Below are 144179 nucleotides of genomic sequence, written 5' to 3' on the forward strand. Positions count from 1 at the left end.
TCGGAATAACGCTATTTGAGCGAGAAAAGCACAAAATGAACATATACTGCACTTTTCACACTAACTCAACACAAATTCAAAATTAACCATGCTGTCCTTCAAAAACATGCAAGAATTGATGTTTCTAAAGTGGAAATGTCATTCTATGACAGTTTGACAAAAAAATACAAATGAATCTAAAATACTCATATTCTGTCATTTTCAGGTCGGAATAACGCTATTTGAGCGAGAAAAGCACAAAATGAACATATACTGCACTTTTCACACTAACTCAACACGAATTCAAAATAAACCATGCTGTCCTTCAAAAACATGCAAGAATTGATGTTTCTAAAGTGGAAATGTCATTCTATGACAGTTTGACAAAAAAATACAAATGAATCTAAAATACTCATATTCTGTCATTTTCAGGTCGGAATAACGCTATTTGAGCGAGAAAAGCACAAAATGAACATATACTGCACTTTTCACACTAACTCAACACGAATTCAAAATAAACCATGCTGTCCTTCAAAAACATGCAAGAATTGATGTTTCTAAAGTGGAAATGTCATTCTATGACAGTTTGACAAAAAAATACAAATGAATCTAAAATACTCATATTCTGTCATTTTCAGGTCGGAATAACGCTATTTGAGCGAGAAAAGCACAAAATGAACATATACTGCACTTTTCACACTAACTCAACACGAATTCAAAATAAACCATGCTGTCCTTCAAAAACATGCAAGAATTGATGTTTCTAAAGTGGAAATGTCATTCTATGACAGTTTGACAAAAAAATACAAATGAATCTAAAATACTCATATTCTGTCATTTTCAGGTCGGAATAACGCTATTTGAGCGAGAAAAGCACAAAATGAACATATACTGCACTTTTCACACTAACTCAACACGAATTCAAAATAAACCATGCTGTCCTTCAAAAACATGCAAGAATTGATGTTTCTAAAGTGGAAATGTCATTCTATGACAGTTTGACAAAAAAATACTAATGAATCTAAAATACTCATATTCTGTCATTTTCAGGTCGGAATAACGCTATTTGAGCGAGAAAAGCACAAAATGAACATATACTGCACTTTTCACACTAACTCAACACGAATTCAAAATAAACCATGCTGTCCTTCAAAAACATGCAAGAATTGATGTTTCTAAAGTGGAAATGTCATTCTATGACAGTTTGACAAATAAATACAAATGAATCTAAAATACTCATATTCTGTCATTTTCAGGTCGGAATAACGCTATTTGAGCGAGAAAAGCACAAAATGAACATATACTGCACTTTTCACACTAACTCAACACGAATTCAAAATAAACCATGCTGTCCTTCAAAAACATGCAAGAATTGATGTTTCTAAAGTGGAAATGTCATTCTATGACAGTTTGACAAATAAATACAAATGAATCTAAAATACTCATATTCTGTCATTTTCAGGTCGGAATAACGCTATTTGAGCGAGAAAAGCACAAAATGAACATATACTGCACTTTTCACACTAACTCAACACGAATTCAAAATAAACCATGCTGTCCTTCAAAAACATGCAAGAATTGATGTTTCTAAAGTGGAAATGTCATTCTATGACAGTTTGACAAATAAATACAAATGAATCTAAAATACTCATATTCTGTCATTTTCAGGTCGGAATAACGCTATTTGAGCGAGAAAAGCACAAAATGAACATATACTGCACTTTTCACACTAACTCAACACGAATTCAAAATAAACCATGCTGTCCTTCAAAAACATGCAAGAATTGATGTTTCTAAAGTGGAAATGTCATTCTATGACAGTTTGACAAAAAAATACTAATGAATCTAAAATACTCATATTCTGTCATTTTCAGGTCGGAATAACGCTATTTGAGCGAGAAAAGCACAAAATGAACATATACTGCACTTTTCACACTAACTCAACACGAATTCAAAATAAACCATGCTGTCCTTCAAAAACATGCAAGAATTGATGTTTCTAAAGTGGAAATGTCATTCTATGACAGTTTGACAAATAAATACAAATGAATCTAAAATACTCATATTCTGTCATTTTCAGGTCGGAATAACGCTATTTGAGCGAGAAAAGCACAAAATGAACATATACTGCACTTTTCACACTAACTCAACACGAATTCAAAATAAACCATGCTGTCCTTCAAAAACATGCAAGAATTGATGTTTCTAAAGTGGAAATGTCATTCTATGACAGTTTGACAAAAAAATACAAATGAATCTAAAATACTCATATTCTGTCATTTTCAGGTCGGAATAACGCTATTTGAGCGAGAAAAGCACAAAATGAACATATACTGCACTTTTCACACTAACTCAGCACGAATTCAAAATAAACCATGCTGTCCTTCAAAAACATGCAAGAATTGATGTTTCTAAAGTGGAAATGTCATTCTATGACAGTTTGACAAAAAAATACTAATGAATCTAAAATACTCATATTCTGTCATTTTCAGGTCGGAATAACGCTATTTGAGCGAGAAAAGCACAAAATGAACATATACTGCACTTTTCACACTAACTCAACACAAATTCAAAATTAACCATGCTGTCCTTCAAAAACATGCAAGAATTGATGTTTCTAAAGTGGAAATGTCATTCTATGACAGTTTGACAAAAAAATACAAATGAATCTAAAATACTCATATTCTGTCATTTTCAGGTCGGAATAACGCTATTTGAGCGAGAAAAGCACAAAATGAACATATACTGCACTTTTCACACTAACTCAACACGAATTCAAAATAAACCATGCTGTCCTTCAAAAACATGCAAGAATTGATGTTTCTAAAGTGGAAATGTCATTCTATGACAGTTTGACAAAAAAATACAAATGAATCTAAAATACTCATATTCTGTCATTTTCAGGTCGGAATAACGCTATTTGAGCGAGAAAAGCACAAAATGAACATATACTGCACTTTTCACACTAACTCAACACGAATTCAAAATAAACCATGCTGTCCTTCAAAAACATGCAAGAATTGATGTTTCTAAAGTGGAAATGTCATTCTATGACAGTTTGACAAATAAATACAAATGAATCTAAAATACTCATATTCTGTCATTTTCAGGTCGGAATAACGCTATTTGAGCGAGAAAAGCACAAAATGAACATATACTGCACTTTTCACACTAACTCAACACGAATTCAAAATAAACCATGCTGTCCTTCAAAAACATGCAAGAATTGATGTTTCTAAAGTGGAAATGTCATTCTATGACAGTTTGACAAATAAATACAAATGAATCTAAAATACTCATATTCTGTCATTTTCAGGTCGGAATAACGCTATTTGAGCGAGAAAAGCACAAAATGAACATATACTGCACTTTTCACACTAACTCAACACGAATTCAAAATAAACCATGCTGTCCTTCAAAAACATGCAAGAATTGATGTTTCTAAAGTGGAAATGTCATTCTATGACAGTTTGACAAATAAATACAAATGAATCTAAAATACTCATATTCTGTCATTTTCAGGTCGGAATAACGCTATTTGAGCGAGAAAAGCACAAAATGAACATATACTGCACTTTTCACACTAACTCAACACGAATTCAAAATAAACCATGCTGTCCTTCAAAAACATGCAAGAATTGATGTTTCTAAAGTGGAAATGTCATTCTATGACAGTTTGACAAAAAAATACTAATGAATCTAAAATACTCATATTCTGTCATTTTCAGGTCGGAATAACGCTATTTGAGCGAGAAAAGCACAAAATGAACATATACTGCACTTTTCACACTAACTCAACACGAATTCAAAATAAACCATGCTGTCCTTCAAAAACATGCAAGAATTGATGTTTCTAAAGTGGAAATGTCATTCTATGACAGTTTGACAAATAAATACAAATGAATCTAAAATACTCATATTCTGTCATTTTCAGGTCGGAATAACGCTATTTGAGCGAGAAAAGCACAAAATGAACATATACTGCACTTTTCACACTAACTCAACACGAATTCAAAATAAACCATGCTGTCCTTCAAAAACATGCAAGAATTGATGTTTCTAAAGTGGAAATGTCATTCTATGACAGTTTGACAAAAAAATACAAATGAATCTAAAATACTCATATTCTGTCATTTTCAGGTCGGAATAACGCTATTTGAGCGAGAAAAGCACAAAATGAACATATACTGCACTTTTCACACTAACTCAGCACGAATTCAAAATAAACCATGCTGTCCTTCAAAAACATGCAAGAATTGATGTTTCTAAAGTGGAAATGTCATTCTATGACAGTTTGACAAAAAAATACTAATGAATCTAAAATACTCATATTCTGTCATTTTCAGGTCGGAATAACGCTATTTGAGCGAGAAAAGCACAAAATGAACATATACTGCACTTTTCACACTAACTCAACACAAATTCAAAATTAACCATGCTGTCCTTCAAAAACATGCAAGAATTGATGTTTCTAAAGTGGAAATGTCATTCTATGACAGTTTGACAAAAAAATACAAATGAATCTAAAATACTCATATTCTGTCATTTTCAGGTCGGAATAACGCTATTTGAGCGAGAAAAGCACAAAATGAACATATACTGCACTTTTCACACTAACTCAACACGAATTCAAAATAAACCATGCTGTCCTTCAAAAACATGCAAGAATTGATGTTTCTAAAGTGGAAATGTCATTCTATGACAGTTTGACAAAAAAATACAAATGAATCTAAAATACTCATATTCTGTCATTTTCAGGTCGGAATAACGCTATTTGAGCGAGAAAAGCACAAAATGAACATATACTGCACTTTTCACACTAACTCAACACGAATTCAAAATAAACCATGCTGTCCTTCAAAAACATGCAAGAATTGATGTTTCTAAAGTGGAAATGTCATTCTATGACAGTTTGACAAATAAATACAAATGAATCTAAAATACTCATATTCTGTCATTTTCAGGTCGGAATAACGCTATTTGAGCGAGAAAAGCACAAAATGAACATATACTGCACTTTTCACACTAACTCAACACGAATTCAAAATAAACCATGCTGTCCTTCAAAAACATGCAAGAATTGATGTTTCTAAAGTGGAAATGTCATTCTATGACAGTTTGACAAATAAATACAAATGAATCTAAAATACTCATATTCTGTCATTTTCAGGTCGGAATAACGCTATTTGAGCGAGAAAAGCACAAAATGAACATATACTGCACTTTTCACACTAACTCAACACGAATTCAAAATAAACCATGCTGTCCTTCAAAAACATGCAAGAATTGATGTTTCTAAAGTGGAAATGTCATTCTATGACAGTTTGACAAATAAATACAAATGAATCTAAAATACTCATATTCTGTCATTTTCAGGTCGGAATAACGCTATTTGAGCGAGAAAAGCACAAAATGAACATATACTGCACTTTTCACACTAACTCAACACGAATTCAAAATAAACCATGCTGTCCTTCAAAAACATGCAAGAATTGATGTTTCTAAAGTGGAAATGTCATTCTATGACAGTTTGACAAAAAAATACTAATGAATCTAAAATACTCATATTCTGTCATTTTCAGGTCGGAATAACGCTATTTGAGCGAGAAAAGCACAAAATGAACATATACTGCACTTTTCACACTAACTCAACACGAATTCAAAATAAACCATGCTGTCCTTCAAAAACATGCAAGAATTGATGTTTCTAAAGTGGAAATGTCATTCTATGACAGTTTGACAAATAAATACAAATGAATCTAAAATACTCATATTCTGTCATTTTCAGGTCGGAATAACGCTATTTGAGCGAGAAAAGCACAAAATGAACATATACTGCACTTTTCACACTAACTCAACACGAATTCAAAATAAACCATGCTGTCCTTCAAAAACATGCAAGAATTGATGTTTCTAAAGTGGAAATGTCATTCTATGACAGTTTGACAAAAAAATACAAATGAATCTAAAATACTCATATTCTGTCATTTTCAGGTCGGAATAACGCTATTTGAGCGAGAAAAGCACAAAATGAACATATACTGCACTTTTCACACTAACTCAGCACGAATTCAAAATAAACCATGCTGTCCTTCAAAAACATGCAAGAATTGATGTTTCTAAAGTGGAAATGTCATTCTATGACAGTTTGACAAATAAATACAAATGAATCTAAAATACTCATATTCTGTCATTTTCAGGTCGGAATAACGCTATTTGAGCGAGAAAAGCACAAAATGAACATATACTGCACTTTTCACACTAACTCAACACGAATTCAAAATAAACCATGCTGTCCTTCAAAAACATGCAAGAATTGATGTTTCTAAAGTGGAAATGTCATTCTATGACAGTTTGACAAAAAAATACTAATGAATCTAAAATACTCATATTCTGTCATTTTCAGGTCGGAATAACGCTATTTGAGCGAGAAAAGCACAAAATGAACATATACTGCACTTTTCACACTAACTCAACACGAATTCAAAATAAACCATGCTGTCCTTCAAAAACATGCAAGAATTGATGTTTCTAAAGTGGAAATGTCATTCTATGACAGTTTGACAAATAAATACAAATGAATCTAAAATACTCATATTCTGTCATTTTCAGGTCGGAATAACGCTATTTGAGCGAGAAAAGCACAAAATGAACATATACTGCACTTTTCACACTAACTCAACACGAATTCAAAATAAACCATGCTGTCCTTCAAAAACATGCAAGAATTGATGTTTCTAAAGTGGAAATGTCATTCTATGACAGTTTGACAAAAAAATACTAATGAATCTAAAATACTCATATTCTGTCATTTTCAGGTCGGAATAACGCTATTTGAGCGAGAAAAGCACAAAATGAACATATACTGCACTTTTCACACTAACTCAACACGAATTCAAAATAAACCATGCTGTCCTTCAAAAACATGCAAGAATTGATGTTTCTAAAGTGGAAATGTCATTCTATGACAGTTTGACAAATAAATACAAATGAATCTAAAATACTCATATTCTGTCATTTTCAGGTCGGAATAACGCTATTTGAGCGAGAAAAGCACAAAATGAACATATACTGCGCTTTTCACACTAACTCAACACGAATTCAAAATAAACCATGCTGTCCTTCAAAAACATGCAAGAATTGATGTTTCTAAAGTGGAAATGTCATTCTATGACAGTTTGACAAATAAATACAAATGAATCTAAAATACTCATATTCTGTCATTTTCAGGTCGGAATAACGCTATTTGAGCGAGAAAAGCACAAAATGAACATATACTGCACTTTTCACACTAACTCAACACAAATTCAAAATTAACCATGCTGTCCTTCAAAAACATGCAAGAATTGATGTTTCTAAAGTGGAAATGTCATTCTATGACAGTTTGACAAAAAAATACTAATGAATCTAAAATACTCATATTCTGTCATTTTCAGGTCGGAATAACGCTATTTGAGCGAGAAAAGCACAAAATGAACATATACTGCACTTTTCACACTAACTCAACACGAATTCAAAATAAACCATGCTGTCCTTCAAAAACATGCAAGAATTGATGTTTCTAAAGTGGAAATGTCATTCTATGACAGTTTGACAAATAAATACAAATGAATCTAAAATACTCATATTCTGTCATTTTCAGGTCGGAATAACGCTATTTGAGCGAGAAAAGCACAAAATGAACATATACTGCACTTTTCACACTAACTCAGCACGAATTCAAAATAAACCATGCTGTCCTTCAAAAACATGCAAGAATTGATGTTTCTAAAGTGGAAATGTCATTCTATGACAGTTTGACAAATAAATACAAATGAATCTAAAATACTCATATTCTGTCATTTTCAGGTCGGAATAACGCTATTTGAGCGAGAAAAGCACAAAATGAACATATACTGCACTTTTCACACTAACTCAACACGAATTCAAAATAAACCATGCTGTCCTTCAAAAACATGCAAGAATTGATGTTTCTAAAGTGGAAATGTCATTCTATGACAGTTTGACAAAAAAATACTAATGAATCTAAAATACTCATATTCTGTCATTTTCAGGTCGGAATAACGCTATTTGAGCGAGAAAAGCACAAAATGAACATATACTGCACTTTTCACACTAACTCCACACGAATTCAAAAGAAACCATGCTGGCCTTCAAAAACATGCAAGAATTGATGTTTCTAAAGTGGAAATGTCATTCTATGACAGTTTGACAAATAAATACAAATGAATCTAACATACTCATATTCCGTCATTTTCAGCTCAAAATAACGCTATTTGAGCGAGAAAAGCACAAAATGAACATATACTGCACTTTTCACACTAACTCCACACGAATTCAAAAGAAACCATGCTGGCCTTCAAAAACATGCAAGAATTGATGTTTCTAAAGTGGAAATGTCATTCTATGACAGTTTGACAAATAAATACAAATGAATCTAACATACTCATATTCCGTCATTTTCAGCTCAAAATAACGCTATTTGAGCGAGAAAAGCACAAAATGAACATATACTGCACTTTTCACACTAACTCCACACGAATTCAAAAGAAACCATGCTGGCCTTCAAAAACATGCAAGAATTGATGTTTCTAAAGTGGAAATGTCATTCTATGACAGTTTGACAAATAAATACAAATGAATCTAACATACTCATATTCCGTCATTTTCAGCTCAAAATAACGCTATTTGAGCGAGAAAAGCACAAAATGAACATATACTGCACTTTTCACACTAACTCCACACGAATTCAAAAGAAACCATGCTGGCCTTCAAAAACATGCAAGAATTGATGTTTCTAAAGTGGAAATGTCATTCTATGACAGTTTGACAAATAAATACAAATGAATCTAACATACTCATATTCCGTCATTTTCAGCTCAAAATAACGCTATTTGAGCGAGAAAAGCACAAAATGAACATATACTGCACTTTTCACACTAACTCCACACGAATTCAAAAGAAACCATGCTGGCCTTCAAAAACATGCAAGAATTGATGTTTCTAAAGTGGAAATGTCATTCTATGACAGTTTGACAAATAAATACAAATGAATCTAACATACTCATATTCCGTCATTTTCAGCTCAAAATAACGCTATTTGAGCGAGAAAAGCACAAAATGAACATATACTGCACTTTTCACACTAACTCCACACGAATTCAAAAGAAACCATGCTGGCCTTCAAAAACATGCAAGAATTGATGTTTCTAAAGTGGAAATGTCATTCTATGACAGTTTGACAAATAAATACAAATGAATCTAACATACTCATATTCCGTCATTTTCAGCTCAAAATAACGCTATTTGAGCGAGAAAAGCACAAAATGAACATATACTGCACTTTTCACACTAACTCCACACGAATTCAAAAGAAACCATGCTGGCCTTCAAAAACATGCAAGAATTGATGTTTCTAAAGTGGAAATGTCATTCTATGACAGTTTGACAAATAAATACAAATGAATCTAACATACTCATATTCCGTCATTTTCAGCTCAAAATAACGCTATTTGAGCGAGAAAAGCACAAAATGAACATATACTGCACTTTTCACACTAACTCCACACGAATTCAAAAGAAACCATGCTGGCCTTCAAAAACATGCAAGAATTGATGTTTCTAAAGTGGAAATGTCATTCTATGACAGTTTGACAAATAAATACAAATGAATCTAACATACTCATATTCCGTCATTTTCAGCTCAAAATAACGCTATTTGAGCGAGAAAAGCACAAAATGAACATATACTGCACTTTTCACACTAACTCCACACGAATTCAAAAGAAACCATGCTGGCCTTCAAAAACATGCAAGAATTGATGTTTCTAAAGTGGAAATGTCATTCTATGACAGTTTGACAAATAAATACAAATGAATCTAACATACTCATATTCCGTCATTTTCAGCTCAAAATAACGCTATTTGAGCGAGAAAAGCACAAAATGAACATATACTGCACTTTTCACACTAACTCCACACGAATTCAAAAGAAACCATGCTGGCCTTCAAAAACATGCAAGAATTGATGTTTCTAAAGTGGAAATGTCATTCTATGACAGTTTGACAAATAAATACAAATGAATCTAACATACTCATATTCCGTCATTTTCAGCTCAAAATAACGCTATTTGAGCGAGAAAAGCACAAAATGAACATATACTGCACTTTTCACACTAACTCCACACGAATTCAAAAGAAACCATGCTGGCCTTCAAAAACATGCAAGAATTGATGTTTCTAAAGTGGAAATGTCATTCTATGACAGTTTGACAAATAAATACAAATGAATCTAACATACTCATATTCCGTCATTTTCAGCTCAAAATAACGCTATTTGAGCGAGAAAAGCACAAAATGAACATATACTGCACTTTTCACACTAACTCCACACGAATTCAAAAGAAACCATGCTGGCCTTCAAAAACATGCAAGAATTGATGTTTCTAAAGTGGAAATGTCATTCTATGACAGTTTGACAAATAAATACAAATGAATCTAACATACTCATATTCCGTCATTTTCAGCTCAAAATAACGCTATTTGAGCGAGAAAAGCACAAAATGAACATATACTGCACTTTTCACACTAACTCCACACGAATTCAAAAGAAACCATGCTGGCCTTCAAAAACATGCAAGAATTGATGTTTCTAAAGTGGAAATGTCATTCTATGACAGTTTGACAAATAAATACAAATGAATCTAACATACTCATATTCCGTCATTTTCAGCTCAAAATAACGCTATTTGAGCGAGAAAAGCACAAAATGAACATATACTGCACTTTTCACACTAACTCCACACGAATTCAAAAGAAACCATGCTGGCCTTCAAAAACATGCAAGAATTGATGTTTCCAAAGTGGAAATGTCATTCTATGACAGTTTGACAAATAAATACAAATGAATCTAACATACTCATATTCCGTCATTTTCAGCTCAAAATAACGCTATTTGAGCGAGAAAAGCACAAAATGAACATATACTGCACTTTTCACACTAACTCCACACGAATTCAAAAGAAACCATGCTGGCCTTCAAAAACATGCAAGAATTGATGTTTCTAAAGTGGAAATGTCATTCTATGACAGTTTGACAAATAAATACAAATGAATCTAACATACTCATATTCCGTCATTTTCAGCTCAAAATAACGCTATTTGAGCGAGAAAAGCACAAAATGAACATATACTGCACTTTTCACACTAACTCCACACGAATTCAAAAGAAACCATGCTGGCCTTCAAAAACATGCAAGAATTGATGTTTCTAAAGTGGAAATGTCATTCTATGACAGTTTGACAAATAAATACAAATGAATCTAACATACTCATATTCCGTCATTTTCAGCTCAAAATAACGCTATTTGAGCGAGAAAAGCACAAAATGAACATATACTGCACTTTTCACACTAACTCCACACGAATTCAAAAGAAACCATGCTGGCCTTCAAAAACATGCAAGAATTGATGTTTCTAAAGTGGAAATGTCATTCTATGACAGTTTGACAAATAAATACAAATGAATCTAACATACTCATATTCCGTCATTTTCAGCTCAAAATAACGCTATTTGAGCGAGAAAAGCACAAAATGAACATATACTGCACTTTTCACACTAACTCCACACGAATTCAAAAGAAACCATGCTGGCCTTCAAAAACATGCAAGAATTGATGTTTCTAAAGTGGAAATGTCATTCTATGACAGTTTGACAAATAAATACAAATGAATCTAACATACTCATATTCCGTCATTTTCAGCTCAAAATAACGCTATTTGAGCGAGAAAAGCACAAAATGAACATATACTGCACTTTTCACACTAACTCCACACGAATTCAAAAGAAACCATGCTGGCCTTCAAAAACATGCAAGAATTGATGTTTCTAAAGTGGAAATGTCATTCTATGACAGTTTGACAAATAAATACAAATGAATCTAACATACTCATATTCCGTCATTTTCAGCTCAAAATAACGCTATTTGAGCGAGAAAAGCACAAAATGAACATATACTGCACTTTTCACACTAACTCCACACGAATTCAAAAGAAACCATGCTGGCCTTCAAAAACATGCAAGAATTGATGTTTCTAAAGTGGAAATGTCATTCTATGACAGTTTGACAAATAAATACAAATGAATCTAACATACTCATATTCCGTCATTTTCAGCTCAAAATAACGCTATTTGAGCGAGAAAAGCACAAAATGAACATATACTGCACTTTTCACACTAACTCCACACGAATTCAAAAGAAACCATGCTGGCCTTCAAAAACATGCAAGAATTGATGTTTCTAAAGTGGAAATGTCATTCTATGACAGTTTGACAAATAAATACAAATGAATCTAACATACTCATATTCCGTCATTTTCAGCTCAAAATAACGCTATTTGAGCGAGAAAAGCACAAAATGAACATATACTGCACTTTTCACACTAACTCCACACGAATTCAAAAGAAACCATGCTGGCCTTCAAAAACATGCAAGAATTGATGTTTCTAAAGTGGAAATGTCATTCTATGACAGTTTGACAAATAAATACAAATGAATCTAACATACTCATATTCCGTCATTTTCAGCTCAAAATAACGCTATTTGAGCGAGAAAAGCACAAAATGAACATATACTGCACTTTTCACACTAACTCCACACGAATTCAAAAGAAACCATGCTGGCCTTCAAAAACATGCAAGAATTGATGTTTCTAAAGTGGAAATGTCATTCTATGACAGTTTGACAAATAAATACAAATGAATCTAACATACTCATATTCCGTCATTTTCAGCTCAAAATAACGCTATTTGAGCGAGAAAAGCACAAAATGAACATATACTGCACTTTTCACACTAACTCCACACGAATTCAAAAGAAACCATGCTGGCCTTCAAAAACATGCAAGAATTGATGTTTCTAAAGTGGAAATGTCATTCTATGACAGTTTGACAAATAAATACAAATGAATCTAACATACTCATATTCCGTCATTTTCAGCTCAAAATAACGCTATTTGAGCGAGAAAAGCACAAAATGAACATATACTGCACTTTTCACACTAACTCCACACGAATTCAAAAGAAACCATGCTGGCCTTCAAAAACATGCAAGAATTGATGTTTCTAAAGTGGAAATGTCATTCTATGACAGTTTGACAAATAAATACAAATGAATCTAACATACTCATATTCCGTCATTTTCAGCTCAAAATAACGCTATTTGAGCGAGAAAAGCACAAAATGAACATATACTGCACTTTTCACACTAACTCCACACGAATTCAAAAGAAACCATGCTGGCCTTCAAAAACATGCAAGAATTGATGTTTCTAAAGTGGAAATGTCATTCTATGACAGTTTGACAAATAAATACAAATGAATCTAACATACTCATATTCCGTCATTTCAGCTCAAAATAACGCTATTTGAGCGAGAAAAGCACAAAATGAACATATACTGCACTTTTCACACTAACTCCACACGAATTCAAAAGAAACCATGCTGGCCTTCAAAAACATGCAAGAATTGATGTTTCTAAAGTGGAAATGTCATTCTATGACAGTTTGACAAATAAATACAAATGAATCTAACATACTCATATTCCGTCATTTTCAGCTCAAAATAACGCTATTTGAGCGAGAAAAGCACAAAATGAACATATACTGCACTTTTCACACTAACTCCACACGAATTCAAAGAAACCATGCTGGCCTTCAAAAACATGCAAGAATTGATGTTTCCAAAGTGGAAATGTCATTCTATGACAGTTTGACAAATAAATACAAATGAATCTAACATACTCATAATTCCGTCATTTTCAGCTCAAAATAACGCTATTTGAGCGAGAAAAGCACAAAATGAACATATACTGCACTTTTCACACTAACTCCACACGAATTCAAAAGAAACCATGCTGGCCTTCAAAAACATGCAAGAATTGATGTTTCTAAAGTGGAAATGTCATTCTATGACAGTTTGACAAATAAATACAAATGAATCTAACATACTCATATTCCGTCATTTTCAGCTCAAAATAACGCTATTTGAGCGAGAAAAGCACAAAATGAACATATACTGCACTTTTCACACTAACTCCACACGAATTCAAAAGAAACCATGCTGGCCTTCAAAAACATGCAAGAATTGATGTTTCTAAAGTGGAAATGTCATTCTATGACAGTTTGACAAATAAATACAAATGAATCTAACATACTCATATTCCGTCATTTTCAGCTCAAAATAACGCTATTTGAGCGAGAAAAGCACAAAATGAACATATACTGCACTTTTCACACTAACTCCACACGAATTCAAAAGAAACCATGCTGGCCTTCAAAAACATGCAAGAATTGATGTTTCTAAAGTGGAAATGTCATTCTATGACAGTTTGACAAATAAATACAAATGAATCTAACATACTCATATTCCGTCATTTTCAGCTCAAAATAACGCTATTTGAGCGAGAAAAGCACAAAATGAACATATACTGCACTTTTCACACTAACTCCACACGAATTCAAAAGAAACCATGCTGGCCTTCAAAAACATGCAAGAATTGATGTTTCTAAAGTGGAAATGTCATTCTATGACAGTTTGACAAATAAATACAAATGAATCTAACATACTCATATTCCGTCATTTTCAGCTCAAAATAACGCTATTTGAGCGAGAAAAGCACAAAATGAACATATACTGCACTTTTCACACTAACTCCACACGAATTCAAAAGAAACCATGCTGGCCTTCAAAAACATGCAAGAATTGATGTTTCTAAAGTGGAAATGTCATTCTATGACAGTTTGACAAATAAATACAAATGAATCTAACATACTCATATTCCGTCATTTTCAGCTCAAAATAACGCTATTTGAGCGAGAAAAGCACAAAATGAACATATACTGCACTTTTCACACTAACTCCACACGAATTCAAAAGAAACCATGCTGGCCTTCAAAAACATGCAAGAATTGATGTTTCTAAAGTGGAAATGTCATTCTATGACAGTTTGACAAATAAATACAAATGAATCTAACATACTCATATTCCGTCATTTTCAGCTCAAAATAACGCTATTTGAGCGAGAAAAGCACAAAATGAACATATACTGCACTTTTCACACTAACTCCACACGAATTCAAAAGAAACCATGCTGGCCTTCAAAAACATGCAAGAATTGATGTTTCTAAAGTGGAAATGTCATTCTATGACAGTTTGACAAATAAATACAAATGAATCTAACATACTCATATTCCGTCATTTTCAGCTCAAAATAACGCTATTTGAGCGAGAAAAGCACAAAATGAACATATACTGCACTTTTCACACTAACTCCACACGAATTCAAAAGAAACCATGCTGGCCTTCAAAAACATGCAAGAATTGATGTTTCTAAAGTGGAAATGTCATTCTATGACAGTTTGACAAATAAATACAAATGAATCTAACATACTCATATTCCGTCATTTTCAGCTCAAAATAACGCTATTTGAGCGAGAAAAGCACAAAATGAACATATACTGCACTTTTCACACTAACTCCACACGAATTCAAAAGAAACCATGCTGGCCTTCAAAAACATGCAAGAATTGATGTTTCTAAAGTGGAAATGTCATTCTATGACAGTTTGACAAATAAATACAAATGAATCTAACATACTCATATTCCGTCATTTTCAGCTCAAAATAACGCTATTTGAGCGAGAAAAGCACAAAATGAACATATACTGCACTTTTCACACTAACTCCACACGAATTCAAAAGAAACCATGCTGGCCTTCAAAAACATGCAAGAATTGATGTTTCTAAAGTGGAAATGTCATTCTATGACAGTTTGACAAATAAATACAAATGAATCTAACATACTCATATTCCGTCATTTTCAGCTCAAAATAACGCTATTTGAGCGAGAAAAGCACAAAATGAACATATACTGCACTTTTCACACTAACTCCACACGAATTCAAAAGAAACCATGCTGGCCTTCAAAAACATGCAAGAATTGATGTTTCTAAAGTGGAAATGTCATTCTATGACAGTTTGACAAATAAATACAAATGAATCTAACATACTCATATTCCGTCATTTTCAGCTCAAAATAACGCTATTTGAGCGAGAAAAGCACAAAATGAACATATACTGCACTTTTCACACTAACTCCACACGAATTCAAAAGAAACCATGCTGGCCTTCAAAAACATGCAAGAATTGATGTTTCTAAAGTGGAAATGTCATTCTATGACAGTTTGACAAATAAATACAAATGAATCTAACATACTCATATTCCGTCATTTTCAGCTCAAAATAACGCTATTTGAGCGAGAAAAGCACAAAATGAACATATACTGCACTTTTCACACTAACTCCACACGAATTCAAAAGAAACCATGCTGGCCTTCAAAAACATGCAAGAATTGATGTTTCTAAAGTGGAAATGTCATTCTATGACAGTTTGACAAATAAATACAAATGAATCTAACATACTCATATTCCGTCATTTTCAGCTCAAAATAACGCTATTTGAGCGAGAAAAGCACAAAATGAACATATACTGCACTTTTCACACTAACTCCACACGAATTCAAAAGAAACCATGCTGGCCTTCAAAAACATGCAAGAATTGATGTTTCTAAAGTGGAAATGTCATTCTATGACAGTTTGACAAATAAATACAAATGAATCTAACATACTCATATTCCGTCATTTTCAGCTCAAAATAACGCTATTTGAGCGAGAAAAGCACAAAATGAACATATACTGCACTTTTCACACTAACTCCACACGAATTCAAAAGAAACCATGCTGGCCTTCAAAAACATGCAAGAATTGATGTTTCTAAAGTGGAAATGTCATTCTATGACAGTTTGACAAATAAATACAAATGAATCTAACATACTCATATTCCGTCATTTTCAGCTCAAAATAACGCTATTTGAGCGAGAAAAGCACAAAATGAACATATACTGCACTTTTCACACTAACTCCACACGAATTCAAAAGAAACCATGCTGGCCTTCAAAAACATGCAAGAATTGATGTTTCTAAAGTGGAAATGTCATTCTATGACAGTTTGACAAATAAATACAAATGAATCTAACATACTCATATTCCGTCATTTTCAGCTCAAAATAACGCTATTTGAGCGAGAAAAGCACAAAATGAACATATACTGCACTTTTCACACTAACTCCACACGAATTCAAAAGAAACCATGCTGGCCTTCAAAAACATGCAAGAATTGATGTTTCTAAAGTGGAAATGTCATTCTATGACAGTTTGACAAATAAATACAAATGAATCTAACATACTCATATTCCGTCATTTTCAGCTCAAAATAACGCTATTTGAGCGAGAAAAGCACAAAATGAACATATACTGCACTTTTCACACTAACTCCACACGAATTCAAAAGAAACCATGCTGGCCTTCAAAAACATGCAAGAATTGATGTTTCTAAAGTGGAAATGTCATTCTATGACAGTTTGACAAATAAATACAAATGAATCTAACATACTCATATTCCGTCATTTTCAGCTCAAAATAACGCTATTTGAGCGAGAAAAGCACAAAATGAACATATACTGCACTTTTCACACTAACTCCACACGAATTCAAAAGAAACCATGCTGGCCTTCAAAAACATGCAAGAATTGATGTTTCTAAAGTGGAAATGTCATTCTATGACAGTTTGACAAATAAATACAAATGAATCTAACATACTCATATTCCGTCATTTTCAGCTCAAAATAACGCTATTTGAGCGAGAAAAGCACAAAATGAACATATACTGCACTTTTCACACTAACTCCACACGAATTCAAAAGAAACCATGCTGGCCTTCAAAAACATGCAAGAATTGATGTTTCTAAAGTGGAAATGTCATTCTATGACAGTTTGACAAATAAATACAAATGAATCTAACATACTCATATTCCGTCATTTTCAGCTCAAAATAACGCTATTTGAGCGAGAAAAGCACAAAATGAACATATACTGCACTTTTCACACTAACTCCACACGAATTCAAAAGAAACCATGCTGGCCTTCAAAAACATGCAAGAATTGATGTTTCTAAAGTGGAAATGTCATTCTATGACAGTTTGACAAATAAATACAAATGAATCTAACATACTCATATTCCGTCATTTTCAGCTCAAAATAACGCTATTTGAGCGAGAAAAGCACAAAATGAACATATACTGCACTTTTCACACTAACTCCACACGAATTCAAAAGAAACCATGCTGGCCTTCAAAAACATGCAAGAATTGATGTTTCTAAAGTGGAAATGTCATTCTATGACAGTTTGACAAATAAATACAAATGAATCTAACATACTCATATTCCGTCATTTTCAGCTCAAAATAACGCTATTTGAGCGAGAAAAGCACAAAATGAACATATACTGCACTTTTCACACTAACTCCACACGAATTCAAAAGAAACCATGCTGGCCTTCAAAAACATGCAAGAATTGATGTTTCTAAAGTGGAAATGTCATTCTATGACAGTTTGACAAATAAATACAAATGAATCTAACATACTCATATTCCGTCATTTTCAGCTCAAAATAACGCTATTTGAGCGAGAAAAGCACAAAATGAACATATACTGCACTTTTCACACTAACTCCACACGAATTCAAAAGAAACCATGCTGGCCTTCAAAAACATGCAAGAATTGATGTTTCTAAAGTGGAAATGTCATTCTATGACAGTTTGACAAATAAATACAAATGAATCTAACATACTCATATTCCGTCATTTTCAGCTCAAAATAACGCTATTTGAGCGAGAAAAGCACAAAATGAACATATACTGCACTTTTCACACTAACTCCACACGAATTCAAAAGAAACCATGCTGGCCTTCAAAAACATGCAAGAATTGATGTTTCTAAAGTGGAAATGTCATTCTATGACAGTTTGACAAATAAATACAAATGAATCTAACATACTCATATTCCGTCATTTTCAGCTCAAAATAACGCTATTTGAGCGAGAAAAGCACAAAATGAACATATACTGCACTTTTCACACTAACTCCACACGAATTCAAAAGAAACCATGCTGGCCTTCAAAAACATGCAAGAATTGATGTTTCTAAAGTGGAAATGTCATTCTATGACAGTTTGACAAATAAATACAAATGAATCTAACATACTCATATTCCGTCATTTTCAGCTCAAAATAACGCTATTTGAGCGAGAAAAGCACAAAATGAACATATACTGCACTTTTCACACTAACTCCACACGAATTCAAAAGAAACCATGCTGGCCTTCAAAAACATGCAAGAATTGATGTTTCTAAAGTGGAAATGTCATTCTATGACAGTTTGACAAATAAATACAAATGAATCTAACATACTCATATTCCGTCATTTTCAGCTCAAAATAACGCTATTTGAGCGAGAAAAGCACAAAATGAACATATACTGCACTTTTCACACTAACTCCACACGAATTCAAAAGAAACCATGCTGGCCTTCAAAAACATGCAAGAATTGATGTTTCTAAAGTGGAAATGTCATTCTATGACAGTTTGACAAATAAATACAAATGAATCTAACATACTCATATTCCGTCATTTTCAGCTCAAAATAACGCTATTTGAGCGAGAAAAGCACAAAATGAACATATACTGCACTTTTCACACTAACTCCACACGAATTCAAAAGAAACCATGCTGGCCTTCAAAAACATGCAAGAATTGATGTTTCTAAAGTGGAAATGTCATTCTATGACAGTTTGACAAATAAATACAAATGAATCTAACATACTCATATTCCGTCATTTTCAGCTCAAAATAACGCTATTTGAGCGAGAAAAGCACAAAATGAACATATACTGCACTTTTCACACTAACTCCACACGAATTCAAAAGAAACCATGCTGGCCTTCAAAAACATGCAAGAATTGATGTTTCTAAAGTGGAAATGTCATTCTATGACAGTTTGACAAATAAATACAAATGAATCTAACATACTCATATTCCGTCATTTTCAGCTCAAAATAACGCTATTTGAGCGAGAAAAGCACAAAATGAACATATACTGCACTTTTCACACTAACTCCACACGAATTCAAAAGAAACCATGCTGGCCTTCAAAAACATGCAAGAATTGATGTTTCTAAAGTGGAAATGTCATTCTATGACAGTTTGACAAATAAATACAAATGAATCTAACATACTCATATTCCGTCATTTTCAGCTCAAAATAACGCTATTTGAGCGAGAAAAGCACAAAATGAACATATACTGCACTTTTCACACTAACTCCACACGAATTCAAAAGAAACCATGCTGGCCTTCAAAAACATGCAAGAATTGATGTTTCTAAAGTGGAAATGTCATTCTATGACAGTTTGACAAATAAATACAAATGAATCTAACATACTCATATTCCGTCATTTTCAGCTCAAAATAACGCTATTTGAGCGAGAAAAGCACAAAATGAACATATACTGCACTTTTCACACTAACTCCACACGAATTCAAAAGAAACCATGCTGGCCTTCAAAAACATGCAAGAATTGATGTTTCTAAAGTGGAAATGTCATTCTATGACAGTTTGACAAATAAATACAAATGAATCTAACATACTCATATTCCGTCATTTTCAGCTCAAAATAACGCTATTTGAGCGAGAAAAGCACAAAATGAACATATACTGCACTTTTCACACTAACTCCACACGAATTCAAAAGAAACCATGCTGGCCTTCAAAAACATGCAAGAATTGATGTTTCTAAAGTGGAAATGTCATTCTATGACAGTTTGACAAATAAATACAAATGAATCTAACATACTCATATTCCGTCATTTTCAGCTCAAAATAACGCTATTTGAGCGAGAAAAGCACAAAATGAACATATACTGCACTTTTCACACTAACTCCACACGAATTCAAAAGAAACCATGCTGGCCTTCAAAAACATGCAAGAATTGATGTTTCTAAAGTGGAAATGTCATTCTATGACAGTTTGACAAATAAATACAAATGAATCTAACATACTCATATTCCGTCATTTTCAGCTCAAAATAACGCTATTTGAGCGAGAAAAGCACAAAATGAACATATACTGCACTTTTCACACTAACTCCACACGAATTCAAAAGAAACCATGCTGGCCTTCAAAAACATGCAAGAATTGATGTTTCTAAAGTGGAAATGTCATTCTATGACAGTTTGACAAATAAATACAAATGAATCTAACATACTCATATTCCGTCATTTTCAGCTCAAAATAACGCTATTTGAGCGAGAAAAGCACAAAATGAACATATACTGCACTTTTCACACTAACTCCACACGAATTCAAAAGAAACCATGCTGGCCTTCAAAAACATGCAAGAATTGATGTTTCTAAAGTGGAAATGTCATTCTATGACAGTTTGACAAATAAATACAAATGAATCTAACATACTCATATTCCGTCATTTTCAGCTCAAAATAACGCTATTTGAGCGAGAAAAGCACAAAATGAACATATACTGCACTTTTCACACTAACTCCACACGAATTCAAAAGAAACCATGCTGGCCTTCAAAAACATGCAAGAATTGATGTTTCTAAAGTGGAAATGTCATTCTATGACAGTTTGACAAATAAATACAAATGAATCTAACATACTCATATTCCGTCATTTTCAGCTCAAAATAACGCTATTTGAGCGAGAAAAGCACAAAATGAACATATACTGCACTTTTCACACTAACTCCACACGAATTCAAAAGAAACCATGCTGGCCTTCAAAAACATGCAAGAATTGATGTTTCTAAAGTGGAAATGTCATTCTATGACAGTTTGACAAATAAATACAAATGAATCTAACATACTCATATTCCGTCATTTTCAGCTCAAAATAACGCTATTTGAGCGAGAAAAGCACAAAATGAAATATACTGCACTTTTCACACTAACTCCACACGAATTCAAAAGAAACCATGCTGGCCTTCAAAAACATGCAAGAATTGATGTTTCTAAAGTGGAAATGTCATTCTATGACAGTTTGACAAATAAATACAAATGAATCTAACATACTCATATTCCGTCATTTTCAGCTCAAAATAACGCTATTTGAGCGAGAAAAGCACAAAATGAACATATACTGCACTTTTCACACTAACTCCACACGAATTCAAAAGAAACCATGCTGGCCTTCAAAAACATGCAAGAATTGATGTTTCTAAAGTGGAAATGTCATTCTATGACAGTTTGACAAATAAATACAAATGAATCTAACATACTCATATTCCGTCATTTTCAGCTCAAAATAACGCTATTTGAGCGAGAAAAGCACAAAATGAACATATACTGCACTTTTCACACTAACTCCACACGAATTCAAAAGAAACCATGCTGGCCTTCAAAAACATGCAAGAATTGATGTTTCTAAAGTGGAAATGTCATTCTATGACAGTTTGACAAATAAATACAAATGAATCTAACATACTCATATTCCGTCATTTTCAGCTCAAAATAACGCTATTTGAGCGAGAAAAGCACAAAATGAACATATACTGCACTTTTCACACTAACTCCACACGAATTCAAAAGAAACCATGCTGGCCTTCAAAAACATGCAAGAATTGATGTTTCTAAAGTGGAAATGTCATTCTATGACAGTTTGACAAATAAATACAAATGAATCTAACATACTCATATTCCGTCATTTTCAGCTCAAAATAACGCTATTTGAGCGAGAAAAGCACAAAATGAACATATACTGCACTTTTCACACTAACTCCACACGAATTCAAAAGAAACCATGCTGGCCTTCAAAAACATGCAAGAATTGATGTTTCTAAAGTGGAAATGTCATTCTATGACAGTTTGACAAATAAATACAAATGAATCTAACATACTCATATTCCGTCATTTTCAGCTCAAAATAACGCTATTTGAGCGAGAAAAGCACAAAATGAACATATACTGCACTTTTCACACTAACTCCACACGAATTCAAAAGAAACCATGCTGGCCTTCAAAAACATGCAAGAATTGATGTTTCTAAAGTGGAAATGTCATTCTATGACAGTTTGACAAATAAATACAAATGAATCTAACATACTCATATTCCGTCATTTTCAGCTCAAAATAACGCTATTTGAGCGAGAAAAGCACAAAATGAACATATACTGCACTTTTCACACTAACTCCACACGAATTCAAAAGAAACCATGCTGGCCTTCAAAAACATGCAAGAATTGATGTTTCTAAAGTGGAAATGTCATTCTATGACAGTTTGACAAATAAATACAAATGAATCTAACATACTCATATTCCGTCATTTTCAGCTCAAAATAACGCTATTTGAGCGAGAAAAGCACAAAATGAACATATACTGCACTTTTCACACTAACTCCACACGAATTCAAAAGAAACCATGCTGGCCTTCAAAAACATGCAAGAATTGATGTTTCTAAAGTGGAAATGTCATTCTATGACAGTTTGACAAATAAATACAAATGAATCTAACATACTCATATTCCGTCATTTTCAGCTCAAAATAACGCTATTTGAGCGAGAAAAGCACAAAATGAACATATACTGCACTTTTCACACTAACTCCACACGAATTCAAAAGAAACCATGCTGGCCTTCAAAAACATGCAAGAATTGATGTTTCTAAAGTGGAAATGTCATTCTATGACAGTTTGACAAATAAATACAAATGAATCTAACATACTCATATTCCGTCATTTTCAGCTCAAAATAACGCTATTTGAGCGAGAAAAGCACAAAATGAACATATACTGCACTTTTCACACTAACTCCACACGAATTCAAAAGAAACCATGCTGGCCTTCAAAAACATGCAAGAATTGATGTTTCTAAAGTGGAAATGTCATTCTATGACAGTTTGACAAATAAATACAAATGAATCTAACATACTCATATTCCGTCATTTTCAGCTCAAAATAACGCTATTTGAGCGAGAAAAGCACAAAATGAACATATACTGCACTTTTCACACTAACTCCACACGAATTCAAAAGAAACCATGCTGGCCTTCAAAAACATGCAAGAATTGATGTTTCTAAAGTGGAAATGTCATTCTATGACAGTTTGACAAATAAATACAAATGAATCTAACATACTCATATTCCGTCATTTTCAGCTCAAAATAACGCTATTTGAGCGAGAAAAGCACAAAATGAACATATACTGCACTTTTCACACTAACTCCACACGAATTCAAAAGAAACCATGCTGGCCTTCAAAAACATGCAAGAATTGATGTTTCTAAAGTGGAAATGTCATTCTATGACAGTTTGACAAATAAATACAAATGAATCTAACATACTCATATTCCGTCATTTTCAGCTCAAAATAACGCTATTTGAGCGAGAAAAGCACAAAATGAACATATACTGCACTTTTCACACTAACTCCACACGAATTCAAAAGAAACCATGCTGGCCTTCAAAAACATGCAAGAATTGATGTTTCTAAAGTGGAAATGTCATTCTATGACAGTTTGACAAATAAATACAAATGAATCTAACATACTCATATTCCGTCATTTTCAGCTCAAAATAACGCTATTTGAGCGAGAAAAGCACAAAATGAACATATACTGCACTTTTCACACTAACTCCACACGAATTCAAAAGAAACCATGCTGGCCTTCAAAAACATGCAAGAATTGATGTTTCTAAAGTGGAAATGTCATTCTATGACAGTTTGACAAATAAATACAAATGAATCTAACATACTCATATTCCGTCATTTTCAGCTCAAAATAACGCTATTTGAGCGAGAAAAGCACAAAATGAACATATACTGCACTTTTCACACTAACTCCACACGAATTCAAAAGAAACCATGCTGGCCTTCAAAAACATGCAAGAATTGATGTTTCTAAAGTGGAAATGTCATTCTATGACAGTTTGACAAATAAATACAAATGAATCTAACATACTCATATTCCGTCATTTTCAGCTCAAAATAACGCTATTTGAGCGAGAAAAGCACAAAATGAACATATACTGCACTTTTCACACTAACTCCACACGAATTCAAAAGAAACCATGCTGGCCTTCAAAAACATGCAAGAATTGATGTTTCTAAAGTGGAAATGTCATTCTATGACAGTTTGACAAATAAATACAAATGAATCTAACATACTCATATTCCGTCATTTTCAGCTCAAAATAACGCTATTTGAGCGAGAAAAGCACAAAATGAACATATACTGCACTTTTCACACTAACTCCACACGAATTCAAAAGAAACCATGCTGGCCTTCAAAAACATGCAAGAATTGATGTTTCTAAAGTGGAAATGTCATTCTATGACAGTTTGACAAATAAATACAAATGAATCTAACATACTCATATTCCGTCATTTTCAGCTCAAAATAACGCTATTTGAGCGAGAAAAGCACAAAATGAACATATACTGCACTTTTCACACTAACTCCACACGAATTCAAAAGAAACCATGCTGGCCTTCAAAAACATGCAAGAATTGATGTTTCTAAAGTGGAAATGTCATTCTATGACAGTTTGACAAATAAATACAAATGAATCTAACATACTCATATTCCGTCATTTTCAGCTCAAAATAACGCTATTTGAGCGAGAAAAGCACAAAATGAACATATACTGCACTTTTCACACTAACTCCACACGAATTCAAAAGAAACCATGCTGGCCTTCAAAAACATGCAAGAATTGATGTTTCTAAAGTGGAAATGTCATTCTATGACAGTTTGACAAATAAATACAAATGAATCTAACATACTCATATTCCGTCATTTTCAGCTCAAAATAACGCTATTTGAGCGAGAAAAGCACAAAATGAACATATACTGCACTTTTCACACTAACTCCACACGAATTCAAAAGAAACCATGCTGGCCTTCAAAAACATGCAAGAATTGATGTTTCTAAAGTGGAAATGTCATTCTATGACAGTTTGACAAATAAATACAAATGAATCTAACATACTCATATTCCGTCATTTTCAGCTCAAAATAACGCTATTTGAGCGAGAAAAGCACAAAATGAACATATACTGCACTTTTCACACTAACTCCACACGAATTCAAAAGAAACCATGCTGGCCTTCAAAAACATGCAAGAATTGATGTTTCTAAAGTGGAAATGTCATTCTATGACAGTTTGACAAATAAATACAAATGAATCTAACATACTCATATTCCGTCATTTTCAGCTCAAAATAACGCTATTTGAGCGAGAAAAGCACAAAATGAACATATACTGCACTTTTCACACTAACTCCACACGAATTCAAAAGAAACCATGCTGGCCTTCAAAAACATGCAAGAATTGATGTTTCTAAAGTGGAAATGTCATTCTATGACAGTTTGACAAATAAATACAAATGAATCTAACATACTCATATTCCGTCATTTTCAGCTCAAAATAACGCTATTTGAGCGAGAAAAGCACAAAATGAACATATACTGCACTTTTCACACTAACTCCACACGAATTCAAAAGAAACCATGCTGGCCTTCAAAAACATGCAAGAATTGATGTTTCTAAAGTGGAAATGTCATTCTATGACAGTTTGACAAATAAATACAAATGAATCTAACATACTCATATTCCGTCATTTTCAGCTCAAAATAACGCTATTTGAGCGAGAAAAGCACAAAATGAACATATACTGCACTTTTCACACTAACTCCACACGAATTCAAAAGAAACCATGCTGGCCTTCAAAAACATGCAAGAATTGATGTTTCTAAAGTGGAAATGTCATTCTATGACAGTTTGACAAATAAATACAAATGAATCTAACATACTCATATTCCGTCATTTTCAGCTCAAAATAACGCTATTTGAGCGAGAAAAGCACAAAATGAACATATACTGCACTTTTCACACTAACTCCACACGAATTCAAAAGAAACCATGCTGGCCTTCAAAAACATGCAAGAATTGATGTTTCTAAAGTGGAAATGTCATTCTATGACAGTTTGACAAATAAATACAAATGAATCTAACATACTCATATTCCGTCATTTTCAGCTCAAAATAACGCTATTTGAGCGAGAAAAGCACAAAATGAACATATACTGCACTTTTCACACTAACTCCACACGAATTCAAAAGAAACCATGCTGGCCTTCAAAAACATGCAAGAATTGATGTTTCTAAAGTGGAAATGTCATTCTATGACAGTTTGACAAATAAATACAAATGAATCTAACATACTCATATTCCGTCATTTTCAGCTCAAAATAACGCTATTTGAGCGAGAAAAGCACAAAATGAACATATACTGCACTTTTCACACTAACTCCACACGAATTCAAAAGAAACCATGCTGGCCTTCAAAAACATGCAAGAATTGATGTTTCTAAAGTGGAAATGTCATTCTATGACAGTTTGACAAATAAATACAAATGAATCTAACATACTCATATTCCGTCATTTTCAGCTCAAAATAACGCTATTTGAGCGAGAAAAGCACAAAATGAACATATACTGCACTTTTCACACTAACTCCACACGAATTCAAAAGAAACCATGCTGGCCTTCAAAAACATGCAAGAATTGATGTTTCTAAAGTGGAAATGTCATTCTATGACAGTTTGACAAATAAATACAAATGAATCTAACATACTCATATTCCGTCATTTTCAGCTCAAAATAACGCTATTTGAGCGAGAAAAGCACAAAATGAACATATACTGCACTTTTCACACTAACTCCACACGAATTCAAAAGAAACCATGCTGGCCTTCAAAAACATGCAAGAATTGATGTTTCTAAAGTGGAAATGTCATTCTATGACAGTTTGACAAATAAATACAAATGAATCTAACATACTCATATTCCGTCATTTTCAGCTCAAAATAACGCTATTTGAGCGAGAAAAGCACAAAATGAACATATACTGCACTTTTCACACTAACTCCACACGAATTCAAAAGAAACCATGCTGGCCTTCAAAAACATGCAAGAATTGATGTTTCTAAAGTGGAAATGTCATTCTATGACAGTTTGACAAATAAATACAAATGAATCTAACATACTCATATTCCGTCATTTTCAGCTCAAAATAACGCTATTTGAGCGAGAAAAGCACAAAATGAACATATACTGCACTTTTCACACTAACTCCACACGAATTCAAAAGAAACCATGCTGGCCTTCAAAAACATGCAAGAATTGATGTTTCTAAAGTGGAAATGTCATTCTATGACAGTTTGACAAATAAATACAAATGAATCTAACATACTCATATTCCGTCATTTTCAGCTCAAAATAACGCTATTTGAGCGAGAAAAGCACAAAATGAACATATACTGCACTTTTCACACTAACTCCACACGAATTCAAAAGAAACCATGCTGGCCTTCAAAAACATGCAAGAATTGATGTTTCTAAAGTGGAAATGTCATTCTATGACAGTTTGACAAATAAATACAAATGAATCTAACATACTCATATTCCGTCATTTTCAGCTCAAAATAACGCTATTTGAGCGAGAAAAGCACAAAATGAACATATACTGCACTTTTCACACTAACTCCACACGAATTCAAAAGAAACCATGCTGGCCTTCAAAAACATGCAAGAATTGATGTTTCTAAAGTGGAAATGTCATTCTATGACAGTTTGACAAATAAATACAAATGAATCTAACATACTCATATTCCGTCATTTTCAGCTCAAAATAACGCTATTTGAGCGAGAAAAGCACAAAATGAACATATACTGCACTTTTCACACTAACTCCACACGAATTCAAAAGAAACCATGCTGGCCTTCAAAAACATGCAAGAATTGATGTTTCTAAAGTGGAAATGTCATTCTATGACAGTTTGACAAATAAATACAAATGAATCTAACATACTCATATTCCGTCATTTTCAGCTCAAAATAACGCTATTTGAGCGAGAAAAGCACAAAATGAACATATACTGCACTTTTCACACTAACTCCACACGAATTCAAAAGAAACCATGCTGGCCTTCAAAAACATGCAAGAATTGATGTTTCTAAAGTGGAAATGTCATTCTATGACAGTTTGACAAATAAATACAAATGAATCTAACATACTCATATTCCGTCATTTTCAGCTCAAAATAACGCTATTTGAGCGAGAAAAGCACAAAATGAACATATACTGCACTTTTCACACTAACTCCACACGAATTCAAAAGAAACCATGCTGGCCTTCAAAAACATGCAAGAATTGATGTTTCTAAAGTGGAAATGTCATTCTATGACAGTTTGACAAATAAATACAAATGAATCTAACATACTCATATTCCGTCATTTTCAGCTCAAAATAACGCTATTTGAGCGAGAAAAGCACAAAATGAACATATACTGCACTTTTCACACTAACTCCACACGAATTCAAAAGAAACCATGCTGGCCTTCAAAAACATGCAAGAATTGATGTTTCTAAAGTGGAAATGTCATTCTATGACAGTTTGACAAATAAATACAAATGAATCTAACATACTCATATTCCGTCATTTTCAGCTCAAAATAACGCTATTTGAGCGAGAAAAGCACAAAATGAACATATACTGCACTTTTCACACTAACTCCACACGAATTCAAAAGAAACCATGCTGGCCTTCAAAAACATGCAAGAATTGATGTTTCTAAAGTGGAAATGTCATTCTATGACAGTTTGACAAATAAATACAAATGAATCTAACATACTCATATTCCGTCATTTTCAGCTCAAAATAACGCTATTTGAGCGAGAAAAGCACAAAATGAACATATACTGCACTTTTCACACTAACTCCACACGAATTCAAAAGAAACCATGCTGGCCTTCAAAAACATGCAAGAATTGATGTTTCTAAAGTGGAAATGTCATTCTATGACAGTTTGACAAATAAATACAAATGAATCTAACATACTCATATTCCGTCATTTTCAGCTCAAAATAACGCTATTTGAGCGAGAAAAGCACAAAATGAACATATACTGCACTTTTCACACTAACTCCACACGAATTCAAAAGAAACCATGCTGGCCTTCAAAAACATGCAAGAATTGATGTTTCTAAAGTGGAAATGTCATTCTATGACAGTTTGACAAATAAATACAAATGAATCTAACATACTCATATTCCGTCATTTTCAGCTCAAAATAACGCTATTTGAGCGAGAAAAGCACAAAATGAACATATACTGCACTTTTCACACTAACTCCACACGAATTCAAAAGAAACCATGCTGGCCTTCAAAAACATGCAAGAATTGATGTTTCTAAAGTGGAAATGTCATTCTATGACAGTTTGACAAATAAATACAAATGAATCTAACATACTCATATTCCGTCATTTTCAGCTCAAAATAACGCTATTTGAGCGAGAAAAGCACAAAATGAACATATACTGCACTTTTCACACTAACTCCACACGAATTCAAAAGAAACCATGCTGGCCTTCAAAAACATGCAAGAATTGATGTTTCTAAAGTGGAAATGTCATTCTATGACAGTTTGACAAATAAATACAAATGAATCTAACATACTCATATTCCGTCATTTTCAGCTCAAAATAACGCTATTTGAGCGAGAAAAGCACAAAATGAACATATACTGCACTTTTCACACTAACTCCACACGAATTCAAAAGAAACCATGCTGGCCTTCAAAAACATGCAAGAATTGATGTTTCTAAAGTGGAAATGTCATTCTATGACAGTTTGACAAATAAATACAAATGAATCTAACATACTCATATTCCGTCATTTTCAGCTCAAAATAACGCTATTTGAGCGAGAAAAGCACAAAATGAACATATACTGCACTTTTCACACTAACTCCACACGAATTCAAAAGAAACCATGCTGGCCTTCAAAAACATGCAAGAATTGATGTTTCTAAAGTGGAAATGTCATTCTATGACAGTTTGACAAATAAATACAAATGAATCTAACATACTCATATTCCGTCATTTTCAGCTCAAAATAACGCTATTTGAGCGAGAAAAGCACAAAATGAACATATACTGCACTTTTCACACTAACTCCACACGAATTCAAAAGAAACCATGCTGGCCTTCAAAAACATGCAAGAATTGATGTTTCTAAAGTGGAAATGTCATTCTATGACAGTTTGACAAATAAATACAAATGAATCTAACATACTCATATTCCGTCATTTTCAGCTCAAAATAACGCTATTTGAGCGAGAAAAGCACAAAATGAACATATACTGCACTTTTCACACTAACTCCACACGAATTCAAAAGAAACCATGCTGGCCTTCAAAAACATGCAAGAATTGATGTTTCTAAAGTGGAAATGTCATTCTATGACAGTTTGACAAATAAATACAAATGAATCTAACATACTCATATTCCGTCATTTTCAGCTCAAAATAACGCTATTTGAGCGAGAAAAGCACAAAATGAACATATACTGCACTTTTCACACTAACTCCACACGAATTCAAAAGAAACCATGCTGGCCTTCAAAAACATGCAAGAATTGATGTTTCTAAAGTGGAAATGTCATTCTATGACAGTTTGACAAATAAATACAAATGAATCTAACATACTCATATTCCGTCATTTTCAGCTCAAAATAACGCTATTTGAGCGAGAAAAGCACAAAATGAACATATACTGCACTTTTCACACTAACTCCACACGAATTCAAAAGAAACCATGCTGGCCTTCAAAAACATGCAAGAATTGATGTTTCTAAAGTGGAAATGTCATTCTATGACAGTTTGACAAATAAATACAAATGAATCTAACATACTCATATTCCGTCATTTTCAGCTCAAAATAACGCTATTTGAGCGAGAAAAGCACAAAATGAACATATACTGCACTTTTCACACTAACTCCACACGAATTCAAAAGAAACCATGCTGGCCTTCAAAAACATGCAAGAATTGATGTTTCTAAAGTGGAAATGTCATTCTATGACAGTTTGACAAATAAATACAAATGAATCTAACATACTCATATTCCGTCATTTTCAGCTCAAAATAACGCTATTTGAGCGAGAAAAGCACAAAATGAACATATACTGCACTTTTCACACTAACTCCACACGAATTCAAAAGAAACCATGCTGGCCTTCAAAAACATGCAAGAATTGATGTTTCTAAAGTGGAAATGTCATTCTATGACAGTTTGACAAATAAATACAAATGAATCTAACATACTCATATTCCGTCATTTTCAGCTCAAAATAACGCTATTTGAGCGAGAAAAGCACAAAATGAACATATACTGCACTTTTCACACTAACTCCACACGAATTCAAAAGAAACCATGCTGGCCTTCAAAAACATGCAAGAAAAACATGCAAGAATTGATGTTTCTAAAGTGGAAATGTCATTCTATGACAGTTTGACAAATAAATACAAATGAATCTAACATACTCATATTCCGTCATTTTCAGCTCAAAATAACGCTATTTGAGCGAGAAAAGCACAAAATGAACATATACTGCACTTTTCACACTAACTCCACACGAATTCAAAAGAAACCATGCTGGCCTTCAAAAACATGCAAGAATTGATGTTTCTAAAGTGGAAATGTCATTCTATGACAGTTTGACAAATAAATACAAATGAATCTAACATACTCATATTCCGTCATTTTCAGCTCAAAATAACGCTATTTGAGCGAGAAAAGCACAAAATGAACATATACTGCACTTTTCACACTAACTCCACACGAATTCAAAAGAAACCATGCTGGCCTTCAAAAACATGCAAGAATTGATGTTTCTAAAGTGGAAATGTCATTCTATGACAGTTTGACAAATAAATACAAATGAATCTAACATACTCATATTCCGTCATTTTCAGCTCAAAATAACGCTATTTGAGCGAGAAAAGCACAAAATGAACATATACTGCACTTTTCACACTAACTCCACACGAATTCAAAAGAAACCATGCTGGCCTTCAAAAACATGCAAGAATTGATGTTTCTAAAGTGGAAATGTCATTCTATGACAGTTTGACAAATAAATACAAATGAATCTAACATACTCATATTCCGTCATTTTCAGCTCAAAATAACGCTATTTGAGCGAGAAAAGCACAAAATGAACATATACTGCACTTTTCACACTAACTCCACACGAATTCAAAAGAAACCATGCTGGCCTTCAAAAACATGCAAGAATTGATGTTTCTAAAGTGGAAATGTCATTCTATGACAGTTTGACAAATAAATACAAATGAATCTAACATACTCATATTCCGTCATTTTCAGGTCAAAATAACGCTATTTGAGCGAGAAAAGCACAAAATGAACATATACTGCACTTTTCACACTAACTCCACACGAATTCAAAAGAAACCATGCTGGCCTTCAAAAACATGCAAGAATTGATGTTTCTAAAGTGGAAATGTCATTCTATGACAGTTTGACAAATAAATACAAATGAATCTAACATACTCATATTCCGTCATTTTCAGCTCAAAATAACGCTATTTGAGCGAGAAAAGCACAAAATGAACATATACTGCACTTTTCACACTAACTCCACACGAATTCAAAAGAAACCATGCTGGCCTTCAAAAACATGCAAGAATTGATGTTTCTAAAGTGGAAATGTCATTCTATGACAGTTTGACAAATAAATACAAATGAATCTAACATACTCATATTCCGTCATTTTCAGCTCAAAATAACGCTATTTGAGCGAGAAAAGCACAAAATGAACATATACTGCACTTTTCACACTAACTCCACACGAATTCAAAAGAAACCATGCTGGCCTTCAAAAACATGCAAGAATTGATGTTTCTAAAGTGGAAATGTCATTCTATGACAGTTTGACAAATAAATACAAATGAATCTAACATACTCATATTCCGTCATTTTCAGCTCAAAATAACGCTATTTGAGCGAGAAAAGCACAAAATGAACATATACTGCACTTTTCACACTAACTCCACACGAATTCAAAAGAAACCATGCTGGCCTTCAAAAACATGCAAGAATTGATGTTTCTAAAGTGGAAATGTCATTCTATGACAGTTTGACAAATAAATACAAATGAATCTAACATACTCATATTCCGTCATTTTCAGCTCAAAATAACGCTATTTGAGCGAGAAAAGCACAAAATGAACATATACTGCACTTTTCACACTAACTCCACACGAATTCAAAAGAAACCATGCTGGCCTTCAAAAACATGCAAGAATTGATGTTTCTAAAGTGGAAATGTCATTCTATGACAGTTTGACAAATAAATACAAATGAATCTAACATACTCATATTCCGTCATTTTCAGCTCAAAATAACGCTATTTGAGCGAGAAAAGCACAAAATGAACATATACTGCACTTTTCACACTAACTCCACACGAATTCAAAAGAAACCATGCTGGCCTTCAAAAACATGCAAGAATTGATGTTTCTAAAGTGGAAATGTCACTCTATGACAGTTTGACAAATAAATACAAATGAATCTAACATACTCATATTCCGTCATTTTCAGCTCAAAATAACGCTATTTGAGCGAGAAAAGCACAAAATGAACATATACTGCACTTTTCACACTAACTCCACACGAATTCAAAAGAAACCATGCTGGCCTTCAAAAACATGCAAGAATTGATGTTTCTAAAGTGGAAATGTCATTCTATGACAGTTTGACAAATAAATACAAATGAATCTAACATACTCATATTCCGTCATTTTCAGCTCAAAATAACGCTATTTGAGCGAGAAAAGCACAAAATGAACATATACTGCACTTTTCACACTAACTCCACACGAATTCAAAAGAAACCATGCTGGCCTTCAAAAACATGCAAGAATTGATGTTTCTAAAGTGGAAATGTCACTCTATGACAGTTTGACAAATAAATACAAATGAATCTAACATACTCATATTCCGTCATTTTCAGCTCAAAATAACGCTATTTGAGCGAGAAAAGCACAAAATGAACATATACTGCACTTTTCACACTAACTCCACACGAATTCAAAAGAAACCATGCTGGCCTTCAAAAACATGCAAGAATTGATGTTTCTAAAGTGGAAATGTCATTCTATGACAGTTTGACAAATAAATACAAATGAATCTAACATACTCATATTCCGTCATTTTCAGCTCAAAATAACGCTATTTGAGCGAGAAAAGCACAAAATGAACATATACTGCACTTTTCACACTAACTCCACACGAATTCAAAAGAAACCATGCTGGCCTTCAAAAACATGCAAGAATTGATGTTTCTAAAGTGGAAATGTCATTCTATGACAGTTTGACAAATAAATACAAATGAATCTAACATACTCATATTCCGTCATTTTCAGCTCAAAATAACGCTATTTGAGCGAGAAAAGCACAAAATGAACATATACTGCACTTTTCACACTAACTCCACACGAATTCAAAAGAAACCATGCTGTCCTTCAAAAACATGCAAGACTTGATGTTTCTAAAGTGGAAATGTCATTCTCAGACAGTTTGACACAAATACAAAATAATCACATTCTGTCATTTTCCTATCAGAATAACGCTATTTAAGCGAGAACAGCACGAAAAGACCCTCATTGAGCAGATCAGCACATAATCAACACTTGCTGCACTGTTCACACTAACTCAACACGAATTCAACATAAACCATGCTGTCCGTCAAAAACATGCAAGACTTGATGTTTCTAAAGTGGAATTGTCATTCTATGACAGTTTGACAAATAAATACAAATGAATCTAAAATAATCATATTCTGTCATTTTCAAGTCAGAATAACGCTATTTGAGCGAGAAAAGCACAATAAGACACTATTTGAGCGAGAAAAGCACAAAATCAACACTTGCTGCATTTTTCACACTAACTCAACACGAATTCAAAATAAACCATGCTGTCCTTCAAAAACATGCAAGAATTGATGTTTCTAAAGTGGAAATGTCATTCTCAGACAGTTTGACACATTAATACAAACGAATCTAAAATAATCACATTCATGTCATTTTCTTTTCAGAGTAACGCTACTTGAGCGGAAACAGCACGAAAATACGCAATTTGAGCAGATAAGCACAAAATTAACACGCTGCACTTTTCACACTAACTCAACATGAATTCAAAATAAACCATGCTGTCCTTCAATAACATGCAAGAATTCATGTTTCTAAAGTGGAAATGTCGTTCTATGACAGTTTGACACATCAAAACAAATGAATCTAAAATAATCACATTCATGTCAATTTCCTGTCAGAATAACGCTATTTAAGCGAGAAAAGGACAAAATCAACACTGGGTGCACTTTTCATAGTAACTCAACACGAATTCAAAATAAACCATGCTGTCCTTCAAAAACATGCAAGAATTGATGTTTCTAAAGTGGAAATGTCATTCTATGACAGTTTGACAAATAAATACAAATGAATCTAAAATAATCATATTCTGTCATTTTCAAGTCAGAATAACCCTATTTGAGCGAGAAAAGCACAATAAGACACTATTTGAGCGAGAAAAGCACAAAATCAACACTTGCTGCACTTTTCACACTAACTCAACACGAATTCAAAATAAACCATGCTGACCGTCAAAAACATGCAAGACTTGATGTTTCTAAAGTGGAAATGTCATTCTATGACAGTTTGACAAATAAATACAAATGAATCTAAAATACTCATATTCCGTCATTTTCAAGTCAAAATAACGCTATTTGAGCGAGAAAAGCACAAAATTAACATATACTGCACTTTTTTACACTAACTCAACACGAATTCAAAAGAAACCATGCTGTCCTTCAAAAACATGCAAGAATTGATGTTTCTAAAGTGGAAATGTCATTCTATGACAGTTTGACAAATAAATACAAATGAATCTAACATACTCATATTCCGTCATTTTCAGGTCAAAATAACGCTATTTGAGCGAGAAAAGCACAAAATGAACATATACTGCACTTTTCACACTAACTCCACACGAATTCAAAAGAAACCATGCTGTCCTTCAAAAACATGCAAGACTTGATGTTTCTAAAGTGGAAATGTCATTCTCAGACAGTTTGACACAAATACAAAATAATCACATTCTGTCATTTTCCTATCAGAATAACGCTATTTAAGCGAGAACAGCACGAAAAGACCCTCATTGAGCAGATCAGCACATAATCAACACTTGCTGCACTGTTCACACTAACTCAACACGAATTCAACATAAACCATGCTGTCCGTCAAAAACATGCAAGACTTGATGTTTCTAAAGTGGAATTGTCATTCTATGACAGTTTGACAAATAAATACAAATGAATCTAAAATAATCATATTCTGTCATTTTCAAGTCAGAATAACGCTATTTGAGCGAGAAAAGCACAATAAGACACTATTTGAGCGAGAAAAGCACAAAATCAACACGCTGCATTTTTCACACTAACTCAACACGAATTCAAAATAAACCATGCTGTCCTTCAAAACCATGCAACACTTGATGTTTCTAAAGTGGAAATGTCATTCTATGACAGTTTGACAAATAAATACAAATGAATCTAAAATAATCATATTCTGTCATTTTCAAGTCAGAATAACGCTATTTGAGCGAGAAAAGCACAATAAGACACTATTTGAGCGAGAAAAGCACAAAATCAACACTTGCTGCACTTTTCACACAAACTCAACACGAATTCAAAATAAACCATGCTGTCCTTCAAAAACATGCAAGAATTGATGTTTCTAAAGTGGAAATGTCGTTCTATGACAGTTTGACACATCAAAACAAATGAATCTAAAATAATCACATTCATGTCAATTTCCTGTCAGAATAACGCTATTTAAGCGAGAAAAGGACAAAATCAACACTGGGTGCACTTTTCATAGTAACTCAACACGAATTCAAAATAAACCATGCTGTCCTTCAAAAACATGCAAGAATTGATGTTTCTAAAGTGGAAATGTCATTCTATGACAGTTTGACAAATAAATACAAATGAATCTAAAATAATCATATTCTGTCATTTTCAAGTCAGAATAACCCTATTTGAGCGAGAAAAGCACAATAAGACACTATTTGAGCGAGAAAAGCACAAAATCAACACTTGCTGCACTTTTCACACTAACTCAACACGAATTCAAAATAAACCATGCTGACCGTCAAAAACATGCAAGACTTGATGTTTCTAAAGTGGAAATGTCATTCTATGACAGTTTGACAAATAAATACAAATGAATCTAAAATACTCATATTCCGTCATTTTCAAGTCAAAATAACGCTATTTGAGCGAGAAAAGCACAAAATGAACATATACTGCACTTTTCACACTAACTCAACACGAATTCAAAAGAAACCATGCTGTCCTTCAAAAACATGCAAGAATTGATGTTTCTAAAGTGGAAATGTCATTCTATGACAGTTTGACAAATAAATACAAGTGAATCTAAAATAATCATATTCTGTCATTTTCAAGTCAGAATAACGCTATTTGAGCGAGAAAAGCACAATAAGACGCTCTTTGAGCAGATAAGCCCAAAATCAATACTTGCTGCACTTTTCACACTAAGTCAACAGGAATTCAATATAAACCATGCTGTCCTTCAAAAACATGCAACACTTGATGTTTCTAAAGTGGAATTGTCATTCTCAGACAGTTTGACACATTAATACAAACGAATCTAAAATAATCACATTCATGTCATTTTCCTGTCAGAATAAGGCTATCTAAGCGAGAAAAGGACAAAATCAACAGTGGGTGCACTTTTCATAGTAACTCAACACGAATTCAAAATAAACCATACTGTCCTTCAAAAACATGCAAGACTTGATGTTTCTAAAGTGGAAATGTCATTCTCAGACAGTTTGACACAAATACAAAATAATTACATTCTGTCATGTTCCTATCAGAATAACGCTATTTAAGCGAGAACAGCACGAAAAGACGCTCATTGAGCAGATCGGCACATAATCAACACTTGCTGCACTTTTCACACTAACTCAACACGAATTCAAAATAAACCATGCTGTCCGTCAAAAACATGCAAGACTTGATGTTTCTAAAGTGGAATTGTCATTCTCAGACTGTTTGACACAAATACAAATGAATCAAAAATAATAACATTCTGTCATTTTCCTATCAGAATAACGCTATTTAAGCGAGAAAAGCACAAGACGCTCTTTGAGCAGATAAGCCCAAAATCAATATTTGCTGCACTTTTCACACTAACTCAACACGAATTCAATATAAACCATGCTGTCCTTCAAAACCATGCAACACTTGATGTTTCTAAAGTGGAAATGTCATTCTATGACAGTTTGACAAATAAATACAAATGAATCTAAAATAATCATATTCTGTCATTTTCAAGTCAGAATAACGCTATTTGAGCGAGAAAAGCACAATAAGACACTATTTGAGCGAGAAAAGCACAAAATCAACACTTGCTGCACTTTTCACACTAACTCAACACGAATTCAAAATAAACCATGCTGTCCTTCAATAACATGCAAGAATTCATGTTTCTAAAGTGGAAATGTCATTCTCAGACAGTTTGACACATTAATATAAACGAATCTAAAATAACCACATTCATGTCATTTTCCCGTCAGAATAACGCTATTTAAGCGAGAAAAGGACAAAATCAACATTGGGTGCACTTTTCATAGTAATTGAACACGAATTCAAAATAAACCATGCTGTCCTTTAAAAACATGCAAGAATTGATGTTTCTAAAGTGGAAATGTCATTCTATGACAGTTTGACACATAAATACAAATGAATCTAAAATAATCACATTCTGTCATTGTCCTATCAGAATAACGCTATTTAAGCGAGAACAGCACGAAAAGACGCTCATTGAGCAGATAAGCACAAAATCAACACTTGCTGGACTTTTTACACTAACTCAACACGAATTCAAAAGAAACCATGCTGTCCTTCAATAACATGCAAGAATTCATGTTTCTAAAGTGGAAATGTCATTCTCAGACAGTTTGACACATTAATACAAACGAATCTAAAATAACCACATTCATGTCATTTTCCCGTCAGAATAACGCTATTTGAGCGAGAAAAGCACAATAAGACGCTATTTGAGCAGATAAGCACAAAATCAATATTTGCTGCACCTTTCACACTAACTCAACACGAATTCAAAATAAACCATGCTGTCCTTCAAAAACATGCAAGACTTGATGTTTCTAAAGTGGAAATGTCATTCTCAGACAGTTTGACACAAATACAAAATAATTACATTCTGTCATTTTCCTATCAGAATAACGCTATTTAAGCGAGAACAGCACGAAAAGACGCTCATTGAGCAGATCGGCACATAATCAACACTTGCTGCACTTTTCACACTAACTCAACACGAATTCAAAATAAACCATGCTGTCCGTCAAAAACATGCAAGACTTGATGTTTCTAAAGTGGAATTGTCATTCTCAGACTGTTTGACACAAATACAAATGAATCAAAAATAATAACATTCTGTCATTTTCCTATCAGAATAACGCTATTTAAGCGAGAAAAGCACAAGACGCGCTTTGAGCAGATAAGCCCAAAATCAATACTTGCTGCACTTTTCACACTAACTCAACACGAATTCAATATAAACCATGCTGTCCTTCAAAACCATGCAACACTTGATGTTTCTAAAGTGGAAATGTCATTCTATGACAGTTTGACAAATAAATACAAATGAATCTAAAATAATCATATTCTGTCATTTTCAAGTCAGAATAACGCTATTTGAGCGAGAAAAGCACAATAAGACACTATTTGAGCGAGAAAAGCACAAAATCAACACTTGCTGCACTTTTCACACTAACTCAACACGAATTCAATATAAACCATGCTGTCCTTCAAAACCATGCAACACTTGATGTTTCTAAAGTGGAAATGTCATTCTATGACAGTTTGACACATCAATACAAATGAATCTAAAATAATCACATTCATGTCATTTTCCTGTCAGAATAACGCTATTTAAGCGAGAAAAGGACAAAATCAACATTGGGTGCACTTTTCATAGTAATTGAACACGAATTCAAAATAAACCATGCTGTCCTTTAAAAACATGCAAGAATTGATGTTTCTAAAGTGGAAATGTCATTCTATGACAGTTTGACACATAAATACAAATGAATCTAAAATAATCACATTCTGTCATTGTCCTATCAGAATAACGCTATTTAAGCGAGAACAGCACGAAAAGACGCTCATTGAGCAGATAAGCACAAAATCAACACTTGCTGGACTTTTTACACTAACTCAACACGAATTCAAAAGAAACCATGCTGTCCTTCAATAACATGCAAGAATTCATGTTTCTAAAGTGGAAATGTCATTCTCAGACAGTTTGACACATTAATACAAACGAATCTAAAATAACCACATTCATGTCATTTTCCCGTCAGAATAACGCTATTTGAGCGAGAAAAGCACAATAAGACGCTATTTGAGCAGATAAGCACAAAATCAATATTTGCTGCACCTTTCACACTAACTCAACACGAATTCAAAATAAACCATGCTGTCCGTCAAAAACATGCAAGACTTGATGTTTCTAAAGTGGAATTGTCATTCTCAGACTGTTTGACACAAATACAAATGAATCAAAAATAATAACATTCTGTCATTTTCCTATCAGAATAACGCTATTTAAGCGAGAAAAGCACAAGACGCTCTTTGAGCAGATAAGCCCAAAATCAATACTTGCTGCACTTTTCACACTAACTCAACACGAATTCAATATAAACCATGCTGTCTTTCAAAACCATGCAACACTTGATGTTTCTAAAGTGGAAATGTCATTCTATGACAGTTTGACAAATAAATACAAATGAATCTAAAATAATCATATTCTGTCATTTTCAAGTCAGAATAACGCTATTTGAGCGAGAAAAGCACAATAAGACACTATTTGAGCGAGAAAAGCACAAAATCAACACTTGCTGCACTTTTCACACTAACTCAACACGAATTCAAAATAAACCATGCTGTCCTTCAAAAACATGCAAGAATTGATGTTTCTAAAGTGGAAATGTCATTCTATGACAGTTTGACACATCAATACAAATGAATCTAAAATAATCACATTCATGTCATTTTCCTGTCAGAATAAGGCTATTTAAGCGAGAAAAGGACAAAATCAACATTGGGTGCACTTTTCATAGTAATTGAACACGAATTCAAAATAAACCATGCTGTCCTTTAAAAACATGCAAGAATTGATGTTTCTAAAGTGGAAATGTCATTCTATGACAGTTTGACACATAAATACAAATGAATCTAAAATAATCACATTCTGTCATTGTCCTATCAGAATAACGCTATTTAAGCGAGAACAGCACGAAAAGACGCTCATTGAGCAGATAAGCACAAAATCAACACTTGCTGGACTTTTTACACTAACTCAACACGAATTCAAAAGAAACCATGCTGTCCTTCAATAACATGCAAGAATTCATGTTTCTAAAGTGGAAATGTCATTCTCAGACAGTTTGACACATTAATACAAACGAATCTAAAATAACCACATTCATGTCATTTTCCCGTCAGAATAACGCTATTTGAGCGAGAAAAGCACAATAAGACGCTATTTGAGCAGATAAGCACAAAATCAATATTTGCTGCACCTTTCACACTAACTCAACACGAATTCAAAATAAACCATGCTGTCCGTCAAAAACATGCAAGACTTGATGTTTCTAAAGTGGAATTGTCATTCTCAGACTGTTTGACACAAATACAAATGAATCAAAAATAATAACATTCTGTCATTTTCCTATCAGAATAACGCTATTTAAGCGAGAAAAGCACAAGACGCTCTTTGAGCAGATAAGCCCAAAATCAATACTTGCTGCACTTTTCACACTAACTCAACACGAATTCAATATAAACCATGCTGTCTTTCAAAACCATGCAACACTTGATGTTTCTAAAGTGGAAATGTCATTCTATGACAGTTTGACAAATAAATACAAATGAATCTAAAATAATCATATTCTGTCATTTTCAAGTCAGAATAACGCTATTTGAGCGAGAAAAGCACAATAAGACACTATTTGAGCGAGAAAAGCACAAAATCAACACTTGCTGCACTTTTCACACTAACTCAACACGAATTCAAAATAAACCATGCTGTCCTTCAAAAACATGCAAGAATTGATGTTTCTAAAGTGGAAATGTCATTCTATGACAGTTTGACACATCAATACAAATGAATCTAAAATAATCACATTCATGTCATTTTCCTGTCAGAATAAGGCTATTTAAGCGAGAAAAGGACAAAATCAACATTGGGTGCACTTTTCATAGTAATTGAACACGAATTCAAAATAAACCATGCTGTCCTTTAAAAACATGCAAGAATTGATGTTTCTAAAGTGGAAATGTCATTCTATGACAGTTTGACACATAAATACAAATGAATCTAAAATAATCACATTCTGTCATTGTCCTATCAGAATAACGCTATTTAAGCGAGAACAGCACGAAAAGACGCTCATTGAGCAGATCAGCACATAATCAACACTTGCTGCACTTTTCACACTAACTCAACACGAATTCAAAATAAACCATGCTGTCCTTCAAAAACATGCAAGAATTGATGTTTCTAAAGTGGAAATGTCATTCTATGACAGTTTGACAAATAAATATAAATGAATCTAAAATAATCATATTCTGTCATTTTCAAGTCAGAATAACGCTATATGAGCGAGAAAAGTACAATAAGACGCTATTTGAGCGAGAAAAGCACAAGACGCTCATAAAGCAGATAAGCACAAAATCAACACTTGCTGCACTTTTCACACTAACTCAACACGAATTCAAAAGAAACCATGCTGTCCTTCAAAAACATGCAAGAATTGATGTTTCTAAAGTGGAAATGTCATTCTCAGACAGTTTGACATATTAATACAAACGAATCTAAAATAATCACATTCATGTCATTTTCCTTTCAGAGTAACGCTATTTGAGCGGAAACAGCACGAAAATACGCAATTTGAGCAGATAAGCACAAAATTAACACGCTGCACTTTTCACACGAACTCAACATGAATTCAAAAGAAACCATGCTGTCCTTCAATAACATGCAAGAATTCATGTTTCTAAAGTGGAAATGTCGTTCTATGACAGTTTGACACATCAATACAAATGAATCTAAAATAATCACATTCATGTCATTTTCCTGTCAGAATAACGCTATTTAAGCGAGAAAAGGACAAAATCAACATTGGGTGCACTTTTCATAGTAACTCAACACGAATTCAAAATAAACCATGCTGTCCTTCAAAAACATGCAAGAATTGATGTTTCTAAAGTGGAAATGTCATTCTCAGACAGTTTGACACAAATACAAATGAATCTAAAATAATCACATTCTGTCATTGTCCTATCAGAATAACGCTATTTCAGCGAGAACAGCACGAAAAGACGCTCATTGAGCAGATAAGCACAAAATCAACACTTGCTGCACTTTTCACACTAACTCAACACGAATTCAAAATAAACCATGCTGTCCTTCAATAACATGCAAGAATTCATGTTTCTAAAGTGGAAATGTCATTCTCAGACAGTTTGACACATTAATACAAACGAATCTAAAATAACCACATTCATGTCATTTTCCTGTCAGAATAACGCTATTTGAGCAGATAAGCACAAAATCAACACTTGCTGCACTTTTCACACTAACTCAACACGAATTCAAAATAAACCATGCTGTCCTTCAAAAACATGCAAGAAATCATTTTCCTAAAATGGAAATGTCATTCTCAGACAGTTTGACACATTAATACAAATGAATCTAAAATAATCACATTCATGTCATTTTCCTGTCAGAGTAACGCTATTTGAGCGAGAAAAGCACAACATATGACAAGATGAACACCAGTTGCATTTTTAACATAAACTACATACGTAGTCAAAATAAGTCGTGTCATTCAATAATATGCACAATTGACCAGCGCTAACCAGCAGTCCCACGGCTGTTTTCAAGCAGCCCCTGCGGAGTTTTTAGTGCCGCCGCACGGCCACATGCGTACCCGTTGGTATGCTGGAGGACAACAGCGGGTGACCGCCTGCTCATCATACATTTATCGCCTGTACATCAACCGCAATAACGGCTGGAATAATTACCGACCGTGTCGGTACCAGCATCCCCGTACGTCAAACAACAATCCGAACACACCAGCTCAGAACAGGGTCCAATCCCAGGATCCGGACTTTACACACAAGGTCCGCTCTTTTCTATTCACAATTGATGTGGACAGCCTTTATAGTGAGATTAATACATAAGAAGACATCTGAGCAATTAAAAACATTTTTTGAGGAGGAATTGGCAATGTTTTTGGATATCTTAACAAGCATAATCCCTCTATAAAATGTAAATCCATAATTCATCACAATTCGGTTAATTCCTTGGACACAACCACATTTAAAGGACCTTTAAAAATTGTGTGCATATGGTGATTTGTAAAAGATATGTGTGAGAAACAAGCCTGACAATACATGTACAGTTTACATGTCATAAATACAATGTTGTAAAACAAAAGAATACTGACCGGCATGTTTTTCAGCATTTTGTCTCCCATGACTTGGATGCAGTGCATCCCCTGGCCCTATAGTGTAATCTACACTGGTCCACGGCCCAGAGACGAAGAGCTGAGAGAGACTGGGTTAATAAAATAGGAACAAATCCACACGGCCTTAATGAAAGTGTTGAGGAGGAGAGCAGAGGGTGGGGAGGGGAATCGTCATTCTAAGACAGCTTGACACAAAACGGCTGAATTTTAAATAATGACATTCATCTGATTTTACTGTCAAAATCACATTGGATGAGCGAGACAAGCATAAATTTAATTTAAAAAAAGGTTTGTTTTGGTGATGTGTGCTTGTGTACGTGTGTGTGTGCTACCACTTCAGACTGTGTGCATTGTAGAGATCTCATGAAGCTCATCTGTTCCATCTGATGCAGCCACAGGTAAGTTGCTCAAGTAAGCTGAGCAGTACATCACACCCTCCTCGGATGAAAGAGATACTGGATCGCTGTGTTTCGCTCCATGTCGTTCCACAATATGAGGAGACTAGAAAAAAAAGCAATACAGAAATCAACAATTTAATTGTAATTAAAAATCATAATCCTAATAATAATATCTTATAGATAGATCTTATGCAGCGCTTTTCAGTGTGCTCAAAGACGGTGCAAGTAATGAAATAAGTGAATAGATCAATACATATTTACATACATACATACACAAATACATTGCATTTGAAATGCTCACAATCTTTGACTCCTTTCTTCTCTGAAATGGTAAAACCTTTAACAATATACTCCACTACAAGACCTCTTCCAGATTGCTGTCTCTCTTTGACTTTTCTCAGCGACGGTCTAAGGTAAGGTGCTCTTCTAGAAAATATTGAGTGTTTTCAATAACAGGCAAAGAGGGCATCAATGCTCTCCCTGGTGATCTCATATTGTAACTACACTTGTTAAAATTTACTGGCTGGTCATTCTATGTGGGCCACACTATGATATCCTTCAAGAATATCCACAGTTGAGTGTCTCTGAGCTGGAAGTTTGATTCTCAGACCTAATGGTACTTTATAAGAGCTTCACCCAAAATAGTCACGTTCATGTGATTTCAGTGTCAACATCACGTGACCTCAGTGTCAGAGGCATAAATGAACATTTGCTGTGTGCGTGGAACATTGGCAATTTAAGCAAAACAAAACCAAGCCATACTTCATTAACACCCACATTTGAGTGTGTCTCAGATGAAAATGGTTTATCAAAGAGTTGATAAAAATAAAAGAGAAAGAATAAAGAGGTGAAACTATTGACAGTATATCAGTATATCAGGATATACTTCAAATCCCCATTGGATTTAAAATGAGAATAAGGGAGCACTGGACAGTACTGGGATGTTCCTCAGTAAATTAATAAATCACCTCAGGGATGTGCCATATCTTATCATATATTCATGATAATGCCAGTATAATTTCTGTGATTACAAAATTCATATTGTCTCATCTCTCGTCTCGTCATCTTCCGCTTATCGGGGTCCGGGTCGCGGGGGCAGTAGCATCAGCAAGGAAGCCCTGACAGCCCTCTCCGCAGCCACTTCCACCAGCTCCTGCTGAGGGATCCCAAGGCGTTCCGAGGCCAGCTGAGAGACATAATCCCTCCAGCATGTCCTGGGTCCGCCCGGTGGTGTCAAGTTGAAAAAATCTGTTTGTATGGAACTACAGTTTATCTTTGTGGACTGTTTTGATACCAAATTGACAAGAAGTCTAATAATTTGTTTGTATTGAATACTGACAGTGGCTGAACAGGCTAATTATCAGCTACAAAAGCTAATGTGTCTCTATATGCTGTGCTGTGTGTCTGCAGTGTATCTAGTGCCAAGAAGAGAAAAACAAGTTTCTCATCAGTGTGTTTAATGTTTAGCATGTCAAAAGTGATTTCATTCATTTTTGTGACTGCTCTTATGAGCTCAGACTCAAATGCTAATAGTTACATGGGTGTGGAAACTCTAGCGCCCTGCTTCACTGACCTCTGCCATCATGAAGTGCTTTGAAAGGCTTGCCATGCAACAAATAAGATCCAGCCTCCCCTCTCTCCTGGACCTGTTTCAGTATTCATATCAGGCCAACCGGTCCACTGACGATCATTCCTCAGCAGTTAAGCTTGGCCTGAGCAACCTCCTCTGGAAGCGGTGGCAGGACTTGGTCACAGAGAGATCACATGCAGCACAGGTCAGCATCAGCAACAGTGATGAGACCAATTACAGGGACGAGGTGAACCCACTGGCCATGTGGTGTGGAAATACCAATCTCTCAATGAATGTGGGGAAAACAAAGGAGATTGTAATTGACTTCTGGAGAACCCACCCCCAACACCCCCTGCTTACCACAAATCGTTCTGCTGTGAGAGGGTGAGCAGCACCAAATTACTGAGGACCTCTCCTGAACAACAAACACTGCATCAGTGGCAAACAAAGCCCAGCAGTGCCTCTCCTTCTTCCTCAAATTAAAGAGAGTGAGAGCACCCCTCATGTGCTCTTTTTACCGAGGTACCATACAAGCTCCACCAAACTGAACTATTTAACCTCACACTTTTTACAATTAAAATTAATTTGTCATTTGGCAGACGCTTTTATCCAAAGCGACGTACATATGAGATTTTCATAACTCACAACTTTTTTTGTGATCACATTTTATGTCTTGGTACTAAATAGTCTTATGTATCTTATTTACAAGACGACATGCCATTTCTGTTTTTCCATGGTCGCGCGTTTGCACTTCTCCTCTGCTCTCTGCATCGCGCAAAGCGGAGTTCCGCCCCGATGTGCGCGCACACACACATGCACACGCACGCACACACATGCACGCACACACACACACACACACACACACACACACACACACACACACACACACACACACACACACACGTGTGTGCGCGCACACTCCCACCAGCGGACAGAGAGCGCTTTTCCTGTACATGTACAATACAGGAGTACATGTGGTTCATACATAGAGCAGTGTTTCCCCTATCATCATGTTAGGGGGGCAGACAAAAATATCTGTGTTTTAACTCGATAAATAGGCCAGACTTCCCATATCAAGAGGCTCTGGAAATGTTCGCCCAGAGCCTAACTGTTCAGTTGTTATATTGACTGCTGTCATTAAAATAAACACATGAAGACCATGATTCCTTTCAGTGTTTGTGTCTGTGTTCGTCTCCATAATAAATGAATAGCATGACTAAGTTAACCCTTCCTTTTTCATTATCTTTTTTTTCTCCCCAGGCAAAGACCCGCGACCCACTGAAAACGGTTCCGCAAGCCACTTTTGGACCGCGACCCACCAATTGAGAATCACTGATGCAGAGGACAGTTGAGAAAAAAGTCACCACAGAAAAATGGCCTCGCAAATACAGAGAGCATTAAGAGTCCATAATAAATGAACAGCATAGCTAAATGAACCCTTCCCTGCTCATTATCTTTTTCTGTTTTCCCCGGTCAAAGGCCACTGAAAACGGGTACGAGACCCACCTTTGGACCGCGACCCACCAGTTGAAAATCACTGCTGTACAATATATGTCCATAATCTGTCATCAGAAAATCAAGTGCATAATAGTAACAGACTGCTGTATCCAGTCCATAAGAAAGAACGCCACTGCAAGTCCTTCCCAACAGCTGTCAGACTGTTTAAAAGGTCCCATATTATGAAGCTTTTTCAATAAATTACTATGATTTCCATAAAACATGTTTTTGAAGCTGTTTGCTGGAAATAGCTTTTTGAAAAAGATTCTCATCCCCCTGTTTCCCTCTGTTTCAGCCCCTTTCAGAATGTGCTGTTTCTGGTGTCTGTAGCTTTAAATGCAAATCAGCTGCTGCTGCTGCCCACCCACGTTACCATGGTAATGGGGAGAGCTTAGGCTCACGTAGCGTGTGAAAGTAGTGGACATGGCGGCAATGAATAGACTGAGTCCTTCAGTAGTTCAATGTACATGTTCGAACTTGAATCGGATCCTGAGCCATTTGAGAATACTTTTCAAAAACAAAGTCAATAGCCTTATGTTTATCTTATTTACATGACAGCATGACCCCCCCCCCCCCCCCCCCCCCCCACACACACACACACACTCCCACCAGCGGGCAGAGAGCGCTTTTTCACTGAGTACATGTGGTCCATACATATAGCCGGGGCTGGACTGGGACCAAAAAATGGCCCGGGCATTTTTGGCCATGGCGGCCCACCATGATTATTTATACGATATGCGGAGGCACACGACATACCAGAGCATATATGCGCACATTGTGTTGTTTCAAAAATTAAAATAAAGCACAGTAGCATACATGGAAAAGAGTAACCATGCTAAAAAATGACCCCCGTTTGGACCATGACCCACCAGATTTAGAGGATAGTTGAGAAAAAAGTCACCACATAGAAATGGCCTTGCAGAAACAGGGTGCATTAAGAGTCCATAATAACATTATTTGGTGTAGGGTTGGGATCAATAAAGTCCTATCTTGTCTTATGTCAATCATCTTTCATCGCAATGAGGATGACTTCATTAAATCATCATACCTAGTGACAACTAATCAGTCTTTCTTGTATGTTATCCTTCCCCTGTTGAAATATTGCACATCTACAAAAAAATTTGTATTAAGTATCTCAGTGAAGCCAAACTGTGAGACTGCACCTTCAACATGTTCAGAAGAACACGGCAAGCTGCCTTCACTTTGTGAGGCAGGAGGACCAAGCTGATAAATAGGCCTCAAAATGTCTTTCTGAAAGAGTGAAACATACATTTTTACAATTCTTCAAATGACGCACTGATAACTCTTTTAGAAGCAAATTTAATCTATTCAAGGTACATGTCTGTCCTCACTCATATATATTCTGAATCTCCTCATCAGTATTCTGAATAGCAGATGCTGGAATAAAATACCATCCTTCTAAATTTATGTAAAACTACACACATTTCAGAGACACAATTCACTGAAATAAGACATGTCCCCAACAATGTCCTCAGTATCTGACACACTGACAGTTTCCTGTATGGTACTCTATGCTGTAAAAAGGTAAAAGAACATTTAGAGTTGGTATCTTTGAATGGGCCACAACTCACATGTCTGTGTTTACTGGACCTTTGGCAACTAAGGTTAAATGAAGATTTTAAAATGAACAGTATTGCATGCTCTCACTGGGCAGTTAAAAGTGCTAATTTAATCCACCACACAGGTATTCACTTGCATTTTCATGTTGCTATTGCCATATTCTGTGCAACTCACACACACAGTCATGCCTGGAAATGGAGACCACAATTTTCAAAAGCACTTTTGCCAGACTCGGTAATCACAGACTCGCAACGTCCCATTATGATGAGAATGCAGCATATCCAAAAAAAAAAAAAAAGAAAAAAAAAAAAGACACCTGCTTTCAACCTATTCCAACACACGTGAAAATACACGTGAAACAGCAATAATATCACATCTTAAAAATCAAACCGCATATATCCACCATGAAACAGCGTAACATTAACGATACTATATGGCACATTAGCCTGTAATAAGTTCAGTCGTGCCTGCAAATGGAGACCACAATTTTTCAAAAGCACTTTTGCCAGACTCGCTAATCACAGACTCACAACGTCCCATTATGGTGATAATGCAGCACATCCAAAAAAAAAAACCAAACAAAAAAGACACCTGCTTTCAACCTATTCCAACACACGTGAAAATACACGTGAAACAGCAATAATATCACATCTTAAAAATCAAACCCGCATATATCCACCATGAACATTAACACAACATTAACGATACTATATGGCACATTAGCCTGTAATAAGTTCAGTCATGCCTGCAAAGCACCTTTGCAAGACTTGCTAATCAAACACAATTTCATTAACGAAAGAAAGACAACAAAATGCTATCAATTTAGCCTATGTCCCAGAGAGGATAATCTGAGTCAGATCAAAAATTAAAATTATTAAATTGTTAAAACGCTTACCTTGCTAACGTTGACTTGACCTGATCGGCAAGGGAAGACGGGCTGGAACAACGACGAAGTCCAGAGAAGTCAGAGGGACTACGGGGACGCAGACGTTGACGTCACTTCTATTGGGAATACTTCAAAGATGTCCTTGGTGTGCTGGATGAACGGCACATCAAAGATGTTTCTATTCTGGAGTCCAGGTGGCGTTTTGTTTTTTGTTTTTTTTTTGTTTTTTTTTTCAAAGGATCTTTAATGCATTGTACATTTGAATACAGGGTGTGGACAGAAAGAGCTCCTGCATTCAAACATCTTTGACGCATCATTCAAACAGCACATTAACTATTCGCTGCGCAACGGTGGTACTGTCAGGACGGCGCCCACCATCCTCGTCTGACATTTTTGGACATTGTTACAGCCCATCTTCAGTTATCAGCAAGATCAAGTCAACGTTAGCAAGGTAAGCACTGTAATATGATTGGAATAATTAAGATTATCCATGCATTTGTGTTCGGGATGGCGACTGTCATCGCCAGAGCTTAGACTGTGTCTAGCCAGGTAACGTTAATGCTATGCATGTTAAGTCATGTTAACAATGAAGGCTTTTATTTTCTTTTTGTCTCCACCACTATTGCCTGTGATTACTGATTTTTGCTAAAGTGCTTTGGTAAAACGCGGACCCCGTTTCCCTGCATGACTGAACATATTACAGGCTAATATGCCATAGTATGCTGAGAGTTAGCTAATGTTATGCTGTTAGTTTCGTGCTAGATGTGTGCTAGTTTGAGGTGAAGTTGTAGCTTTTCGTTGATGAAATTGTGTTTGATTAGCAAGTCTTGCAAAGCCTAATGTGCCGTATAGTATGGTGGATATATGGCCGTTTGATTTTTAAGATGTAACATTATTGCTGTTTCACTTGCGGAGAATCCATTTACACATGTGTGTTGGATTAGGTTGAAAGCAGTTTTGTTTTTGTTTTTGTTTTTTTGATGTGCTACACTGCATTCTCACCATAATGGGACATTGTGAGTCTGTGATTAGCAAGTCTGGCAAAAGTGCTTTTGAAAAAATGTGGTCTCCATTTGCAGGCACGACTGAACTTATTGCAGGCTAATATGCCATAATATGCTGAGAGTTAGCTAATGTTATGCTGTTAGTTTCATGCAAGATGTGTGGTAATTTGAGGTGAAGTTGTGGCTTTTTCATATGTGTGGAATCTACATACACTTTTGTTGATGAAATTGTGTTTGATTAGCAAGTCTTGCAAGGTTGCTTTTGGAAAAAACGGTGGTCTCCATTTGCAGGCATGACTGAACTTATTACAGGCTAATGTGCCATACAGTATGGTGGATATATGGCGGTTTGATTTTTAAGATGTAACATTCTTGCTGTTTCACTTGCAGAGAATCCGTTCACTTGTATTTTCATGTGTGTTGGAATAGGTTGAAAGCAGCAGGTGTTTTTTTTTTCTTTTTCTTTTCTTTTCTTTTCTTTTTTTTTTTTATTGGATATGCTGCATTCTCACCATAATGGGACATTGTGAGTCTGGCAAAAGTGCTTTTGAAAAAATGTGGTCTCCATTTCCAGGCATGACTGAAATGGGACATTGTGAGTTGCACAGGATATGGCAATAGCAACATGAAAATGCAAGTGAATACCTGCCCAGTGAGAGCATGCAAAACTGTTCATTTTAAAATCTTCATTTAACCTTAGTTGCCAAAGGTCCAGTAAACACAGACATGTGAGTTGTGGCCCATTGAAAGATGCCAACTCTAAATGTTCTTTTACCTTTTTACAGCATAGAGTACCATACAGGAAACTGTCAGTGTGTCAGATACTGAGGACATTGTTGGGGACATGTCTTATTTCAGTGAATTGTGTCTCTGAAATGTGTGTAGTTTTACATAAATTTAGAAGGATGGTATTTTATTCCAGCATCTGCTATTCAGAATACTGATGAGGAGATTCAGAATATATATGAGTGAGGACAGACATGTACCTTGAATAGATTAAATTTGCTTCTAAAAGAGTTATCAGTGCGTCATTTGAAGAATTGTAAAAATGTATGTTTCACTCTTTCAGAAAGACATTTTGAGGCCTATTTATCAGCTTGGTCCTCCTGCCTCACAAAGTGAAGGCAGCTTGCCGTGTTCTTCTGAACATGTTGAAGGTGCAGTCTCACAGTTTGGCTTCACTGAGATACTTAATACAAATTTTTTTGTAGATGTGCAATATTTCAACAGGCGAAGGATAACATACAAGAAGGACTAATTAGTTGTCACTAGGTATGATGATTTAATGAAGTCATCCTCATTACGATGAAAGATGATTGACATAAGACAAGATAGGACTTTATTGATCCCACACCAGGTAATTTATTATGGACTCTTAATGCTCTCTGTATCTGCAAGGCCATTTCTATGTGGTGATTTTTTTCTCAACTGGTGGGTCACGGTCCAAAAGTGGGTCACAGGCGGACATCAGGGTGGAATTCCGCCGTGCACGATACAGAGAGCAGAGGAGCAATGTAAACGTGCGACCATATAGAGACAGAAATGACATGCCCTCCTGTAAGTAAGATAATAAGATAAGGCTATTGAGTTTGTGCTGTATTGTGTTTAATAAAGGGACAAGGTATAGACCTGTTCTATAGGAAATGTATTCTCAAATGACTTATGTTGTGATCTAGCGCTATATAGAAAATAAAATCAAATAAAATCAACCTGACCTTCAAGGGGGGGGGGTGGCCTTCCTAATATAATGGTAGGGAACCACTGCTCTATGTATGGACCACATGTACTCAGAGAAAAAGCGCTCTCTGCCCGCTGGTGGGTGGGTGTGCACACACATGTCTGTGTGTGTGTGTGTGTGTGTGTGTGTGTGTGTGTGTGTGCAGGTGTCTTTGTTTACGCGTGGGTGTGCGTGTGTGTGTGCGCGCGCACCGATCCAGAGAGCAGAGAAGAATTGTAAACATGCGACCACGTAGAGACAGAAATGACATGTCCTCCTGTAAATAAGATAAATAAGATAAGGTTATATAGTTTGTTTAATAAAAGACAAGATATTGACCTGTTCTATACGAAAGGTATTCTCAAATGGCTTATGTTGTGAGCTGGCACTATATAGAAAATAAAATTAAATAAAATTCACTTGACCTTCAAACTGCAACCTGAATGTTCAGCCTTTTCACAGAATTCTGTCTTGGCTGATTTTTTAAAATGCAAATCAATCTACTAATTGTTATTGTTATATTGCAACAATAAAATTAAGTCTATAGATGGACATACATAGATACACACACACACACACACACACACACACACACACACACACACATATAGTATTTGAATTCCCTGTGGTCTCTGGGGAAAACATTATACCAATTTCCCTTTAAGACATGTGATGTATTAACAATTCCTTATGTGTCCATAAAAAACACATTCCTCCAGAAGCACAAGATAAAAGGCATTATATGTCAGCAGTCTTCTTGTCAATTTGCATCAAAACAATCCACAAAGATAAACTGTATTTCCATACAAACAGATTTTTTTCAACTTGTCAAAATATTACCATTATCAAAATATGAATTTCAGACAGCTTCTGTGTCCGGGGATTGGACCGTCAGGGAGGACACCACGGGGGCGGACCCAGGACACTGGAGGGATTATGTCTCTCGGCTGGCCTGGGAACGCCTTGGGATCCCTCAGCAGGAGCTGGTGGAAGTGGCTGCGGAGAGGGCTGTCTGGGTTTCCTTGCTGAGGCTGCTGCCCCCGCGACCCAGACCTGGATAAGTGGAAGACGACGAGACGGGAGACGATACAATATGAATTTTGTAATCACAGAAATTATACTGGCATTATCATGAATATATGATATGATATGGCACATCCCTGAGGTGATTTATTAGTTTACTGAGGAACATCCCAGTACTGTCCAGTGCTCCCTTATTCTCATTTTAAATTCTCATTTTTTCTATCTCTTTTATTTTTATCGACTCTTTGGTAAACCGTTTCCATCTCAGACACACTCAAATGTGAGTGTCAGTGAAGAATGGCTTGGTTTCGCTTCGCTTAAATTGGAAATGTTCCCTGCATAAAACAAATGTTTATTTTGTGCCTCTGACACTGAGGTCATGTGATGTTGACACTGAAATCAAATGAACATGACTATTTTGGGTGAAGCTCTAATGAAGTGCCATTAGTTCTGAGTATCAAACTTCCAGTTCAGAGACACCCAACTGTGGATATTCTTGAAGGGTATCAGTGTGGCCCACATAGAATGACCAGCCAGTAAATTTTAACAAGTGTAGTTACAATATGAGATCACCAGAGAGAGCATCAACACCCTCTTTGCCTGTTATTGAAAACACTAAGTACCTTCGAAGAGCGCACATTACCTTAGACCTTCGCTGAAAAAAGTCAGAGAGAGCGATCTGGAGAGATCTCGTAGTGGAGTACATTGTTTATGGTTTTACCATTTCAGAGAAGGAGCCAAAGATTGTGAGCATGTCAACTGCCATATATTCGTGTATGTATGTATGTATGTACTGATCTGTTCATTTATTTCATTACTTGCACTGTTGTACCCTGAAAAGCGCTGTATAAGATCTAGCTATAAGATATTATTTTGATTATTATTTTTGATAATAATGATAGTATTTATTTCTGTATTGCTTTTTTTCATTAGTCTCCTCATATTGTGGAATGACATGGAGCGAAACACAGCGATCCAGGATCCCTTTCATCTGAGAAGGGTGTGATATACTGCTCAGCTTACTTGATCATACCTGTGGCTGCATCGGATAGAACAGATGAGCTTCATGAGATCTCCACAATACGCACATTCTACGGTGGTAGCACACACACACACACACACGCAAACAAAACAAACCTTTTTTCAAATGAAATTTCCATCTCAGACACACTCAAATGATGTTCATGAAGGAAAATGTGGCTTCATTTGACTTACATTGCAGTTACTGCACATACACAGCAAATAGCCAGAAGGAAATACAAACTCACCAGAGGAAGCACTAATATCACTAGTCACTGTTAAAAGTGTGGCTGTTTTTATGTGCCAAACTGTCTTGGAACTAAATCTGGAGCTGAAAAACACTCAAATGTGAATGTTTTTGAAGGACAGTCTTGTTTAATTTGGCTTCTGTTTCAGTTACTGTGACAAATATGACAAGTGTTCAGTTTGTGCTTCTGTCGCTCATGTAATGTGATTTTGACTGAGATATCAAATGAGCATCACCATTTAAGATTCATTTGTTTTTATGTGTCACACTGTCTCAGAATGTCAATTCCACTTTAGAAACATTCAACTGTGAATATTTATGATGGACACGGTGGCACGGTGGCAACACTGTCGCCTCACAGCAAGAAGGTCCCGGGTTCGTGACAATTTCACTTGAGAAATGTACAACTGTGAATGTTTGTGAAGGACAACAAGTTTTAATTTGACTTACTTCACAGTTTCTGTGAAAAATACCAGTGTTGATGTTGTGCCTCTGTCGCTCATGTAGTGTGATTTTGACCCTAATACCAAATGAATGTTATCATTTCAGATTCATTTGTTTTTATGTGTCACACTCTCTCAGAATGACAATGCCTCTTCAGAAACATTCAACTGTGAATGTTCATGAAGGACAACATGTTTTAATTTGACTTCCTTCACAGTTTCTGTGAAAAGTACAAGTGTTGATGTGCTCTTGCCGCGAATGTGTAGTGATTTTGACTGTAAACCAAATGAATGTTTTCATTCATTCATTCATTCATCTTCTTTACCCGCGCATCCCATTTCGGGGTTGCGGGGGGCTGGAGCCTATCCCAGCTAGCAATGGGCGAGAGGCGGGGTACACCCTGAACCGGTCGCCAGCCGATCGCAGGGCTACACACACAGACAACTCACACTTCACAGTTTCTGTGAAAAATACAAGTGTTGATGTTGTGCCTCTGTCGCTCATGTAGTGTGATTTTGATTTCAAAATCAAATGAGCGTCACCATTTAAGATTCATTTGTTTTTATGTGTCACACTGTCTCAGAATGACAATTCCACTTTAGAAACATTCAACTGTGAATGTTCTTGATGGACAACATGTTTTAATTTGACTTCCTCCACAGTTACTATGAAAAATACCAGTGTTGATGTTGTACTTCTGTTGCTCATGTAGTGTGATTTTGACTGTAAAATCAAATGAGCGTCACCATTTAAGATTCATTTGTTTTTATGTCTCACACTCTCTCAGGATGTGAATTCCACTTGAGAAACATTCTACGGTGAATGTTTATGATGGACAACATGTTTTAATTTGACTTTCTTCACAGTTACTATGAGAAATACCTGTGTTGATGTTGTGCTTCTGTTGCTCATGTAGTGTGATTTTGACTGTAAAATCAAATGAGTGTCACCATTTAAGATTCATGTGTTTTTATGTCACACTGTCTCAGAATGACAGTCCCTCTTTAGAAATATTCAACTGTGAATGTTTATGAAGGACAACATGGTTTCATTTGACTTTCTTCACAGTTTCTGTGATAAATACAAGTGTTGATGTGCTTCTGTCGCTCATGTAGTGTGTTTTTGATTGTAAAATCAAATGAGCGTCACCATTTGAGATTCATTTGTTTTTATGTGTCACACTGTCTCAGAATGACAATTCCACTTTAGAAACATTCAACTGTGAATATTTATGATGGACAACATGTTTCATGTTCATTTTGTGCTCCTGTCGCTCATATGTAATGATTTTGACTGTAAAATCAAATGAGCGTCACCATTTAAGATTCAATTGTTTGTATGTGTCACACTGTCTGAGACTGACAATTTCACTTGAGACATATTCAACTGTGAATGTTTGTGAAGGACAACATGTTTTAATTTGATTTTCTTCACAGTTTCTGTGATAAATACAAGTGTTGATGTTGTGCCTCTGTCGCTCATGTAGTGTGATTTTGATTTCAAAATCAAATGAGTGTCACCATTTAAGATTCATTTGTTTTTATGTGTCACACTGTCTCAGAATGACAATTCCACTTTAGAAACATTCAAATGTGAATGTTCTTGATGGACAACATGTTTTAATTTGACTTCCTCCACAGTTACTATGAGAAATACCTGTGTTGATGTTGTGCTTCTGTTGCTCATGTAGTGTGATTTTGACTTTAAAATCAAATGAGCGTCACCATTTGAGATTCTTTTGTTTTTATGTGTCACACTGTCTCAGACTGACAATTTCACTCGAGAAATGTACAACTGTGAATGTTTGTGAAGGACAACAAGTTTTAATTTGACTTACGTCACAGTTTTTGTGATAAATACAAGTGTTGATGTTGTGCCTCTGTAGCTCATGTAGTGTGATTGTGACCCTAATACCAAATGAATGTTATCATTTCAGATTAATTTGTTTTTATGTGTCACACTGTCTCAGAATGACAATTCCATTTTAGAAACATTCAACTGTGAATATTTATGATGGACAACATGTTTCATGTTCATTTTGTGCTCCTGTCGCTCATATGTAATGATTTTGACTGTAAAATCAAATGAGCGTCACCATTTAAGATTCATGTGTTTTTATGTCACACTGTCTCAGAATGACAGTGCCTCTTTAGAAATATTCAACTGTGAATGTTTATGAAGGACAACATGTTTCATGTTCATTTTGTGCTCCTGTCGCTCATATGTAATGATTTTGACTGTAAAATCAAATGAGCGTCACCATTTAAGATTCATTTGTTTGTATGTGTCACACTGTGTCAGAATGACAATTCCACTTTAGAAACATTCAACTGTGAATGTTTTTAAAGGACAACATTGTTTCATTTGATTTCCTTCACAGTTTTCTGTGATAAATAGAAGTGTCGATGTTGTACTCCTGTCTCTCATGTTGTGTGATTTTGAAAGTCAAATTAAATGAGCATCACCTTTGAAGATTCATTTTTTTTATGTCACACTGTCTCAGAATGACAATTCCACTTAAGAAACACTCTGCTATGAATATTTATGATGGACAACATGTTTCATGTTCATTTTGTGCTCCTGTCGCTCATATGTAATGATTTTGACTGTAAAATCAAATGAGCGTCACCATTTAAGATTCTTTTGTTTTTATGTGTCACACTGTCTCAGACTGACAATTTCACTGGAGAAATGTACAACTGTGAATGTTTGTGAAGGACAACAAGTTTTAATTTGACTTACGTCACAGTTTTTGTGATAAATACAAGTGTTGCTGTTGTGCCTCTGTAGCTCATGTAGTGTGATTTTGACTCTAATACCAAATGAATGTTATCATTTAAGATTCATTTGTTTTTATGTGTCACACTGTCTCAGAATGACAATTCCATTTTAGAAACATTCAACTGTGAATATTTATGATGGACAACATGTTTCATGTTCATTTTGTGCTCCTGTCGCTCATATGTAATGATTTTGACTGTAAAATCAAATGAGCGTCACCATTTAAGATTCATGTGTTTTTATGTCACACTGTCTCAGAATGACAGTGCCTCTTTAGAAATATTCAACTGTGAATGTTTATGAAGGACAACATGGTTTCATTTGACTTTCTTCACAGTTTCTGTGAAAAATACAAGTGTTGATGTTGTGCTTCTGTTGCTCATGTAGTGTGTTTTTGATTGTAAAATCAAATGAGCGTCACCATTTGAGATTCATTTGTTTTTATGTGTCACACTGTCTCAGAATGACAATTCCACTTTAGAAACATTCAACTGTGAATATTTATGATGGACAACATGTTTCATGTTCATTTTGTGCTCCTGTCGCTCATATGTAATGATTTTGACTGTAAAATCAAATGAGCGTCACCATTTAAGATTCAATTGTTTGTATGTGTCACACTGTCTGAGACTGACAATTTCACTTGAGACATATTCAACTGTGAATGTTTGTGAAGGACAACATGTTTTAATTTGATTTTCTTCACAGTTTCTGTGATAAATACAAGTGTTGATGTTGTGCCTCTGTCGCTCATGTAGTGTGATTTTGATTTCAAAATCAAATGAGTGTCACCATTTAAGATTCATTTGTTTTTATGTGTCACACTGTCTCAGAATGACAATTCCACTTTAGAAACATTCAAATGTGAATGTTCTTGATGGACAACATGTTTTAATTTGACTTCCTCCACAGTTACTATGAGAAATACCTGTGTTGATGTTGTGCTTCTGTTGCTCATGTAGTGTGATTTTGACTTTAAAATCAAATGAGTGTCACCATTTGAGATTCATTTGTTTGTATGTGTCACACTGTCTGAGACTGACAATTTCACTTGAGACATATTCAACTGTGAATGTGTGTGAAGGACAACATGTTTTAATTTGACTTTCTTCAGAGTTTCTGTGATAAATACAAGTGTTGATGTTGTGCCTCTGTCGCTCATGTAGTGTGATTTTGACCGTAATACCAAATGAATGTTTTCATTTAAGATTCATTTGTTTTTATGTGCCACACTGCCTCAGAATGACAATTCCACTTTAGAAACATTCAACTGTGAATATTTATGAAGGACAACATGTTTCATGTTCATTTTTTGCTCTTGTCGCTCATATGTAATGATTTTGACTGTAAAATCAAATGAGCGTCACCATTTAAGATTCATTTGTTTTTATGTCTCACACTCTCTCAGGATGTGAATTCCACTTGAGAAACATTCTACGGTGAATGTTTATGATGGACAACATGTTTTAATTTGACTTTCTTCACAGTTACTATGAGAAATACCTGTGTTGATGTTGTGCTTCTGTTGCTCATGTAGTGTGATTTTGACTGTAAAATCAAATGAGTGTCACCATTTAAGATTCATGTGTTTTTATGTCACACTGTCTCAGAATGACAGTCCCTCTTTAGAAATATTCAACTGTGAATGTTTATGAAGGACAACATGGTTTCATTTGACTTTCTTCACAGTTTCTGTGATAAATACAAGTGTTGATGTGCTTCTGTCGCTCATGTAGTGTGTTTTTGATTGTAAAATCAAATGAGCGTCACCATTTGAGATTCATTTGTTTTTATGTGTCACACTGTCTCAGAATGACAATTCCACTTTAGAAACATTCAACTGTGAATGTTCTTGATGGACAACATGTTTTAATTTGACTTCCTCCACAGTTACTATGAGAAATACCTGTGTTGATGTTGTGCTTCTGTTGCTCATGTAGTGTGATTTTGACTTTAAAATCAAATGAGTGTCACCATTTGAGATTCATTTGTTTGTATGTGTCACACTGTCTGAGACTGACAATTTCACTTGAGACATATTCAACTGTGAATGTGTGTGAAGGACAACATGTTTTAATTTGACTTACTTCACAGTTTCTGTGAAAAATACCAGTGTTGATGTTGTGCCTCTGTAGCTCATGTAGTGTGATTGTGACCCTAATACCAAATGAATGTTATCATTTCAGATTAATTTGTTTTTATGTGTCACACTGTCTCAGAATGACAATTCCATTTTAGAAACATTCAACTGTGAATATTTATGATGGACAACATGTTTCATGTTCATTTTGTGCTTCTGTCGCTCATATGTAATGATTTTGACTATAAAATCAAATGAGCGTCACCATTTAAGATTCATGTGTTTTTATGTCACACTGTCTCAGAATGACAGTGCCTCTTTAGAAATATTCAACTGTGAATGTTTATGAAGGACAACATGTTTCATGTTCATTTTGTGCTCCTGTCGCTCATATGTAATGATTTTGACTGTAAAATCAAATGAGCGTCACCATTTAAGATTCATTTGTTTGTATGTGTCACACTGTGTCAGAATGACAATTCCACTTTAGAAACATTCAACTGTGAATGTTTTTAAAGGACAACATTGTTTCATTTGATTTCCTTCACAGTTTTCTGTGATAAATAGAAGTGTCGATGTTGTACTCCTGTCTCTCATGTTGTGTGATTTTGAAAGTCAAATTAAATGAGCATCACCTTTGAAGATTCATTTTTTTTATGTCACACTGTCTCAGAATGACAATTCCACTTAAGAAACACTCTGCTATGAATATTTATGATGGACAACATGTTTCATGTTCATTTTGTGCTCCTGTCGCTCATATGTAATGATTTTGACTGTAAAATCAAATGAGCGTCACCATTTAAGATTCTTTTGTTTTTATGTGTCACACTGTCTCAGACTGACAATTTCACTTGAGAAATGTACAACTGTGAATGTTTGTGAAGGACAACAAGTTTTAATTTGACTTACGTCACAGTTTTTGTGATAAATACAAGTGTTGCTGTTGTGCCTCTGTAGCTCATGTAGTGTGATTTTGACCCTAATACCAAATGAATGTTATCATTTAAGATTCATTTGTTTTTATGTGTCACACTGTCTCAGAATGACAATTCCATTTTAGAAACATTCAACTGTGAATATTTATGATGGACAACATGTTTCATGTTCATTTTGTGCTCCTGTCGCTCATATGTAATGATTTTGACTGTAAAATCAAATGAGCGTCACCATTTAAGATTCATGTGTTTTTATGTCACACTGTCTCAGAATGACAGTGCCTCTTTAGAAATATTCAACTGTGAATGTTTATGAAGGACAACATGGTTTCATTTGACTTTCTTCACAGTTTCTGTGAAAAATACAAGTGTTGATGTTGTGCTTCTGTTGCTCATGTAGTGTGTTTTTGATTGTAAAATCAAATGAGCGTCACCATTTGAGATTCATTTGTTTTTATGTGTCACACTGTCTCAGAATGACAATTCCACTTTAGAAACATTCAACTGTGAATATTTATGATGGACAACATGTTTCATGTTCATTTTGTGCTCCTGTCGCTCATATGTAATGATTTTGACTGTAAAATCAAATGAGCGTCACCATTTAAGATTCATGTGTTTTTATGTCACACTGTCTCAGAATGACAATTCCACTTTAGAAACATTCAACTGTGAATGTTCTTGATGGACAACATGTTTTAATTTGACTTCCTCCACAGTTACTATGAGAAATACCTGTGTTGATGTTGTGCTTCTGTTGCTCATGTAGTGTGATTTTGACTTTAAAATCAAATGAGCGTCACCATTTAAGATTCTTTTGTTTTTATGTGTCACACTGTCTCAGACTGACAATTTCACTCGAGAAATGTACAACTGTGAATGTTTGTGAAGGACAACAAGTTTTAATTTGACTTACGTCACAGTTTTTGTGATAAATACAAGTGTTGATGTTGTGCCTCTGTAGCTCATGTAGTGTGATTGTGACCCTAATACCAAATGAATGTTATCATTTCAGATTAATTTGTTTTTATGTGTCACACTGTCTCAGAATGACAATTCCATTTTAGAAACATTCAACTGTGAATATTTATGATGGACAACATGTTTCATGTTCATTTTGTGCTCCTGTCGCTCATATGTAATGATTTTGACTGTAAAATCAAATGAGCGTCACCATTTAAGATTCAATTGTTTGTATGTGTCACACTGTCTGAGACTGACAATTTCACTTGAGACATATTCAACTGTGAATGTTTGTGAAGGACAACATGTTTTAATTTGATTTTCTTCACAGTTTCTGTGATAAATACAAGTGTTGATGTTGTGCCTCTGTCGCTCATGTAGTGTGATTTTGATTTCAAAATCAAATGAGTGTCACCATTTAAGATTCATTTGTTTTTATGTGTCACACTGTCTCAGAATGACAATTCCACTTTAGAAACATTCAAATGTGAATGTTCTTGATGGACAACATGTTTTAATTTGACTTCCTCCACAGTTACTATGAGAAATACCTGTGTTGATGTTGTGCTTCTGTTGCTCATGTAGTGTGATTTTGACTTTAAAATCAAATGAGTGTCACCATTTGAGATTCATTTGTTTGTATGTGTCACACTGTCTGAGACTGACAATTTCACTTGAGACATATTCAACTGTGAATGTGTGTGAAGGACAACATGTTTTAATTTGACTTTCTTCAGAGTTTCTGTGATAAATACAAGTGTTGATGTTGTGCCTCTGTCGCTCATGTAGTGTGATTTTGACCGTAATACCAAATGAATGTTTTCATTTAAGATTCATTTGTTTTTATGTGCCACACTGCCTCAGAATGACAATTCCACTTTAGAAACATTCAACTGTGAATATTTATGAAGGACAACATGTTTCATGTTCATTTTTTGCTCTTGTCGCTCATATGTAATGATTTTGACTGTAAAATCAAATGAGCGTCACCATTTAAGATTCATTTGTTTTTATGTCTCACACTCTCTCAGGATGTGAATTCCACTTGAGAAACATTCTACGGTGAATGTTTATGATGGACAACATGTTTTAATTTGACTTTCTTCACAGTTACTATGAGAAATACCTGTGTTGATGTTGTGCTTCTGTTGCTCATGTAGTGTGATTTTGACTGTAAAATCAAATGAGTGTCACCATTTAAGATTCATGTGTTTTTATGTCACACTGTCTCAGAATGACAGTCCCTCTTTAGAAATATTCAACTGTGAATGTTTATGAAGGACAACATGGTTTCATTTGACTTTCTTCACAGTTTCTGTGATAAATACAAGTGTTGATGTGCTTCTGTCGCTCATGTAGTGTGTTTTTGATTGTAAAATCAAATGAGCGTCACCATTTGAGATTCATTTGTTTTTATGTGTCACACTGTCTCAGAATGACAATTCCACTTTAGAAACATTCAACTGTGAATATTTATGATGGACAACATGTTTCATGTTCATTTTGTGCTCCTGTCGCTCATATGTAATGATTTTGACTGTAAAATCAAATGAGCGTCACCATTTAAGATTCAATTGTTTGTATGTGTCACACTGTCTGAGACTGACAATTTCACTTGAGACATATTCAACTGTGAATGTTTGTGAAGGACAACATGTTTTAATTTGATTTTCTTCACAGTTTCTGTGATAAATACAAGTGTTGATGTTGTGCCTCTGTCGCTCATGTAGTGTGATTTTGATTTCAAAATCAAATGAGTGTCACCATTTAAGATTCATTTGTTTTTATGTGTCACACTGTCTCAGAATGACAATTCCACTTTAGAAACATTCAAATGTGAATGTTCTTGATGGACAACATGTTTTAATTTGACTTCCTCCACAGTTACTATGAGAAATACCTGTGTTGATGTTGTGCTTCTGTTGCTCATGTAGTGTGATTTTGACTTTAAAATCAAATGAGCGTCACCATTTAAGATTCTTTTGTTTTTATGTGTCACACTGTCTCAGACTGACAATTTCACTCGAGAAATGTACAACTGTGAATGTTTGTGAAGGACAACAAGTTTTAATTTGACTTACGTCACAGTTTTTGTGATAAATACAAGTGTTGATGTTGTGCCTCTGTAGCTCATGTAGTGTGATTGTGACCCTAATACCAAATGAATGTTATCATTTCAGATTAATTTGTTTTTATGTGTCACACTGTCTCAGAATGACAATTCCATTTTAGAAACATTCAACTGTGAATATTTATGATGGACAACATGTTTCATGTTCATTTTGTGCTCCTGTCGCTCATATGTAATGATTTTGACTGTAAAATCAAATGAGCGTCACCATTTAAGATTCATGTGTTTTTATGTCACACTGTCTCAGAATGACAGTGCCTCTTTAGAAATATTCAACTGTGAATGTTTATGAAGGACAACATGTTTCATGTTCATTTTGTGCTCCTGTCGCTCATATGTAATGATTTTGACTGTAAAATCAAATGAGCGTCACCATTTAAGATTCATTTGTTTGTATGTGTCACACTGTGTCAGAATGACAATTCCACTTTAGAAACATTCAACTGTGAATGTTTTTAAAGGACAACATTGTTTCATTTGATTTCCTTCACAGTTTTCTGTGATAAATAGAAGTGTCGATGTTGTACTCCTGTCTCTCATGTTGTGTGATTTTGAAAGTCAAATTAAATGAGCATCACCTTTGAAGATTCATTTTTTTTATGTCACACTGTCTCAGAATGACAATTCCACTTAAGAAACACTCTGCTATGAATATTTATGATGGACAACATGTTTCATGTTCATTTTGTGCTCCTGTCGCTCATATGTAATGATTTTGACTGTAAAATCAAATGAGCGTCACCATTTAAGATTCTTTTGTTTTTATGTGTCACACTGTCTCAGACTGACAATTTCACTTGAGAAATGTACAACTGTGAATGTTTGTGAAGGACAACAAGTTTTAATTTGACTTACGTCACAGTTTTTGTGATAAATACAAGTGTTGCTGTTGTGCCTCTGTAGCTCATGTAGTGTGATTTTGACCCTAATACCAAATGAATGTTATCATTTAAGATTCATTTGTTTTTATGTGTCACACTGTCTCAGAATGACAATTCCATTTTAGAAACATTCAACTGTGAATATTTATGATGGACAACATGTTTCATGTTCATTTTGTGCTCCTGTCGCTCATATGTAATGATTTTGACTGTAAAATCAAATGAGCGTCACCATTTAAGATTCATGTGTTTTTATGTCACACTGTCTCAGAATGACAGTGCCTCTTTAGAAATATTCAACTGTGAATGTTTATGAAGGACAACATGGTTTCATTTGACTTTCTTCACAGTTTCTGTGAAAAATACAAGTGTTGATGTTGTGCTTCTGTTGCTCATGTAGTGTGTTTTTGATTGTAAAATCAAATGAGCGTCACCATTTGAGATTCATTTGTTTTTATGTGTCACACTGTCTCAGAATGACAATTCCACTTTAGAAACATTCAACTGTGAATATTTATGATGGACAACATGTTTCATGTTCATTTTGTGCTCCTGTCGCTCATATGTAATGATTTTGACTGTAAAATCAAATGAGCGTCACCATTTAAGATTCATGTGTTTTTATGTCACACTGTCTCAGAATGACAATTCCACTTTAGAAACATTCAACTGTGAATGTTCTTGATGGACAACATGTTTTAATTTGACTTCCTCCACAGTTACTATGAGAAATACCTGTGTTGATGTTGTGCTTCTGTTGCTCATGTAGTGTGATTTTGACTTTAAAATCAAATGAGCGTCACCATTTAAGATTCTTTTGTTTTTATGTGTCACACTGTCTCAGACTGACAATTTCACTCGAGAAATGTACAACTGTGAATGTTTGTGAAGGACAACAAGTTTTAATTTGACTTACGTCACAGTTTTTGTGATAAATACAAGTGTTGATGTTGTGCCTCTGTAGCTCATGTAGTGTGATTGTGACCCTAATACCAAATGAATGTTATCATTTCAGATTAATTTGTTTTTATGTGTCACACTGTCTCAGAATGACAATTCCATTTTAGAAACATTCAACTGTGAATATTTATGATGGACAACATGTTTCATGTTCATTTTGTGCTCCTGTCGCTCATATGTAATGATTTTGACTGTAAAATCAAATGAGCGTCACCATTTAAGATTCATGTGTTTTTATGTCACACTGTCTCAGAATGACAGTGCCTCTTTAGAAATATTCAACTGTGAATGTTTATGAAGGACAACATGGTTTCATTTGACTTTCTTCACAGTTTCTGTGATAAATACAAGTGTTGATGTGCTTCTGTCGCTCATGTAGTGTGTTTTTGATTGTAAAATCAAATGAGCGTCACCATTTGAGATTCATTTGTTTTTATGTGTCACACTGTCTCAGAATGACAATTCCACTTTAGAAACATTCAACTGTGAATATTTATGATGGACAACATGTTTCATGTTCATTTTGTGCTCCTGTCGCTCATATGTAATGATTTTGACTGTAAAATCAAATGAGCGTCACCATTTAAGATTCAATTGTTTGTATGTGTCACACTGTCTGAGACTGACAATTTCACTTGAGACATATTCAACTGTGAATGTTTGTGAAGGACAACATGTTTTAATTTGATTTTCTTCACAGTTTCTGTGATAAATACAAGTGTTGATGTTGTGCCTCTGTCGCTCATGTAGTGTGATTTTGATTTCAAAATCAAATGAGTGTCACCATTTAAGATTCATTTGTTTTTATGTGTCACACTGTCTCAGAATGACAATTCCACTTTAGAAACATTCAAATGTGAATGTTCTTGATGGACAACATGTTTTAATTTGACTTCCTCCACAGTTACTATGAGAAATACCTGTGTTGATGTTGTGCTTCTGTTGCTCATGTAGTGTGATTTTGACTTTAAAATCAAATGAGTGTCACCATTTGAGATTCATTTGTTTGTATGTGTCACACTGTCTGAGACTGACAATTTCACTTGAGACATATTCAACTGTGAATGTGTGTGAAGGACAACATGTTTTAATTTGACTTTCTTCAGAGTTTCTGTGATAAATACAAGTGTTGATGTTGTGCCTCTGTCGCTCATGTAGTGTGATTTTGACCGTAATACCAAATGAATGTTTTCATTTAAGATTCATTTGTTTTTATGTGCCACACTGCCTCAGAATGACAATTCCACTTTAGAAACATTCAACTGTGAATATTTATGAAGGACAACATGTTTCATGTTCATTTTTTGCTCTTGTCGCTCATATGTAATGATTTTGACTGTAAAATCAAATGAGCGTCACCATTTAAGATTCATTTGTTTTTATGTCTCACACTCTCTCAGGATGTGAATTCCACTTGAGAAACATTCTACGGTGAATGTTTATGATGGACAACATGTTTTAATTTGACTTTCTTCACAGTTACTATGAGAAATACCTGTGTTGATGTTGTGCTTCTGTTGCTCATGTAGTGTGATTTTGACTGTAAAATCAAATGAGTGTCACCATTTAAGATTCATGTGTTTTTATGTCACACTGTCTCAGAATGACAGTCCCTCTTTAGAAATATTCAACTGTGAATGTTTATGAAGGACAACATGGTTTCATTTGACTTTCTTCACAGTTTCTGTGATAAATACAAGTGTTGATGTGCTTCTGTCGCTCATGTAGTGTGTTTTTGATTGTAAAATCAAATGAGCGTCACCATTTGAGATTCATTTGTTTTTATGTGTCACACTGTCTCAGAATGACAATTCCACTTTAGAAACATTCAACTGTGAATATTTATGATGGACAACATGTTTCATGTTCATTTTGTGCTCCTGTCGCTCATATGTAATGATTTTGACTGTAAAATCAAATGAGCGTCACCATTTAAGATTCAATTGTTTGTATGTGTCACACTGTCTGAGACTGACAATTTCACTTGAGACATATTCAACTGTGAATGTTTGTGAAGGACAACATGTTTTAATTTGATTTTCTTCACAGTTTCTGTGATAAATACAAGTGTTGATGTTGTGCCTCTGTCGCTCATGTAGTGTGATTTTGATTTCAAAATCAAATGAGTGTCACCATTTAAGATTCATTTGTTTTTATGTGTCACACTGTCTCAGAATGACAATTCCACTTTAGAAACATTCAAATGTGAATGTTCTTGATGGACAACATGTTTTAATTTGACTTCCTCCACAGTTACTATGAGAAATACCTGTGTTGATGTTGTGCTTCTGTTGCTCATGTAGTGTGATTTTGACTTTAAAATCAAATGAGCGTCACCATTTAAGATTCTTTTGTTTTTATGTGTCACACTGTCTCAGACTGACAATTTCACTCGAGAAATGTACAACTGTGAATGTTTGTGAAGGACAACAAGTTTTAATTTGACTTACGTCACAGTTTTTGTGATAAATACAAGTGTTGATGTTGTGCCTCTGTAGCTCATGTAGTGTGATTGTGACCCTAATACCAAATGAATGTTATCATTTCAGATTAATTTGTTTTTATGTGTCACACTGTCTCAGAATGACAATTCCATTTTAGAAACATTCAACTGTGAATATTTATGATGGACAACATGTTTCATGTTCATTTTGTGCTCCTGTCGCTCATATGTAATGATTTTGACTGTAAAATCAAATGAGCGTCACCATTTAAGATTCATGTGTTTTTATGTCACACTGTCTCAGAATGACAGTGCCTCTTTAGAAATATTCAACTGTGAATGTTTATGAAGGACAACATGTTTCATGTTCATTTTGTGCTCCTGTCGCTCATATGTAATGATTTTGACTGTAAAATCAAATGAGCGTCACCATTTAAGATTCATTTGTTTGTATGTGTCACACTGTGTCAGAATGACAATTCCACTTTAGAAACATTCAACTGTGAATGTTTTTAAAGGACAACATTGTTTCATTTGATTTCCTTCACAGTTTTCTGTGATAAATAGAAGTGTCGATGTTGTACTCCTGTCTCTCATGTTGTGTGATTTTGAAAGTCAAATTAAATGAGCATCACCTTTGAAGATTCATTTTTTTTATGTCACACTGTCTCAGAATGACAATTCCACTTAAGAAACACTCTGCTATGAATATTTATGATGGACAACATGTTTCATGTTCATTTTGTGCTCCTGTCGCTCATATGTAATGATTTTGACTGTAAAATCAAATGAGCGTCACCATTTAAGATTCTTTTGTTTTTATGTGTCACACTGTCTCAGACTGACAATTTCACTTGAGAACTGTACAACTGTGAATGTTTGTGAAGGACAACAAGTTTTAATTTGACTTACGTCACAGTTTTTGTGATAAATACAAGTGTTGCTGTTGTGCCTCTGTAGCTCATGTAGTGTGATTTTGACCCTAATACCAAATGAATGTTATCATTTAAGATTCATTTGTTTTTATGTGTCACACTGTCTCAGAATGACAATTCCATTTTAGAAACATTCAACTGTGAATATTTATGATGGACAACATGTTTCATGTTCATTTTGTGCTCCTGTCGCTCATATGTAATGATTTTGACTGTAAAATCAAAATGAGCGTCACCATTTAAGATTCATGTGTTTTTATGTCACACTGTCTCAGAATGACAGTGCCTCTTTAGAAATATTCAACTGTGAATGTTTATGAAGGACAACATGGTTTCATTTGACTTTCTTCACAGTTTCTGTGAAAAATACAAGTGTTGATGTTGTGCTTCTGTTGCTCATGTAGTGTGTTTTTGATTGTAAAATCAAATGAGCGTCACCATTTGAGATTCATTTGTTTTTATGTGTCACACTGTCTCAGAATGACAATTCCACTTTAGAAACATTCAACTGTGAATATTTATGATGGACAACATGTTTCATGTTCATTTTGTGCTCCTGTCGCTCATATGTAATGATTTTGACTGTAAAATCAAATGAGCGTCACCATTTAAGATTCATGTGTTTTTATGTCACACTGTCTCAGAATGACAATTCCACTTTAGAAACATTCAACTGTGAATGTTCTTGATGGACAACATGTTTTAATTTGACTTCCTCCACAGTTACTATGAGAAATACCTGTGTTGATGTTGTGCTTCTGTTGCTCATGTAGTGTGATTTTGACTTTAAAATCAAATGAGCGTCACCATTTAAGATTCTTTTGTTTTTATGTGTCACACTGTCTCAGACTGACAATTTCACTCGAGAAATGTACAACTGTGAATGTTTGTGAAGGACAACAAGTTTTAATTTGACTTACGTCACAGTTTTTGTGATAAATACAAGTGTTGATGTTGTGCCTCTGTAGCTCATGTAGTGTGATTGTGACCCTAATACCAAATGAATGTTATCATTTCAGATTAATTTGTTTTCATGTGTCACACTGTCTCAGAATGACAATTCCATTTTAGAAACATTCAACTGTGAATATTTATGATGGACAACATGTTTCATGTTCATTTTGTGCTCCTGTCGCTCATATGTAATGATTTTGACTGTAAAATCAAATGAGCGTCACCATTTAAGATTCATGTGTTTTTATGTCACACTGTCTCAGAATGACAGTGCCTCTTTAGAAATATTCAACTGTGAATGTTTATGAAGGACAACATGGTTTCATTTGACTTTCTTCACAGTTTCTGTGATAAATACAAGTGTTGATGTGCTTCTGTCGCTCATGTAGTGTGTTTTTGATTGTAAAATCAAATGAGCGTCACCATTTGAGATTCATTTGTTTTTATGTGTCACACTGTCTCAGAATGACAATTCCACTTTAGAAACATTCAACTGTGAATATTTATGATGGACAACATGTTTCATGTTCATTTTGTGCTCCTGTCGCTCATATGTAATGATTTTGACTGTAAAATCAAATGAGCGTCACCATTTAAGATTCAATTGTTTGTATGTGTCACACTGTCTGAGACTGACAATTTCACTTGAGACATATTCAACTGTGAATGTTTGTGAAGGACAACATGTTTTAATTTGATTTTCTTCACAGTTTCTGTGATAAATACAAGTGTTGATGTTGTGCCTCTGTCGCTCATGTAGTGTGATTTTGATTTCAAAATCAAATGAGTGTCACCATTTAAGATTCATTTGTTTTTATGTGTCACACTGTCTCAGAATGACAATTCCACTTTAGAAACATTCAAATGTGAATGTTCTTGATGGACAACATGTTTTAATTTGACTTCCTCCACAGTTACTATGAGAAATACCTGTGTTGATGTTGTGCTTCTGTTGCTCATGTAGTGTGATTTTGACTTTAAAATCAAATGAGTGTCACCATTTGAGATTCATTTGTTTGTATGTGTCACACTGTCTGAGACTGACAATTTCACTTGAGACATATTCAACTGTGAATGTGTGTGAAGGACAACATGTTTTAATTTGACTTTCTTCAGAGTTTCTGTGATAAATACAAGTGTTGATGTTGTGCCTCTGTCGCTCATGTAGTGTGATTTTGACCGTAATACCAAATGAATGTTTTCATTTAAGATTCATTTGTTTTTATGTGCCACACTGCCTCAGAATGACAATTCCACTTTAGAAACATTCAACTGTGAATATTTATGAAGGACAACATGTTTCATGTTCATTTTTTGCTCTTGTCGCTCATATGTAATGATTTTGACTGTAAAATCAAATGAGCGTCACCATTTAAGATTCATTTGTTTTTATGTCTCACACTCTCTCAGGATGTGAATTCCACTTGAGAAACATTCTACGGTGAATGTTTATGATGGACAACATGTTTTAATTTGACTTTCTTCACAGTTACTATGAGAAATACCTGTGTTGATGTTGTGCTTCTGTTGCTCATGTAGTGTGATTTTGACTGTAAAATCAAATGAGTGTCACCATTTAAGATTCATGTGTTTTTATGTCACACTGTCTCAGAATGACAGTCCCTCTTTAGAAATATTCAACTGTGAATGTTTATGAAGGACAACATGGTTTCATTTGACTTTCTTCACAGTTTCTGTGATAAATACAAGTGTTGATGTGCTTCTGTCGCTCATGTAGTGTGTTTTTGATTGTAAAATCAAATGAGCGTCACCATTTGAGATTCATTTGTTTTTATGTGTCACACTGTCTCAGAATGACAATTCCACTTTAGAAACATTCAACTGTGAATATTTATGATGGACAACATGTTTCATGTTCATTTTGTGCTCCTGTCGCTCATATGTAATGATTTTGACTGTAAAATCAAATGAGCGTCACCATTTAAGATTCAATTGTTTGTATGTGTCACACTGTCTGAGACTGACAATTTCACTTGAGACATATTCAACTGTGAATGTTTGTGAAGGACAACATGTTTTAATTTGATTTTCTTCACAGTTTCTGTGATAAATACAAGTGTTGATGTTGTGCCTCTGTCGCTCATGTAGTGTGATTTTGATTTCAAAATCAAATGAGTGTCACCATTTAAGATTCATTTGTTTTTATGTGTCACACTGTCTCAGAATGACAATTCCACTTTAGAAACATTCAAATGTGAATGTTCTTGATGGACAACATGTTTTAATTTGACTTCCTCCACAGTTACTATGAGAAATACCTGTGTTGATGTTGTGCTTCTGTTGCTCATGTAGTGTGATTTTGACTTTAAAATCAAATGAGCGTCACCATTTAAGATTCTTTTGTTTTTATGTGTCACACTGTCTCAGACTGACAATTTCACTCGAGAAATGTACAACTGTGAATGTTTGTGAAGGACAACAAGTTTTAATTTGACTTACGTCACAGTTTTTGTGATAAATACAAGTGTTGATGTTGTGCCTCTGTAGCTCATGTAGTGTGATTGTGACCCTAATACCAAATGAATGTTATCATTTCAGATTAATTTGTTTTTATGTGTCACACTGTCTCAGAATGACAATTCCATTTTAGAAACATTCAACTGTGAATATTTATGATGGACAACATGTTTCATGTTCATTTTGTGCTCCTGTCGCTCATATGTAATGATTTTGACTGTAAAATCAAATGAGCGTCACCATTTAAGATTCATGTGTTTTTATGTCACACTGTCTCAGAATGACAGTGCCTCTTTAGAAATATTCAACTGTGAATGTTTATGAAGGACAACATGGTTTCATTTGACTTTCTTCACAGTTTCTGTGATAAATACAAGTGTTGATGTGCTTCTGTCGCTCATGTAGTGTGTTTTTGATTGTAAAATCAAATGAGCGTCACCATTTGAGATTCATTTGTTTTTATGTGTCACACTGTCTCAGAATGACAATTCCACTTTAGAAACATTCAACTGTGAATATTTATGATGGACAACATGTTTCATGTTCATTTTGTGCTCCTGTCGCTCATATGTAATGAGTTTGACTGTAAAATCAAATGAGCGTCACCATTTAAGATTCAATTGTTTGTATGTGTCACACTGTCTGAGACTGACAATTTCACTTGAGACATATTCAACTGTGAATGTTTGTGAAGGACAACATGTTTTAATTTGATTTTCTTCACAGTTTCTGTGATAAATACAAGTGTTGATGTTGTGCCTCTGTCGCTCATGTAGTGTGATTTTGATTTCAAAATCAAATGAGTGTCACCATTTAAGATTCATTTGTTTTTATGTGTCACACTGTCTCAGAATGACAATTCCACTTTAGAAACATTCAAATGTGAATGTTCTTGATGGACAACATGTTTTAATTTGACTTCCTCCACAGTTACTATGAGAAATACCTGTGTTGATGTTGTGCTTCTGTTGCTCATGTAGTGTGATTTTGACTTTAAAATCAAATGAGTGTCACCATTTGAGATTCATTTGTTTGTATGTGTCACACTGTCTGAGACTGACAATTTCACTTGAGACATATTCAACTGTGAATGTGTGTGAAGGACAACATGTTTTAATTTGACTTTCTTCAGAGTTTCTGTGATAAATACAAGTGTTGATGTTGTGCCTCTGTCGCTCATGTAGTGTGATTTTGATTTCAAAATCAAATGAGTGTCACCATTTAAGATTCATTTGTTTTTATGTGTCACACTGCCTCAGAATGACAATTCCACTTTAGAAACATTCAACTGTGAATATTTATGAAGGACAACATGTTTCATGTTCATTTTTTGCTCTTGTCGCTCATATGTAATGATTTTGACTGTAAAATCAAATGAGCGTCACCATTTAAGATTCATTTGTTTTTATGTCTCACACTCTCTCAGGATGTGAATTCCACTTGAGAAACATTCTACGGTGAATGTTTATGATGGACAACATGTTTTAATTTGACTTTCTTCACAGTTACTATGAGAAATACCTGTGTTGATGTTGTGCCTCTGTCGCTCATGTAGTGTGATTTTGATTTCAAAATCAAATGAGTGTCACCATTTAAGATTCATTTGTTTTTATGTGTCACACTCTCTCAGGATGTGAATTCCACTTGAGAAACATTCTACGGTGAATGTTTATGATGGACAACATGTTTCATGTTCATTTTGTGCTCCTGTCGCTCATATGTAATGATTTTGATTTCAAAATCAAATGAGTGTCACCATTTAAGATTCATTTGTTTTTATGTGTCACACTCTCTCAGAATGACAATGCCTCTTCAGAAACATTCAACTGTGAATGTTCATGAAGGACAACATGTTTTAATTTGACTTCCTTCTCAGTTTCTGTGAAAAGTACAAGTGTTGATGTGCTTCTGCCGTGAATGTGTAGTGATTTTGACTGTAAACCAAATGAATGTCACCATTTAAGATTCATTTGTTTTTATGTGTCACACTGTCTCAGAATGACAATTCCATTTTAGAAACATTCAACTGTGAATATTTATGATGGACAACATGTTTCATGTTCATTTTGTGCTCCTGTCGCTTATATGTAATGATTTTGACTGTAAAATCAAATGAGCGTCACCATTTAAGATTCATGTGTTTTTATGTCACACTGTCTCAGAATGACAGTGCCTCTTTAGAAATATTCAACTGTGAATGTTTATGAAGGACAACATGGTTTCATTTGACTTTCTTCACAGTTTCTGTGATAAATACAAGTGTTGATGTGCTTCTGTCGCTCATGTAGTGTGTTTTTGATTGTAAAATCAAATGAGCGTCACCATTTGAGATTCATTTGTTTTTATGTGTCACACTGTCTCAGAATGACAATTCCACTTTAGAAACACTCTGCTTTGAATATTTATGATGGAGAACATGTTTCATGTTCATTTTGTGCTTTTCTCGCTCAAATAGCGTTATTCTGACTTGAAAATGACGGAATATGAGTATTTTAGATTCATTTGTATTTATTTGTCAAACTGTCATAGAATGACATTTCCACTTTAGAAACATCAATTCTTGCATGTTTTTGAAGGACAGCATGGTTTCTTTTGAATTCGTGTTGAGTTAGTGTGAAAAGTGCAGTATATGTTCATTTTGTGCTTTTCTCGCTCAAATAGCGTTATTTTGAGCGGAAAATGACAGTGTGTGCTTATTTCAGATTCATGTGTTTTTATGTATCAAACTGTGTGAGAATGACAATTCCACTGTAGAAACATCAAGTCTTGCATGTTTTTGAAGGACAGCATGGTTTCTTTTGAATTCGTGTTGAGTTAGTGTGAAAAGTGCAGTATATGTTCATTTTGTGCTTTTCTCGCTCAAATAGCGTTATTCTGACTTGAAAATGACGGAATATGAGTATTTTAGATTCATTTGTATTTATTTGTCAAACTGTCAGAGAATGACATTTCCACTTTAGAAACATCAATTCTTGCATGTTTTTGAAGGACAGCATGGTTTCTTTTGAATTCGTGTTGAGTTAGTGTGAAAAGTGCAGTATATGTTCATTTTGTGCTTTTCTCGCTCAAATAGCGTTATTTTGAGCGGAAAATGACAATATGTGCTTATTTCAGATTCATGTGTTTTTATGTATCAAACTGTGTGAGAATGACAATTCCACTGTAGAAACATCAAGTCTTGCATGTTTTTGAAGGACAGCATGGTTTCTTTTGAATTCGTGTTGAGTTAGTGTGAAAAGTGCAGTATATGTTCATTTTGTGCTTTTCTCGCTCAAATAGCGTTATTTTGAGCGGAAAATGACAGTATGTGCTTATTTCAGATTCATGTGTTTTTATGTATCAAACTGTGTGAGAATGACAATTCCACTGTAGAAACATCAAGTCTTGCATGTTTTTGAAGGACAGCATGGTTTCTTTTGAATTCGTGTTGAGTTAGTGTGAAAAGTGCAGTATTTGTTCATTTTGTGCTTTTCTCGCTCAAATAGCGTTATTCTGACTTGAAAATGACGGAATATGAGTATTTTAGATTCATTTGTATTTATTTGTCAAACTGTCAGAGAATGACATTTCCACTTTAGAAACATCAATTCTTGCATGTTTTTGAAGGACAGCATGGTTTCTTTTGAATTCGTGTTGAGTTAGTGTGAAAAGTGCAGTATATGTTCATTTTGTGCTTTTCTCGCTCAAATAGCGTTATTTTGAGCGGAAAATGACAGTATGTGCTTATTTCAGATTCATGTGTTTTTATGTATCAAACTGTGTGAGAATAACAATTCCACTGTAGAAACATCAAGTCTTGCATGTTTTTGAAGGACAGCATGGTTTATTTTGAATTCCTGTTGAGTTAGTGTGAAAAGTGCAGTATATGTTCATTTTGTGCTTTTCTCGCTCAAATAGCGTTATTCTGACTTGAAAATGACGGAATATGAGTATTTTAGATTCATTTGTATTTATTTGTCAAACTGTCAGAGAAGGACATTTCCACTTTAGAAACATCAATTCTTGCATGTTTTTGAAGGACAGCATGGTTTCTTTTGAATTCGTGTTGAGTTAGTGTGAAAAGTGCAGTATATGTTCATTTTGTGCTTTTCTCGCTCAAATAGCGTTATTTTGAGCGGAAAATGACAGTATGTGCTTATTTCAGATTCATGTGTTTTTATGTATCAAACTGTGTGAGAATAACAATTCCACTGTAGAAACATCAAGTCTTGCATGTTTTTGAAGGACAGCATGGTTTATTTTGAATTCCTGTTGAGTTAGTGTGAAAAGTGCAGTATATGTTCATTTTGTGCTTTTCTCGCTCAAATAGCGTTATTCTGACTTGAAAATGACGGAATATGAGTATTTTAGATTCATTTGTATTTATTTGTCAAACTGTCAGAGAATGACATTTCCACTTTAGAAACATCAATTCTTGCATGTTTTTGAAGGACAGCATGGTTTCTTTTGAATTCGTGTTGAGTTAGTGTGAAAAGTGCAGTATATGTTCATTTTGTGCTTTTCTCGCTCAAATAGCGTTATTTTGAGCGGAAAATGACAGTATGTGCTTATTTCAGATTCATGTGTTTTTATGTATCAAACTGTGTGAGAATAACAATTCCACTTTAGAAACATCAAGTCTTGCATGTTTTTGAAGGACAGCATGGTTTATTTTGAATTCCTGTTGAGTTAGTGTGAAAAGTGCAGTATATGTTCATTTTGTGCTTTTCTCGCTCAAATAGCGTTATTCTGACTTGAAAATGACGGAATATGAGTATTTTAGATTCATTTGTATTTATTTGTCAAACTGTCAGAGAATGACATTTCCACTTTAGAAACATCAATTCTTGCATGTTTTTGAAGGACAGCATGGTTTCTTTTGAATTCGTGTTGAGTTAGTGTGAAAAGTGCAGTATATGTTCATTTTGTGCTTTTCTCGCTCAAATAGCGTTATTTTGAGCGGAAAATGACAGTATGTGCTTATTTCAGATTCATGTGTTTTTATGTATCAAACTGTGTGAGAATAACAATTCCACTGTAGAAACATCAAGTCTTGCATGTTTTTGAAGGACAGCATGGTTTATTTTGAATTCCTGTTGAGTTAGTGTGAAAAGTGCAGTATATGTTCATTTTGTGCTTTTCTCGCTCAAATAGCGTTATTCTGACTTGAAAATGACGGAATATGAGTATTTTAGATTCATTTGTATTTATTTGTCAAACTGTCAGAGAATGACATTTCCACTTTAGAAACATCAATTCTTGCATGTTTTTGAAGGACAGCATGGTTTCTTTTGAATTCGTGTTGAGTTAGTGTGAAAAGTGCAGTATATGTTCATTTTGTGCTTTTCTCGCTCAAATAGCGTTATTTTGAGCGGAAAATGACAGTATGTGCTTATTTCAGATTCATGTGTTTTTATGTATCAAACTGTGTGAGAATGACAATTCCACTGTAGAAACATCAAGTCTTGCATGTTTTTGAAGGACAGCATGGTTTATTTTGAATTCGTGTTGAGTTAGTGTGAAAAGTGCAGTATATGTTCATTTTGTGCTTTTCTCGCTCAAATAGCGTTATTTTGAGCGGAAAATGACAGTATGTGCTTATTTTAGATTCATGTGTTTTTATGAATCAAACTGTGTGAGAATGACAATTCCACTGTAAAAACATCAAGTCTTGCATGTTTTTGAAGGACAGCATGGTTTATTTTGAATTCCTGTTGAGTTAGTGTGAAAAGTGCAGTATATGTTCATTTTGTGCTTTTCTCGCTCAAATAGCGTTATTCTGACTTGAAAATGACGGAATATGAGTATTTTAGATTCATTTGTATTTATTTGTCAAACTGTCATAGAATGACATTTCCACTTTAGAAACATCAATTCTTGCATGTTTTTGAAGGACAGCATGGTTTATTTTGAATTCCTGTTGAGTTAGTGTGAAAAGTGCAGTATATGTTCATTTTGTGCTTTTCTCGCTCAAATAGCGTTATTCTGACTTGAAAATGACGGAATATGAGTATTTTAGATTCATTTGTATTTATTTGTCAAACTGTCATAGAATGACATTTCCACTTTAGAAACATCAATTCTTGCATGTTTTTGAAGGACAGCATGGTTTCTTTTGAATTCGTGTTGAGTTAGTGTGAAAAGTGCAGTATATGTTCATTTTGTGCTTTTCTCGCTCAAATAGCGTTATTTTGAGCGGAAAATGACAGTATGTGCTTATTTCAGATTCATGTGTTTTTATGTATCAAACTGTGTGAGAATGACAATTCCACTGTAGAAACATCAAGTCTTGCATGTTTTTGAAGGCCAGCGTGGTTTATTTTGAATTCCTGTTGAGTTAGTGTGAAAAGTGCAGTATATGTTCATTTTGTGCTTTTCTCGCTCAAATAGCGTTATTCTGACTTGAAAATGACGGAATATGAGTATTTTAGATTCATTTGTATTTATTTGTCAAACTGTCATAGAATGACATTTCCACTTTAGAAACATCAATTCTTGCATGTTTTTGAAGGACAGCATGGTTTCTTTTGAATTCGTGTTGAGTTAGTGTGAAAAGTGCAGTATATGTTCATTTTGTGCTTTTCTCGCTCAAATAGCGTTATTCTGACTTGAAAATGACGGAATATGAGTATTTTAGATTCATTTGTATTAATTTGTCAAACTGTCATAGAATGACATTTCCACTTTAGAAACATCAATTCTTGCATGTTTTTGAAGGACAGCATGGTTTCTTTTGAATTCGTGTTGAGTTAGTGTGAAAAGTGCAGTATATGTTCATTTTGTGCTTTTCTCGCTCAAATAGCGTTATTTTGAGCGGAAAATGACAGTATGTGCTTATTTCAGATTCATGTGTTTTTATGTATCAAACTGTGTGAGAATAACAATTCCACTGTAGAAACATCAAGTCTTGCATGTTTTTGAAGGACAGCATGGTTTATTTTGAATTCCTGTTGAGTTAGTGTGAAAAGTGCAGTATATGTTCATTTTGTGCTTTTCTCGCTCAAATAGCGTTATTCTGACTTGAAAATGACGGAATATGAGTATTTTAGATTCATTTGTATTTATTTGTCAAACTGTCAGAGAATGACATTTCCACTTTAGAAACATCAATTCTTGCATGTTTTTGAAGGACAGCATGGTTTCTTTTGAATTCGTGTTGAGTTAGTGTGAAAAGTGCAGTATATGTTCATTTTGTGCTTTTCTCGCTCAAATAGCGTTATTTTGAGCAGAAAATGACAGTATGTGCTTATTTCAGATTCATGTGTTTTTATGTATCAAACTGTGTGAGAATGACAATTCCACTGTAGAAACATCAAGTCTTGCATGTTTTTGAAGGACAGCATGGTTTATTTTGAATTCGTGTTGAGTTAGTGTGAAAAGTGCAGTATATGTTCATTTTGTGCTTTTCTCGCTCAAATAGCGTTATTTTGAGCGGAAAATGACAGTATGTGCTTATTTTAGATTCATGTGTTTTTATGAATCAAACTGTGTGAGAATGACAATTCCACTGTAAAAACATCAAGTCTTGCATGTTTTTGAAGGACAGCATGGTTTATTTTGAATTCCTGTTGAGTTAGTGTGAAAAGTGCAGTATATGTTCATTTTGTGCTTTTCTCGCTCAAATAGCGTTATTCTGACTTGAAAATGACGGAATATGAGTATTTTAGATTCATTTGTATTTATTTGTCAAACTGTCATAGAATGACATTTCCACTTTAGAAACATCAATTCTTGCATGTTTTTGAAGGACAGCATGGTTTCTTTTGAATTCGTGTTGAGTTAGTGTGAAAAGTGCAGTATATGTTCATTTTGTGCTTTTCTCGCTCAAATAGCGTTATTCTGACTTGAAAATGACGGAATATGAGTATTTTAGATTCATTTGTATTTATTTGTCAAACTGTCATAGAATGACATTTCCACTTTAGAAACATCAATTCTTGCATGTTTTTGAAGGACAGCATGGTTTCTTTTGAATTCGTGTTGAGTTAGTGTGAAAAGTGCAGTATATGTTCATTTTGTGCTTTTCTCGCTCAAATAGCGTTATTTTGAGCGGAAAATGACAGTATGTGCTTATTTCAGATTCATGTGTTTTTATGTATCAAACTGTGTGAGAATGACAATTCCGCTGTAGAAACATCAAGTCTTGCATGTTTTTGAAGGACAGCATGGTTTCTTTTGAATTCGTGTTGAGTTAGTGTGAAAAGTGCAGTATATGTTCATTTTGTTCTTTTCTCGCTCAAATAGCGTTATTTTGACCTGAAAATGACGGAATATGAGTATTTTAGATTCATTTGTATTTATTTGTCAAACTGTCATAGAATGACATTTCCACTTTAGAAACATCAATTCTTGCATGTTTTTGAAGGCCAGCATGGTTTCTTTTGAATTCGTGTTGAGTTAGTGTGAAAAGTGCAGTATATGTTCATTTTGTGCTTTTCTCGCTCAAATAGCGTTATTTTGACCTGAAAATGACGGAATATGAGTATTTTAGATTCATTTGTATTTATTTGTCAAACTGTCATAGAATGACATTTCCACTTTAGAAACATCAATTCTTGCATGTTTTTGAAGGCCAGCATGGTTTCTTTTGAATTCGTGTTGAGTTAGTGTGAAAAGTGCAGTATATGTTCATTTTGTGCTTTTCTCGCTCAAATAGCGTTATTTTGACTTGAAAATGACGGAATATGAGTATTTTAGATTCATTTGTATTAATTTGTCAAACTGTCATAGAATGACATTTCCACTTTAGAAACATCAATTCTTGCATGTTTTTGAAGGACAGCATGGTTTCTTTTGAATTCGTGTTGAGTTAGTGTGAAAAGTGCAGTATATGTTCATTTTGTGCTTTTCTCGCTCAAATAGCGTTATTTTGAGCGGAAAATGACAGTATGTGCTTATTTCAGATTCATGTGTTTTTATGTATCAAACTGTGTGAGAATGACAATTCCACTGTAGAAACATCAAGTCTTGCATGTTTTTGAAGGACAGCATGGTTTATTTTGAATTCGTGTTGAGTTAGTGTGAAAAGTGCAGTATATGTTCATTTTGTGCTTTTCTCGCTCAAATAGCGTTATTCTGACTTGAAAATGACGGAATATGAGTATTTTAGATTCATTTGTATTTATTTGTCAAACTGTCAGAGAATGACATTTCCACTTTAGAAACATCAATTCTTGCATGTTTTTGAAGGACAGCATGGTTTCTTTTGAATTCGTGTTGAGTTAGTGTGAAAAGTGCAGTATATGTTCATTTTGTGCTTTTCTCGCTCAAATAGCGTTATTCTGACTTGAAAATGACGGAATATGAGTATTTTAGATTCATTTGTATTTATTTGTCAAACTGTCAGAGAATGACATTTCCACTTTAGAAACATCAATTCTTGCATGTTTTTGAAGGACAGCATGGTTTCTTTTGAATTCGTGTTGAGTTAGTGTGAAAAGTGCAGTATATGTTCATTTTGTGCTTTTCTCGCTCAAATAGCGTTATTCTGACTTGAAAATCACGGAATATGAGTATTTTAGATTCATTTGTATTTATTTGTCAAACTGTCATAGAATGACATTTCCACTTTAGAAACATCAATTCTTGCATGTTTTTGAAGGACAGCATGGTTTCTTTTGAATTCGTGTTGAGTTAGTGTGAAAAGTGCAGTATATGTTCATTTTGTGCTTTTCTCGTTCAAATAGCGTTATTTTGAGCGGAAAATGACAGTATGTGCTTATTTCAGATTCATGTGTTTTTATGTATCAAACTGTGTGAGAATGACAATTCCACTGTAGAAACATCAAGTCTTGCATGTTTTTGAAGGACAGCATGGTTTATTTTGAATTCCTGTTGAGTTAGTGTGAAAAGTGCAGTATATGTTCATTTTGTGCTTTTCTCGCTCAAATAGCGTTATTCTGACTTGAAAATGACGGAATATGAGTATTTTAGATTCATTTGTATTTATTTGTCAAACTGTCAGAGAATGACATTTCCACTTTAGAAACATCAATTCTTGCATGTTTTTGAAGGACAGCATGGTTTCTTTTGAATTCGTGTTGAGTTAGTGTGAAAAGTGCAGTATATGTTCATTTTGTGCTTTTCTCGCTCAAATAGCGTTATTCTGACTTGAAAATGACGGAATATGAGTATTTTAGATTCATTTGTATTTATTTGTCAAACTGTCAGAGAATGACATTTCCACTTTAGAAACATCAATTCTTGAATGTTTTTGAAGGACAGCATGGTTTCTTTTGAATTCGTGTTGAGTTAGTGTGAAAAGTGCAGTATATGTTCATTTTGTGCTTTTCTCGCTCAAATAGCGTTATTCTGACTTGAAAATCACGGAATATGAGTATTTTAGATTCATTTGTATTTATTTGTCAAACTGTCATAGAATGACATTTCCACTTTAGAAACATCAATTCTTGCATGTTTTTGAAGGACAGCATGGTTTCTTTTGAATTCGTGTTGAGTTAGTGTGAAAAGTGCAGTATATGTTCATTTTGTGCTTTTCTCGTTCAAATAGCGTTATTTTGAGCGGAAAATGACAGTATGTGCTTATTTCAGATTCATGTGTTTTTATGTATCAAACTGTGTGAGAATGACAATTCCACTGTAGAAACATCAATTCTTGCATGTTTTTGAAGGACAGCATGGTTTATTTTGAATTCCTGTTGAGTTAGTGTGAAAAGTGCAGTATATGTTCATTTTGTGCTTTTCTCGCTCAAATAGCGTTATTTTGAGCGGAAAATGACAGTATGTGCTTATTTCAGATTCATGTGTTTTTATGTATCAAACTGTGTGAGAATGACAATTCCACTGTAGAAACATCAAGTCTTGCATGTTTTTGAAGGCCAGCGTGGTTTATTTTGAATTCCTGTTGAGTTAGTGTGAAAAGTGCAGTATATGTTCATTTTGTGCTTTTCTCGCTCAAATAGCGTTATTCTGACTTGAAAATGACGGAATATGAGTATTTTAGATTCATTTGTATTTATTTGTCAAACTGTCATAGAATGACATTTCCACTTTAGAAACATCAATTCTTGCATGTTTTTGAAGGACAGCATGGTTTCTTTTGAATTCGTGTTGAGTTAGTGTGAAAAGTGCAGTATATGTTCATTTTGTGCTTTTCTCGCTCAAATAGCGTTATTTTGAGCGGAAAATGACAGTATGTGCTTATTTCAGATTCATGTGTTTTTATGTATCAAACTGTGTGAGAATGACAATTCCACTGTAGAAACATCAAGTCTTGCATGTTTTTGAAGGCCAGCGTGGTTTATTTTGAATTCCTGTTGAGTTAGTGTGAAAAGTGCAGTATATGTTCATTTTGTGCTTTTCTCGCTCAAATAGCGTTATTCTGACTTGAAAATGACGGAATATGAGTATTTTAGATTCATTTGTATTTATTTGTCAAACTGTCATAGAATGACATTTCCACTTTAGAAACATCAATTCTTGCATGTTTTTGAAGGACAGCATGGTTTCTTTTGAATTCGTGTTGAGTTAGTGTGAAAAGTGCAGTATATGTTCATTTTGTGCTTTTCTCGCTCAAATAGCGTTATTCTGACTTGAAAATGACGGAATATGAGTATTTTAGATTCATTTGTATTTATTTGTCAAACTGTCATAGAATGACATTTCCACTTTAGAAACATCAATTCTTGCATGTTTTTGAAGGACAGCATGGTTTCTTTTGAATTCGTGTTGAGTTAGTGTGAAAAGTGCAGTATATGTTCATTTTGTGCTTTTCTCGCTCAAATAGCGTTATTTTGAGCGGAAAATGACAGTATGTGCTTATTTCAGATTCATGTGTTTTTATGTATCAAACTGTGTGAGAATGACAATTCCACTGTAGAAACATCAAGTCTTGCATGTTTTTGAAGGACAGCATGGTTTATTTTGAATTCGTGTTGAGTTAGTGTGAAAAGTGCAGTATATGTTCATTTTGTGCTTTTCTCGCTCAAATAGCGTTATTTTGAGCGGAAAATGACAGTATGTGCTTATTTTAGATTCATGTGTTTTTATGAATCAAACTGTGTGAGAATGACAATTCCACTGTAAAAACATCAAGTCTTGCATGTTTTTGAAGGACAGCATGGTTTATTTTGAATTCCTGTTGAGTTAGTGTGAAAAGTGCAGTATATGTTCATTTTGTGCTTTTCTCGCTCAAATAGCGTTATTCTGACTTGAAAATGACGGAATATGAGTATTTTAGATTCATTTGTATTTATTTGTCAAACTGTCATAGAATGACATTTCCACTTTAGAAACATCAATTCTTGCATGTTTTTGAAGGACAGCATGGTTTCTTTTGAATTCGTGTTGAGTTAGTGTGAAAAGTGCAGTATATGTTCATTTTGTGCTTTTCTCGCTCAAATAGCGTTATTCTGACTTGAAAATGACGGAATATGAGTATTTTAGATTCATTTGTATTTATTTGTCAAACTGTCATAGAATGACATTTCCACTTTAGAAACATCAATTCTTGCATGTTTTTGAAGGACAGCATGGTTTCTTTTGAATTCGTGTTGAGTTAGTGTGAAAAGTGCAGTATATGTTCATTTTGTGCTTTTCTCGCTCAAATAGCGTTATTTTGAGCGGAAAATGACAGTATGTGCTTATTTCAGATTCATGTGTTTTTATGTATCAAACTGTGTGAGAATGACAATTCCGCTGTAGAAACATCAAGTCTTGCATGTTTTTGAAGGACAGCATGGTTTCTTTTGAATTCGTGTTGAGTTAGTGTGAAAAGTGCAGTATATGTTCATTTTGTTCTTTTCTCGCTCAAATAGCGTTATTTTGACCTGAAAATGACGGAATATGAGTATTTTAGATTCATTTGTATTTATTTGTCAAACTGTCATAGAATGACATTTCCACTTTAGAAACATCAATTCTTGCATGTTTTTGAAGGCCAGCATGGTTTCTTTTGAATTCGTGTTGAGTTAGTGTGAAAAGTGCAGTATATGTTCATTTTGTGCTTTTCTCGCTCAAATAGCGTTATTTTGACTTGAAAATGACGGAATATGAGTATTTTAGATTCATTTGTATTTATTTGTCAAACTGTCATAGAATGACATTTCCACTTTAGAAACATCAATTCTTGCATGTTTTTGAAGGCCAGCATGGTTTCTTTTGAATTCGTGTTGAGTTAGTGTGAAAAGTGCAGTATATGTTCATTTTGTGCTTTTCTCGCTCAAATAGCGTTATTTTGACTTGAAAATGACGGAATATGAGTATTTTAGATTCATTTGTATTAATTTGTCAAACTGTCATAGAATGACATTTCCACTTTAGAAACATCAATTCTTGCATGTTTTTGAAGGACAGCATGGTTTCTTTTGAATTCGTGTTGAGTTAGTGTGAAAAGTGCAGTATATGTTCATTTTGTGCTTTTCTCGCTCAAATAGCGTTATTTTGAGCGGAAAATGACAGTATGTGCTTATTTCAGATTCATGTGTTTTTATGTATCAAACTGTGTGAGAATGACAATTCCACTGTAGAAACATCAAGTCTTGCATGTTTTTGAAGGACAGCATGGTTTATTTTGAATTCCTGTTGAGTTAGTGTGAAAAGTGCAGTATATGTTCATTTTGTGCTTTTCTCGCTCAAATAGCGTTATTCTGACTTGAAAATGACGGAATATGAGTATTTTAGATTCATTTGTATTTATTTGTCAAACTGTCAGAGAATGACATTTCCACTTTAGAAACATCAATTCTTGCATGTTTTTGAAGGACAGCATGGTTTCTTTTGAATTCGTGTTGAGTTAGTGTGAAAAGTGCAGTATATGTTCATTTTGTGCTTTTCTCGCTCAAATAGCGTTATTCTGACTTGAAAATGACGGAATATGAGTATTTTAGATTCATTTGTATTTATTTGTCAAACTGTCAGAGAATGACATTTCCACTTTAGAAACATCAATTCTTGCATGTTTTTGAAGGACAGCATGGTTTCTTTTGAATTCGTGTTGAGTTAGTGTGAAAAGTGCAGTATATGTTCATTTTGTGCTTTTCTCGCTCAAATAGCGTTATTCTGACTTGAAAATCACGGAATATGAGTATTTTAGATTCATTTGTATTAATTTGTCAAACTGTCATAGAATGACATTTCCACTTTAGAAACATCAATTCTTGCATGTTTTTGAAGGACAGCATGGTTTCTTTTGAATTCGTGTTGAGTTAGTGTGAAAAGTGCAGTATATGTTCATTTTGTGCTTTTCTCGCTCAAATAGCGTTATTTTGAGCGGAAAATGACAGTATGTGCTTATTTCAGATTCATGTGTTTTTATGTATCAAACTGTGTGAGAATGACAATTCCACTGTAGAAACATCAAGTCTTGCATGTTTTTGAAGGACAGCATGGTTTATTTTGAATTCCTGTTGAGTTAGTGTGAAAAGTGCAGTATATGTTCATTTTGTGCTTTTCTCGCTCAAATAGCGTTATTCTGACTTGAAAATGACGGAATATGAGTATTTTAGATTCATTTGTATTTATTTGTCAAACTGTCAGAGAATGACATTTCCACTTTAGAAACATCAATTCTTGCATGTTTTTGAAGGACAGCATGGTTTCTTTTGAATTCGTGTTGAGTTAGTGTGAAAAGTGCAGTATATGTTCATTTTGTGCTTTTCTCGCTCAAATAGCGTTATTCTGACTTGAAAATGACGGAATATGAGTATTTTAGATTCATTTGTATTTATTTGTCAAACTGTCAGAGAATGACATTTCCACTTTAGAAACATCAATTCTTGCATGTTTTTGAAGGACAGCATGGTTTCTTTTGAATTCGTGTTGAGTTAGTGTGAAAAGTGCAGTATATGTTCATTTTGTGCTTTTCTCGCTCAAATAGCGTTATTCTGACTTGAAAATCACGGAATATGAGTATTTTAGATTCATTTGTATTTATTTGTCAAACTGTCATAGAATGACATTTCCACTTTAGAAACATCAATTCTTGCATGTTTTTGAAGGACAGCATGGTTTCTTTTGAATTCGTGTTGAGTTAGTGTGAAAAGTGCAGTATATGTTCATTTTGTGCTTTTCTCGCTCAAATAGCGTTATTTTGAGCGGAAAATGACAGTATGTGCTTATTTCAGATTCATGTGTTTTTATGTATCAAACTGTGTGAGAATGACAATTCCACTGTAGAAACATCAAGTCTTGCATGTTTTTGAAGGACAGCATGGTTTATTTTGAATTCGTGTTGAGTTAGTGTGAAAAGTGCAGTATATGTTCATTTTGTGCTTTTCTCGCTCAAATAGCGTTATTTTGAGCGGAAAATGACAGTATGTGCTTATTTTAGATTCATGTGTTTTTATGAATCAAACTGTGTGAGAATGACAATTCCACTGTAAAAACATCAAGTCTTGCATGTTTTTGAAGGACAGCATGGTTTATTTTGAATTCCTGTTGAGTTAGTGTGAAAAGTGCAGTATATGTTCATTTTGTGCTTTTCTCGCTCAAATAGCGTTATTCTGACTTGAAAATGACGGAATATGAGTATTTTAGATTCATTTGTATTTATTTGTCAAACTGTCATAGAATGACATTTCCACTTTAGAAACATCAATTCTTGCATGTTTTTGAAGGACAGCATGGTTTCTTTTGAATTCGTGTTGAGTTAGTGTGAAAAGTGCAGTATATGTTCATTTTGTGCTTTTCTCGCTCAAATAGCGTTATTCTGACTTGAAAATGACGGAATATGAGTATTTTAGATTCATTTGTATTTATTTGTCAAACTGTCATAGAATGACATTTCCACTTTAGAAACATCAATTCTTGCATGTTTTTGAAGGACAGCATGGTTTCTTTTGAATTCGTGTTGAGTTAGTGTGAAAAGTGCAGTATATGTTCATTTTGTGCTTTTCTCGCTCAAATAGCGTTATTTTGAGCGGAAAATGACAGTATGTGCTTATTTCAGATTCATGTGTTTTTATGTATCAAACTGTGTGAGAATGACAATTCCGCTGTAGAAACATCAAGTCTTGCATGTTTTTGAAGGACAGCATGGTTTCTTTTGAATTCGTGTTGAGTTAGTGTGAAAAGTGCAGTATATGTTCATTTTGTTCTTTTCTCGCTCAAATAGCGTTATTTTGACCTGAAAATGACGGAATATGAGTATTTTAGATTCATTTGTATTTATTTGTCAAACTGTCATAGAATGACATTTCCACTTTAGAAACATCAATTCTTGCATGTTTTTGAAGGCCAGCATGGTTTCTTTTGAATTCGTGTTGAGTTAGTGTGAAAAGTGCAGTATATGTTCATTTTGTGCTTTTCTCGCTCAAATAGCGTTATTTTGACCTGAAAATGACGGAATATGAGTATTTTAGATTCATTTGTATTTATTTGTCAAACTGTCATAGAATGACATTTCCACTTTAGAAACATCAATTCTTGCATGTTTTTGAAGGCCAGCATGGTTTCTTTTGAATTCGTGTTGAGTTAGTGTGAAAAGTGCAGTATATGTTCATTTTGTGCTTTTCTCGCTCAAATAGCGTTATTTTGACTTGAAAATGACGGAATATGAGTATTTTAGATTCATTTGTATTAATTTGTCAAACTGTCATAGAATGACATTTCCACTTTAGAAACATCAATTCTTGCATGTTTTTGAAGGACAGCATGGTTTCTTTTGAATTCGTGTTGAGTTAGTGTGAAAAGTGCAGTATATGTTCATTTTGTGCTTTTCTCGCTCAAATAGCGTTATTTTGAGCGGAAAATGACAGTATGTGCTTATTTCAGATTCATGTGTTTTTATGTATCAAACTGTGTGAGAATGACAATTCCACTGTAGAAACATCAAGTCTTGCATGTTTTTGAAGGACAGCATGGTTTATTTTGAATTCCTGTTGAGTTAGTGTGAAAAGTGCAGTATATGTTCATTTTGTGCTTTTCTCGCTCAAATAGCGTTATTCTGACTTGAAAATGACGGAATATGAGTATTTTAGATTCATTTGTATTTATTTGTCAAACTGTCAGAGAATGACATTTCCACTTTAGAAACATCAATTCTTGCATGTTTTTGAAGGACAGCATGGTTTCTTTTGAATTCGTGTTGAGTTAGTGTGAAAAGTGCAGTATATGTTCATTTTGTGCTTTTCTCGCTCAAATAGCGTTATTCTGACTTGAAAATGACGGAATATGAGTATTTTAGATTCATTTGTATTTATTTGTCAAACTGTCAGAGAATGACATTTCCACTTTAGAAACATCAATTCTTGCATGTTTTTGAAGGACAGCATGGTTTCTTTTGAATTCGTGTTGAGTTAGTGTGAAAAGTGCAGTATATGTTCATTTTGTGCTTTTCTCGCTCAAATAGCGTTATTCTGACTTGAAAATCACGGAATATGAGTATTTTAGATTCATTTGTATTTATTTGTCAAACTGTCATAGAATGACATTTCCACTTTAGAAACATCAATTCTTGCATGTTTTTGAAGGACAGCATGGTTTCTTTTGAATTCGTGTTGAGTTAGTGTGAAAAGTGCAGTATATGTTCATTTTGTGCTTTTCTCGCTCAAATAGCGTTATTTTGAGCGGAAAATGACAGTATGTGCTTATTTCAGATTCATGTGTTTTTATGTATCAAACTGTGTGAGAATGACAATTCCACTGTAGAAACATCAAGTCTTGCATGTTTTTGAAGGACAGCATGGTTTATTTTGAATTCGTGTTGAGTTAGTGTGAAAAGTGCAGTATATGTTCATTTTGTGCTTTTCTCGCTCAAATAGCGTTATTTTGAGCGGAAAATGACAGTATGTGCTTATTTTAGATTCATGTGTTTTTATGAATCAAACTGTGTGAGAATGACAATTCCACTGTAAAAACATCAAGTCTTGCATGTTTTTGAAGGACAGCATGGTTTATTTTGAATTCCTGTTGAGTTAGTGTGAAAAGTGCAGTATATGTTCATTTTGTGCTTTTCTCGCTCAAATAGCGTTATTCTGACTTGAAAATGACGGAATATGAGTATTTTAGATTCATTTGTATTTATTTGTCAAACTGTCATAGAATGACATTTCCACTTTAGAAACATCAATTCTTGCATGTTTTTGAAGGACAGCATGGTTTCTTTTGAATTCGTGTTGAGTTAGTGTGAAAAGTGCAGTATATGTTCATTTTGTTCTTTTCTCGCTCAAATAGCGTTATTTTGACCTGAAAATGACGGAATATGAGTATTTTAGATTCATTTGTATTTATTTGTCAAACTGTCATAGAATGACATTTCCACTTTAGAAACATCAATTCTTGCATGTTTTTGAAGGCCAGCATGGTTTCTTTTGAATTCGTGTTGAGTTAGTGTGAAAAGTGCAGTATATGTTCATTTTGTGCTTTTCTCGCTCAAATAGCGTTATTTTGACCTGAAAATGACGGAATATGAGTATTTTAGATTCATTTGTATTTATTTGTCAAACTGTCATAGAATGACATTTCCACTTTAGAAACATCAATTCTTGCATGTTTTTGAAGGCCAGCATGGTTTCTTTTGAATTCGTGTTGAGTTAGTGTGAAAAGTGCAGTATATGTTCATTTTGTGCTTTTCTCGCTCAAATAGCGTTATTTTGACTTGAAAATGACGGAATATGAGTATTTTAGATTCATTTGTATTAATTTGTCAAACTGTCATAGAATGACATTTCCACTTTAGAAACATCAATTCTTGCATGTTTTTGAAGGACAGCATGGTTTCTTTTGAATTCGTGTTGAGTTAGTGTGAAAAGTGCAGTATATGTTCATTTTGTGCTTTTCTCGCTCAAATAGCGTTATTTTGAGCGGAAAATGACAGTATGTGCTTATTTCAGATTCATGTGTTTTTATGTATCAAACTGTGTGAGAATGACAATTCCACTGTAGAAACATCAAGTCTTGCATGTTTTTGAAGGACAGCATGGTTTATTTTGAATTCCTGTTGAGTTAGTGTGAAAAGTGCAGTATATGTTCATTTTGTGCTTTTCTCGCTCAAATAGCGTTATTCTGACTTGAAAATGACGGAATATGAGTATTTTAGATTCATTTGTATTTATTTGTCAAACTGTCAGAGAATGACATTTCCACTTTAGAAACATCAATTCTTGCATGTTTTTGAAGGACAGCATGGTTTCTTTTGAATTCGTGTTGAGTTAGTGTGAAAAGTGCAGTATATGTTCATTTTGTGCTTTTCTCGCTCAAATAGCGTTATTCTGACTTGAAAATGACGGAATATGAGTATTTTAGATTCATTTGTATTTATTTGTCAAACTGTCAGAGAATGACATTTCCACTTTAGAAACATCAATTCTTGCATGTTTTTGAAGGACAGCATGGTTTCTTTTGAATTCGTGTTGAGTTAGTGTGAAAAGTGCAGTATATGTTCATTTTGTGCTTTTCTCGCTCAAATAGCGTTATTCTGACTTGAAAATCACGGAATATGAGTATTTTAGATTCATTTGTATTTATTTGTCAAACTGTCATAGAATGACATTTCCACTTTAGAAACATCAATTCTTGCATGTTTTTGAAGGACAGCATGGTTTCTTTTGAATTCGTGTTGAGTTAGTGTGAAAAGTGCAGTATATGTTCATTTTGTGCTTTTCTCGTTCAAATAGCGTTATTTTGAGCGGAAAATGACAGTATGTGCTTATTTCAGATTCATGTGTTTTTATGTATCAAACTGTGTGAGAATGACAATTCCACTGTAGAAACATCAATTCTTGCATGTTTTTGAAGGACAGCATGGTTTATTTTGAATTCCTGTTGAGTTAGTGTGAAAAGTGCAGTATATGTTCATTTTGTGCTTTTCTCGCTCAAATAGCGTTATTTTGAGCGGAAAATGACAGTATGTGCTTATTTCAGATTCATGTGTTTTTATGTATCAAACTGTGTGAGAATGACAATTCCACTGTAGAAACATCAAGTCTTGCATGTTTTTGAAGGCCAGCGTGGTTTATTTTGAATTCCTGTTGAGTTAGTGTGAAAAGTGCAGTATATGTTCATTTTGTGCTTTTCTCGCTCAAATAGCGTTATTCTGACTTGAAAATGACGGAATATGAGTATTTTAGATTCATTTGTATTTATTTGTCAAACTGTCATAGAATGACATTTCCACTTTAGAAACATCAATTCTTGCATGTTTTTGAAGGACAGCATGGTTTCTTTTGAATTCGTGTTGAGTTAGTGTGAAAAGTGCAGTATATGTTCATTTTGTGCTTTTCTCGCTCAAATAGCGTTATTTTGAGCGGAAAATGACAGTATGTGCTTATTTCAGATTCATGTGTTTTTATGTATCAAACTGTGTGAGAATGACAATTCCACTGTAGAAACATCAAGTCTTGCATGTTTTTGAAGGCCAGCGTGGTTTATTTTGAATTCCTGTTGAGTTAGTGTGAAAAGTGCAGTATATGTTCATTTTGTGCTTTTCTCGCTCAAATAGCGTTATTCTGACTTGAAAATGACGGAATATGAGTATTTTAGATTCATTTGTATTTATTTGTCAAACTGTCATAGAATGACATTTCCACTTTAGAAACATCAATTCTTGCATGTTTTTGAAGGACAGCATGGTTTCTTTTGAATTCGTGTTGAGTTAGTGTGAAAAGTGCAGTATATGTTCATTTTGTGCTTTTCTCGCTCAAATAGCGTTATTCTGACTTGAAAATGACGGAATATGAGTATTTTAGATTCATTTGTATTTATTTGTCAAACTGTCATAGAATGACATTTCCACTTTAGAAACATCAATTCTTGCATGTTTTTGAAGGACAGCATGGTTTCTTTTGAATTCGTGTTGAGTTAGTGTGAAAAGTGCAGTATATGTTCATTTTGTGCTTTTCTCGCTCAAATAGCGTTATTTTGAGCGGAAAATGACAGTATGTGCTTATTTCAGATTCATGTGTTTTTATGTATCAAACTGTGTGAGAATGACAATTCCACTGTAGAAACATCAAGTCTTGCATGTTTTTGAAGGACAGCATGGTTTATTTTGAATTCGTGTTGAGTTAGTGTGAAAAGTGCAGTATATGTTCATTTTGTGCTTTTCTCGCTCAAATAGCGTTATTTTGAGCGGAAAATGACAGTATGTGCTTATTTTAGATTCATGTGTTTTTATGAATCAAACTGTGTGAGAATGACAATTCCACTGTAAAAACATCAAGTCTTGCATGTTTTTGAAGGACAGCATGGTTTATTTTGAATTCCTGTTGAGTTAGTGTGAAAAGTGCAGTATATGTTCATTTTGTGCTTTTCTCGCTCAAATAGCGTTATTCTGACTTGAAAATGACGGAATATGAGTATTTTAGATTCATTTGTATTTATTTGTCAAACTGTCATAGAATGACATTTCCACTTTAGAAACATCAATTCTTGCATGTTTTTGAAGGACAGCATGGTTTCTTTTGAATTCGTGTTGAGTTAGTGTGAAAAGTGCAGTATATGTTCATTTTGTGCTTTTCTCGCTCAAATAGCGTTATTCTGACTTGAAAATGACGGAATATGAGTATTTTAGATTCATTTGTATTTATTTGTCAAACTGTCATAGAATGACATTTCCACTTTAGAAACATCAATTCTTGCATGTTTTTGAAGGACAGCATGGTTTCTTTTGAATTCGTGTTGAGTTAGTGTGAAAAGTGCAGTATATGTTCATTTTGTGCTTTTCTCGCTCAAATAGCGTTATTTTGAGCGGAAAATGACAGTATGTGCTTATTTCAGATTCATGTGTTTTTATGTATCAAACTGTGTGAGAATGACAATTCCGCTGTAGAAACATCAAGTCTTGCATGTTTTTGAAGGACAGCATGGTTTCTTTTGAATTCGTGTTGAGTTAGTGTGAAAAGTGCAGTATATGTTCATTTTGTTCTTTTCTCGCTCAAATAGCGTTATTTTGACCTGAAAATGACGGAATATGAGTATTTTAGATTCATTTGTATTTATTTGTCAAACTGTCATAGAATGACATTTCCACTTTAGAAACATCAATTCTTGCATGTTTTTGAAGGCCAGCATGGTTTCTTTTGAATTCGTGTTGAGTTAGTGTGAAAAGTGCAGTATATGTTCATTTTGTGCTTTTCTCGCTCAAATAGCGTTATTTTGACTTGAAAATGACGGAATATGAGTATTTTAGATTCATTTGTATTTATTTGTCAAACTGTCATAGAATGACATTTCCACTTTAGAAACATCAATTCTTGCATGTTTTTGAAGGCCAGCATGGTTTCTTTTGAATTCGTGTTGAGTTAGTGTGAAAAGTGCAGTATATGTTCATTTTGTGCTTTTCTCGCTCAAATAGCGTTATTTTGACTTGAAAATGACGGAATATGAGTATTTTAGATTCATTTGTATTAATTTGTCAAACTGTCATAGAATGACATTTCCACTTTAGAAACATCAATTCTTGCATGTTTTTGAAGGACAGCATGGTTTCTTTTGAATTCGTGTTGAGTTAGTGTGAAAAGTGCAGTATATGTTCATTTTGTGCTTTTCTCGCTCAAATAGCGTTATTTTGAGCGGAAAATGACAGTATGTGCTTATTTCAGATTCATGTGTTTTTATGTATCAAACTGTGTGAGAATGACAATTCCACTGTAGAAACATCAAGTCTTGCATGTTTTTGAAGGACAGCATGGTTTATTTTGAATTCCTGTTGAGTTAGTGTGAAAAGTGCAGTATATGTTCATTTTGTGCTTTTCTCGCTCAAATAGCGTTATTCTGACTTGAAAATGACGGAATATGAGTATTTTAGATTCATTTGTATTTATTTGTCAAACTGTCAGAGAATGACATTTCCACTTTAGAAACATCAATTCTTGCATGTTTTTGAAGGACAGCATGGTTTCTTTTGAATTCGTGTTGAGTTAGTGTGAAAAGTGCAGTATATGTTCATTTTGTGCTTTTCTCGCTCAAATAGCGTTATTCTGACTTGAAAATGACGGAATATGAGTATTTTAGATTCATTTGTATTTATTTGTCAAACTGTCAGAGAATGACATTTCCACTTTAGAAACATCAATTCTTGCATGTTTTTGAAGGACAGCATGGTTTCTTTTGAATTCGTGTTGAGTTAGTGTGAAAAGTGCAGTATATGTTCATTTTGTGCTTTTCTCGCTCAAATAGCGTTATTCTGACTTGAAAATCACGGAATATGAGTATTTTAGATTCATTTGTATTTATTTGTCAAACTGTCATAGAATGACATTTCCACTTTAGAAACATCAATTCTTGCATGTTTTTGAAGGACAGCATGGTTTCTTTTGAATTCGTGTTGAGTTAGTGTGAAAAGTGCAGTATATGTTCATTTTGTGCTTTTCTCGCTCAAATAGCGTTATTTTGAGCGGAAAATGACAGTATGTGCTTATTTCAGATTCATGTGTTTTTATGTATCAAACTGTGTGAGAATGACAATTCCACTGTAGAAACATCAAGTCTTGCATGTTTTTGAAGGACAGCATGGTTTATTTTGAATTCGTGTTGAGTTAGTGTGAAAAGTGCAGTATATGTTCATTTTGTGCTTTTCTCGCTCAAATAGCGTTATTTTGAGCGGAAAATGACAGTATGTGCTTATTTTAGATTCATGTGTTTTTATGAATCAAACTGTGTGAGAATGACAATTCCACTGTAAAAACATCAAGTCTTGCATGTTTTTGAAGGACAGCATGGTTTATTTTGAATTCCTGTTGAGTTAGTGTGAAAAGTGCAGTATATGTTCATTTTGTGCTTTTCTCGCTCAAATAGCGTTATTCTGACTTGAAAATGACGGAATATGAGTATTTTAGATTCATTTGTATTTATTTGTCAAACTGTCATAGAATGACATTTCCACTTTAGAAACATCAATTCTTGCATGTTTTTGAAGGACAGCATGGTTTCTTTTGAATTCGTGTTGAGTTAGTGTGAAAAGTGCAGTATATGTTCATTTTGTGCTTTTCTCGCTCAAATAGCGTTATTCTGACTTGAAAATGACGGAATATGAGTATTTTAGATTCATTTGTATTTATTTGTCAAACTGTCATAGAATGACATTTCCACTTTAGAAACATCAATTCTTGCATGTTTTTGAAGGACAGCATGGTTTCTTTTGAATTCGTGTTGAGTTAGTGTGAAAAGTGCAGTATATGTTCATTTTGTGCTTTTCTCGCTCAAATAGCGTTATTTTGAGCGGAAAATGACAGTATGTGCTTATTTCAGATTCATGTGTTTTTATGTATCAAACTGTGTGAGAATGACAATTCCGCTGTAGAAACATCAAGTCTTGCATGTTTTTGAAGGACAGCATGGTTTCTTTTGAATTCGTGTTGAGTTAGTGTGAAAAGTGCAGTATATGTTCATTTTGTTCTTTTCTCGCTCAAATAGCGTTATTTTGACCTGAAAATGACGGAATATGAGTATTTTAGATTCATTTGTATTTATTTGTCAAACTGTCATAGAATGACATTTCCACTTTAGAAACATCAATTCTTGCATGTTTTTGAAGGCCAGCATGGTTTCTTTTGAATTCGTGTTGAGTTAGTGTGAAAAGTGCAGTATATGTTCATTTTGTGCTTTTCTCGCTCAAATAGCGTTATTTTGACCTGAAAATGACGGAATATGAGTATTTTAGATTCATTTGTATTTATTTGTCAAACTGTCATAGAATGACATTTCCACTTTAGAAACATCAATTCTTGCATGTTTTTGAAGGCCAGCATGGTTTCTTTTGAATTCGTGTTGAGTTAGTGTGAAAAGTGCAGTATATGTTCATTTTGTGCTTTTCTCGCTCAAATAGCGTTATTTTGACTTGAAAATGACGGAATATGAGTATTTTAGATTCATTTGTATTAATTTGTCAAACTGTCATAGAATGACATTTCCACTTTAGAAACATCAATTCTTGCATGTTTTTGAAGGACAGCATGGTTTCTTTTGAATTCGTGTTGAGTTAGTGTGAAAAGTGCAGTATATGTTCATTTTGTGCTTTTCTCGCTCAAATAGCGTTATTTTGAGCGGAAAATGACAGTATGTGCTTATTTCAGATTCATGTGTTTTTATGTATCAAACTGTGTGAGAATGACAATTCCACTGTAGAAACATCAAGTCTTGCATGTTTTTGAAGGACAGCATGGTTTATTTTGAATTCCTGTTGAGTTAGTGTGAAAAGTGCAGTATATGTTCATTTTGTGCTTTTCTCGCTCAAATAGCGTTATTCTGACTTGAAAATGACGGAATATGAGTATTTTAGATTCATTTGTATTTATTTGTCAAACTGTCAGAGAATGACATTTCCACTTTAGAAACATCAATTCTTGCATGTTTTTGAAGGACAGCATGGTTTCTTTTGAATTCGTGTTGAGTTAGTGTGAAAAGTGCAGTATATGTTCATTTTGTGCTTTTCTCGCTCAAATAGCGTTATTCTGACTTGAAAATGACGGAATATGAGTACTTTAGATTCATTTGTATTTATTTGTCAAACTGTCAGAGAATGACATTTCCACTTTAGAAACATCAATTCTTGCATGTTTTTGAAGGACAGCATGGTTTCTTTTGAATTCGTGTTGAGTTAGTGTGAAAAGTGCAGTATATGTTCATTTTGTGCTTTTCTCGCTCAAATAGCGTTATTCTGACTTGAAAATCACGGAATATGAGTATTTTAGATTCATTTGTATTTATTTGTCAAACTGTCATAGAATGACATTTCCACTTTAGAAACATCAATTCTTGCATGTTTTTGAAGGACAGCATGGTTTCTTTTGAATTCGTGTTGAGTTAGTGTGAAAAGTGCAGTATATGTTCATTTTGTGCTTTTCTCGTTCAAATAGCGTTATTTTGAGCGGAAAATGACAGTATGTGCTTATTTCAGATTCATGTGTTTTTATGTATCAAACTGTGTGAGAATGACAATTCCACTGTAGAAACATCAATTCTTGCATGTTTTTGAAGGACAGCATGGTTTATTTTGAATTCCTGTTGAGTTAGTGTGAAAAGTGCAGTATATGTTCATTTTGTGCTTTTCTCGCTCAAATAGCGTTATTCTGACTTGAAAATGACGGAATATGAGTATTTTAGATTCATTTGTATTTATTTGTCAAACTGTCAGAGAATGACATTTCCACTTTAGAAACATCAATTCTTGCATGTTTTTGAAGGACAGCATGGTTTCTTTTGAATTCCTGTTGAGTTAGTGTGAAAAGTGCAGTATATGTTCATTTTGTGCTTTTCTCGCTCAAATAGCGTTATTTTGACTTGAAAATGACGGAATATGAGTATTTTAGATTCATTTGTATTTATTTGTCAAACTGTCATAGAATGACATTTCCACTTTAGAAACATCAATTCTTGCATGTTTTTGAAGGACAGCATGGTTTCTTTTGAATTCGTGTTGAGTTAGTGTGAAAAGTGCAGTATATGTTCATTTTGTGCTTTTCTCGCTCAAATAGCGTTATTTTGAGCGGAAAATGACAGTATGTGCTTATTTCAGATTCATGTGTTTTTATGTATCAAACTGTGTGAGAATGACAATTCCACTGTAGAAACATCAAGTCTTGCATGTTTTTGAAGGACAGCATGGTTTATTTTGAATTCGTGTTGAGTTAGTGTGAAAAGTGCAGTATATGTTCATTTTGTGCTTTTCTCGCTCAAATAGCGTTATTCTGACTTGAAAATGACGGAATATGAGTATTTTAGATTCATTTGTATTTATTTGTCAAACTGTCAGAGAATGACATTTCCACTTTAGAAACATCAATTCTTGCATGTTTTTGAAGGACAGCATGGTTTCTTTTGAATTCCTGTTGAGTTAGTGTGAAAAGTGCAGTATATGTTCATTTTGTGCTTTTCTCGCTCAAATAGCGTTATTTTGACTTGAAAATGACGGAATATGAGTATTTTAGATTCATTTGTATTTATTTGTCAAACTGTCATAGAATGACATTTCCACTTTAGAAACATCAATTCTTGCATGTTTTTGAAGGACAGCATGGTTTCTTTTGAATTCGTGTTGAGTTAGTGTGAAAAGTGCAGTATATGTTCATTTTGTGCTTTTCTCGCTCAAATAGCGTTATTTTGACTTGAAAATGACGGAATATGAGTATTTTAGATTCATTTGTATTAATTTGTCAAACTGTCATAGAATGACATTTCCACTTTAGAAACATCAATTCTTGCATGTTTTTGAAGGACAGCATGGTTTCTTTTGAATTCGTGTTGAGTTAGTGTGAAAAGTGCAGTATATGTTCATTTTGTGCTTTTCTCGCTCAAATAGCGTTATTTTGAGCGGAAAATGACAGTATGTGCTTATTTCAGATTCATGTGTTTTTATGTATCAAACTGTGTGAGAATGACAATTCCACTGTAGAAACATCAAGTCTTGCATGTTTTTGAAGGACAGCATGGTTTATTTTGAATTCCTGTTGAGTTAGTGTGAAAAGTGCAGTATATGTTCATTTTGTGCTTTTCTCGCTCAAATAGCGTTATTCTGACTTGAAAATGACGGAATATGAGTATTTTAGATTCATTTGTATTTATTTGTCAAACTGTCAGAGAATGACATTTCCACTTTAGAAACATCAATTCTTGCATGTTTTTGAAGGACAGCATGGTTTCTTTTGAATTCGTGTTGAGTTAGTGTGAAAAGTGCAGTATATGTTCATTTTGTGCTTTTCTCGCTCAAATAGCGTTATTTTGACCTGAAAATGACAGTATGTGCTTATTTTAGATTCATGTGTTTTTATGAATCAAACTGTGTGAGAATGACAATTCCACTGTAAAAACATCAAGTCTTGCATGTTTTTGAAGGACAGCATGGTTTATTTTGAATTCCTGTTGAGTTAGTGTGAAAAGTGCAGTATATGTTCATTTTGTGCTTTTCTCGCTCAAATAGCGTTATTCTGACTTGAAAATGACGGAATATGAGTATTTTAGATTCATTTGTATTTATTTGTCAAACTGTCAGAGAATGACATTTCCACTTTAGAAACATCAAATTCTTGCATGTTTTTGAAGGACAGCATGGTTTCTTTTGAATTCGTGTTGAGTTAGTGTGAAAAGTGCAGTATATGTTCATTTTGTGCTTTTCTCGCTCAAATAGCGTTATTCTGACTTGAAAATGACGGAATATGAGTATTTTAGATTCATTTGTATTTATTTGTCAAACTGTCATAGAATGACATTTCCACTTTAGAAACATCAATTCTTGCATGTTTTTGAAGGACAGCATGGTTTCTTTTGAATTCGTGTTGAGTTAGTGTGAAAAGTGCAGTATATGTTCATTTTGTGCTTTTCTCGCTCAAATAGCGTTATTTTGAGCGGAAAATGACAGTATGTGCTTATTTCAGATTCATGTGTTTTTATGTATCAAACTGTGTGAGAATGACAATTCCACTGTAGAAACATCAAGTCTTGCATGTTTTTGAAGGACAGCATGGTTTATTTTGAATTCCTGTTGAGTTAGTGTGAAAAGTGCAGTATATGTTCATTTTGTGCTTTTCTCGCTCAAATAGCGTTATTCTGACTTGAAAATGACGGAATATGAGTATTTTAGATTCATTTGTATTTATTTGTCAAACTGTCAGAGAATGACATTTCCACTTTAGAAACATCAATTCTTGCATGTTTTTGAAGGACAGCATGGTTTCTTTTGAATTCCTGTTGAGTTAGTGTGAAAAGTGCAGTATATGTTCATTTTGTGCTTTTCTCGCTCAAATAGCGTTATTTTGACTTGAAAATGACGGAATATGAGTATTTTAGATTCATTTGTATTTATTTGTCAAACTGTCATAGAATGACATTTCCACTTTAGAAACATCAATTCTTGCATGTTTTTGAAGGACAGCATGGTTTCTTTTGAATTCGTGTTGAGTTAGTGTGAAAAGTGCAGTATATGTTCATTTTGTGCTTTTCTCGCTCAAATAGCGTTATTTTGAGCGGAAAATGACAGTATGTGCTTATTTCAGATTCATGTGTTTTTATGTATCAAACTGTGTGAGAATGACAATTCCACTGTAGAAACATCAATTCTTGCATGTTTTTGAAGGACAGCATGGTTTCTTTTGAATTCGTGTTGAGTTAGTGTGAAAAGTGCAGTATATGTTCATTTTGTGCTTTTCTCGCTCAAATAGCGTTATTCTGACTTGAAAATGACGGAATATGAGTATTTTAGATTCATTTGTATTTATTTGTCAAACTGTCATAGAATGACATTTCCACTTTAGAAACATCAATTCTTGCATGTTTTTGAAGGACAGCATGGTTTCTTTTGAATTCGTGTTGAGTTAGTGTGAAAAGTGCAGTATATGTTCATTTTGTGCTTTTCTCGCTCAAATAGCGTTATTTTGAGCGGAAAATGACAGTATGTGCTTATTTCAGATTCATGTGTTTTTATGTATCAAACTGTGTGAGAATGACAATTCCGCTGTAGAAACATCAAGTCTTGCATGTTTTTGAAGGACAGCATGGTTTATTTTGAATTCGTGTTGAGTTAGTGTGAAAAGTGCAGTATATGTTCATTTTGTGCTTTTCTCGCTCAAATAGCGTTATTCTGACTTGAAAATGACGGAATATGAGTATTTTAGATTCATTTGTATTTATTTGTCAAACTGTCAGAGAATGACATTTCCACTTTAGAAACATCAATTCTTGCATGTTTTTGAAGGACAGCATGGTTTCTTTTGAATTCCTGTTGAGTTAGTGTGAAAAGTGCAGTATATGTTCATTTTGTGCTTTTCTCGCTCAAATAGCGTTATTTTGACTTGAAAATGACGGAATATGAGTATTTTAGATTCATTTGTATTTATTTGTCAAACTGTCATAGAATGACATTTCCACTTTAGAAACATCAATTCTTGCATGTTTTTGAAGGACAGCATGGTTTCTTTTGAATTCGTGTTGAGTTAGTGTGAAAAGTGCAGTATATGTTCATTTTGTGCTTTTCTCGCTCAAATAGCGTTATTTTGACTTGAAAATGACGGAATATGAGTATTTTAGATTCATTTGTATTAATTTGTCAAACTGTCATAGAATGACATTTCCACTTTAGAAACATCAATTCTTGCATGTTTTTGAAGGACAGCATGGTTTCTTTTGAATTCGTGTTGAGTTAGTGTGAAAAGTGCAGTATATGTTCATTTTGTGCTTTTCTCGCTCAAATAGCGTTATTTTGAGCGGAAAATGACAGTATGTGCTTATTTCAGATTCATGTGTTTTTATGTATCAAACTGTGTGAGAATGACAATTCCACTGTAGAAACATCAAGTCTTGCATGTTTTTGAAGGACAGCATGGTTTATTTTGAATTCGTGTTGAGTTAGTGTGAAAAGTGCAGTATATGTTCATTTTGTGCTTTTCTCGCTCAAATAGCGTTATTCTGACTTGAAAATGACGGAATATGAGTATTTTAGATTCATTTGTATTTATTTGTCAAACTGTCAGAGAATGACATTTCCACTTTAGAAACATCAATTCTTGCATGTTTTTGAAGGACAGCATGGTTTCTTTTGAATTCGTGTTGAGTTAGTGTGAAAAGTGCAGTATATGTTCATTTTGTGCTTTTCTCGCTCAAATAGCGTTATTTTGACCTGAAAATGACAGTATGTGCTTATTTTAGATTCATGTGTTTTTATGAATCAAACTGTGTGAGAATGACAATTCCACTGTAAAAACATCAAGTCTTGCATGTTTTTGAAGGACAGCATGGTTTATTTTGAATTCCTGTTGAGTTAGTGTGAAAAGTGCAGTATATGTTCATTTTGTGCTTTTCTCGCTCAAATAGCGTTATTCTGACTTGAAAATGACGGAATATGAGTATTTTAGATTCATTTGTATTTATTTGTCAAACTGTCAGAGAATGACATTTCCACTTTAGAAACATCAAATTCTTGCATGTTTTTGAAGGACAGCATGGTTTCTTTTGAATTCGTGTTGAGTTAGTGTGAAAAGTGCAGTATATGTTCATTTTGTGCTTTTCTCGCTCAAATAGCGTTATTCTGACTTGAAAATGACGGAATATGAGTATTTTAGATTCATTTGTATTTATTTGTCAAACTGTCATAGAATGACATTTCCACTTTAGAAACATCAATTCTTGCATGTTTTTGAAGGACAGCATGGTTTCTTTTGAATTCGTGTTGAGTTAGTGTGAAAAGTGCAGTATATGTTCATTTTGTGCTTTTCTCGCTCAAATAGCGTTATTTTGAGCGGAAAATGACAGTATGTGCTTATTTCAGATTCATGTGTTTTTATGTATCAAACTGTGTGAGAATGACAATTCCACTGTAGAAACATCAAGTCTTGCATGTTTTTGAAGGACAGCATGGTTTATTTTGAATTCCTGTTGAGTTAGTGTGAAAAGTGCAGTATATGTTCATTTTGTGCTTTTCTCGCTCAAATAGCGTTATTCTGACTTGAAAATGACGGAATATGAGTATTTTAGATTCATTTGTATTTATTTGTCAAACTGTCAGAGAATGACATTTCCACTTTAGAAACATCAATTCTTGCATGTTTTTGAAGGACAGCATGGTTTCTTTTGAATTCGTGTTGAGTTAGTGTGAAAAGTGCAGTATATGTTCATTTTGTGCTTTTCTCGCTCAAATAGCGTTATTCTGACTTGAAAATGACGGAATATGAGTATTTTAGATTCATTTGTATTTATTTGTCAAACTGTCAGAGAATGACATTTCCACTTTAGAAACATCAATTCTTGCATGTTTTTGAAGGACAGCATGGTTTCTTTTGAATTCGTGTTGAGTTAGTGTGAAAAGTGCAGTATATGTTCATTTTGTGCTTTTCTCGCTCAAATAGCGTTATTCTGACTTGAAAATCACGGAATATGAGTATTTTAGATTCATTTGTATTTATTTGTCAAACTGTCATAGAATGACATTTCCACTTTAGAAACATCAATTCTTGCATGTTTTTGAAGGACAGCATGGTTTCTTTTGAATTCGTGTTGAGTTAGTGTGAAAAGTGCAGTATATGTTCATTTTGTGCTTTTCTCGTTCAAATAGCGTTATTTTGAGCGGAAAATGACAGTATGTGCTTATTTCAGATTCATGTGTTTTTATGTATCAAACTGTGTGAGAATGACAATTCCACTGTAGAAACATCAAGTCTTGCATGTTTTTGAAGGACAGCATGGTTTATTTTGAATTCCTGTTGAGTTAGTGTGAAAAGTGCAGTATATGTTCATTTTGTGCTTTTCTCGCTCAAATAGCGTTATTCTGACTTGAAAATGACGGAATATGAGTATTTTAGATTCATTTGTATTTATTTGTCAAACTGTCAGAGAATGACATTTCCACTTTAGAAACATCAATTCTTGCATGTTTTTGAAGGACAGCATGGTTTCTTTTGAATTCCTGTTGAGTTAGTGTGAAAAGTGCAGTATATGTTCATTTTGTGCTTTTCTCGCTCAAATAGCGTTATTTTGACTTGAAAATGACGGAATATGAGTATTTTAGATTCATTTGTATTTATTTGTCAAACTGTCATAGAATGACATTTCCACTTTAGAAACATCAATTCTTGCATGTTTTTGAAGGACAGCATGGTTTCTTTTGAATTCGTGTTGAGTTAGTGTGAAAAGTGCAGTATATGTTCATTTTGTGCTTTTCTCGCTCAAATAGCGTTATTTTGAGCGGAAAATGACAGTATGTGCTTATTTCAGATTCATGTGTTTTTATGTATCAAACTGTGTGAGAATGACAATTCCACTGTAGAAACATCAAGTCTTGCATGTTTTTGAGGACAGCATGGTTTATTTTGAATTCCTGTTGAGTTAGTGTGAAAAGTGCAGTATATGTTCATTTTGTGCTTTTCTCGCTCAAATAGCGTTATTCTGACTTGAAAATGACGGAATATGAGTATTTTAGATTCATTTGTATTTATTTGTCAAACTGTCAGAGAATGACATTTCCACTTTAGAAACATCAATTCTTGCATGTTTTTGAAGGCCAGCATGGTTTCTTTTGAATTCGTGTTGAGTTAGTGTGAAAAGTGCAGTATATGTTCATTTTGTGCTTTTCTCGCTCAAATAGCGTTATTTTGAGCGGAAAATGACAGTATGTGCTTATTTCAGATTCATGTGTTTTTATGTATCAAACTGTGTGAGAATGACAATTCCGCTGTAGAAACATCAAGTCTTGCATGTTTTTGAAGGACAGCATGGTTTCTTTTGAATTCCTGTTGAGTTAGTGTGAAAAGTGCAGTATATGTTCATTTTGTGCTTTTCTCGCTCAAATAGCGTTATTTTGACCTGAAAATGACGGAATATGAGTATTTTAGATTCATTTGTATTTATTTGTCAAACTGTCATAGAATGACATTTCCACTTTAGAAACATCAATTCTTGCATGTTTTTGAAGGACAGCATGGTTTCTTTTGAATTCGTGTTGAGTTAGTGTGAAAAGTGCAGTATATGTTCATTTTGTGCTTTTCTCGCTCAAATAGCGTTATTTTGAGCTGAAAATGACAGTATGTGCTTATTTCAGATTCATGTGTTTTTATGTATCAAACTGTGTGAGAATGACAATTCCACTGTAGAAACATCAAGTCTTGCATGTTTTTGAAGGCCAGCATGGTTTCTTTTGAATTCGTGTTGAGTTAGTGTGAAAAGTGCAGTATATGTTCATTTTGTGCTTTTCTCGCTCAAATAGCGTTATTCTGACTTGAAAATGATGGAATATGAGTATTTTAGATTCATTTGTATTTATTTGTCAAACTGTCATAGAATGACATTTCCACTTTAGAAACATCAATTCTTGCATGTTTTTGAAGGACAGCATGGTTTCTTTTGAATTCGTGTTGAGTTAGTGTGAAAAGTGCAGTATATGTTCATTTTGTGCTTTTCTCGCTCAAATAGCGTTATTCTGACTTGAAAATGACGGAATATGAGTATTTTAGATTCATTTGTATTTATTTGTCAAACTGTCATAGAATGACATTTCCACTTTAGAAACATCAATTCTTGCATGTTTTTGAAGGACAGCATGGTTTCTTTTGAATTCGTGTTGAGTTAGTGTGAAAAGTGCAGTATATGTTCATTTTGTGCTTTTCTCGCTCAAATAGCGTTATTCTGACTTGAAAATGACGGAATATGAGTATTTTAGATTCATTTGTATTTATTTGTCAAACTGTCATAGAATGACATTTCCACTTTAGAAACATCAATTCTTGCATGTTTTTGAAGGACAGCATGGTTTCTTTTGAATTCGTGTTGAGTTAGTGTGAAAAGTGCAGTATATGTTCATTTTGTGCTTTTCTCGCTCAAATAGCGTTATTTTGAGCGGAAAATGACAGTATGTGCTTATTTCAGATTCATGTGTTTTTATGTATCAAACTGTGTGAGAATGACAATTCCGCTGTAGAAACATCAAGTCTTGCATGTTTTTGAAGGACAGCATGGTTTCTTTTGAATTCGTGTTGAGTTAGTGTGAAAAGTGCAGTATATGTTCATTTTGTTCTTTTCTCGCTCAAATAGCGTTATTTTGACCTGAAAATGACGGAATATGAGTATTTTAGATTCATTTGTATTTATTTGTCAAACTGTCATAGAATGACATTTCCACTTTAGAAACATCAATTCTTGCATGTTTTTGAAGGACAGCATGGTTTCTTTTGAATTCGTGTTGAGTTAGTGTGAAAAGTGCAGTATATGTTCATTTTGTGCTTTTCTCGCTCAAATAGCGTTATTTTGAGCGGAAAATGACAGTATGTGCTTATTTCAGATTCATGTGTTTTTATGTATCAAACTGTGTGAGAATGACAATTCCACTGTAGAAACATCAAGTCTTGCATGTTTTTGAAGGACAGCATGGTTTATTTTGAATTCGTGTTGAGTTAGTGTGAAAAGTGCAGTATATGTTCATTTTGTGCTTTTCTCGCTCAAATAGCGTTATTTTGAGCGGAAAATGACAGTATGTGCTTATTTCAGATTCATGTGTTTTTATGTATCAAACTGTGTGAGAATGACAATTCCACTGTAGAAACATCAAGTCTTGCATGTTTTTGAAGGACAGCATGGTTTCTTTTGAATTCGTCTTGAGTTAGTGTGAAAAGTGCAGTATATGTTCATTTTGTGCTTTTCTCGCTCAAATAGCGTTATTTTGACCTGAAAATGACGGAATATGAGTATTTTAGATTCATTTGTATTTATTTGTCAAACTGTCATAGAATGACATTTCCACTTTAGAAACATCAATTCTTGCATGTTTTTGAAGGCCAGCATGGTTTCTTTTGAATTCGTGTTGAGTTAGTGTGAAAAGTGCAGTATATGTTCATTTTGTGCTTTTCTCGCTCAAATAGCGTTATTTTGACCTGAAAATGACGGAATATGAGTATTTTAGATTCATTTGTATTTATTTGTCAAACTGTCATAGAATGACATTTCCACTTTAGAAACATCAATTCTTGCATGTTTTTGAAGGCCAGCATGGTTTCTTTTGAATTCGTGTTGAGTTAGTGTGAAAAGTGCAGTATATGTTCATTTTGTGCTTTTCTCGCTCAAATAGCGTTATTTTGACCTGAAAATGACGGAATATGAGTATTTTAGATTCATTTGTATTTATTTGTCAAACTGTCATAGAATGACATTTCCACTTTAGAAACATCAATTCTTGCATGTTTTTGAAGGCCAGCATGGTTTCTTTTGAATTCGTCTTGAGTTAGTGTGAAAAGTGCAGTATATGTTCATTTTGTGCTTTTCTCGCTCAAATAGCGTTATTTTGACCTGAAAATGACGGAATATGAGTATTTTAGATTCATTTGTATTTATTTGTCAAACTGTCATAGAATGACATTTCCACTTTAGAAACATCAATTCTTGCATGTTTTTGAAGGACAGCATGGTTTCTTTTGAATTCGTGTTGAGTTAGTGTGAAAAGTGCAGTATATGTTCATTTTGTGCTTTTCTCGCTCAAATAGCGTTATTTTGACCTGAAAATGACGGAATATGAGTATTTTAGATTCATTTGTATTTATTTGTCAAACTGTCATAGAATGACATTTCCACTTTAGAAACATCAATTCTTGCATGTTTTTGAAGGCCAGCATGGTTTCTTTTGAATTCGTGTTGAGTTAGTGTGAAAAGTGCAGTATATGTTCATTTTGTGCTTTTCTCGCTCAAATAGCGTTATTTTGACCTGAAAATGACGGAATATGAGTATTTTAGATTCATTTGTATTTATTTGTCAAACTGTCATAGAATGACATTTCCACTTTAGAAACATCAATTCTTGCATGTTTTTGAAGGACAGCATGGTTTCTTTTGAATTCGTGTTGAGTTAGTGTGAAAAGTGCAGTATATGTTCATTTTGTGCTTTTCTCGCTCAAATAGCGTTATTTTGAGCGGAAAATGACAGTATGTGCTTATTTCAGATTCATGTGTTTTTATGTATCAAACTGTGTGAGAATGACAATTCCACTGTAGAAACATCAAGTCTTGCATGTTTTTGAAGGACAGCATGGTTTATTTTGAATTCCTGTTGAGTTAGTGTGAAAAGTGCAGTATATGTTCATTTTGTGCTTTTCTCGCTCAAATAGCGTTATTCTGACTTGAAAATGACGGAATATGAGTATTTTAGATTCATTTGTATTTATTTGTCAAACTGTCAGAGAATGACATTTCCACTTTAGAAATATCAATTCTTGCATGTTTTTGAAGGACAGCATGGTTTCTTTTGAATTCGTGTTGAGTTAGTGTGAAAAGTGCAGTATATGTTCATTTTGTGCTTTTCTCGCTCAAATAGCGTTATTTTGAGCTGAAAATGACAGTATGTGCTTATTTCAGATTCATGTGTTTTTATGTATCAAACTGTGTGAGAATGACAATTCCACTGTAGAAACATCAAGTCTTGCATGTTTTTGAGGACAGCATGGTTTATTTTGAATTCCTGTTGAGTTAGTGTGAAAAGTGCAGTATATGTTCATTTTGTGCTTTTCTCGCTCAAATAGCGTTATTCTGACTTGAAAATGACGGAATATGAGTATTTTAGATTCATTTGTATTTATTTGTCAAACTGTCAGAGAATGACATTTCCACTTTAGAAACATCAATTCTTGCATGTTTTTGAAGGACAGCATGGTTTCTTTTGAATTCGTGTTGAGTTAGTGTGAAAAGTGCAGTATATGTTCATTTTGTGCTTTTCTCGCTCAAATAGCGTTATTTTGAGCGGAAAATGACAGTATGTGCTTATTTCAGATTCATGTGTTTTTATGTATCAAACTGTGTGAGAATGACAATTCCGCTGTAGAAACATCAAGTCTTGCATGTTTTTGAAGGACAGCATGGTTTCTTTTGAATTCGTGTTGAGTTAGTGTGAAAAGTGCAGTATATGTTCATTTTGTGCTTTTCTCGCTCAAATAGCGTTATTTTGAGCGGAAAATGACAGTATGTGCTTATTTCAGATTCATGTGTTTTTATGTATCAAACTGTGTGAGAATGACAATTCCACTGTAGAAACATCAAGTCTTGCATGTTTTTGAAGGACAGCATGGTTTCTTTTGAATTCGTCTTGAGTTAGTGTGAAAAGTGCAGTATATGTTCATTTTGTGCTTTTCTCGCTCAAATAGCGTTATTTTGACCTGAAAATGACGGAATATGAGTATTTTAGATTCATTTGTATTTATTTGTCAAACTGTCATAGAATGACATTTCCACTTTAGAAACATCAATTCTTGCATGTTTTTGAAGGCCAGCATGGTTTCTTTTGAATTCGTGTTGAGTTAGTGTGAAAAGTGCAGTATATGTTCATTTTGTGCTTTTCTCGCTCAAATAGCGTTATTTTGACCTGAAAATGACGGAATATGAGTATTTTAGATTCATTTGTATTTATTTGTCAAACTGTCATAGAATGACATTTCCACTTTAGAAACATCAATTCTTGCATGTTTTTGAAGGCCAGCATGGTTTCTTTTGAATTCGTGTTGAGTTAGTGTGAAAAGTGCAGTATATGTTCATTTTGTGCTTTTCTCGCTCAAATAGCGTTATTTTGACCTGAAAATGACGGAATATGAGTATTTTAGATTCATTTGTATTTATTTGTCAAACTGTCATAGAATGACATTTCCACTTTAGAAACATCAATTCTTGCATGTTTTTGAAGGCCAGCATGGTTTCTTTTGAATTCGTCTTGAGTTAGTGTGAAAAGTGCAGTATATGTTCATTTTGTGCTTTTCTCGCTCAAATAGCGTTATTTTGACCTGAAAATGACGGAATATGAGTATTTTAGATTCATTTGTATTTATTTGTCAAACTGTCATAGAATGACATTTCCACTTTAGAAACATCAATTCTTGCATGTTTTTGAAGGACAGCATGGTTTCTTTTGAATTCGTGTTGAGTTAGTGTGAAAAGTGCAGTATATGTTCATTTTGTGCTTTTCTCGCTCAAATAGCGTTATTTTGACCTGAAAATGACGGAATATGAGTATTTTAGATTCATTTGTATTTATTTGTCAAACTGTCATAGAATGACATTTCCACTTTAGAAACATCAATTCTTGCATGTTTTTGAAGGCCAGCATGGTTTCTTTTGAATTCGTGTTGAGTTAGTGTGAAAAGTGCAGTATATGTTCATTTTGTGCTTTTCTCGCTCAAATAGCGTTATTTTGACCTGAAAATGACGGAATATGAGTATTTTAGATTCATTTGTATTTATTTGTCAAACTGTCATAGAATGACATTTCCACTTTAGAAACATCAATTCTTGCATGTTTTTGAAGGACAGCATGGTTTCTTTTGAATTCGTGTTGAGTTAGTGTGAAAAGTGCAGTATATGTTCATTTTGTGCTTTTCTCGCTCAAATAGCGTTATTTTGAGCGGAAAATGACAGTATGTGCTTATTTCAGATTCATGTGTTTTTATGTATCAAACTGTGTGAGAATGACAATTCCACTGTAGAAACATCAAGTCTTGCATGTTTTTGAAGGACAGCATGGTTTATTTTGAATTCCTGTTGAGTTAGTGTGAAAAGTGCAGTATATGTTCATTTTGTGCTTTTCTCGCTCAAATAGCGTTATTCTGACTTGAAAATGACGGAATATGAGTATTTTAGATTCATTTGTATTTATTTGTCAAACTGTCAGAGAATGACATTTCCACTTTAGAAATATCAATTCTTGCATGTTTTTGAAGGACAGCATGGTTTCTTTTGAATTCGTGTTGAGTTAGTGTGAAAAGTGCAGTATATGTTCATTTTGTGCTTTTCTCGCTCAAATAGCGTTATTTTGAGCTGAAAATGACAGTATGTGCTTATTTCAGATTCATGTGTTTTTATGTATCAAACTGTGTGAGAATGACAATTCCACTGTAGAAACATCAAGTCTTGCATGTTTTTGAGGACAGCATGGTTTATTTTGAATTCCTGTTGAGTTAGTGTGAAAAGTGCAGTATATGTTCATTTTGTGCTTTTCTCGCTCAAATAGCGTTATTCTGACTTGAAAATGACGGAATATGAGTATTTTAGATTCATTTGTATTTATTTGTCAAACTGTCAGAGAATGACATTTCCACTTTAGAAACATCAATTCTTGCATGTTTTTGAAGGACAGCATGGTTTCTTTTGAATTCGTGTTGAGTTAGTGTGAAAAGTGCAGTATATGTTCATTTTGTGCTTTTCTCGCTCAAATAGCGTTATTTTGAGCGGAAAATGACAGTATGTGCTTATTTCAGATTCATGTGTTTTTATGTATCAAACTGTGTGAGAATGACAATTCCGCTGTAGAAACATCAAGTCTTGCATGTTTTTGAAGGACAGCATGGTTTCTTTTGAATTCGTGTTGAGTTAGTGTGAAAAGTGCAGTATATGTTCATTTTGTGCTTTTCTCGCTCAAATAGCGTTATTTTGAGCGGAAAATGACAGTATGTGCTTATTTCAGATTCATGTGTTTTTATGTATCAAACTGTGTGAGAATGACAATTCCACTGTAGAAACATCAAGTCTTGCATGTTTTTGAAGGACAGCATGGTTTCTTTTGAATTCGTCTTGAGTTAGTGTGAAAAGTGCAGTATATGTTCATTTTGTGCTTTTCTCGCTCAAATAGCGTTATTTTGACCTGAAAATGACGGAATATGAGTATTTTAGATTCATTTGTATTTATTTGTCAAACTGTCATGGAATGACATTTCCACTTTAAAAACATCAATTCTTGCATGTTTTTGAAGGCCAGCATGGTTTCTTTTGAATTCGTGTTGAGTTAGTGTGAAAAGTGCAGTATATGTTCATTTTGTGCTTTTCTCGCTCAAATAGCGTTATTTTGACCTGAAAATGACGGAATATGAGTATTTTAGATTCATTTGTATTTATTTGTCAAACTGTCATAGAATGACATTTCCACTTTAGAAACATCAATTCTTGCATGTTTTTGAAGGCCAGCATGGTTTCTTTTGAATTCCTGTTGAGTTAGTGTGAAAAGTGCAGTATATGTTCATTTTGTGCTTTTCTCGCTCAAATAGCGTTATTTTGACCTGAAAATGACGGAATATGAGTATTTTAGATTCATTTGTATTTATTTGTCAAACTGTCATAGAATGACATTTCCACTTTAGAAACATCAATTCTTGCATGTTTTTGAAGGACAGCATGGTTTCTTTTGAATTCGTGTTGAGTTAGTGTGAAAAGTGCAGTATATGTTCATTTTGTGCTTTTCTCGCTCAAATAGCGTTATTTTGACCTGAAAATGACGGAATATGAGTATTTTAGATTCATTTGTATTTATTTGTCAAACTGTCATAGAATGACATTTCCACTTTAGAAACATCAATTCTTGCATGTTTTTGAAGGCCAGCATGGTTTCTTTTGAATTCGTGTTGAGTTAGTGTGAAAAGTGCAGTATATGTTCATTTTGTGCTTTTCTCGCTCAAATAGCGTTATTTTGACCTGAAAATGACGGAATATGAGTATTTTAGATTCATTTGTATTTATTTGTCAAACTGTCATAGAATGACATTTCCACTTTAGAAACATCAATTCTTGCATGTTTTTGAAGGCCAGCATGGTTTCTTTTGAATTCGTGTTGAGTTAGTGTGAAAAGTGCAGTATATGTTCATTTTGTGCTTTTCTCGCTCAAATAGCGTTATTTTGACCTGAAAATGACGGAATATGAGTATTTTAGATTCATTTGTATTTATTTGTCAAACTGTCATAGAATGACATTTCCACTTTAGAAACATCAATTCTTGCATGTTTTTGAAGGACAGCATGGTTTCTTTTGAATTCGTGTTGAGTTAGTGTGAAAAGTGCAGTATATGTTCATTTTGTGCTTTTCTCGCTCAAATAGCGTTATTTTGAGCGGAAAATGACAGTATGTGCTTATTTCAGATTCATGTGTTTTTATGTATCAAACTGTGTGAGAATGACAATTCCACTGTAGAAACATCAAGTCTTGCATGTTTTTGAAGGACAGCATGGTTTATTTTGAATTCCTGTTGAGTTAGTGTGAAAAGTGCAGTATATGTTCATTTTGTGCTTTTCTCGCTCAAATAGCGTTATTCTGACTTGAAAATGACGGAATATGAGTATTTTAGATTCATTTGTATTTATTTGTCAAACTGTCAGAGAATGACATTTCCACTTTAGAAATATCAATTCTTGCATGTTTTTGAAGGACAGCATGGTTTCTTTTGAATTCGTGTTGAGTTAGTGTGAAAAGTGCAGTATATGTTCATTTTGTGCTTTTCTCGCTCAAATAGCGTTATTTTGAGCGGAAAATGACAGTATGTGCTTATTTCAGATTCATGTGTTTTTATGTATCAAACTGTGTGAGAATGACAATTCCACTGTAGAAACATCAAGTCTTGCATGTTTTTGAGGACAGCATGGTTTATTTTGAATTCCTGTTGAGTTAGTGTGAAAAGTGCAGTATATGTTCATTTTGTGCTTTTCTCGCTCAAATAGCGTTATTCTGACTTGAAAATGACGGAATATGAGTATTTTAGATTCATTTGTATTTATTTGTCAAACTGTCAGAGAATGACATTTCCACTTTAGAAACATCAATTCTTGCATGTTTTTGAAGGACAGCATGGTTTCTTTTGAATTCGTGTTGAGTTAGTGTGAAAAGTGCAGTATATGTTCATTTTGTGCTTTTCTCGCTCAAATAGCGTTATTTTGAGCGGAAAATGACAGTATGTGCTTATTTCAGATTCATGTGTTTTTATGTATCAAACTGTGTGAGAATGACAATTCCGCTGTAGAAACATCAAGTCTTGCATGTTTTTGAAGGACAGCATGGTTTCTTTTGAATTCGTGTTGAGTTAGTGTGAAAAGTGCAGTATATGTTAATTTTGTTCTTTTCTCGCTCAAATAGCGTTATTTTGACCTGAAAATGACGGAATATGAGTATTTTAGATTCATTTGTATTTATTTGTCAAACTGTCATAGAATGACATTTCCACTTTAGAAACATCAATTCTTGCATGTTTTTGAAGGACAGCATGGTTTCTTTTGAATTCGTGTTGAGTTAGTGTGAAAAGTGCAGTATATGTTCATTTTGTGCTTTTCTCGCTCAAATAGCGTTATTTTGAGCGGAAAATGACAGTATGTGCTTATTTCAGATTCATGTGTTTTTATGTATCAAACTGTGTGAGAATGACAATTCCACTGTAGAAACATCAAGTCTTGCATGTTTTTGAAGGACAGCATGGTTTATTTTGAATTCGTGTTGAGTTAGTGTGAAAAGTGCAGTATATGTTCATTTTGTGCTTTTCTCGCTCAAATAGCGTTATTTTGAGCGGAAAATGACAGTATGTGCTTATTTCAGATTCATGTGTTTTTATGTATCAAACTGTGTGAGAATGACAATTCCACTGTAGAAACATCAAGTCTTGCATGTTTTTGAAGGACAGCATGGTTTCTTTTGAATTCGTCTTGAGTTAGTGTGAAAAGTGCAGTATATGTTCATTTTGTGCTTTTCTCGCTCAAATAGCGTTATTTTGACCTGAAAATGACGGAATATGAGTATTTTAGATTCATTTGTATTTATTTGTCAAACTGTCATAGAATGACATTTCCACTTTAGAAACATCAATTCTTGCATGTTTTTGAAGGCCAGCATGGTTTCTTTTGAATTCGTGTTGAGTTAGTGTGAAAAGTGCAGTATATGTTCATTTTGTGCTTTTCTCGCTCAAATAGCGTTATTTTGACCTGAAAATGACGGAATATGAGTATTTTAGATTCATTTGTATTTATTTGTCAAACTGTCATAGAATGACATTTCCACTTTAGAAACATCAATTCTTGCATGTTTTTGAAGGCCAGCATGGTTTCTTTTGAATTCGTGTTGAGTTAGTGTGAAAAGTGCAGTATATGTTCATTTTGTGCTTTTCTCGCTCAAATAGCGTTATTTTGACCTGAAAATGACGGAATATGAGTATTTTAGATTCATTTGTATTTATTTGTCAAACTGTCATAGAATGACATTTCCACTTTAGAAACATCAATTCTTGCATGTTTTTGAAGGCCAGCATGGTTTCTTTTGAATTCGTCTTGAGTTAGTGTGAAAAGTGCAGTATATGTTCATTTTGTGCTTTTCTCGCTCAAATAGCGTTATTTTGACCTGAAAATGACGGAATATGAGTATTTTAGATTCATTTGTATTTATTTGTCAAACTGTCATAGAATGACATTTCCACTTTAGAAACATCAATTCTTGCATGTTTTTGAAGGACAGCATGGTTTCTTTTGAATTCGTGTTGAGTTAGTGTGAAAAGTGCAGTATATGTTCATTTTGTGCTTTTCTCGCTCAAATAGCGTTATTTTGACCTGAAAATGACGGAATATGAGTATTTTAGATTCATTTGTATTTATTTGTCAAACTGTCATAGAATGACATTTCCACTTTAGAAACATCAATTCTTGCATGTTTTTGAAGGCCAGCATGGTTTCTTTTGAATTCGTGTTGAGTTAGTGTGAAAAGTGCAGTATATGTTCATTTTGTGCTTTTCTCGCTCAAATAGCGTTATTTTGACCTGAAAATGACGGAATATGAGTATTTTAGATTCATTTGTATTTATTTGTCAAACTGTCATAGAATGACATTTCCACTTTAGAAACATCAATTCTTGCATGTTTTTGAAGGACAGCATGGTTTCTTTTGAATTCGTGTTGAGTTAGTGTGAAAAGTGCAGTATATGTTCATTTTGTGCTTTTCTCGCTCAAATAGCGTTATTTTGAGCGGAAAATGACAGTATGTGCTTATTTCAGATTCATGTGTTTTTATGTATCAAACTGTGTGAGAATGACAATTCCACTGTAGAAACATCAAGTCTTGCATGTTTTTGAAGGACAGCATGGTTTATTTTGAATTCCTGTTGAGTTAGTGTGAAAAGTGCAGTATATGTTCATTTTGTGCTTTTCTCGCTCAAATAGCGTTATTCTGACTTGAAAATGACGGAATATGAGTATTTTAGATTCATTTGTATTTATTTGTCAAACTGTCAGAGAATGACATTTCCACTTTACAAATATCAATTCTTGCATGTTTTTGAAGGACAGCATGGTTTCTTTTGAATTCGTGTTGAGTTAGTGTGAAAAGTGCAGTATATGTTCATTTTGTGCTTTTCTCGCTCAAATAGCGTTATTTTGAGCTGAAAATGACAGTATGTGCTTATTTCAGATTCATGTGTTTTTATGTATCAAACTGTGTGAGAATGACAATTCCACTGTAGAAACATCAAGTCTTGCATGTTTTTGAGGACAGCATGGTTTATTTTGAATTCCTGTTGAGTTAGTGTGAAAAGTGCAGTATATGTTCATTTTGTGCTTTTCTCGCTCAAATAGCGTTATTCTGACTTGAAAATGACGGAATATGAGTATTTTAGATTCATTTGTATTTATTTGTCAAACTGTCAGAGAATGACATTTCCACTTTAGAAACATCAATTCTTGCATGTTTTTGAAGGACAGCATGGTTTCTTTTGAATTCGTGTTGAGTTAGTGTGAAAAGTGCAGTATATGTTCATTTTGTGCTTTTCTCGCTCAAATAGCGTTATTTTGAGCGGAAAATGACAGTATGTGCTTATTTCAGATTCATGTGTTTTTATGTATCAAACTGTGTGAGAATGACAATTCCGCTGTAGAAACATCAAGTCTTGCATGTTTTTGAAGGACAGCATGGTTTCTTTTGAATTCGTGTTGAGTTAGTGTGAAAAGTGCAGTATATGTTCATTTTGTGCTTTTCTCGCTCAAATAGCGTTATTTTGAGCGGAAAATGACAGTATGTGCTTATTTCAGATTCATGTGTTTTTATGTATCAAACTGTGTGAGAATGACAATTCCACTGTAGAAACATCAAGTCTTGCATGTTTTTGAAGGACAGCATGGTTTCTTTTGAATTCGTCTTGAGTTAGTGTGAAAAGTGCAGTATATGTTCATTTTGTGCTTTTCTCGCTCAAATAGCGTTATTTTGACCTGAAAATGACGGAATATGAGTATTTTAGATTCATTTGTATTTATTTGTCAAACTGTCATAGAATGACATTTCCACTTTAAAAACATCAATTCTTGCATGTTTTTGAAGGCCAGCATGGTTTCTTTTGAATTCGTGTTGAGTTAGTGTGAAAAGTGCAGTATATGTTCATTTTGTGCTTTTCTCGCTCAAATAGCGTTATTTTGACCTGAAAATGACGGAATATGAGTATTTTAGATTCATTTGTATTTATTTGTCAAACTGTCATAGAATGACATTTCCACTTTAGAAACATCAATTCTTGCATGTTTTTGAAGGCCAGCATGGTTTCTTTTGAATTCGTGTTGAGTTAGTGTGAAAAGTGCAGTATATGTTCATTTTGTGCTTTTCTCGCTCAAATAGCGTTATTTTGACCTGAAAATGACGGAATATGAGTATTTTAGATTCATTTGTATTTATTTGTCAAACTGTCATAGAATGACATTTCCACTTTAGAAACATCAATTCTTGCATGTTTTTGAAGGACAGCATGGTTTCTTTTGAATTCGTGTTGAGTTAGTGTGAAAAGTGCAGTATATGTTCATTTTGTGCTTTTCTCGCTCAAATAGCGTTATTTTGACCTGAAAATGACGGAATATGAGTATTTTAGATTCATTTGTATTTATTTGTCAAACTGTCATAGAATGACATTTCCACTTTAGAAACATCAATTCTTGCATGTTTTTGAAGGCCAGCATGGTTTCTTTTGAATTCGTGTTGAGTTAGTGTGAAAAGTGCAGTATATGTTCATTTTGTGCTTTTCTCGCTCAAATAGCGTTATTTTGACCTGAAAATGACGGAATATGAGTATTTTAGATTCATTTGTATTTATTTGTCAAACTGTCATAGAATGACATTTCCACTGTAGAAACATCAATTCTTGCATGTTTTTGAAGGACAGCATGGTTTCTTTTGAATTCGTGTTGAGTTAGTGTGAAAAGTGCAGTATATGTTCATTTTGTGCTTTTCTCGCTCAAATAGCGTTATTTTGAGCGGAAAATGACAGTATGTGCTTATTTCAGATTCATGTGTTTTTATGTATCAAACTGTGTGAGAATGACAATTCCACTGTAGAAACATCAAGTCTTGCATGTTTTTGAAGGACAGCATGGTTTATTTTGAATTCCTGTTGAGTTAGTGTGAAAAGTGCAGTATATGTTCATTTTGTGCTTTTCTCGCTCAAATAGCGTTATTCTGACTTGAAAATGACGGAATATGAGTATTTTAGATTCATTTGTATTTATTTGTCAAACTGTCAGAGAATGACATTTCCACTTTAGAAATATCAATTCTTGCATGTTTTTGAAGGACAGCATGGTTTCTTTTGAATTCGTGTTGAGTTAGTGTGAAAAGTGCAGTATATGTTCATTTTGTGCTTTTCTCGCTCAAATAGCGTTATTTTGAGCTGAAAATGACAGTATGTGCTTATTTCAGATTCATGTGTTTTTATGTATCAAACTGTGTGAGAATGACAATTCCACTGTAGAAACATCAAGTCTTGCATGTTTTTGAGGACAGCATGGTTTATTTTGAATTCCTGTTGAGTTAGTGTGAAAAGTGCAGTATATGTTCATTTTGTGCTTTTCTCGCTCAAATAGCGTTATTCTGACTTGAAAATGACGGAATATGAGTATTTTAGATTCATTTGTATTTATTTGTCAAACTGTCAGAGAATGACATTTCCACTTTAGAAACATCAATTCTTGCATGTTTTTGAAGGACAGCATGGTTTCTTTTGAATTCGTGTTGAGTTAGTGTGAAAAGTGCAGTATATGTTCATTTTGTGCTTTTCTCGCTCAAATAGCGTTATTTTGAGCGGAAAATGACAGTATGTGCTTATTTCAGATTCATGTGTTTTTATGTATCAAACTGTGTGAGAATGACAATTCCGCTGTAGAAACATCAAGTCTTGCATGTTTTTGAAGGACAGCATGGTTTCTTTTGAATTCGTGTTGAGTTAGTGTGAAAAGTGCAGTATATGTTCATTTTGTGCTTTTCTCGCTCAAATAGCGTTATTTTGAGCGGAAAATGACAGTATGTGCTTATTTCAGATTCATGTGTTTTTATGTATCAAACTGTGTGAGAATGACAATTCCACTGTAGAAACATCAAGTCTTGCATGTTTTTGAAGGACAGCATGGTTTCTTTTGAATTCGTCTTGAGTTAGTGTGAAAAGTGCAGTATATGTTCATTTTGTGCTTTTCTCGCTCAAATAGCGTTATTTTGACCTGAAAATGACGGAATATGAGTATTTTAGATTCATTTGTATTTATTTGTCAAACTGTCATAGAATGACATTTCCACTTTAAAAACATCAATTCTTGCATGTTTTTGAAGGCCAGCATGGTTTCTTTTGAATTCGTGTTGAGTTAGTGTGAAAAGTGCAGTATATGTTCATTTTGTGCTTTTCTCGCTCAAATAGCGTTATTTTGACCTGAAAATGACGGAATATGAGTATTTTAGATTCATTTGTATTTATTTGTCAAACTGTCATAGAATTACATTTCCACTTTAGAAACATCAATTCTTGCATGTTTTTGAAGGCCAGCATGGTTTCTTTTGAATTCGTGTTGAGTTAGTGTGAAAAGTGCAGTATATGTTCATTTTGTGCTTTTCTCGCTCAAATAGCGTTATTTTGAGCGGAAAATGACAGTATGTGCTTATTTCAGATTCATGTGTTTTTATGTATCAAACTGTGTGAGAATGACAATTCCGCTGTAGAAACATCAAGTCTTGCATGTTTTTGAAGGACAGCATGGTTTCTTTTGAATTCGTGTTGAGTTAGTGTGAAAAGTGCAGTATATGTTCATTTTGTGCTTTTCTCGCTCAAATAGCGTTATTTTGAGCGGAAAATGACAGTATGTGCTTATTTCAGATTCATGTGTTTTTATGTATCAAACTGTGTGAGAATGACAATTCCACTGTAGAAACATCAAGTCTTGCATGTTTTTGAAGGACAGCATGGTTTCTTTTGAATTCGTCTTGAGTTAGTGTGAAAAGTGCAGTATATGTTCATTTTGTGCTTTTCTCGCTCAAATAGCGTTATTTTGACCTGAAAATGACGGAATATGAGTATTTTAGATTCATTTGTATTTATTTGTCAAACTGTCATAGAATGACATTTCCACTTTAAAAACATCAATTCTTGCATGTTTTTGAAGGCCAGCATGGTTTCTTTTGAATTCGTGTTGAGTTAGTGTGAAAAGTGCAGTATATGTTCATTTTGTGCTTTTCTCGCTCAAATAGCGTTATTTTGACCTGAAAATGACGGAATATGAGTATTTTAGATTCATTTGTATTTATTTGTCAAACTGTCATAGAATGACATTTCCACTTTAGAAACATCAATTCTTGCATGTTTTTGAAGGCCAGCATGGTTTCTTTTGAATTCGTGTTGAGTTAGTGTGAAAAGTGCAGTATATGTTCATTTTGTGCTTTTCTCGCTCAAATAGCGTTATTTTGACCTGAAAATGACGGAATATGAGTATTTTAGATTCATTTGTATTTATTTGTCAAACTGTCATAGAATGACATTTCCACTTTAGAAACATCAATTCTTGCATGTTTTTGAAGGCCAGCATGGTTTCTTTTGAATTCGTCTTGAGTTAGTGTGAAAAGTGCAGTATATGTTCATTTTGTGCTTTTCTCGCTCAAATAGCGTTATTTTGACCTGAAAATGACGGAATATGAGTATTTTAGATTCATTTGTATTTATTTGTCAAACTGTCATAGAATGACATTTCCACTTTAGAAACATCAATTCTTGCATGTTTTTGAAGGACAGCATGGTTTCTTTTGAATTCGTGTTGAGTTAGTGTGAAAAGTGCAGTATATGTTCATTTTGTGCTTTTCTCGCTCAAATAGCGTTATTTTGACCTGAAAATGACGGAATATGAGTATTTTAGATTCATTTGTATTTATTTGTCAAAGTGTCATAGAATGACATTTCCACTTTAGAAACATCAATTCTTGCATGTTTTTGAAGGCCAGCATGGTTTCTTTTGAATTCGTGTTGAGTTAGTGTGAAAAGTGCAGTATATGTTCATTTTGTGCTTTTCTCGCTCAAATAGCGTTATTTTGACCTGAAAATGACGGAATATGAGTATTTTAGATTCATTTGTATTTATTTGTCAAACTGTCATAGAATGACATTTCCACTTTAGAAACATCAATTCTTGCATGTTTTTGAAGGACAGCATGGTTTCTTTTGAATTCGTGTTGAGTTAGTGTGAAAAGTGCAGTATATGTTCATTTTGTGCTTTTCTCGCTCAAATAGCGTTATTTTGAGCGGAAAATGACAGTATGTGCTTATTTCAGATTCATGTGTTTTTATGTATCAAACTGTGTGAGAATGACAATTCCACTGTAGAAACATCAAGTCTTGCATGTTTTTGAAGGACAGCATGGTTTCTTTTGAATTCGTGTTGAGTTAGTGTGAAAAGTGCAGTATATGTTCATTTTGTGCTTTTCTCGCTCAAATAGCGTTATTTTGACCTGAAAATGACGGAACATGAGTATTTTAGATTCATTTGTATTTATTTGTCAAACTGTCATAGAATGACATTTCCACTTTAGAAACATCAATTCTTGCATGTTTTTGAAGGCCAGCATGGTTTCTTTTGAATTCGTGTTGAGTTAGTGTGAAAAGTGCAGTATATGTTCATTTTGTGCTTTTCTCGCTCAAATAGCGTTATTTTGAGCGGAAAATGACAGTATGTGCTTATTTCAGATTCATGTGTTTTTATGTATCAAACTGTGTGAGAATGACAATTCCACTGTAGAAACATCAAGTCTTGTATGTTTTTGAAGGACAGCATGGTTTCTTTTGAATTCGTGTTGAGTTAGTGTGAAAAGTGCAGTATATGTTCATTTTGTGCTTTTCTCGCTCAAATAGCGTTATTTTGACCTGAAAATGACGGAATATGAGTATTTTAGATTCATTTGTATTTATTTGTCAAACTGTCATATAATGACATTTCCACTTTAGAAACATCAATTCTTGCATGTTTTTGAAGGACAGCATGGTTTCTTTTGAATTCGTGTTGAGTTAGTGTGAAAAGTGCAGTATATGTTCATTTTGTGCTTTTCTCGCTCAAATAGCGTTATTTTGAGCGGAAAATGACAGTATGTGCTTATTTCAGATTCATGTGTTTTTATGTATCAAACTGTGTGAGAATGACAATTCCACTGTAGAAACATCAAGTCTTGTATGTTTTTGAAGGACAGCATGGTTTCTTTTGAATTCGTGTTGAGTTAGTGTGAAAAGTGCAGTATATGTTCATTTTGTGCTTTTCTCGCTCAAATAGCGTTATTTTGACCTGAAAATGACGGAATATGAGTATTTTAGATTCATTTGTATTTATTTGTCAAACTGTCATAGAATGACATTTCCACTTTAGAAACATCAATTCTTGCATGTTTTTGAAGGCCAGCATGGTTTCTTTTGAATTCGTGTTGAGTTAGTGTGAAAAGTGCAGTATATGTTCATTTTGTGCTTTTCTCGCTCAAATAGCGTTATTTTGAGCGGAAAATGACAGTATGTGCTTATTTCAGATTCATGTGTTTTTATGTATCAAACTGTGTGAGAATGACAATTCCACTGTAGAAACATCAAGTCTTGCATGTTTTTGAAGGACAGCATGGTTTCTTTTGAATTCGTGTTGAGTTAGTGTGAAAAGTGCAGTATATGTTCATTTTGTGCTTTTCTCGCTCAAATAGCGTTATTTTGACCTGAAAATGACGGAATATGAGTATTTTAGATTCATTTGTATTTATTTGTCAAACTGTCATAGAATGACATTTCCACTTTAGAAACATCAATTCTTGCATGTTTTTGAAGGCCAGCATGGTTTCTTTTGAATTCGTGTTGAGTTAGTGTGAAAAGTGCAGTATATGTTCATTTTGTGCTTTTCTCGCTCAAATAGCGTTATTTTGACCTGAAAATGACGGAATATGAGTATTTTAGATTCATTTGTATTTATTTGTCAAACTGTCATAGAATGACATTTCCACTTTAGAAACATCAATTCTTGCATGTTTTTGAAGGACAGCATGGTTTCTTTTGAATTCGTGTTGAGTTAGTGTGAAAAGTGCAGTATATGTTCATTTTGTGCTTTTCTCGCTCAAATAGCGTTATTTTGACCTGAAAATGACGGAATATGAGTATTTTAGATTCATTTGTATTTATTTGTCAAACTGTCATAGAATGACATTTCCACTTTAGAAACATCAATTCTTGCATGTTTTTGAAGGACAGCATGGTTTCTTTTGAATTCGTGTTGAGTTAGTGTGAAAAGTGCAGTATATGTTCATTTTGTGCTTTTCTCGCTCAAATAGCGTTATTTTGAGCGGAAAATGACAGTATGTGCTTATTTCAGATTCATGTGTTTTTATGTATCAAACTGTGTGAGAATGACAATTCCACTGTAGAAACATCAAGTCTTGTATGTTTTTGAAGGACAGCATGGTTTCTTTTGAATTCGTGTTGAGTTAGTGTGAAAAGTGCAGTATATGTTCATTTTGTGCTTTTCTCGCTCAAATAGCGTTATTTTGACCTGAAAATGACGGAATATGAGTATTTTAGATTCATTTGTATTTATTTGTCAAACTGTCATAGAATGACATTTCCACTTTAGAAACATCAATTCTTGCATGTTTTTGAAGGACAGCATGGTCTCTTTTGAATTCGTGTTGAGTTAGTGTGAAAAGTGCAGTATATGTTCATTTTGTGCTTTTCTCGCTCAAATAGCGTTATTTTGACCTGAAAATGACGGAATATGAGTATTTTAGATTCATTTGTATTTATTTGTCAAACTGTCATAGAATGACATTTCCACTTTAGAAACATCAATTCTTGCATGTTTTTGAAGGCCAGCATGGTTTCTTTTGAATTCGTGTTGAGTTAGTGTGAAAAGTGCAGTATATGTTCATTTTGTGCTTTTCTCGCTCAAATAGCGTTATTTTGACCTGAAAATGACGGAATATGAGTATTTTAGATTCATTTGTATTTATTTGTCAAACTGTCATAGAATGACATTTCCACTTTAGAAACATCAATTCTTGCATGTTTTTGAAGGACAGCATGGTTTCTTTTGAATTCGTGTTGAGTTAGTGTGAAAAGTGCAGTATATGTTCATTTTGTGCTTTTCTCGCTCAAATAGCGTTATTTTGACCTGAAAATGACGGAATATGAGTATTTTAGATTCATTTGTATTTATTTGTCAAACTGTCATAGAATGACATTTCCACTTTAGAAACATCAATTCTTGCATGTTTTTGAAGGACAGCATGGTTTCTTTTGAATTCGTGTTGAGTTAGTGTGAAAAGTGCAGTATATGTTCATTTTGTGCTTTTCTCGCTCAAATAGCGTTATTTTGAGCGGAAAATGACAGTATGTGCTTATTTCAGATTCATGTGTTTTTATGTATCAAACTGTGTGAGAATGACAATTCCACTGTAGAAACATCAAGTCTTGCATGTTTTTGAAGGACAGCATGGTTTATTTTGAATTCGTGTTGAGTTAGTGTGAAAAGTGCAGTATATGTTCATTTTGTGCTTTTCTCGCTCAAATAGCGTTATTTTGACCTGAAAATGACGGAATATGAGTATTTTAGATTCATTTGTATTTATTTGTCAAACTGTCATAGAATGACATTTCCACTTTAGAAACATCAATTCTTGCATGTTTTTGAAGGACAGCATGGTTTCTTTTGAATTCGTGTTGAGTTAGTGTGAAAAGTGCAGTATATGTTCATTTTGTGCTTTTCTCGCTCAAATAGCGTTATTTTGAGCGGAAAATGACAGTATGTGCTTATTTCAGATTCATGTGTTTTTATGTATCAAACTGTGTGAGAATGACAATTCCACTGTAGAAACATCAAGTCTTGTATGTTTTTGAAGGACAGCATGGTTTCTTTTGAATTCGTGTTGAGTTAGTGTGAAAAGTGCAGTATATGTTCATTTTGTGCTTTTCTCGCTCAAATAGCGTTATTTTGACCTGAAAATGACGGAATATGAGTATTTTAGATTCATTTGTATTTATTTGTCAAACTGTCATAGAATGACATTTCCACTTTAGAAACATCAATTCTTGCATGTTTTTGAAGGACAGCATGGTCTCTTTTGAATTCGTGTTGAGTTAGTGTGAAAAGTGCAGTATATGTTCATTTTGTGCTTTTCTCGCTCAAATAGCGTTATTTTGACCTGAAAATGACGGAATATGAGTATTTTAGATTCATTTGTATTTATTTGTCAAACTGTCATAGAATGACATTTCCACTTTAGAAACATCAATTCTTGCATGTTTTTGAAGGCCAGCATGGTTTCTTTTGAATTCGTGTTGAGTTAGTGTGAAAAGTGCAGTATATGTTCATTTTGTGCTTTTCTCGCTCAAATAGCGTTATTTTGACCTGAAAATGACGGAATATGAGTATTTTAGATTCATTTGTATTTATTTGTCAAACTGTCATAGAATGACATTTCCACTTTAGAAACATCAATTCTTGCATGTTTTTGAAGGACAGCATGGTTTCTTTTGAATTCGTGTTGAGTTAGTGTGAAAAGTGCAGTATATGTTCATTTTGTGCTTTTCTCGCTCAAATAGCGTTATTTTGACCTGAAAATGACGGAATATGAGTATTTTAGATTCATTTGTATTTATTTGTCAAACTGTCATAGAATGACATTTCCACTTTAGAAACATCAATTCTTGCATGTTTTTGAAGGACAGCATGGTTTCTTTTGAATTCGTGTTGAGTTAGTGTGAAAAGTGCAGTATATGTTCATTTTGTGCTTTTCTCGCTCAAATAGCGTTATTTTGAGCGGAAAATGACAGTATGTGCTTATTTCAGATTCATGTGTTTTTATGTATCAAACTGTGTGAGAATGACAATTCCACTGTAGAAACATCAAGTCTTGCATGTTTTTGAAGGACAGCATGGTTTATTTTGAATTCGTGTTGAGTTAGTGTGAAAAGTGCAGTATATGTTCATTTTGTGCTTTTCTCGCTCAAATAGCGTTATTTTGAGCGGAAAATGACAGTATGTGCTTATTTCAGATTCATGTGTTTTTATGTATCAAACTGTGTGAGAATGACAATTCCACTGTAGAAACATCAAGTCTTGCATGTTTTTGAAGGACAGCATGGTTTCTTTTGAATTCGTCTTGAGTTAGTGTGAAAAGTGCAGTATATGTTCATTTTGTGCTTTTCTCGCTCAAATAGCGTTATTTTGACCTGAAAATGACGGAATATGAGTATTTTAGATTCATTTGTATTTATTTGTCAAACTGTCATAGAATGACATTTCCACTTTAGAAACATCAATTCTTGCATGTTTTTGAAGGCCAGCATGGTTTCTTTTGAATTCGTGTTGAGTTAGTGTGAAAAGTGCAGTATATGTTCATTTTGTGCTTTTCTCGCTCAAATAGCGTTATTTTGACCTGAAAATGACGGAATATGAGTATTTTAGATTCATTTGTATTTATTTGTCAAACTGTCATAGAATGACATTTCCACTTTAGAAACATCAATTCTTGCATGTTTTTGAAGGCCAGCATGGTTTCTTTTGAATTCGTGTTGAGTTAGTGTGAAAAGTGCAGTATATGTTCATTTTGTGCTTTTCTCGCTCAAATAGCGTTATTTTGACCTGAAAATGACGGAATATGAGTATTTTAGATTCATTTGTATTTATTTGTCAAACTGTCATAGAATGACATTTCCACTTTAGAAACATCAATTCTTGCATGTTTTTGAAGGCCAGCATGGTTTCTTTTGAATTCGTCTTGAGTTAGTGTGAAAAGTGCAGTATATGTTCATTTTGTGCTTTTCTCGCTCAAATAGCGTTATTTTGACCTGAAAATGACGGAATATGAGTATTTTAGATTCATTTGTATTTATTTGTCAAACTGTCATAGAATGACATTTCCACTTTAGAAACATCAATTCTTGCATGTTTTTGAAGGACAGCATGGTTTCTTTTGAATTCGTGTTGAGTTAGTGTGAAAAGTGCAGTATATGTTCATTTTGTGCTTTTCTCGCTCAAATAGCGTTATTTTGACCTGAAAATGACGGAATATGAGTATTTTAGATTCATTTGTATTTATTTGTCAAACTGTCATAGAATGACATTTCCACTTTAGAAACATCAATTCTTGCATGTTTTTGAAGGCCAGCATGGTTTCTTTTGAATTCGTGTTGAGTTAGTGTGAAAAGTGCAGTATATGTTCATTTTGTGCTTTTCTCGCTCAAATAGCGTTATTTTGACCTGAAAATGACGGAATATGAGTATTTTAGATTCATTTGTATTTATTTGTCAAACTGTCATAGAATGACATTTCCACTTTAGAAACAACAATTCTTGCATGTTTTTGAAGGACAGCATGGTTTCTTTTGAATTCGTGTTGAGTTAGTGTGAAAAGTGCAGTATATGTTCATTTTGTGCTTTTCTCGCTCAAATAGCGTTATTTTGAGCGGAAAATGACAGTATGTGCTTATTTCAGATTCATGTGTTTTTATGTATCAAACTGTGTGAGAATGACAATTCCACTGTAGAAACATCAAGTCTTGCATATTTTTGAAGGACAGCATGGTTTATTTTGAATTCGTGTTGAGTTAGTGTGAAAAGTGCAGTATATGTTCATTTTGTGCTTTTCTCGCTCAAATAGCGTTATTTTGACCTGAAAATGACGGAATATGAGTATTTTAGATTCATTTGTATTTATTTGTCAAACTGTCATAGAATGACATTTCCACTTTAGAAACATCAATTCTTGCATGTTTTTGAAGGACAGCATGGTCTCTTTTGAATTCGTGTTGAGTTAGTGTGAAAAGTGCAGTATATGTTCATTTTGTGCTTTTCTCGCTCAAATAGCGTTATTTTGACCTGAAAATGACGGAATATGAGTATTTTAGATTCATTTGTATTTATTTGTCAAACTGTCATAGAATGACATTTCCACTTTAGAAACATCAATTCTTGCATGTTTTTGAAGGCCAGCATGGTTTCTTTTGAATTCGTGTTGAGTTAGTGTGAAAAGTGCAGTATATGTTCATTTTGTGCTTTTCTCGCTCAAATAGCGTTATTTTGACCTGAAAATGACGGAATATGAGTATTTTAGATTCATTTGTATTTATTTGTCAAACTGTCATAGAATGACATTTCCACTTTAGAAACATCAATTCTTGCATGTTTTTGAAGGACAGCATGGTTTCTTTTGAATTCGTGTTGAGTTAGTGTGAAAAGTGCAGTATATGTTCATTTTGTGCTTTTCTCGCTCAAATAGCGTTATTTTGACCTGAAAATGACGGAATATGAGTATTTTAGATTCATTTGTATTTATTTGTGAAACTGTCATAGAATGACATTTCCACTTTAGAAACATCAATTCTTGCATGTTTTTGAAGGACAGCATGGTTTCTTTTGAATTCGTGTTGAGTTAGTGTGAAAAGTGCAGTATATGTTCATTTTGTGCTTTTCTCGCTCAAATAGCGTTATTTTGAGCGGAAAATGACAGTATGTGCTTATTTCAGATTCATGTGTTTTTATGTATCAAACTGTGTGAGAATGACAATTCCACTGTAGAAACATCAAGTCTTGCATGTTTTTGAAGGACAGCATGGTTTCTTTTGAATTCGTGTTGAGTTAGTGTGAAAAGTGCAGTATATGTTCATTTTGTGCTTTTCTCGCTCAAATAGCGTTATTTTGACCTGAAAATGACGGAATATGAGTATTTTAGATTCATTTGTATTTATTTGTCAAACTGTCATAGAATGACATTTCCACTTTAGAAACATCAATTCTTGCATGTTTTTGAAGGCCAGCATGGTTTCTTTTGAATTCGTGTTGAGTTAGTGTGAAAAGTGCAGTATATGTTCATTTTGTGCTTTTCTCGCTCAAATAGCGTTATTTTGACCTGAAAATGACGGAATATGAGTATTTTAGATTCATTTGTATTTATTTGTCAAACTGTCATAGAATGACATTTCCACTTTAGAAACATCAATTCTTGCATGTTTTTGAAGGACAGCATGGTTTCTTTTGAATTCGTGTTGAGTTAGTGTGAAAAGTGCAGTATATGTTCATTTTGTGCTTTTCTCGCTCAAATAGCGTTATTTTGACCTGAAAATGACGGAATATGAGTATTTTAGATTCATTTGTATTTATTTGTCAAACTGTCATAGAATGACATTTCCACTTTAGAAACATCAATTCTTGCATGTTTTTGAAGGACAGCATGGTTTCTTTTGAATTCGTGTTGAGTTAGTGTGAAAAGTGCAGTATATGTTCATTTTGTGCTTTTCTCGCTCAAATAGCGTTATTTTGAGCGGAAAATGACAGTATGTGCTTATTTCAGATTCATGTGTTTTTATGTATCAAACTGTGTGAGAATGACAATTCCACTGTAGAAACATCAAGTCTTGTATGTTTTTGAAGGACAGCATGGTTTCTTTTGAATTCGTGTTGAGTTAGTGTGAAAAGTGCAGTATATGTTCATTTTGTGCTTTTCTCGCTCAAATAGCGTTATTTTGACCTGAAAATGACGGAATATGAGTATTTTAGATTCATTTGTATTTATTTGTCAAACTGTCATAGAATGACATTTCCACTTTAGAAACATCAATTCTTGCATGTTTTTGAAGGCCAGCATGGTTTCTTTTGAATTCGTGTTGAGTTAGTGTGAAAAGTGCAGTATATGTTCATTTTGTGCTTTTCTCGCTCAAATAGCGTTATTTTGACCTGAAAATGACGGAATATGAGTATTTTAGATTCATGTGTATTTATTTGTCAAACTGTCATAGAATGACATTTCCACTTTAGAAACATCAATTCTTGCATGTTTTTGAAGGACAGCATGGTTTCTTTTGAATTCGTGTTGAGTTAGTGTGAAAAGTGCAGTATATGTTCATTTTGTGCTTTTCTCGCTCAAATAGCGTTATTTTGACCTGAAAATGACGGAATATGAGTATTTTAGATTCATTTGTATTTATTTGTCAAACTGTCATAGAATGACATTTCCACTTTAGAAACATCAATTCTTGCATGTTTTTGAAGGCCAGCATGGTTTCTTTTGAATTCGTGTTGAGTTAGTGTGAAAAGTGCAGTATATGTTCATTTTGTGCTTTTCTCGCTCAAATAGCGTTATTTTGACCTGAAAATGACGGAATATGAGTATTTTAGATTCATTTGTATTTATTTGTCAAACTGTCATAGAATGACATTTCCACTTTAGAAACAACAATTCTTGCATGTTTTTGAAGGACAGCATGGTTTCTTTTGAATTCGTGTTGAGTTAGTGTGAAAAGTGCAGTATATGTTCATTTTGTGCTTTTCTCGCTCAAATAGCGTTATTTTGAGCGGAAAATGACAGTATGTGCTTATTTCAGATTCATGTGTTTTTATGTATCAAACTGTGTGAGAATGACAATTCCACTGTAGAAACATCAAGTCTTGTATGTTTTTGAAGGACAGCATGGTTTCTTTTGAATTCGTGTTGAGTTAGTGTGAAAAGTGCAGTATATGTTCATTTTGTGCTTTTCTCGCTCAAATAGCGTTATTTTGACCTGAAAATGACGGAATATGAGTATTTTAGATTCATTTGTATTTATTTGTCAAACTGTCATAGAATGACATTTCCACTTTAGAAACATCAATTCTTGCATGTTTTTGAAGGCCAGCATGGTTTCTTTTGAATTCGTGTTGAGTTAGTGTGAAAAGTGCAGTATATGTTCATTTTGTGCTTTTCTCGCTCAAATAGCGTTATTTTGAGCGGAAAATGACAGTATGTGCTTATTTCAGATTCATGTGTTTTTATGTATCAAACTGTGTGAGAATGACAATTCCACTGTAGAAACATCAAGTCTTGCATGTTTTTGAAGGACAGCATGGTTTCTTTTGAATTCGTCTTGAGTTAGTGTGAAAAGTGCAGTATATGTTCATTTTGTGCTTTTCTCGCTCAAATAGCGTTATTTTGACCTGAAAATGACGGAATATGAGTATTTTAGATTCATTTGTATTTATTTGTCAAACTGTCATAGAATGACATTTCCACTTTAGAAACATAAATTCTTGCATGTTTTTGAAGGCCAGCATGGTTTCTTTTGAATTCGTGTTGAGTTAGTGTGAAAAGTGCAGTATATGTTCATTTTGTGCTTTTCTCGCTCAAATAGCGTTATTTTGACCTGAAAATGACGGAATATGAGTATTTTAGATTCATTTGTATTTATTTGTCAAACTGTCATAGAATGACATTTCCACTTTAGAAACATCAATTCTTGCATGTTTTTGAAGGCCAGCATGGTTTCTTTTGAATTCGTGTTGAGTTAGTGTGAAAAGTGCAGTATATGTTCATTTTGTGCTTTTCTCGCTCAAATAGCGTTATTTTGACCTGAAAATGACGGAATATGAGTATTTTAGATTCATTTGTATTTATTTGTCAAACTGTCATAGAATGACATTTCCACTTTAGAAACATCAATTCTTGCATGTTTTTGAAGGCCAGCATGGTTTCTTTTGAATTCGTCTTGAGTTAGTGTGAAAAGTGCAGTATATGTTCATTTTGTGCTTTTCTCGCTCAAATAGCGTTATTTTGACCTGAAAATGACGGAATATGAGTATTTTAGATTCATTTGTATTTATTTGTCAAACTGTCATAGAATGACATTTCCACTTTAGAAACATCAATTCTTGCATGTTTTTGAAGGACAGCATGGTTTCTTTTGAATTCGTGTTGAGTTAGTGTGAAAAGTGCAGTATATGTTCATTTTGTGCTTTTCTCGCTCAAATAGCGTTATTTTGACCTGAAAATGACGGAATATGAGTATTTTAGATTCATTTGTATTTATTTGTCAAACTGTCATAGAATGACATTTCCACTTTAGAAACATCAATTCTTGCATGTTTTTGAAGGCCAGCATGGTTTCTTTTGAATTCGTGTTGAGTTAGTGTGAAAAGTGCAGTATATGTTCATTTTGTGCTTTTCTCGCTCAAATAGCGTTATTTTGACCTGAAAATGACGGAATATGAGTATTTTAGATTCATTTGTATTTATTTGTCAAACTGTCATAGAATGACATTTCCACTTTAGAAACAACAATTCTTGCATGTTTTTGAAGGACAGCATGGTTTCTTTTGAATTCGTGTTGAGTTAGTGTGAAAAGTGCAGTATATGTTCATTTTGTGCTTTTCTCGCTCAAATAGCGTTATTTTGAGCGGAAAATGACAGTATGTGCTTATTTCAGATTCATGTGTTTTTATGTATCAAACTGTGTGAGAATGACAATTCCACTGTAGAAACATCAAGTCTTGCATATTTTTGAAGGACAGCATGGTTTATTTTGAATTCGTGTTGAGTTAGTGTGAAAAGTGCAGTATATGTTCATTTTGTGCTTTTCTCGCTCAAATAGCGTTATTTTGACCTGAAAATGACGGAATATGAGTATTTTAGATTCATTTGTATTTATTTGTCAAACTGTCATAGAATGACATTTCCACTTTAGAAACATCAATTCTTGCATGTTTTTGAAGGACAGCATGGTCTCTTTTGAATTCGTGTTGAGTTAGTGTGAAAAGTGCAGTATATGTTCATTTTGTGCTTTTCTCGCTCAAATAGCGTTATTTTGACCTGAAAATGACGGAATATGAGTATTTTAGATTCATTTGTATTTATTTGTCAAACTGTCATAGAATGACATTTCCACTTTAGAAACATCAATTCTTGCATGTTTTTGAAGGCCAGCATGGTTTCTTTTGAATTCGTGTTGAGTTAGTGTGAAAAGTGCAGTATATGTTCATTTTGTGCTTTTCTCGCTCAAATAGCGTTATTTTGACCTGAAAATGACGGAATATGAGTATTTTAGATTCATTTGTATTTATTTGTGAAACTGTCATAGAATGACATTTCCACTTTAGAAACATCAATTCTTGCATGTTTTTGAAGGACAGCATGGTTTCTTTTGAATTCGTGTTGAGTTAGTGTGAAAAGTGCAGTATATGTTCATTTTGTGCTTTTCTCGCTCAAATAGCGTTATTTTGAGCGGAAAATGACAGTATGTGCTTATTTCAGATTCATGTGTTTTTATGTATCAAACTGTGTGAGAATGACAATTCCACTGTAGAAACATCAAGTCTTGCATGTTTTTGAAGGACAGCATGGTTTCTTTTGAATTCGTGTTGAGTTAGTGTGAAAAGTGCAGTATATGTTCATTTTGTGCTTTTCTCGCTCAAATAGCGTTATTTTGACCTGAAAATGACGGAATATGAGTATTTTAGATTCATTTGTATTTATTTGTCAAACTGTCATAGAATGACATTTCCACTTTAGAAACATCAATTCTTGCATGTTTTTGAAGGCCAGCATGGTTTCTTTTGAATTCGTGTTGAGTTAGTGTGAAAAGTGCAGTATATGTTCATTTTGTGCTTTTCTCGCTCAAATAGCGTTATTTTGACCTGAAAATGACGGAATATGAGTATTTTAGATTCATTTGTATTTATTTGTCAAACTGTCATAGAATGACATTTCCACTTTAGAAACATCAATTCTTGCATGTTTTTGAAGGACAGCATGGTTTCTTTTGAATTCGTGTTGAGTTAGTGTGAAAAGTGCAGTATATGTTCATTTTGTGCTTTTCTCGCTCAAATAGCGTTATTTTGACCTGAAAATGACGGAATATGAGTATTTTAGATTCATTTGTATTTATTTGTCAAACTGTCATAGAATGACATTTCCACTTTAGAAACATCAATTCTTGCATGTTTTTGAAGGACAGCATGGTTTCTTTTGAATTCGTGTTGAGTTAGTGTGAAAAGTGCAGTATATGTTCATTTTGTGCTTTTCTCGCTCAAATAGCGTTATTTTGAGCGGAAAATGACAGTATGTGCTTATTTCAGATTCATGTGTTTTTATGTATCAAACTGTGTGAGAATGACAATTCCACTGTAGAAACATCAAGTCTTGTATGTTTTTGAAGGACAGCATGGTTTCTTTTGAATTCGTGTTGAGTTAGTGTGAAAAGTGCAGTATATGTTCATTTTGTGCTTTTCTCGCTCAAATAGCGTTATTTTGACCTGAAAATGACGGAATATGAGTATTTTAGATTCATTTGTATTTATTTGTCAAACTGTCATAGAATGACATTTCCACTTTAGAAACAACAATTCTTGCATGTTTTTGAAGGACAGCATGGTCTCTTTTGAATTCGTGTTGAGTTAGTGTGAAAAGTGCAGTATATGTTCATTTTGTGCTTTTCTCGCTCAAATAGCGTTATTTTGAGCGGAAAATGACAGTATGTGCTTATTTCAGATTCATGTGTTTTTATGTATCAAACTGTGTGAGAATGACAATTCCACTGTAGAAACATCAAGTCTTGCATATTTTTGAAGGACAGCATGGTTTATTTTGAATTCGTGTTGAGTTAGTGTGAAAAGTGCAGTATATGTTCATTTTGTGCTTTTCTCGCTCAAATAGCGTTATTTTGACCTGAAAATGACGGAATATGAGTATTTTAGATTCATTTGTATTTATTTGTCAAACTGTCATAGAATGACATTTCCACTTTAGAAACATCAATTCTTGCATGTTTTTGAAGGACAGCATGGTCTCTTTTGAATTCGTGTTGAGTTAGTGTGAAAAGTGCAGTATATGTTCATTTTGTGCTTTTCTCGCTCAAATAGCGTTATTTTGACCTGAAAATGACGGAATATGAGTATTTTAGATTCATTTGTATTTATTTGTCAAACTGTCATAGAATGACATTTCCACTTTAGAAACATCAATTCTTGCATGTTTTTGAAGGCCAGCATGGTTTCTTTTGAATTCGTGTGGAGTTAGTGTGAAAAGTGCAGTATATGTTCATTTTGTGCTTTTCTCGCTCAAATAGCGTTATTTTGACCTGAAAATGACGGAATATGAGTATTTTAGATTCATTTGTATTTATTTGTGAAACTGTCATAGAATGACATTTCCACTTTAGAAACATCAATTCTTGCATGTTTTTGAAGGACAGCATGGTTTCTTTTGAATTCGTGTTGAGTTAGTGTGAAAAGTGCAGTATATGTTCATTTTGTGCTTTTCTCGCTCAAATAGCGTTATTTTGAGCGGAAAATGACAGTATGTGCTTATTTCAGATTCATGTGTTTTTATGTATCAAACTGTGTGAGAATGACAATTCCACTGTAGAAACATCAAGTCTTGCATGTTTTTGAAGGACAGCATGGTTTCTTTTGAATTCGTGTTGAGTTAGTGTGAAAAGTGCAGTATATGTTCATTTTGTGCTTTTCTCGCTCAAATAGCGTTATTTTGACCTGAAAATGACGGAATATGAGTATTTTAGATTCATTTGTATTTATTTGTCAAACTGTCATAGAATGACATTTCCACTTTAGAAACATCAATTCTTGCATGTTTTTGAAGGCCAGCATGGTTTCTTTTGAATTCGTGTTGAGTTAGTGTGAAAAGTGCAGTATATGTTCATTTTGTGCTTTTCTCGCTCAAATAGCGTTATTTTGACCTGAAAATGACGGAATATGAGTATTTTAGATTCATTTGTATTTATTTGTCAAACTGTCATAGAATGACATTTCCACTTTAGAAACATCAATTCTTGCATGTTTTTGAAGGACAGCATGGTTTCTTTTGAATTCGTGTTGAGTTAGTGTGAAAAGTGCAGTATATGTTCATTTTGTGCTTTTCTCGCTCAAATAGCGTTATTTTGACCTGAAAATGACGGAATATGAGTATTTTAGATTCATTTGTATTTATTTGTCAAACTGTCATAGAATGACATTTCCACTTTAGAAACATCAATTCTTGCATGTTTTTGAAGGACAGCATGGTTTCTTTTGAATTCGTGTTGAGTTAGTGTGAAAAGTGCAGTATATGTTCATTTTGTGCTTTTCTCGCTCAAATAGCGTTATTTTGACCTGAAAATGACGGAATATGAGTATTTTAGATTCATTTGTATTTATTTGTCAAACTGTCATAGAATGACATTTCCACTTTAGAAACAACAATTCTTGCATGTTTTTGAAGGACAGCATGGTTTCTTTTGAATTCGTGTTGAGTTAGTGTGAAAAGTGCAGTATATGTTCATTTTGTGCTTTTCTCGCTCAAATAGCGTTATTTTGAGCGGAAAATGACAGTATGTGCTTATTTCAGATTCATGTGTTTTTATGTATCAAACTGTGTGAGAATGACAATTCCACTGTAGAAACATCAAGTCTTGTATGTTTTTGAAGGACAGCATGGTTTCTTTTGAATTCGTGTTGAGTTAGTGTGAAAAGTGCAGTATATGTTCATTTTGTGCTTTTCTCGCTCAAATAGCGTTATTTTGACCTGAAAATGACGGAATATGAGTATTTTAGATTCATTTGTATTTATTTGTCAAACTGTCATAGAATGACATTTCCACTTTAGAAACAACAATTCTTGCATGTTTTTGAAGGACAGCATGGTTTCTTTTGAATTCGTGTTGAGTTAGTGTGAAAAGTGCAGTATATGTTCATTTTGTGCTTTTCTCGCTCAAATAGCGTTATTTTGAGCGGAAAATGACAGTATGTGCTTATTTCAGATTCATGTGTTTTTATGTATCAAACTGTGTGAGAATGACAATTCCACTGTAGAAACATCAAGTCTTGCATATTTTTGAAGGACAGCATGGTTTATTTTGAATTCGTGTTGAGTTAGTGTGAAAAGTGCAGTATATGTTCATTTTGTGCTTTTCTCGCTCAAATAGCGTTATTTTGACCTGAAAATGACGGAATATGAGTATTTTAGATTCATTTGTATTTATTTGTCAAACTGTCATAGAATGACATTTCCACTTTAGAAACATCAATTCTTGCATGTTTTTGAAGGACAGCATGGTCTCTTTTGAATTCGTGTTGAGTTAGTGTGAAAAGTGCAGTATATGTTCATTTTGTGCTTTTCTCGCTCAAATAGCGTTATTTTGACCTGAAAATGACGGAATATGAGTATTTTAGATTCATTTGTATTTATTTGTCAAACTGTCATAGAATGACATTTCCACTTTAGAAACATCAATTCTTGCATGTTTTTGAAGGCCAGCATGGTTTCTTTTGAATTCGTGTTGAGTTAGTGTGAAAAGTGCAGTATATGTTCATTTTGTGCTTTTCTCGCTCAAATAGCGTTATTTTGACCTGAAAATGACGGAATATGAGTATTTTAGATTCATTTGTATTTATTTGTGAAACTGTCATAGAATGACATTTCCACTTTAGAAACATCAATTCTTGCATGTTTTTGAAGGACAGCATGGTTTCTTTTGAATTCGTGTTGAGTTAGTGTGAAAAGTGCAGTATATGTTCATTTTGTGCTTTTCTCGCTCAAATAGCGTTATTTTGAGCGGAAAATGACAGTATGTGCTTATTTCAGATTCATGTGTTTTTATGTATCAAACTGTGTGAGAATGACAATTCCACTGTAGAAACATCAAGTCTTGCATGTTTTTGAAGGACAGCATGGTTTCTTTTGAATTCGTGTTGAGTTAGTGTGAAAAGTGCAGTATATGTTCATTTTGTGCTTTTCTCGCTCAAATAGCGTTATTTTGACCTGAAAATGACGGAATATGAGTATTTTAGATTCATTTGTATTTATTTGTCAAACTGTCATAGAATGACATTTCCACTTTAGAAACATCAATTCTTGCATGTTTTTGAAGGACAGCATGGTCTCTTTTGAATTCGTGTTGAGTTAGTGTGAAAAGTGCAGTATATGTTCATTTTGTGCTTTTCTCGCTCAAATAGCGTTATTTTGACCTGAAAATGACGGAATATGAGTATTTTAGATTCATTTGTATTTATTTGTCAAACTGTCATAGAATGACATTTCCACTTTAGAAACATCAATTCTTGCATGTTTTTGAAGGCCAGCATGGTTTCTTTTGAATTCGTGTTGAGTTAGTGTGAAAAGTGCAGTATATGTTCATTTTGTGCTTTTCTCGCTCAAATAGCGTTATTTTGACCTGAAAATGACGGAATATGAGTATTTTAGATTCATTTGTATTTATTTGTGAAACTGTCATAGAATGACATTTCCACTTTAGAAACATCAATTCTTGCATGTTTTTGAAGGACAGCATGGTTTCTTTTGAATTCGTGTTGAGTTAGTGTGAAAAGTGCAGTATATGTTCATTTTGTGCTTTTCTCGCTCAAATAGCGTTATTTTGAGCGGAAAATGACAGTATGTGCTTATTTCAGATTCATGTGTTTTTATGTATCAAACTGTGTGAGAATGACAATTCCACTGTAGAAACATCAAGTCTTGCATGTTTTTGAAGGACAGCATGGTTTCTTTTGAATTCGTGTTGAGTTAGTGTGAAAAGTGCAGTATATGTTCATTTTGTGCTTTTCTCGCTCAAATAGCGTTATTTTGACCTGAAAATGACGGAATATGAGTATTTTAGATTCATTTGTATTTATTTGTCAAACTGTCATAGAATGACATTTCCACTTTAGAAACATCAATTCTTGCATGTTTTTGAAGGCCAGCATGGTTTCTTTTGAATTCGTGTTGAGTTAGTGTGAAAAGTGCAGTATATGTTCATTTTGTGCTTTTCTCGCTCAAATAGCGTTATTTTGACCTGAAAATGACGGAATATGAGTATTTTAGATTCATTTGTATTTATTTGTCAAACTGTCATAGAATGACATTTCCACTTTAGAAACATCAATTCTTGCATGTTTTTGAAGGACAGCATGGTTTCTTTTGAATTCGTGTTGAGTTAGTGTGAAAAGTGCAGTATATGTTCATTTTGTGCTTTTCTCGCTCAAATAGCGTTATTTTGACCTGAAAATGACGGAATATGAGTATTTTAGATTCATTTGTATTTATTTGTCAAACTGTCATAGAATGACATTTCCACTTTAGAAACATCAATTCTTGCATGTTTTTGAAGGACAGCATGGTTTCTTTTGAATTCGTGTTGAGTTAGTGTGAAAAGTGCAGTATATGTTCATTTTGTGCTTTTCTCGCTCAAATAGCGTTATTTTGAGCGGAAAATGACAGTATGTGCTTATTTCAGATTCATGTGTTTTTATGTATCAAACTGTGTGAGAATGACAATTCCACTGTAGAAACATCAAGTCTTGTATGTTTTTGAAGGACAGCATGGTTTCTTTTGAATTCGTGTTGAGTTAGTGTGAAAAGTGCAGTATATGTTCATTTTGTGCTTTTCTCGCTCAAATAGCGTTATTTTGACCTGAAAATGACGGAATATGAGTATTTTAGATTCATTTGTATTTATTTGTCAAACTGTCATAGAATGACATTTCCACTTTAGAAACAACAATTCTTGCATGTTTTTGAAGGACAGCATGGTTTCTTTTGAATTCGTGTTGAGTTAGTGTGAAAAGTGCAGTATATGTTCATTTTGTGCTTTTCTCGCTCAAATAGCGTTATTTTGAGCGGAAAATGACAGTATGTGCTTATTTCAGATTCATGTGTTTTTATGTATCAAACTGTGTGAGAATGACAATTCCACTGTAGAAACATCAAGTCTTGCATATTTTTGAAGGACAGCATGGTTTATTTTGAATTCGTGTTGAGTTAGTGTGAAAAGTGCAGTATATGTTCATTTTGTGCTTTTCTCGCTCAAATAGCGTTATTTTGACCTGAAAATGACGGAATATGAGTATTTTAGATTCATTTGTATTTATTTGTCAAACTGTCATAGAATGACATTTCCACTTTAGAAACATCAATTCTTGCATGTTTTTGAAGGACAGCATGGTCTCTTTTGAATTCGTGTTGAGTTAGTGTGAAAAGTGCAGTATATGTTCATTTTGTGCTTTTCTCGCTCAAATAGCGTTATTTTGACCTGAAAATGACGGAATATGAGTATTTTAGATTCATTTGTATTTATTTGTCAAACTGTCATAGAATGACATTTCCACTTTAGAAACATCAATTCTTGCATGTTTTTGAAGGCCAGCATGGTTTCTTTTGAATTCGTGTTGAGTTAGTGTGAAAAGTGCAGTATATGTTCATTTTGTGCTTTTCTCGCTCAAATAGCGTTATTTTGACCTGAAAATGACGGAATATGAGTATTTTAGATTCATTTGTATTTATTTGTGAAACTGTCATAGAATGACATTTCCACTTTAGAAACATCAATTCTTGCATGTTTTTGAAGGACAGCATGGTTTCTTTTGAATTCGTGTTGAGTTAGTGTGAAAAGTGCAGTATATGTTCATTTTGTGCTTTTCTCGCTCAAATAGCGTTATTTTGAGCGGAAAATGACAGTATGTGCTTATTTCAGATTCATGTGTTTTTATGTATCAAACTGTGTGAGAATGACAATTCCACTGTAGAAACATCAAGTCTTGCATGTTTTTGAAGGACAGCATGGTTTCTTTTGAATTCGTGTTGAGTTAGTGTGAAAAGTGCAGTATATGTTCATTTTGTGCTTTTCTCGCTCAAATAGCGTTATTTTGACCTGAAAATGACGGAATATGAGTATTTTAGATTCATTTGTATTTATTTGTCAAACTGTCATAGAATGACATTTCCACTTTAGAAACATCAATTCTTGCATGTTTTTGAAGGCCAGCATGGTTTCTTTTGAATTCGTGTTGAGTTAGTGTGAAAAGTGCAGTATATGTTCATTTTGTGCTTTTCTCGCTCAAATAGCGTTATTTTGACCTGAAAATGACGGAATATGAGTATTTTAGATTCATTTGTATTTATTTGTCAAACTGTCATAGAATGACATTTCCACTTTAGAAACATCAATTCTTGCATGTTTTTGAAGGACAGCATGGTTTCTTTTGAATTCGTGTTGAGTTAGTGTGAAAAGTGCAGTATATGTTCATTTTGTGCTTTTCTCGCTCAAATAGCGTTATTTTGACCTGAAAATGACGGAATATGAGTATTTTAGATTCATTTGTATTTATTTGTCAAACTGTCATAGAATGACATTTCCACTTTAGAAACATCAATTCTTGCATGTTTTTGAAGGACAGCATGGTTTCTTTTGAATTCGTGTTGAGTTAGTGTGAAAAGTGCAGTATATGTTCATTTTGTGCTTTTCTCGCTCAAATAGCGTTATTTTGACCTGAAAATGACGGAATATGAGTATTTTAGATTCATTTGTATTTATTTGTCAAACTGTCATAGAATGACATTTCCACTTTAGAAACAACAATTCTTGCATGTTTTTGAAGGACAGCATGGTTTCTTTTGAATTCGTGTTGAGTTAGTGTGAAAAGTGCAGTATATGTTCATTTTGTGCTTTTCTCGCTCAAATAGCGTTATTTTGAGCGGAAAATGACAGTATGTGCTTATTTCAGATTCATGTGTTTTTATGTATCAAACTGTGTGAGAATGACAATTCCACTGTAGAAACATCAAGTCTTGCATATTTTTGAAGGACAGCATGGTTTATTTTGAATTCGTGTTGAGTTAGTGTGAAAAGTGCAGTATATGTTCATTTTGTGC

This window comes from Chaetodon auriga, unplaced genomic scaffold (assembly GCF_051107435.1).
Source record: "Chaetodon auriga isolate fChaAug3 unplaced genomic scaffold, fChaAug3.hap1 Scaffold_165, whole genome shotgun sequence".
Lineage (NCBI taxonomy): Eukaryota > Metazoa > Chordata > Actinopteri > Chaetodontiformes > Chaetodontidae > Chaetodon > Chaetodon auriga.